General features: G+C 46.1%; 5 protein-coding genes across 13 annotated transcripts; 2 read left to right on the forward strand and 3 right to left on the reverse strand.

The window, feature by feature from the left end:
- Nucleotides 1-37,245: 37,245 nt before the first annotated feature.
- MRPL22 (mitochondrial ribosomal protein L22) lies at nucleotides 37,246-44,517 on the reverse strand. Its single transcript, XM_015642107.3, has 7 exons — nucleotides 44,450-44,517; nucleotides 43,856-43,901; nucleotides 42,516-42,651; nucleotides 41,306-41,371; nucleotides 40,914-40,991; nucleotides 40,019-40,088; nucleotides 37,246-38,883 (listed from the first exon to the last, which is right to left on the reverse strand). Exons 1-7 carry the CDS (start codon nucleotides 44,499-44,501, stop codon nucleotides 38,672-38,674), a joined length of 660 nt encoding a protein of 219 aa, XP_015497593.1. The 5' UTR covers nucleotides 44,502-44,517; the 3' UTR covers nucleotides 37,246-38,671.
- A 70-nt stretch (nucleotides 44,518-44,587) lies between these two features.
- Nucleotides 44,588-61,529, forward strand: GEMIN5 (gem nuclear organelle associated protein 5). Its single transcript, XM_015641697.2, has 28 exons — nucleotides 44,588-44,784; nucleotides 44,935-45,089; nucleotides 45,604-45,785; nucleotides 46,115-46,266; nucleotides 46,480-46,608; nucleotides 46,774-46,906; nucleotides 47,299-47,458; nucleotides 48,070-48,282; nucleotides 48,964-49,049; nucleotides 49,519-49,613; nucleotides 50,199-50,335; nucleotides 51,517-51,590; nucleotides 51,986-52,167; nucleotides 52,279-52,418; nucleotides 52,863-53,034; nucleotides 53,254-53,481; nucleotides 53,977-54,090; nucleotides 54,288-54,416; nucleotides 54,718-54,813; nucleotides 55,093-55,230; nucleotides 55,518-55,665; nucleotides 55,788-55,907; nucleotides 56,830-57,040; nucleotides 57,579-57,836; nucleotides 58,466-58,628; nucleotides 59,242-59,812; nucleotides 60,247-60,343; nucleotides 60,923-61,529. Exons 1-28 carry the CDS (start codon nucleotides 44,616-44,618, stop codon nucleotides 61,076-61,078), a joined length of 4,608 nt encoding a protein of 1,535 aa, XP_015497183.1. The 5' UTR covers nucleotides 44,588-44,615; the 3' UTR covers nucleotides 61,079-61,529.
- Nucleotides 61,530-62,457: 928 nt separating this feature from the next.
- Nucleotides 62,458-70,756, reverse strand: CNOT8 (CCR4-NOT transcription complex subunit 8). 3 transcript variants are annotated; one of them, XM_015641707.2, is made up of 7 exons: nucleotides 70,641-70,756; nucleotides 69,178-69,376; nucleotides 67,750-67,943; nucleotides 65,765-65,926; nucleotides 64,844-64,988; nucleotides 64,096-64,206; nucleotides 62,458-63,790 (listed from the first exon to the last, which is right to left on the reverse strand). In XM_015641707.2, the coding sequence occupies exons 2-7, from the start codon at nucleotides 69,292-69,294 to the stop codon at nucleotides 63,641-63,643; spliced, it is 879 nt and encodes a 292-aa protein (XP_015497193.1). In that variant the 5' UTR covers nucleotides 69,295-69,376; nucleotides 70,641-70,756; the 3' UTR covers nucleotides 62,458-63,640. The 3 variants fall into 3 exon arrangements, with proteins under 3 accessions (XP_015497193.1, XP_033373518.1, XP_033373519.1); XM_033517627.1 differs by lacking the exon at nucleotides 70,641-70,756 and adding an exon at nucleotides 70,022-70,564; XM_033517628.1 differs by lacking the exons at nucleotides 65,765-65,926; nucleotides 67,750-67,943; nucleotides 69,178-69,376; nucleotides 70,641-70,756 and adding an exon at nucleotides 65,627-65,745.
- Nucleotides 70,757-70,870: 114 nt separating this feature from the next.
- On the forward strand, nucleotides 70,871-85,413 carry FAXDC2 (fatty acid hydroxylase domain containing 2). Of its 6 annotated transcripts, none has more exons than XM_015641706.3 (11): nucleotides 70,871-71,165; nucleotides 74,726-74,847; nucleotides 77,456-77,520; nucleotides 78,636-78,683; nucleotides 80,977-81,068; nucleotides 81,169-81,266; nucleotides 81,978-82,099; nucleotides 82,408-82,613; nucleotides 83,502-83,607; nucleotides 83,963-84,129; nucleotides 85,053-85,413. In XM_015641706.3, the coding sequence occupies exons 4-11, from the start codon at nucleotides 78,636-78,638 to the stop codon at nucleotides 85,207-85,209; spliced, it is 996 nt and encodes a 331-aa protein (XP_015497192.1). In that variant the 5' UTR covers nucleotides 70,871-71,165; nucleotides 74,726-74,847; nucleotides 77,456-77,520; the 3' UTR covers nucleotides 85,210-85,413. The 6 variants fall into 6 exon arrangements, with proteins under 6 accessions (XP_015497192.1, XP_015497191.1, XP_015497186.1 ...); XM_015641705.3 differs by having other exon boundaries at nucleotides 74,735-74,847; XM_015641700.3 differs by lacking the exon at nucleotides 70,871-71,165 and adding an exon at nucleotides 71,188-74,611 and having other exon boundaries at nucleotides 74,715-74,847.
- A 917-nt stretch (nucleotides 85,414-86,330) lies between these two features.
- On the reverse strand, nucleotides 86,331-120,945 carry LARP1 (La ribonucleoprotein 1, translational regulator). Of its 2 annotated transcripts, none has more exons than XM_033517625.1 (20): nucleotides 120,702-120,945; nucleotides 115,273-115,299; nucleotides 102,577-102,638; nucleotides 101,255-101,320; nucleotides 100,363-100,534; nucleotides 99,647-99,778; nucleotides 99,330-99,473; nucleotides 98,507-98,669; nucleotides 98,145-98,289; nucleotides 97,752-97,926; nucleotides 96,834-97,003; nucleotides 96,205-96,564; nucleotides 95,232-95,355; nucleotides 94,402-94,607; nucleotides 94,201-94,307; nucleotides 93,714-93,865; nucleotides 93,325-93,469; nucleotides 93,038-93,147; nucleotides 92,439-92,566; nucleotides 86,331-91,880 (listed from the first exon to the last, which is right to left on the reverse strand). In XM_033517625.1, exons 5-20 carry the CDS (start codon nucleotides 100,484-100,486, stop codon nucleotides 91,659-91,661), a joined length of 2,607 nt encoding a protein of 868 aa, XP_033373516.1. In that variant the 5' UTR covers nucleotides 100,487-100,534; nucleotides 101,255-101,320; nucleotides 102,577-102,638; nucleotides 115,273-115,299; nucleotides 120,702-120,945; the 3' UTR covers nucleotides 86,331-91,658. The 2 variants fall into 2 exon arrangements, with proteins under 2 accessions (XP_033373516.1, XP_033373517.1); XM_033517626.1 differs by having other exon boundaries at nucleotides 100,363-100,531; nucleotides 120,702-120,721.
- Between the last annotated feature and the right edge of the window lie 9,358 nt (nucleotides 120,946-130,303).

Genomic DNA, 130,303 nt, shown 5'->3' on the forward strand with positions numbered 1-130,303 from the left:
GAGATATTCAGTCTAGCATTTCAACAACAGTATAATAACTGATAATTTGACAACAAGAAGCCATCCTCAGGAAACTCAAGCCACTTCTAGCCCCAGGAGAACCAAAGAGAGGTATTTCTTCACCAGGCCTACCCACAGAGCAGCTCGTTTTGGCCCTGGCCAGCATCAAGCACTCCAAAACTGGGAGCAGACACCTCCAAAATACTGCTGGTTTAGCACCTCGACTCCATGAAATGAGGAATATCCCTCATTTATTTGTGAGGCTACACTCTTGTGAGCAGCAGGGCTCAAAGGAGATGGTGCCTGGCTCAGGGTGACTGCTCTGAGCATCCCCAGCTCTGGACACGTCACCTCTGCAGCTGCACTGTCACCCCAGGGACCAGGACACAAGTGACAAAAGGTGTCTCCCAGCTCTGATGGCATCTGGTGGTCCACTAAAGTATTCTAAGTTCCTTAGATGCCTTTTTACCTTGGCACAGGGCACTAAGTGGCAGGAACACAAAGTGTTACAGCTGTACTGTCAGAAAACCTGAACCTGCCATATTCCAGAAATTACAGTGGCAAGACATGACAAGAAAAAACTTAGTTTTGCTTGTTCCCTGGGCTTTCACTTATATGGGAGACTCTGATTGAAAGGCAGAAACAAAATTTTTCAATGCAAAGCCTGCCCTTTTAAAAGCCCCTTTTGAAGAGCTTTATTTATGAAGTGAAATAACATAAGATTTAGAACACAAGCAGAAGAAAAAACGAGGGGAAAAAAAATAAAAGGGCAACACTGAAATTGCTACTCATTTATGGTTGTAACAAAAATTCACTCCTATTCAAAAGTGAATCAAGATCCATACAAGGCTTCTCTCAGCCAGCCCTTGGGATTCAAATAGATTAATGTACTTGTGCTGAGCTTCCCAGAAGGACAAATCTCACCTTTGTGTGCATTGCAGCGGTTAAAGAAACAAAAATTATCCAGAAATGAAAACACTGAAAACCTTCAAATGAAGCAGGGGAAAAAAGTCATACCCACTTCCATTTCTGTTCATAAACTCAGTGTTTTACCCAGAAATAAAACAACCTCCAAACAAAAGCTCAAAGCAACTTGCTAACCCTCCTGAGGTCTCACCAGATACCTCTAAATTAGATACCACTGATGAGTCTTTAATCCTTTGTGTCACTACAGGAGAAGATTGATGTGCTCACAGCAAGGTGTTGGATCATTTGCCTAGACCATGGCACAGGTCATTCTCCTAGCTCAGCCTGAAGGCCACTATAATTTATTTCTTTTCTTGATTTATTTACTTATTCACCCAAAGAAGTAAATACAAACACCAGGGTTGATATCTTTATGGCATCCTTTCCCCTGAAGAAGCAGGTTCTCACTATATCAGGATACCCACTACTATGATAAACCCTTTTTGTGGTGAATTTATTACTTTGTCACAGCATGTTCTGTATTGAGTAGAACGGCTCCAAGTGAAACCAGTTCATTAGTCATCTGCTCTGTGGCTTATGGGGGAAAGCTCCGGAATTACTAAAAATAAATACACACTAGGAATAGCATTATTTCTCAGAGGCAGAGAAATTCCTGTTACCACACATCTTATCTGAGAAGATAAAGAATACAGGGAAATAATAAAGGGAATTCTTGATCATTAGAGTAATTTCGTGAGGGTATCTAAAAATCAAAGCACAAGACTGAATTTCAGCCTTGCAAGGTTAATCATAGAAAACTCATCTACATGAAACACACTGCCTGGTTTACTGCTGCCTTTTTTATTTTTTTTCATAAAATAGTTTAAAGCTAGTTATTCATTTCATTGAACTTTTCATGGGGCTGTTCATCACATTTTTACCATCGTGGCAAGTGACTAATGACCTTGAAAAAAATAAGAAGTAGCCATATGAGCATTAGCAGAATAATATATACTCCAGATAAAGGAGGGAATGTTCAGCTTTTGCTCACTGAGGTATGCAGCTTGCTCGGCAAAGAATGATTTATAGGGAAAGCAACAGGAAATCTCATGATGGTTTTGAGATCCAGAGCAGGCAAAAGCAAAGCTGTGACTCAATGCAAGCAGAATCCCAGCCAGCCACCATGGAAATAAAGGTAATTAATATGTGCTCGTGCTTGAGCTCACCTAACCTGTACCCCTCTTACTTAATTCCTTGAACTCAGGGCCATCATGAATAACAGACTGCTTGTGTCTTCTTCCCACAGACTGGGAAGAAATGGGAACAGGGTCACAGCTACACAGGATAAAACTGAAGTCTGCTACTTTCCTTCCAGATGAAGGAGGAATTATTCCACAGGGTGTAGATGAAGGTGCAAGGTTCAGTGCTACAGGCTCCCAGTGCTGTGGCCTGTGCATGGACACTGGCACAGAACTCTTACTATTTAGCAATTCCCCCCCCCCCAAAAAAAGATATCCCAGTGTGTGAGGGAGTCATCTCCCAATCTCTTTAAGAGCTTCTAATGCTAGTTATTTCATTCCAGATATTCTTACAAAAAGAACAACATTCTCTTCCTGAAGTCTTCATGGGGTGCAAAGGGGGTTCTAGCAATGGGTTCCTACAAATATGTGAGAGCTTTGTGCAGAAAAGGGGGGAAAAAAACCAAAAATCCCCCCAAAAAAAAACAACAAAAGCAATGGCAGAATGGCCCTGTTTTCCTTCTGTCAAGCCTCATCTCAACCACGCTTTAAAGCAGTTTAAGTGTTGCCCAATTTGATTCCCTACACAGCCCCAGCAGATGACAACATGAAAACCTGAGACACCAAATGCAGCTCAAAGTGCCCGAGCACTGTCCAGACAGACCCCAGTCAGGAGAGCCCAAAGGCTGCATTCAGGAAGGGGGAAACAAACAGAAACAGAAAGAAATAGAAATTTTAAGGATGTCTCTTTTAATCTTGTTTCTATTCGCTTCAATATAGGAGCAAGAATAACTTTCTCTTTTAATTTTACAAGATTTCATAGGCAGATTAAAGTTTCTCTGTAGTTATTTCCTCTGTATTTGATCTGGCTTATTTCTTTTAATATCAATGGAGTTAAAAGAGAGGATGCATGTCATCTATTTTATTGGGTTTAGTTTTTCCCACTGCAACTTTTTACAAGAGCAATCAGCTCAAAGATAAAAGGCAACACTACAGCTCTGACCTGGGAGAATTTCACATTTACTTAACAATCCTAGAGGTTATTTCAGTTGCAGACCTCAGCTTCAGCCAAACTCTTGCTTTTTGGTTGCAAACACAAAAATGCCACATGCAAAAGGAGTCTTTCCAGGTAAAAGTGTTTTGATGGACACACATGTTAACCACTGCACCCTGAAACACCTTTGGAAATACAGGACACCATGCTGAGAGGTTGGGCACATACAGATTACTGAGCTGGAAAATTATTTTGGACCCAAAGTCTCTGTACTTCAATTTTATGGGTAATTAAACCTAATGTGTTGTCATTCAGAAAGCAATTAAGTCCAATATCTAGAATGCAGTGTCCCCTTCCAGTGAGTGATGGGGAGGAAGTGACAGGATTCACTGTGCTGATGGATCATTTCTGGGAACCCCCTCATGACCTTCGGTCCTCTCCTGAAAGGGAAACTGAGCAAAGCAGGGAGGTGGAGCAAGAGGATGCCCCTGGGGCTACACCTTCCACTCATTAGCAACTGCACCTCCAGGGAAGTGCACTGGCTGACTCGGGGAGAGACTGGAAAGGAGATCTCCCAAGCAATTAGACAGCTTTATCTGGATCTTGCTCTACTAAAGAGACAGAAATGGGCAGAGATAAGAGAGATCAGGGATGCAGCAACGATTTCCAGTTCTTTGGGAATTTCACATCAAACATACTGGGCACACTGGAGGTCTTTTCACTTTTTCTGTTGGCAGAAGACACCAATTGAATCAATAGGGGTAACTCAGTCATTGCAAAATCCCTTGGCTGAGAGCCATGCTCAGCACGAGGCTCTGAATCCTTGCACACCATGAAGTGCCCAGCAGCACAGCACTCCCGGGGTGACTGGGAGCAGATGCCAGGCCATGCCCACAGCCCCAGCTGGATGTAAACCAAAGCAGTCCACACCAGGGTGCCCCTGGATCCCCAGATACCCTGCAGAGCCCAACTGCACCGATGCTGCAGGAGCTCTGGTGTCCTCTCCAAGCAGAGGCGCTGCCTTGGGTTCCCTGAGCCCCATAAATTGCACATGACCTGCAGTCCTTGGCCATTCCAAAGGTCAGCTGTCCCTAAGCTCAGTGAAAGCCCTGAGTTGAGGTCTTCAGAAAAAAAAAAAAAGAGGCAGGCTAATGTCAGAGTACCCATTATGCCACAACATTTGTTTTAAATTCTATGTTTAAGTATCATTAGGTTTAATAACAATGGTGCGCTGAGACATAATTGTGATCAAAAGGTTCACCCAAGGTTAGAAAGAAAGTTGGTTGCAAAGTCACAAAACCAATCTAATCTCCTGCTGTGCAGACCTGTACTTTGGGAGGAAGATAATTGTTACTGAAGCTCACCACTGGGTAGTCACCATAAAGAAAAAGTTAATAATTTAGACTGTGAATAATGCCTATTTTTTTCACTGTAACTATGGAATGGGGAAAGAGATCTGTAGGGAAAAACTTAAATGAATTTAGCAAACAATACCTTCACAAATATTGCATCAAACCACATCTCAGAGATGTTATAATCATGCTGACCCAGCCAAAACATTGGTCTTTTTGACAGGAAAAGCTAAAACCACTGTGGGATTTCTGAAAACATTTTTCTCTTCCTCTGTTATTTTTTATACTATTATTGGAATGCACCAGCTTTCTTCTTATTTCATGACTGGGCAGCTTAGTAATAAGCCAGGGCATTACAAATGTTTTCTCCATCTTTGAGAGCAGTGTGTAATATCATTAGATTTACACGGTTTGCTTTGGCAGCCGCATGTTCAGTGGACAAGACTGGCCCCCACCACAGAGACAGGATCAGCTCTGAGTAAGCAAGATAGAAGAGCAGCATTAGCAGAAACCTATTATCTCTGTTCAGTTTTCCCAAAGAGTAACCAAGGCCTCTTCTGCAACAGAGAATAAATGAAAATATTTATTGTCTGATAAAAATTAGTAAGCTGCTCTAACACATGTGTGTTCTGGCACATTTTCTCCCCACTTACAGCACAAGGTGGCTTCAGGTGATGAGCAGGGGACTGGTGAGAGCTTCAGCAAGACTCCCAACACCCAAGGACCTGGCCTGAAGAACAAGAGGGAAGAGCTACAAACCCTGGCACCATTACTGAATGATTCAATATTTAGTGTGCAACTCACATTTGCACAAAGAAAACATAAAAAAGCCAGTTCTGTTCCTCTGCCTGCCTACAGGCTCATCTCCCCCTTTCGAGCTGGCAATGCCACATTGTCCCTGCCCCAGCTGTTTTGGGCCAATTGCTTCTGAAACAGAAAGGCAGCACATTCACAGCAACATCAGCCCATCCAGGGCACTTCTGGAAGGTGAACTTCCCTGAAATGCCAGGCTTGCAGTCTGTTGTACTGCCTGGCTAATTTTATACCTTGGCCCATCCGTGAGGATATGGACAACATATGAGGTCTGTTAATGGCTCATATTTCTGCATCAGATCCTCCTGAGCTGCTCCACAGGCTGGCAGTGATGTGTGACACATCAGGAATTTCCCAATTTGTTGACTGTCACAGGTTTGCTTTCACCTCCCTGGAAAATCAGTCCCAGGAGTCGAAAGCCAGATTTTCACTCTCTACTCCAATGCCTCTGTTCAGCATGTGCAGGTTAATGACGGTGTGTAATAATCAATAAACAGCTCCTGGCTTTCAGCTGATGGTGCATTACTGCCAGGTCGGAACAGGAAGGTGAGCCATGCAATTGCTGCTCGCTGGGGAAGGCTCTCCCGAGGCAAACACAACCCCTCAGCTCCCTTGCTTGTCCTGCTGGTGTCGTTACCACTCTCCTCAGTCTCTGCTGTCAGCATATTGCTGTGCTCTGGAATTAGAAGGCTGACAGTGATGGTTTTAATGACATGCAAACAGGCAGAGTTTCGGTGATTTCCAATAACTACGTGCCAGCATAAAAGCTGCAGCTTCTAAGTGAAGGAGGCAGATCCCAGAAAGCTTTATGCTTACAAAACCCAGTGTCCACATGAATTTGAGTCAGGACCAAGCTGGAGCCTGTGGCAGGAGAGCTCTGCTTCACCCAGCACAGGTCTGTGCTGCTCATGCTGCAGGGTTCAGAGGTTGCTTTCTGCTCGTGCCCTGCCAACCTCATTTGACCCTAATACCAAAGGTTAAGAATGAAAGAGGAATGTATTTTGCTAAAGGAAAGAAGCACACATCAAAATAAAGCATCCTCCCAGCTTCAGAAGACAGCAAAGGAAATTACTAAGATTTCATTATGCTTTTCTCAGCCATTTCATATCTGCACCTGATAGCAAATGACATCTATCCACACTGTCAGACTTCTTTCCATCATGCAGAAGGACAGAAGAGATCACTCACTGACTCCTTGAGATTGTAAGGACAGAAAGAGGGGACATGAAGTGGTTTAGCATTGAATGAGCCAAGTACCTAAATCCATTTAACTCATAACCTCCAGACAGCTTCCACTTGACTCAGGCAAGGAAGCAGAGACACATTGGATACCAAAACAAAAAAACAAACTTTCAGGCTTTAGCTCCTCAAGATAGATCATCACACAGTCTCTACATAATCCATCTCATCTAGTTTACTTTCACCAGCTGTGCTCTAGAGGTGTCATGAGCACCCAACAGAGAAACCATCTGAAATGAGCTCCCTGCAAGGACAGACAGGCAGAGCCTGAGCAGCCTTTGCATGATTCAGGGATCTCCCCAGAAAAAAACATGCTCCAAGGGTAGGTTTAAGCCCTGAAACAGGCAGGATCCTGCAACCCCTCTTCACAAAGGCAGCCAGCAATAAATAGCCCCCTTCAGGTGGGAAAGCAGCTCCCATCTCCCTGCAGGAGGGGTTAAACAGGACACATGCAAGCCCTGACCTATTAATGAGGCTAAAGTGATCAAAGGAGGGCTCTGCAACCCACACTCCATGGAAAGCCTACTCTCCAAAGGGATGGTTGCATCCTGATTCCTCCATCAGCAGAAATCACCCCGAGCAAAGCTTCCATCTGAAGAATTCTGAAAGATGGAAATGGGGCATCTTCTGTCCCAAACACTCACATCTTTCCTGCCCTGTGGAACCACTTAAAAGCATTAGGTGACAAAAGTTTTGTTGCCAAGAGCTGCAGAGGCTCCATGGAGCTTCTCTTCTGACACCTCTGCTGGTAAAGGAGCAAGTGCCATAACAACATGACAAGGAATTTAAAAAATTAAGCCTCCCTAGACGCTCCCTGGGGGTGCTTTTGCTACAACATGCAGACCAGCAGCACTGCTGCTTGTGAGATGCCACGTTCCTACATTTCCTTGTTTTACAAGAAACAGATTTCTCCTCTTAGTGAAACTTTAATGTGACAAAAGGAAAGGGCAATGCAGTAGTGCTGGGATGCTTTTTTTTGGACACCACCTTGCACACGGCTGCCTGTGGCAGAGCATTCACCTTGCTCCTGGACTTGCCTTTGGATGACCAATCATTCAGATCAGAAATAAAATCACTTTCAGAAGGAGTAGAGAGAGTTTAGAGGTTTTGGCTGTGAACTTTTCACTTGGGAAAGTGCAAGGAGGGGAAACAAAGTTAGAGGGGGTGGACAAGACAGTCCATCAAAGCAGATTGGGACAGGCCATGTTTCAAACACCTGATCTCTTCCCTCCCAGGGGTTTGAGACATGGCAGGACTGCCCAAGACATGTAGGAGCCCTTCAGTGACAGCCCACAGCTCGTCTCAGCCTCCACCAGCCAAAGCTGTGTTATCAATGGCTGTCTCCTCACTTCCAGTACCTGCTGCTGTAAATCATAGCCCAGAGCAATGCTTAAGAGAAAGCATCTAAATCACAAAATAAAACAGGTCAGAGCTGCAATTATGATCAGTGAAGCAGGCATCAGTATGTTGTGCATAATTAAAATGACTGTAGGACTTCTCTATAAATATCAGCCAGAAAAGTGTCTCTTTGTGTGTGGGCATAAAAATGAGATGCAGGAAACAGCCTGCTCTGATGTGACAACACGACCTTGGAACAACTTTGTTGCCTCCACACCAGAGTAATTACACTGTTGAAATGTCTGATTGTGTCCCTCTTGCCATCAGCAGCAACCAAGCCTTTCCAGCAATAAATGTGGAGCGAGTAACAGTTCAATAAAGATCCACAGATAGACTCGTTTTGCAGGGGCTGCTGCTCCTTGAAGTTCTCTAAAGCTGCAGTTCCAAGAGCAGAGGCTCTCGCTTTCTCCTTTAAAAGTCTGAACTCAGCTCAGAGATGAAATCTACTCAAGATGATAAATGGATACTATGCAATGCTTGTCTTACACACATCTTTAAATATTTTACTTACTGCTCATCAATCTTCCCCATCTATGCAGCATTCTTAACTACTTTGCAGTAAGAAATCCGATCCCTCCGGGGAATTTGGGAAGCAAAATACATTCCCAATCTTCTCAATGCTCTGATGACAGGAAATATGGAAATGTTAAATGGAGAGTGGTGCTAAAGCAGGGAGCTGCTCCAGACAAGTTTGTTGTTGCCAGACTGAGCTGTGGGGCAAGGGCTGGCCCTACGGGTCAGGGGCACATCCACACGCTGCATTTTGGACCTTGTGAGTCCCAATATTCCCAGTTTCACTGGCAGCACCTCAGAAGCACAAATCAAGTCTGAAACACTGTACAAGGCAGGCTCCACAAGTGAGCAGGTGAATGAAAGCACTGCTAATGAGCAGCACAAAAGGACTCGCTCCGTTAGCACAGAGAAAAACCAGAAGTTTGGCAAGTGACAACACGCGAGGTATGGTTTTATTCAGAGCTATTTCAAAACACAAATACTTCAATCAATAATCACTCACCTCCCATTCAATACCCCAGTAATCCCCTTTTGTCCAGCATAATGCCTAGACACAATTTTATTGACCCAGCAGTATTCTCCTAGGATGTACCATTCTTTGACTGCTAATGACCGGGTGGGTACATTTCTCCCTGCAGCCAAGTATTTATCAGGCAGAAGGAAAATATGGGATTCATTGATGCATAAAACATTGCAAATAAATAATAATGAAAGACCTATGCATCATTCTTGTCAATGTGCTGAGAAGATTTGCTGAATGCACAGAGGTTGGGGGGGAAGAAAAAAAAATATAATCAAAAGTGTTCATCTGTGAGAACAGATATTGAGGCAAAAACTCACTCAGGGGCTAAAGAGACTCTTCCACCAAAACCAGGCTATTAGCACTGGAAAATACACAGCCTGATCTTGTGTCCAAAAATGCAACATCACCACATGCTCCAAAAGAAATGCTCTGAACCATCTCACAGCCCAAGGAATGATTATAAAATGTATATTGAGTTGGGGGAAAATTATGCCATTTAGAAAATTAAAGGATATTTTTGTAAACATTTCACAAGCTGAATGAGTAAAAGAGTACTGGATAAATTAATTCATATAAATTACTTTCCATATGAAATATTAATATGCTGGACAGCAATCAAAAGTCACAAATTAAACAAAATAAAAGCCTACAATGAAATGAACTGGAACACTGTGAAAAAGAGGAAAAATAAGCAAGGAGGAAACAGTTGTCATTCTCAAATCATTCAAATATAGATCATCTTTATAAAGAATAGTGGCACATCCAAAAATGGTCATTTCCTTAAAATAACCCATATAAAGTACTAAAGGAGAGTCACATAATACATGGCACTGTTGCAGATCTGTCAGGTCACCCTTTTCTTTTTAAGGTGTTATACTGCTTGAGCTTCTGCTGGGAATTCTCCCTAATAAATCTCCTTTATATGTCACTTTCCAGGACTGACATTTGAGGGATGCTATGAAAAGCTTTGGAGATCTGGGATAACTACATGGAGCAGGTAACCCTCAGCAGGCAGGAGCAGAGCAGCTCCCCAAGAGATCCCCACCTCCAGATCAGTGGTTTTGGTTCAGGACAGGAGTCAGGGAGGCTCATGAGCCATTGGGACACGAATGAACTCCAGGTTCAGATCCTCTTGTGCTCTGGGGAATCACACACGGAGCAGGCAGCCAGTTCTGCACCACCTGGCACAGCATCTCAGCCCCACCCATGTGGGGACAGACTTATCACAGCAGAGGGGAAAAATCCACCTTGCAAAGCACCAGGCCAAAGCCCCTGTAACCCAGTGCTGGGCTAAATAAAGTGGAAGAAGTGCTCTGAAATCCCAGCCTTGGCACAGCTCACGGAGCAGCCTGGCAGCACTTTCTGCATTTTACCAGGTCACCCATCTCCTGTTGCTCAAACTCAGAGAAAACTGACATCTGTCTGTTAATACATCCCTCTGTCAGAGCCTGTTAAGTGCCCATCTGCCCTTCTCCATATCCCTCACCCTTGCAGGAGACAAACTCTGTTCAAGGCAAGTAACATAAAGAAACCTCATTTCCTTTGAACTTATTTACAAGTTTTACCATTAAACTTGTCCACATTATGCAAGCAGCTTGCAATCTTCCCTAATTCTCTGACTTTAATTATATAATTGAACAACCTAAAAACTCATTTTTTCCAGGAAACATTAAACATTACCATCTTAATGAAATTCTTAATGAAACCGTCCTCCCTGCATGCAAATGACTGGCACTGGATTTGCTTATCACGCTGATAGACAAAAGGACAAATGCCCTTCCTCTTGTCAATCATCAAGAGTGACAGCCCTTCCTAAGGACACTCCTCCTGGATGGATGGATAAGGCTGACACAATCCCACACAGGAGGAAGGCATTGCAGGGAAGGGTGAGGAAGCAGCCAGGAACTGTCAGTAATAAACTGTTGGGAATAAACCAACAACAGATATTCAGTCAAGGCAAACTCTTCTCCCTAATCTCAGCTGAGTTCTGAGGGGCTCTGCATCAGCTGAGTTGTAATACACAGGGTGGGAAGAGCTGGAGAGGTGAGTCAGGGGTCTCAGCAGGCTCCTGTTGCAGCCATGTACTGTCCATAAGGAAAAAACTGAGGTGTTTTAAACACTGACTGTTATAATCTGTTTCAAGACACTTGGCTCAGCCTTTCCCACCTCAAACACCCTTCTTGGTTGCTTTGTCTCAGGGAGACTCTTGGCTCCACTGCTGCAGACATGGTAAACTCACCAAAGAACAAGAAACCACCTGGGAACTGTGGTGTGGCTGTGCTGGGAGCACTTGTCCTTCCTGTGCAGCTGGACAGGCCCATCGTGCCACAGCACAGAGGGATGCTGCTGTACCAAGCAGCAGCTGTACTGCAGGGACACAACACAGCTGCAGGGCTGAGACCTCCAGGAAAAGCTGCAAGAGGGCAGGGAGGAAGTAGAAACCAGCACTGAACTCCCATTGCCTCTCTCACCTCACCAACTTGCCAGTCCTTTGTTCTAAACCAGCTGCAGAGGAGAGGAGCATCTGTCCCCTGCCAAGGGTGTGGAGGTTTGATTTTGGACCCAGATCCTCTCTTGGTGCCTGGCTGCTGCTGCTCTCCACAGCAGACTTTTGAGGGACTGGCCAAGCCATTACTCCAAACAATTTGATTTACAGGCTACAGCACTGTTTTCCCAAAGCAGAGCCATTCTGCTCCCTCCCAGCCTTTTCTTGCAGGGTATTTTTATGCAGCCAAGTTCTTGTGCAGTACCAAGCTCTACCCAGCTGAAGAAATTTTTGTCACGGATATTACGGGTGCATCCTTTCCTTCACTGTCACTTTGTGACCTCCAGTTCTTGTTTTTGATACCAGTTCAAAGACACCACAAATGTCTTTCATTTTTATTCCCATCAAAAACATGTGTAGTTCAAAGACACGACCTTGGTGTCTGCTTCTGCAAACAACGCTGGCCTCAGTGCTACACCAATCCATGTCACTGAATCAGCTTGCTCGAGCCTCTTCTAAATCTAATTCTTTCTAAATCTAATTCCCACAGATAAAGAGCAGAATAGTTTTATTCAATAAGCATTAATTAGTTCTTTTTTTCTGCACTCTCCTACTTCTCTGCACTTACAGTGTCCTACCCCTTTGGCCCACAGGTACACCTCACCCTGCTGCAGCTCCCAGATTGTCCTGATGATTTATTGACAGTAAAACTCAAGCCCCAGGTGTCTTTACCCAATTTACACCCAGATCTGCAATTATGTGGTAGGTGGTCACAGCAAACTTTAAAAGAAACAGGGATAACTGTGATTAGTAATTTAGAGGGAAAGAAGGAAAAAGCAAAGAGGTGTCAGTGTGCTGGCACTACCCTAACCAGAAGGACTGGGAGGGAATATTGCAAGAGTTAAAGATCTAGTAGAGCTTTGGAGATGAGGATCCCAACCTGACCATTGTGTGGCCTCCACTGAGGGCATTCTGCTCCTCAGATTCCTCTGCTGTCAGCTGAGTGTCTGGCAGCTTAAAAGAAATGAGGGAAAAATGATATTTTCCATTTCAAGTCTAAATAAATATTTCTGAGTCAGCTACAACTATCTGACAAGCTAATTGCTTGGTATCATTAGGAGATTAAAGAATTAATTTTACTTAGGTCATACATCTAATCCAGGTGAATTTCTTTTGCTAGTTTGAAGAAAATGGTTGGGGAGCCTTGATTTGACAAGCTCCCACCACCAGTCTTTATTTCTCAGCTAAAAAAATCAGCCAAGTTTTTCCCACAGTTACAAATAAGTTCTATTTTCTAGCTCTCTATCTTTCCTTCAAGTACTACAGCCCTGCCAGCAGCAGAACATTTCCTGTGTCTGGAACAGAAATGCTTTTTAAAGCTCTGGTAGGCAAAGAGCTTCTTGATCCCATGACAGCTCACGATCCTAAACAACAACAGGAATAACCTAACTCACAATTAACAGTCTTGGTGCTCAAACAATCCTGCTGAAATCAACTGATATATTTGTCCAGTAGAGTAAGAGAACATCCACAAAGCACAGGGGATCAAAACATGGCCATTGAGGCCCAAATCAGCTCATTAAAAAAAATAAATGGGAGCAATTCCCTTGGCCTCAGTGGGAATTCAATCTGGGGTACAGCTTATAAAGCACTTTCACCAAGTGCCTTTCATTCAAGGCTCTTTACAGCAGAGGTGCATCATTATTTGCCATAACCCCAGAACCTTCCCCTGGCCTGGTTTGTTTTTCACTCTATGATTCATTCCAGTCTGTCAGAGCATTCCCTAGCTGTGCATTTTTGTCCTGGCATTGTTTTCTGTCCTTAGCATCCCGTGTGCTGGATTCCTCAGCAATAATTTACAGAAGGGACTCCTCCAGCCCCAGATCTGTGCCCCCAGCCTCATGTCAGTGCAGCTCCAGCTGTTTGTCTCCCAGGAATTTGATCACCTTTCTGCTCACAGGCTGCAGCTCAACATTCCTGACAGCTCATCCTCTCTGCAGGAGCAGAGCTCCATCCTCCCACATGGAAGATTTCCATTTAGCCTCCATGACAGCCATTTGCACATGGAAGCACATGTTCTAAAATGGGGGTCCCCAAAAATCTACTTATAAAAAATATTTTTTTTAAAAAAAATTAAATTTTAAAATCTATCAAAGCTAGGACAACACTGAAATCCTATTTTACTCTGATATAAAATTTGGCTCTGTATTTAACCCAATAGAAAGCCCTCTTATTTTTTTATTACCTGTATCATGGTAGCATTTGTGATGACAAAAAGTAACTCTAAGTGCTCAGATCACACATGCTTGGACACAATGAGCCCAAAAACAAAACTCTGCTATGCAGACTTCTGACTTGGTTTTCTCTATCACCTTTTCTCTTTCCTTTATCATCTTCTGTCTTTCCTTTCCTCTCTTTTCTTCTCTGTAATTTTTGCCTTTCCAAGGGGGATATCACAGTGACAGGTGGGGAAGGGAGCAGTGGGAAGGGGAGGACAGCCAAGTGCCCTGGATATGCACCAGAAGTGCTGACTCTGCTCCTGAAAAGCAGGAGCAGCCTCCTGGTCACGCTCCATGGCTCGGACCAGGAAGGATGCCCTTTCCAAAGGAGGGATATTGATTGCAAGGAACCATCCCACCACCACCCCTTGGCAAGAGGTCACTGCAAAACTTCCCCTCCTCTCACTCACATCCATCTTGTTGACTCTGTGGAGATTCTGCAGATTAGAGCAGAGCAACTGAATTATTCCAGCTAATGAGAACGTAATGTTTCATCGCCAGCTTCCACAGTCACTTAAATCTATCCTTATCTAATTAATTTTGCAAAACAAAAAGTGACTAGGCAAATAAACTCCACAATGTGACAGCTGCAGTATTATGAGTTACTGTTTGGTCAGCAAACAGATCAGGAGAGTGTAAGGGAGCCAAAGAGAAAAGGATGGAGAAATTACTCAATCAATGATTGACTTTAAACCAGTGCAAAATTTGAGGGCAAAAAACCCCACAACTGACCCACTTTAGCTCTGTTAAAAGTGTCACCACCACCATCCTGCTTTTGAAAGGCACAGGGACTTATGAGTGGCAAACTAAATAGAGCTGAGCTTCATAGAGCTAAGGCAGGCACAGCCCATCTCAGAAAAGCAAAATTAAACAACATTAGCAATGACCCATTTCCTCACTCAGCAGGGGCCAGCCGAGCTAATCTGGCACTGCAGGAAACACGCTGAGGGTTTTCCCACACAGAGATTGCTCTCTGCCAATGCTTCCACTAATCCACCTTGCCCCAAAATAGTTGACCATTTCTGTTTAAAGAAATAAGTGGGGATTAAGAGGAGGAAGCCTGAAATCCAACTGTATTGAAATTAAACTGGCAGGGGAGGCGAACTGCTGAGAAAGAGGGATTTGCTCTGGAAAGAGATACAGAGCTGCTGTGGGATGGGGCTTGTACAGAGGGTGTAGCTGTCACATCACACTGATGCCCTGATGATGTTAATTTCTGGGGTTTATACTTGTTTCTTTGGTGTTTTTTTAAGTATAAAAAGGAATTCTCTGGTTCTTCACTTCCAAGGGAATAAACTCAAACATAACTTTAGCCACACAGGCAGACCTTTCAGTTGTGCTACAGGTAAATGTTTTCACTTAAGTAATCTAAACTGCAGTGACAGCAAGGTTGGACTCTATGATCTTAAAGGTCTTTTCCAACCTAAACAATTTTATGATTCTATGACAGCTGCTTCAAGTGTTTGCTCCCATCTTCTCCCCCTCACGCTTTTACTTGCTTTGCCTGTATCTACAGACATTTGTATCCTCTTTGCTACCAGTTCCATTTGCCCACTTTTTCCCTTAAAAAAAAAAAAAAGAAGGCAGCCCCTCTGCTGATGCCTCCTGGCAGAGATCTTTGACTGCAATCAGAGCAATCCTCATTTATTCCAGCTGAGGATCTGACCCCAGGACTTCCAGTGCTTGAGCTGTAATAGAAGTAGAATCAGACCAGGCCATTACATGTTTGGGTGAAGTCCAAGACACTTTCAGGTGCTGCAGAAAGCAGTGCCAGCAATTCTGCAATTTGAAAGGATTTTTTTCCCCCCATCTGAATCAAACAGGGATGATCAGTGCAATGGGTAGGGCATACAGAGATGTCATCCAGGCACTCTTTTGATTATCAAACATACCAAGTTCTACCCCAAGGTTTGGTTGCAGGGTGAGGAGTCCAGGGACATGCACCAGCCCATTTTACAATTCTAGACTTACTTACATCCCTGGTCTTTTTTGTTTTCAGTCCAAAAAGCAAGAGAGACTCACTAAGTCAGACAGTCTGGTGTGGTATTGCTGCAAGGGCCACAACCCTCAATATGTGCCACTTCTGGCAAACAGAGACATCTTCACATCCAAACTGGGACAATTTAGTCAAATTTGAAAGGAAGATTGAATTACACCAATGTGATGTGTTCCAATCAAAGCAAACAACTGACACAAGAGACTGGTCACATTTTACACCCAAGCATCCAAAGAGAAGTGGATTTTAATTCTCCCTTTCTTCCTTCAGATTGAACAATTTTATCATGGTTTTTCCTACTTCTCCACAGCAAAGATAGCCCAGGATGAGACAAAGGACAGACACCACCAGGTTACATCTTGAACCACCACATTTTCACCAAGGACATGCAGTGGTTACATTCACAACCCTAAAGGGCTTCCTCAGTACACACAGTCCAGTCCACAGGAGACTATTGTACAAATCTTTGGGGATAATAATGACAATCTGCCCCAAATCTTCCCCAGTTATGCCTGGGTAAGGGACAGAGCACACTCTGCTTAACCTGGAATACTAAAACAGAACTACCAGTTCCTCTCTACCTGACCACTCTCACTAGAACAGGCCACAACTATTTGCTTAATAAAGCATTTTGCAAGCCAAACCAAGAGCATCACAGGGTGACAGTGACACAAAAACCACCCTCAGCCCAAGAGCTGTATCAATATGTCACTGTACACATGGACCAGCAAAGGGCCTGACCCTGCACACACCAACAGCAGCTCTTCCTTGTAGGAGGAGAACTCAGCCAAAGCTTGACAAATACAATTAACAGGTGAGGAAAGACATGTCCAAGAATAAACATGTTTATTTGTAGAGTTATTTTTACACTAGGATGATGCATTCTGGCATAACTTGCCATGCCCTCCGTGTCTGTCCCTCTAGCACTCTGCCAGTCTCCCAGGAAGGCCAGGAGGAGGAATATGGCTCTTTTTCTAAGCAATCTCATTTCTTTCTCAGTTTGTCTTTCTCTACTAATGTCTTGGGTTAACTAATTGAATTCAAGTTGCTTAATTGAAACATCTTGGGTTAACTAATTGAATGTGAGTAGAGACATGTTAAGTGCAGTGCCTGTTTCTGGTGCAGCAGGAAGGGGGAAAGTCCCCAAACAGTGTGTCAGAGCCCTCTGCATTAGTTGGCAGCATTTTTTCTTCCTTACTTTGACATGGATTAGGATCATCAGAACAATATTATGGAGACTATTCAAATTTCTAGCCAAGAATGAGAGAGGAGATATTCCTTTTGTACAACAACATTTCTGTAAATTTTGTTTAGCTTGCGTGGGATACAGTTAATTACAGTAATCTATCAAACTGGCACAAGGTAGTATTCACACACAAAGTTTTTCCTGCAGTCAGAATCCTTAGTTTTATATGAGACTGGTTTGTGCTAATTGAATTTTCACTTGGGTAGATAAAATCTTTAACAACTCTGGAATAACTAAGTGCTCTTTGTTCAATGATGTGGATCAGAATGATTTACAGCACCTTTCACATAATCATGCTAATTTTGCTTTCATATGATTAATTAAAACAATATGTTCTTTCTTTGTAAAATAGAATTAGTGCACCCAAGGAGACAGGTTTTATTGCAAACTTCTTTTTCTGGTAATAAAAGCAATTTTCACACACCACCTTTTTGGCAAAGCTAAATAAACATGCTTAAGTGGGCAAGGAAACTGCAGCTGGGGTCAGATCCCTCCACAGAGTGCCAGCAACAGGATTTGCAGATTGCACCAGGGATGGTTCAGCCTCAGTGCTGGGAAGCAGAGCATGGCCAGCAGGAAGCTTTTTGGGATCTCCAGGCCAAAACCCCTTCCCACTGCCAGTTTCCTGTAGACCACCTCTCTCTGAACACATCTAGAGCCAAACTGAAGGACACTCCTGCAACAGCACAGAAACTCAAATGCTAAAATGGATGGTGCTTGTGGTCCAAGCCCTGGATCCAGCACATCCCTCTGGAACAGGACATCTGACTGTGATGGTCACACTGACCTGTGGGAAGGGTGAGGGGGAACTTGACAGGGAATTGTTCTGTGTGCTGGGTGCCAACTTCACATTGTCCCTTCCAGTTTTCACCACTGTGCCTTGGCAGGATTATTTAGATCTTCTCCTTGAGGTAAATACTGATGAAATAGCCCAGATAATGAGAACTGTTAGAGGAGAATGGTGAAGTGGAACCCATGGGGGACTCTGGAGGGGAGGCAGGTGCTCTGGCTGATAGCAAAAAGTGAAGAGGGAACCTCAAGAGATGCTCTAATGGCACCAAAGGGGTAATTGTGCAACCTGACCCATGAAAACATAGATTCACAGCCATCATTACAATTAATAGCAGCCAGGTGGATGGCTAAACTCCCCACACAGAGCCCTCAATACCTCCCTCCAAGGACTCCCTCCTGCCTTAATGCACTTCAGGTCTGGATTGAAGCAGGACCAGAAAGGTAACCCAACCCAAAGTTTCAGACACACCAAGGTATCACAACTCTATGTGCCTGGATCTAAACATTCTTTACTGCATGAAACAGTGAAGAAAATCATAAAGTGCTGGGTTTCATAAACCAATTTTTAAAATTCACAATAAGGAGTTTAGTTTCATCTGTCAATCCAAGATCTCAAGTCACTTTGCCTGAAGCATCCATGTGTACCAGCAAAAAGAAACCGCTTGATTGCCCAATGTCACATTTCAAGTTAACCCAGCAACCAAACCATACAGAGAAACCTGAACAGAGGCATAAATACAAGGAGAATAAAGTTCAGTCAAGGTGATTTGTGTGGCAAAAAAAAAAAAATAAAAATCCACACTGGACAGATCAAAATAGAATATAACCAGTACTTGAATCTAATCCCAATGCTAAAACGTGCTGGGCAGAAAACAGAATAACTTTAGGAAAGAAATTGTGAAAAAATAGGCCCCAAATAGAGATGGCTCATCAGCAGGTAAAGGAACTCTAGAAATCAATCAAGTTTAGGACAGGCTGAGTATAGATGGAGCAAGCACATCCACTGGTGCAAGGAAAAATGAGCACTCCCAAAGGGGCTAGAAAGGCACCCTTGAAGGAAAGCAGTGCAGTTGATATGGACACTGGAATGGAGATACTTAAACCCAGTCCTGACTCCTAGAAAAGACTGATGCAGAACAAGCCAGGAAAAAGAAATAAAGGGAAAAGTTTTTTCATCCATGTTTTTCTGTCCATATCAAAGAGTTTCCAAGGGCTGCCTGATTAAGGAATCTTTACTACTCTGCTGTAAGTATCTCCACATCTCAGCTTGCTTTCTCTAGCAGGCAGGAAGGTGTATGGTTATTGGGAAAATTCCTGCTGCAAATAACTCCTTGTGCACACAGTTGTCTCCAGGGCAGGGGATGAGCAAACCAGCAAACTGCATGTGACAGGCCACTTACTGCACTTCATGGCAATGCTCAGGATGCAGTTTGACTACAGTCCTAGCAGGCTCTAATTTAGGTGTCATGACTACTTCTCTTCAGTGCCTGATGCATGAAGAGGAGCCCTGGCTTGTTCCTGGTCTTAACCTCCCCATTCTCCCTGCAGCTTATGTGATCCAGCAGCCGTGGCAGCCAAGGGAGCTGCCCTTTGGTCATGTCTCTTCAGTGCCATTGTATGACATAAAAATTCCACCTAGAAAAGCAAGGGGAGAACAGAATAATGGGCTGTGCCTGGCTCAGGGTGGTCTGGCCACCACCAGTGGTCAGACAGCACGGTCAGTCTGTCCATCCTCTCACTGCATCCCTCAGTCCTGTTGGAGCCTGAGCAGGAGGGAGCCACACTCTGCTGCCACCTCCTCTGGTGATTGGCATTTCCTGCTTCTGTAAAATTAATTTGATGACTGAATTAAACTAATAATTGTTTCATTTACAAATATGGTCTCTGAGTGAGTTTGACTTAGAGCATGTTTCTCTTGGGACGTGTCAGGGAGATCCAGTTGTATTACTTATGGAACCTGAGTTAATTTAATTACTTTTTGATGGAAAGTGCATGATTTTGCAGACGGTAGCTGTCCCCAGGGCCACACACAGTTGCTGATATCTTTTTGCTTTCCTCTGTGATGCAAGAGATGATAAAGGGCCCAATTAATAAAGTCACCTTGAGAAGGAGACCTTCTGCTAATGGGAGAACCAGAAGTGATTCACCACTTGGGAAAATTCTGGTTTCCTTATTTCCATCCTATCAAACACTCACCCACTCACAATATGCCTCCTGAAAACAACTGAATACTAAGGGAGTCCATATGTCCACACTTTCACAAAGTCTTTCAAAGCAAGGTGACAATTAGAAGCATATTTATAAATGACATCCTGAATTTGTGCCCTTTCCCTCTTTCACCTACAATTCCATGTGCTCCCACTGGACCCCGCCAGCCCCAGGGTTCTCTTCCCACATCCAAATCTGGGGACTTGAGTGCTGACAATGCAGAAATAGCACCACAGTAAATGACAATAAACACTTGTTTCCAAAGTAACCTGTGCTGGTCAATTAAATCCCATTTTCTACTCATGCCCAGGCAAGGGAAGAGTCACAGACCTGCACCCAAGAGCTCCACCTGCACTTCTTCTGCTGCCACCAACATCCAGAGCAGCCTCAAAGTCAAGAACTTGCTAGAACCCCTAGCCTCAAACTTGCTAGGGGTTCTAGCAAGTTCCCTAGGAAAGGCTGCTCCTCTCCACTCTCTGCCTTAAATTCCCCATAGAAAAGGGAAAATACTTTTGTTTCTTCCCCTGCATCTTGGCTGCCCAGATCACTTCTTCCTACAGGTCCAACCACTGCTCACTGTAATTACACACAGAATCCATTCCTGTGAAAGGAACAGGGTCTCTGATTTCACAGGGGCTGAGATGCCAACACGACACAAGCAAAATGAAATTGAGCCAGTCAGTGTTTCCTGGTAAGTGCCCTGTCAGCAGGCAGAAGAGAGGTGGAGGGTATCAACTCATCCCCACAGCTCAGAGGAAATCCTGACAGGTGCCTCAGTCTGCAGAGCATGAAACACAGTGGTAAAGAGGCATCTTGGAATTTGAGATTTGCTCTCAAGGGCAAAGGGTTTGAGTTCTGCTGAACTGTGCCCAGCTTTAAACAGCATGGAGAATAAGGAGCATCAGCTTAGCTGTTTTCTCCAGAAAAGATGCACAAGATCTAGGTCATCATCTGTCAGCAGTGAGGAGGAAACTTCCCCAGAGAAAATTAGCCAGAGGAAGAGGAGGAAGTTCAGAAGGGAAGGTAAAATAATTTTCCAAATAAAGGAGTTAAGAAAAAGCTCTCCAGAGCTCTGAATCATCCTACAGACAAAGAAAACGATGGATTTTAGCAGTACTGTGAGATGCTGAGTGATCTTAACGCCACTCCTAAACGTGTATCATTTTTGATCATGACTTACAAAACTTTTATTTCCATTTAAATATCTATTCTACAGGGGCCAAACCACAATTTGTAAGGCTTTATCCCTCAAACTCTCTCAAGGCACTGAAGGAAGGAGTAGACAGAAAGCAAATGGCACACACAGAGCCATGTCCATGCCTTGGAAACTCAGGGTTCTTCTCCTGAGGCACTGTGATCTGCCAAGGACTGCACACACAGCAGAGGGAGTTGAGATCTCTGTGGGGTTTGCTGCCTTCACAGCAGAGGCTCTCACCATGAAACCCTGGCAGTGAAAGATTATCTTTACACACAGTTCTTTCCTATTTATTACAGAGTCACAGGATGGTTCGGGGGCGATGGGACCTTGAAAAGTCATCCAGTTCACTCCCTCCCCACCCTCAGCTTCTTGAGACAAGCTTTCACTCTGGACATTCATTTCTATTAATGAGGCTCAGAGCCTGAAAAATCCAAAGGCAGAAGAGTGAACACACACACCCAGCAGCATCCACACACACTGACAGCAGCCAGCCTGGTGCCTCGTGACTCCCCCTGGGACAGAGGAGGGCTCGAAAGAGAAAACCTCGATCCGGCAGTGCTGACGTTATAAGGCCTCCAGTACAAAATTAAATTAGAGGCTTGGTAGTCCCTCTAGGACCACATACTTTTATTTGTAATACAGTTGAGCTACACTTAAAATGAGGGCTTATGAAAGGAATAGACTACTGTAGAAGGAATTAATTTTCTGTACTCCAGATCAGAGCTATAGCACTGAAGTGAGGCCTTTGGAAACAAATGACCAAAAAGCAATAAACCTATTAAAAGTAAACTTTTGCTGCACAAAAAGGGTGAAATAGTGTCCTCTCAAAGGGATGGTGCAGTTAAATGAACACATTTTCTGTTTTGCAAATCTAAGCAAATTTTCCTGAGAAATTGATCCTTTTTGAACAAATATTTCTCTTAGGATTGGGCACGTTGGAACCGCAGTTTGACTTTACAATGTGGCTGTGCATTAACCAGACTTTTACTAAGGAAAAGAAGTTATGGACATAGTTAGCCAGGAAAAAATTAAAAGATGATTATCAGAATAGTTAGGCATTAAAGACCTTGAGAGAGACTGCCTGGCATGGAAAATGTTGTGGAGCTGCAGCTTTCATTGCATGGTGATGACCATGGCCAGTGTCTCGAGCAGAGACTCTGTTTAAAAATGAGTGTCCCTTTTCCCAGTGACTCTGGCTCCAGTCTGCTCACAGTGACAGCTGTGGTTTGCTGTCTCTGGTAGGTTGCAGCAAGGGCACATCCAGTTTATTCCAACTTCTGGCCCCTGATCCCTAAATTTCATGACACAGACCAACTGCTTTGATGTCCTGTCACAGGGACATCCATCAGGTTACAGAGGTCCTGTGCATCACCTATTCTCAGCCCCACTGCTCCAAAAATATGTGTACTTTGATAAAAGTCCTAGGGCTTGATGACAAAAAAGGTTTGGCTTTTCTCCCAGGCTGATGCAGACAGGTCAGAGATTCATGATACACCTATGCAGATGATGGTAAGAGTTTTGTACCTTTGAAAACAAACAAATCAGACGTTTCTAGGAGCTGCAGTTCTTCAGAAAAACATCAGGCAAGGACTTAAAATTAAAATGGCAGAACCATGGTGATGGTTATGTGTACCCAAAACACATCCATAATGGTGAGGGGGAAACTGCCTGACCCTCAGGCCTTGGAAAAATTCACCCAGTCCCTCCAGTTTTCCAAAGTGACAAGGTTTTATTTACCTAAAAGAGATGTATCCAGACTTTGATGAGCTCTTGCTGCTTTTTAATCTATCACTCAGAGAGCAGCTCTTGCAGGGAGCGTTTGACACTGAGTGAGAGGCAGCAGAGCCTGGCAGAACCTGACTTGCCTGTTTTTACAGAGGCTGTGTTTGAGCATCCATCAGGTGTGCTGTGCACACAGCCCAGCCAGACTCTGCTCCCTGGCAAGTTTGGCAGACATCACAGCACTGTCTCTCACTCAGAGAGAGTGTTTCTTCTTCTCTCACTACACAGATGAAGGAGAAACACAAGGAGACAGTCATCCTTCCTCCTCACACCGCTTTTGCACTTCACAGTAACTGCGTTGCTGGGTTCTACAAAGCCTCCATCTTTTTCTTGCTCTGAATGTGGTAAGATGCAGCAATTTTATTCCACCTTTAATAACACAGAAACTGGCATTTAATTTTTAATGCTAGCTTAAAACCCAGGAGATTGCTGGGCTTTACAGGCGAAATCAATCTCCTCTTGGGTCATTTAGAGAGTTCAGGAGTCCAACACTGCTGCTGGCAACTAATCCCTTCCTCCCCCTCTTATAAACACCCTCTGAATTTTGCTGGACTAAAGGCAGGGGTAAGGCCAGATGACTGGCCAGGCTCCAGGGGTAGTGCAGGGGCCATAAACCAACAGGAATTAAAGCAGGATATACATCCAGGTTATCGAGCTCATTTCCTGGCAGTGCAGTTCAGTGGCCCACAACACATTCCCTTGTGCTTTATCTACAGCTCTTGAACCTGAGAGCTTGCTGCTATCCCTTTCTGGTCACTTGGACTTGGCAGCTCTCAGCATGACCTGCACTCTGGTTTGATCCTACCTGCAAAGGCTGTCTTGTCTAAGAAGTAAAAAAAAAAAAAATAAAAAAAATCAATGTATAAAGGAATAGATAAGAACATATTCCTGCAGAGATGAGTCCCTGAGGTTTTAGGGTTTCATGCACTACCAGCAAGTTCACCAGACTTGTGACATGGTTTGACCAGTGTTTTAAAACCTACTTTAGAGAATAGACTGCTTTGGATTTTCTAAAGCAAAAGATCAAGAGACTAGAATGGAAGAGGGGAGGGGGAAAAAAGCCACAAATAGGATCAGTTCCAAGAATATCATCTCCTTGTCAGCTCTGCAAAATAGCTGTTAATTTATAGAGGAGAAGTGTGCAGGTTCTTCCATACGTCAAAACTTTCTCACTATGATACCTGGCTTTATTTGGCCTTCATATTATGGACCAAAATGGATTTTTCTGGTTCTGGATGAACTGCACAAGGGTGATGCACACTGTGATTTATTGCTGCAGGTGCTTAAAACGCCTCCCACTAAATCTGTAGTAACCTTATCACACTATTAAAACCTGAAGTAAGTAAGTGCACTGAGCAAAGGTTAACAACACCTCAAATAAAACAAACAGCAAACAGAGAGGAGATTCTCAATCCCATCACTGGCACAATCCAGGGAATGAAATTGCTGGATGTCCTGGCAGCACCAGGGAAGAGGCCAGAGGATGCAGAGCCATGCAGAGATAAGGAATGTGGTTTAACACCTCAGCCCAGCAGCCCACTGAGCAGGACAGCTTTGCTGTGATATGTTTTCACCTCGGGAAGGCCCTGGATCAGGACCCATAACCAGCCCAGGCTGGGCAAACACAGCAGCACAGAGGCTCACAGGGCAGGGAGCCTGCATCGAGCATCAAAGCCCAAAATCCACTGAAGAGGACAGAGCAGTAACTTCTTATGCAATGGCTCTGCAGCCATAAGACCCTTTTTGAGAAAAAAAAATAAAGTTTTATACTGTGGTCTGCAGAGTCATCACCAAATCTATCTCAGAGCTTTAATTAAGAGCTGAGTATTTTCCTTATAGTAATTGGTTTAGGTTTCTTTTCTAAAAGACCATGCCCAGGTCATACCTTTTATTATCTCTGACAAAGATTTATAATAAAGCAGATACCTGAATAAAATTAGTATCAGGAAGCAGAGGAGCACTTGGAGAAACGTGAACAAGATGAACAAAGAGACACTGAGAAAGAAAATAAACTTTTAAGACACTGATTTGGACGGATTCCTTACTGGTTTATAGAGGGAGATATTCTCATCTCCAGGTGCTCATTGTTACAGCCAGATAACAATAACGTTTTCTGCAACTCAGAGCATCAGAACACACCTTCCCCACATCAGAACTCTAATAAAAAGCAAAATTTATGGAGGGAAAACATTATTCATTAGAGATCCCCCCCCAAAAAAGGTGTTTTAAGTCCCCAAGACAAAAGGAAAAAATCATGAACCAATTTCTTAATGAAAGCTGAAGCAGGTTTTGTCCATTTGGCCTCTGCAGTTAGAAATGCTTTTTTATTCCAAAATAAATATTCATTTCCCATTCCACATAAGTTTGAAGTTCTGAAAGTTTCTCTCAATATTAGACTGCTTGAATCTAACATTTAGTACTGCCAGCCTCATTTTCTTTCTGATACATCAGCAAAGGTGAGTCAGGTCATTATAATCTCCTTCCTTTTTGTTCCAACAGCAGTTGTGATCATAAATTCATTATTTTCATAATTGCTCCATTATAATTTAGTAATAGATTCACATTAATTTCAAAAGTCCTACTATGAGGCATTATCAAAACAAAATAAGAAACGATTAAAATTATATTTATCTAAAATCCTATTTAGAAGGCATTATCCAAACAAAATAAGAAATACATAGCATGAAATTTATCTAACATCCCATTAAAAGTGATAACTTTGAGGCCAAAGAAAATATTTTACATAAAAGCACACAAAATAATTGACCTTTCCTGCTGTGCTCTTGAAGCAAGAGCTGGTAACCAGTACTAGTGCTGAAACAGCCATGCTGGGCAGCACAGGGGCTTCACACCCCCAGCAGCCCACCCAAAATCCCTCCTCTCACCCAGGCTGTCTCACCCTCCCCAGTCATTTTCCTTTAGGAATTCAAAGATTTATAACAGCAGTAAGAAACTCACTTTTGCCAGGACAGCCAGGACACCCTGGGAAGCTTCTTCCTGCTGCCTTCGAGCCTCCAGGTTAAGAAATTCCTCCTCTAGAGCTGCAGGGAGGCTCCACGGGTGGTGTTTCCTCCTGCCAGCCCCAGCAGGTAACCACAGCCTCACCTGGTTAGCTCCACACCCCCAGAGAAGCTCTGAACACTTAACCACAGACACTTTTCACTTGCTTTGACCTGGCTCACTCAGGAGCAGAGTATTTCAAGGAGAAAATACTTTTAAAGCCGAGGCAGCTGTTGCTCCTGCCTGCTTTGTCAAGTGTTCCTGCACTCTCCTTGCAGAAAGCACAGCAGATTATTGTTTGTCCCTTAAGGCTCCCAGATCTTTGTCTCACCATCCACTATCCTGAATCATAAACTGCTTTATTGTTGGCCACTTCAGGGAGCAGCACATAGCCCTGCCTTGGGCTGCTCTCTTCAATGTCCCTCCATTGGGTTGTAGCCACTTTTAACTTAAAACCCTCATAATTTGTTTGGTTTTACGCATGTGTTGCACTGTTCTTGCTGGAGAGATGTGTTTTCTCAGCAGTAATGGGACTTGTGTTGATGCAAAGCAGCCTTCTGTGTAATACTTGGTAACCCTAACATGTTTCTGTATGTCTCAATAACTAGGTCATGTTCAGCACTAAGAAAAAATGCTGCAGATCAGTTTGCTGTCTGCCATGCCCCACAAGAAGAGCTCACAGCATCATTTTATATGATTAACTTGATCTCAGTGTCCAGGTTTGCATTTGAGAATGTATGTCCATGGTCAGAAACACATTAAAGCAAACACTTAACTCCACCCATCAGTTATCTCCTGTCTCAGCCTTCCTGAAATGAGTCATTAGCTGCATTTCATCTCTTCAGTTCCAAAATCCTCAAATTCAGCTGCAAAAATGGAACCCCTTTGATCTTAGATTGCCACTAATTCATAATTGATAACCCAGTCTGGAAGGAAAGGAAAAAAATTCGTCCCCATTAGTTGTTCCACTTAATATGTTCTGGTGCTTCAATTATGCAAAACCCAACTCTCAGGGCCTGACTGCTTTCCAAAATGTGAGTCAATGGTGGGAAGAGAAAAACCCAGATCGAATTATTCCAGCTGTAAATCTTTGTAATAGCAGAGATGTCACGAGAGCAATACTCAACATTGAACAATTCTGTTTGTTTTCCATGCTGTTCCTTTGTAGAAATCCCAAGGCATCCATAAATGACTCCAGAGAGCTCAGTGGAGGACTCAGGACGTGTTCTCCCTCACTTACATTTTTTTTGGTCTGGCCATTAGGCTGTGAGTTGTAATGACCCTTTTTGGCCCAAGGCACTAAAAGCCTTGGGGTAATATATGACTTGGTAAGTGAGGAAGAATAATTAACACAAGTCATTATGTTCTTGATTTTGTAGAAGAGAAACTGTCACTTCTTTCTGGAGACCTTTGAATTATAAATGTTCAGAATATGAGCACTGTGAAGAGAACAGCAGTGCAGGCATCGCTGGGCCAAGCATGTTTTTCTGCTGAGACTGACAGAAGCAGGACTGCACAGCAGGGAACTCATCTGAAAAGGCACAGACACCTGCAGCACCTCATGAATAACCAGCAATCAAGGATATGGATGTGACTCTACCTGTGTTCTGTCACCCAGCAGGTTGTTGGGCTTAAACAAGAGTCTTTGGACTTGCAGGAGACAAAACTGTACAAGCACGCAGCAAACTCCCAGGAATCAGGGGAAATGAAAGCCTGCAATTGCACAGGTGCTGGTCAAGATCAGGAGGATCAGCTGTTCAGGACATTTTGGTTCCATAGGTCTCTGGAATTCACTCACATGAGCAAAAAAAAAAAAGAAAATTAGTTTGATTTTCTACTGTCTTGTGTCAAGTGACTGATGGATTTCATGCTTTAGGAAGGTGGGAACTCCAGGTGGGAGTTTTCCTGGAGCAGGGCCAGGATAAAGTCTCTTTTCTGGAAGGCATCACAGCTTTTCTTTTTCAGGTACTTACAATATGTCCCCTCTTCCTGTCACTGATTTTCTATAAACTTCAGTTCCTTCCACACTTGTCCTCAGACCTCGTTCACAGCTCCTGACACTGCTGGGAAGCCTGGGAGAGCACAAAGGTAAGAGCTCCCTTCCTGGAGTAAACTGTGCTAAAGGAAAACACAATTATTTTGCAACAGAAATTCACATCTGCTCTTTTTTTCTTATGTACAGTGAGTTTCCTACAGTGGCAGAGTAAAGTCAAAGGCTTAAGGCAAATGGAGAGAACATCTTCATATTGCCAGAATGTGTCAAAGTCATCACATAAACCTCCTTGCATTTTCTGGTACATTTTAAGGGCTAAGCCATTAACCTCTTACAAGAATAAATCTATCGAGTTCCCCAGGCTTCCCTTGCTCTGTTATTACTTCCAAGTCTAAATCCTTTTGGTACTTGGAAATTGAGGGGTACACCATGCCTTCTATGAACAGACAGATGCCACTTGTCCTCACACCACCCCCTTCTCCCTCTTTCTCATGTGCTGCAACACGCCTGCCGTTACCTTTGCACCCTGGTATTCCCATCCCCGCCCAAATTTCCTCTTATTTCTCAAGAGAAATATAAGCCTCAGCCTTACACAAGTCTGTGAGAGCAGGAAACTCTCAGCTGGCTTCCTTGGGCAGTGCAGACCCTTCCCCACCCCAGTCCTGCAGGTGACAGAGCTCTGGCTTTGCTGGCAGACTTTGGGGATCCTGTCTCGTGGCCAGCAGGACTGGGAACATTGATCCAGTTCTTGCCTTACATTTTGTCTCTCCTGCTGCATGTTTTCCTGTTGTTTTTATTTTTCACAGACATCTGGCAAAAGGAAAACAACCCTGCACCTCACAGACGTTTAAATAATTCATATTCAACTTCAGTCACGGAAAGTTTAATAAACAAGTACTTATTAGAATACAATCACTTCTTAAAGCGGGCAGTTTTTAGGAATGAAATCACAATAATTACCTGTAAGAATATGTATGAATAACAAATATTCAGTCCTCCTGTTTTCATTGTTTTGTTCATTTGCATGAAAAACTTCCCCACTGTTCCCCTTGCCTCTGTTTTAGCAAAGACTTTGCTTTTAATTGGACTGAATATTCAGCTGGGTTCAAACCCAAATTTGTATGTAAAAAAGCTACACATAGCAACCAGCTCATCCTGGAATCCATTAAAAATAACGAGAGGGATTGGAATGAGATTATTTCAAGAGCTCTCTTGCATTCACAGGAAAACAGATTTATTGCACTTGCGGAGAAGCTCTCCCAGGCAAGGGAGATGCAGGTGATAACACTGAGTCCTCCTGTTTTTTCCTCTTGTCCACAAAGCAAAACCATGAGGATTTCTGAGCTAATTTCATCCCTGAAAACCAGCTTGCCATGCACTGAGAGCCTGTTACCAACACTGCCCATTTCTGCAGCCTCCTTCCTTCAGCCCTCCCTCGGGATGCATTGCAGGTCCCTGTGAAATTCAACCTGGCACTAAATAGAAGCAATGGAGAGTACTGTACAAAATTAAATATACCAGATGCTGCTAAGTGGCAACTACAACAAAAACACCTGCAAGAGGCAGGAAAGCAGGTTGAAAAGCTGACTGACACCCTCAGAGCAGGTAAGCCCTGCAGCCTCAGCATCATGCTGCAACAGGGGGTGAGCACATCCTGGCCACCCACCCTTGACCCAGCCACCCTCTCAGAGGGCTCTGCTGAAATTTGGGGTCACCAAATAAAAAGTGATGCCCTAAGAGCAGAGCACAGTGCCAAAGTGCAGCCTGCCACCTTAGCTGCCACCCCTCTGGGAGGATGCAGGCTGTGTTTTCATTCCTGGGGAGGTTTTTTATTTCTCTCACTTAAAAAATAGCTATTTTCATAAAAAGCATCTTTCCAGCACTCTCACTCACAGCAAGAAAATGGAAAGTGATCCAGAGACTTTAGGTTCTTCTAACTCTTGACAAGGGAAGTTTTCAGGAAGAAGAAACCCTGCTTTAACGAGATAATTAATTGTTTTGGGAGGCATGTGTTGTGGAACTCTTGAATGGAAGAGAATATGGGGGTAGGAAAATTTTAACTTTCTCAACAGGGGAAAACAATACCTTTGGAAATCAGAGGCACACACCCTGAGGCTGTAGCTGAATTTTTGAAGGGCAAGTCCTCCACTAAGACTTCCCTGACTGGCTGCCCTGCAGTGAGCTGATGCTGTCAGCAGCCCCTGTAGAAGCCTTGAAGTCACCATCTCCAGCACAGGCTGGGATGTGGCTCTCGAGGAGGATGCACATTCAACTCCAGGGCTACAAACACAGGTGAAGGAGCAGCATGTTCTCCTGTATCAGGTAACACATGGCCTTTCCAGCTGCTCTTCAAAGCAGAACATCCTCCTTTGGACCACAGAACCACAGGCAGCTCCAGCTTAGGGCTCTGGGGGGAGGTTTGTGATAGACGGGCCCTGATTAGAAGCCAAATGAAACAGGGTAAATTTGTAGAGGTTTTAAGAACAAATTTTACTGACTGCCATGAGCCCTTAAGGACTGAAAGTCTGCTGATCCCAAAGGTCTGGGCTGCTAAACGAAAGTCACAGGATCACAAAGCGATTTTCTTTGAAGTCTTGCTTCTAGTTGCTTACAACTTGAATTTCTCAAACTAAATGAGCTGCAGTTTGGCTCTCTGTAGATAAAGGTCTCACATTTGCACTATACCCAAAGAGCTCCAGAGCTCATTGCTCTGCACTGTGCAGGTTCCTCTAGGAGTTCATCACTGCAGATCCCACATCTCAAGTTTGTTGTTTGTTGTTTGTTTTTTTTCCTAAGAACAAACTAAAATGAACAGAACATTAGTGTGCTTTAGTTCTGTAGCAGATCTTCAGCTGATATAAATTAACAGAGCTCTGACCTGTATTCCTAACTCACTCTTACCAACCCAGGAATGGGAAGTGAAACAGAGCCAGGAGGAACACAATTAACAGTAAGAGCCTTGGCTTCATCAAGGTCAAGGACTTTCACCTTCATTTTGATAACCCTCGTTCCAAAACCAGAAGAGAATAGAGGCATTTATTTCACTGTCCTGGAATTCATTCACTCTGTGTTTTATAAGAGCCTGTAACTTTGTTTTCTGCCAACTCCTTTTCCATGGTACACTGGCAGAGAAGCATGCCAGGCAAATGCAAAAATCCTAACAAAATTACTGACCATCTTTGGATCTAACCTACTTTGGGAATCTCTGGGATGCAGAGGAAGTTGAACTGGCTACCCAGTTCCAGCTGTGTGAGAGTGCCCTGGCTTCTTTTTAAGCTTATTTATGTACAGATCAAACAAACAGACTTCCAAGCTTTCATTTAACTTTGATGCCAAACTTTGATGTCTTCACCATTTACAGTAATCATTTTTATGTGCATTTAATATTATTTTTTAGTCCAAAATGCTATACATAAAAAGACCAACTTCATTTAAAATATGCAGCATTTTTGCTATTTGAAAACTCTGCATTTTTAATTTGTTTCTTATCAGCAGAGTACTTCTGGGGCAAGGAGAACATCAAGTTTTTAATGCCTTTCAGTTGATTTAAATTAATATTTTATGTTTTTATTCAAAAGAGCTGGCTGATAGAAGGGTGCTGCCTTTTTTTTTTCACACTCTTTCTCTGGCATGTGTTATATGCAAAATAATGGTTATTTCTTAAATTTTTAGTGCTTTATTCCATGATGAGTACCCAGAAGATGACATTTCCACACAGTTTAATGCACTTGGATCACTGCTCAAATGTCCAGGCTGGGTAGGAAAGGGTCCCCAGTCTCTCAAGGTTAAGATTTGTACCTTAATATATCAAACATTTGTTTTAGAGGAAAACACTACCTTTGTGTGCTTGGAAGCCCCATCCCCTCAAAACAACAAAGCAGGGGAGGGTTTCCCTCCCTGGCTCTGTATCTCTGCTGAGCTCTTTCCAAAAAACATAGCAAGTCAGAGAGATAAGAGTGAAACTTTTAATCAAGAGGGGCCTGAATGATTTCTATTGCATTTAATAATCACTTCATCACTGTCTCCAGACAAACGTGCTGTGCTGGATTCCACAGCTGACAGGAGTGGTGAGGCAGAGGACAGTCTTCAACTGGGAAGCTGCACCCCTCTCCTTTAAAACCGATGGAGGAGGAATATCTGAAGTTTCCTCTTCACTGCTGAATGCTTCCCCTCCCTTTACCCCAGGTAGCTCAGAGGCTGCTGGAAATCTGGTACCTGCAGGATGGAGCTCAGAGAAGAGTCACCAGGGATGTAAACTCAGACTATCCCTGCTACAGCTCCCACAGGATCTAGAAATGTCTGGAAAATGTGGGGGGGACTTAGAGGAGGACTGTAATCACACAGCCAAGTCCTACACAGCACGGGCTACTGCGGTATTAACACCACATTTTTACTGAAAGCAAATATTATTGCCATTATCCATGAGGGCAAAGTACAGGGGAGAAAGTTTTTCTCTCTAGGGCAGATGGAGGAGGAGGAGAGCAGAAAGAAGAAATCATTAGTAAAATAATTGGCTGCCTGCTTTGCACAGTTGCCACAAAATGTTTATGCTGTCAGTGCCATGAGGGTGTTGACTTGCCAAGTCACAGTTGTGCCAAGGAACTGTCAAGCACAGGGGCTGCTGCTGCTTTTCACCTTGTGGGTATTTGGAGCAGCCCTGGGTCATCACCCCATTGCTCTGCCTTCCCAGGAACCAGATCAGAAAGATTTATTATCAGCCTCCTTCTGAAACCTAGGATTTTGGCCCCTGTGATTGCTATCAGGAACAAACATAACATCTGAAAATATCTCTGAAAAATAAATATAGGATGCTGTGTGATAAAGGATCTGAATTAAGTTTGTAGAGGTTTTTTTTCAAGCGAGTAATAAGTTGGAAGCTTCTGTGTCAGAGAACAAAAGACCTGTTGTTTTTCCCTGCTGTAGATAGAAAAAAATTTTAATATCTTACATTCAGGCAAAATGATACTGAGTTTATTCCAGAGCTGTGCTGGAGTGGGGCAGAGATGTCACTTTATTGAGGCAGTTTTGCTTGTTTTTCTACCTCATTTTCCAACTAACTTCAACAAAACACAACTTGAAGAAAGAAGGATGCCATTGTTTTGTATCAAATCAGATGTAAAAAAAAAAGAACTCCTAAGATACCCAAGAGTGGTTAACAGAGCACAGGCAGTCATTGAAAAAAAATCCATCAAGAAACCTCACTTATCAGCAAGAAATCATATTAAAGAAGGACATGGTCTGAGAAGGTCTGAGAGGGAAAGACATGCAGCACACAGTAACTTATTCATATCTTCCATGTGTAAAGAAAGCTTCTAAGAGCACAATGCTGAGAGCAGCTGCAGCTCCCTGCAAGTTCCTGCTGCTCTGGGGGTGGTGAGCACATGGCAGGATTTACCTCTCATGGCTATCTCAGCCCAAAGCCAAACTGTTAAATGAATAAAATCCCTGCATACTGGAGCAGGACATTGAGAAGATTGCCTGTGTTGCTGAGAGATTATCAAGTGAATAAATCTAGAATGTGATAGATAAAACAAATACCCATTAAAAATACAAATCTCTCAACACTAGGAAGAGAAATGCATTCCCAGCACAGACTCTGAAAGCCTTCAAAAAGACAGGCATATCCAGCATCAGAACAGATGGAGAAGATGAACAATAATTGCTTTCCAAGCATCCATCCCCACAAAAGCAGTGAGTACAGGCCCCCTAAAGAGACAGATAATAAGAGCAAAAGAAAAATGAAGAGTATCTCTGAAACACCTCAGACCTGATGAGAACAGCTGGGAATTTCTGCTTTGAAGTGTGACATGCTAGAGACAAATGCAAACACTTCTGGCTACTCAGCCAATAGTTCAGTTGGTATTGCCTTGATCTCAGAAATTTTCACTGGCTTTTGGAGCTAAGAGAAGTGTAACTGCAGCAGACTTCTGATTCTTGCTCTTGACTCCAGCTAGCCCAAAGTAAATCCAAGTTCCATATAATTTTGCCCCTTTCCTTCGCTGACTCTGGAATTCATCTTCCTTTCCTAAGGGCACCTCAGTTCTGATTGTTTCACACTCAAATTTCTCTAGATACACCTTGGTCTAGAAGATGAAAATTGTCTTGCCTCATTCACATGTCAAGAGAGAGGGTAGCAGCACAAGGCTTATTATTAATTATTTAATCAGGCATTTGTGGGGGTTTCTGGGCTCGTGCCAGCTCTACCTTCAGAGTTTTTGGACAAACAGAGTGTGAGGGGAAGGACTCCTGTGCACTCTCCCAAGCTGTTCCATAACACCTGATTTATAGCATGACACTACTCGTTCTAGCCCATAACCTTGAGCTTGTAAACTACACAGGGGAAAATTTACTAACTACTGAGTTCATCTTAATGCACTGTTGGGAATCTTAAGTGGGGAAAAAAGAAGGCAAGGAATTGGGCATCTAGAGGAGCTGGTTCCAAACAGCAATCCTGTACTGGCCCAGTGCAGTGCATCTCACTCTGCTTTCATTTAAATAAAGATTTAATTTACACAGCCACATACAGTAAGGACCCATGTTTGTCTTGCTCTGAAGGTGATAATCAATAGGAGAGTTGTAGACATTTCCCAGCTTATTAGCTGCACACATGGATGGAGTTTCCCACAACAGCATGTACAAATGCCTTTACTCTTAGCTGGCATCAGTTTGATTAATAATAGAAGACAAAAGACTGGTTTGCAACTTTTCTATTAGGATAGAAGACATAGCAGACAAATTCCCAGCAGTAAAGGAGTCCTCATTAGTGTAAACAGAAAAGCACTGAGAGCTGGAACACGGGTGCCACAGGTCCTTGAACACACAAAGCTTGATGGCTACGCTGCTGTGCACCACCCACAGATGCAGCAGCTACTCAGATGCTCTACCCCACATTTTGTTATTGTTTTCAAGTGTATTACACGGACTTTTAGGTTAATTTCCTCAGCTAATACTCTTGAGGTGAATGTCTAATTTGTCCAGGAGTTAGGCTCTCCTTGGCTCGTTCCCTTCAATGGCAGCCTGCCCTCTGTACTAATGTACAACTTCCTTGAAACAAGCACAGAGTGTTGATGTTACAGAGTAAATACAAAATGAGCTCTGCATTCACTGACTATTCCCAAGGGACATCTTGCTCCTTACCTCAGTCTAAGCACTCAAAAGTCAGTCCCTGAATCTTTCTTCTCAAGACATTTTCTCAGTGTAAGGCTCCAGCAAACAGCAACTTGTGTGATTATTTCTGCCATCACAGTCTCTTACTTTGTTCAGCTTTTAATTATTTTAAATTACATGGCTGAAGTGCTGCTGGATAGATGTCATTCAGCAATAAAGGCTTGTTATTTGAAGAGCCTGAACTAGGGGCCTTTTCAGCAGGACTGTAGCTCATATGCTGGGGAATGTCACACTCTGTTTCTGTGGTTCACTGAGGACACTAGGAGTAACCTTATTTCTATTCAAAGCAGATTTGTGTTTGCAAATTACTTTCCAGCATCCCAGGAGTGGATTTTCATAGGGACTGGCAGGAAGCAGTGATTCCTATTTTCCTTTACTGCAGTGACTGAGGGATTTCCCCAGTGACAGCGCAGCGCAGAGGAGACAGGACTGTCACACAGCTGCTGTTTGTGCCAACAGGGAATCACAGCATTTGCCCTGCACGACCTTGGTCGAGCCAGGCTCACACCAGGTACAGCAACACAGCTGAAGCACTGGGCAGGACACACCTGTCAGTGCCCAGGTACCACTGAGCCCCAACACAACCCACCTCAGCACAGCAGCTCCCAGTTCAGACCTGGCCAGAACCAGCAGTACCCAACTGTCCAGTCACTGACTCTCACACTCCCATGTATCTTCCAAGTTTAAAAAAGGATGATGATCAATTTTTAACTACAACCATGAGCCTTTCTTACTCCTTTGATGAACCACCTCATTAATAACTGCCCAGAAATCTTAAAAAGTAAAAAGCAAACAACCACAACAATCCATAAAGATACCAGGCTGCCTGACTAAAGTACTTCTGCTTTCTCACTGGATACTTCAAAATGTTTATGAACAAGCCCAACAACAGGTTTACAAGTTTCTCCTCAGTTAAATCTCATATTGCTGAGCAGAGCTCACAGTTCTGCTCTCTTCAGATTTCCCTGAAGCCTCACTACACCTTCACATGAACTTGCTCCTTCTCCTGTTTCTGTAGCACCAGCACAAACACCAGTGGTGAGTTTACAGTGCCCCCAGACGTTACTCATGAAATCAGCACCAAGTAGAGGCCTCACTGCCTCTCCATCCCCTCTGGTGACAGTTCATTTTCAAACATTACTTTATAATGATCTCCTAATGGTTTATTGCAGTTAGCATGGAATTTTGCTCCTGAATCTGTACCAAACACCTAACTTGAGGTGCAGATGCACTAATTACCATGAAAAGCACAGTAGAATCAAACCTCTAGAATTTATAAATATACAATTACACATAGAACTTGCCAGTATAAAGCTGTGTCACTAGATGTTACCGAACTGGAAAAGGTTCAGGTTCCCAGCATTCTGATGGATCTATCACAGAAACCACTGCAGACATTCCTACCATCCTACCAGAGAAAGGCAGGGACCAAGTCAGTCCCTCACCTCACCCCATCTCCCATCACTCCTGTCACAGACACAGCTTCCTCAGCCAGCACCATAAAGATCAGCTCTGGGTTATGCATGTTTAAGACAGCAGAAAATGCTACCAAGGAAGAGAAGAATACTAAAAACATGCCAAAAATTACTTTTCCCACTTACTGTCTTAATGAAGCAAACAAGCAACAGCCTTGCTTTTTAACTGAAAAATTTTTAAAGCCCAGGTCTGTTTGTTTAAAGGACTTTCAGGGCCACCTGCAAATCATAAAGAAGCTGGAAAATACATCAGTCACATTCTCACTTCTCTCTCTGTCTGTGGATTCATAGCCAGAGTAATGATATCTCTAAGGATACAGCCTTCTCTGGAGGTCCAGAAAGGATCTGAAGCAAAATCTACAGCATGCAGGAGAAATAGGTACTGGAATAAAATTCCTATAAACCAGGTTTTAGATATTTAAATGTGTCTAGAGTATAATATATGTAAATGCTTATTAAACTTGGATTATTTTGTGATTCTTTAGTCTTCTCCCAGATCAGTGATCCCCAAAAATATTATAAACAATTCAAGTTTGCTACAACTTGTAAGAGATTCACTCTGACAGAGGAGTTTAAGGGCAGCTGGCAGAACCCAGCACAGCTGTTTATCACAGTACAACAGAAACAGTTCTTCAAACACACATCAGGGACTGCAGAGATAGAGAGTTTTATCAGAACACACCTTTCAGGCAAGTTACTAAATCGTGGCTTTACAGCAAGAAATGTGTTTGAAAGTGCACTGCAGACAACCAGACAGCAAATAAGCCCCCAATAATGGCACTGAGCTCTCAATGTGCTTCTTGTATAACTTCACCATCCCCTAATACTCTCCAGCATCATGAGACCCTTTCTTTGGTAGCCAGAAGAAATCACTCTGTACCAACCTTTGTTAAGACAGTAAAAATAATTTGTTTCCTTACAGGAACTATCCCTTTGCCATCATCCAAGTACTGATCAAAGTAAACACGTGTAAGAAAAGCTACCATGAGTTGTTGAGGTAAAAAGACCCAGATGAGGTAAGCAATCTGTCTTCCACTCTTGTGTTCCCAGAATGGAAAAGAAAGGCCTAAATATCAGACATTTGCATGTAAAAGCAGCTGCTCATTCTGTTTTTATACTGATGGTAATCGACTCTGGTCATCTTGATTTGAAAATATGACTGGATGAAATGAGATTCCCCCTATCAATCTCAGTCTTTTTCTCTTCAAAGGCTTAATGATAAAAATGGGATTCTTTTCAGAGACCTCAAAGCCTGATTTGTATAGGCAACAAGCCATTCCATATTAAATCCATGGAGTGTTTCACTTTCCTCAATGTTACAAAAGCACTTTGTTTCCAAACAATGCAGAATTAGTGCACTCTTCATCAAAAAAAAAAAAGCTTTTCTCCATATTTTGCCTGTTACCCACAATGAATTTCCAGAGGACAGCCTGAACTCCATGCCTATATCAGATTATTAAAGCCATGGGCAAAACCCAAACCAGTTTGACTATTCTGGAAGTTTTCACTACCACTTCCTCTCTGACAAACTAAATATTGCCACCTACTGACTGCCAAAGCCTGAACTTCCAAGGATTTTTTTATTTCCCACTCCCAGACACAATGCCCAAGACACACAATGAAGGCTATTACAGCCCAAATAAACCCAGAATTGATGTCTGATATTCTGAAATATTATTGTTACTTGGTTTTGTCCACTGTTACTTGTTTTTTCCAATGTAACTACTTTAAAATGTCAAATTTTAGTTTGAAGCTTGATCTTGCAACATGACTGTCAAGAATTGTCTTACAATAAATAGCCCACCATACCTAACAGAGACACCAAGCTTTCTTTCAGCACCGTATCTTCTAGATTTGATAGTCCAGGTTTAAATGCTGTGGTCCAAGCAACTCAGAAAAAGTAACATCCTGCTGCTCCAAGATTTTTCCATACCTGTGATTTGACAAATAAGAAAAAACCCATGATTTTTCTCACATCATCCATCTCCAGCAGCACCAAAGATATAACTAAACCATGACTTTAATTATTCCTTTATATAGTTACATTGCCTAACAAGAGACACCTATACAGCCTCTAAAGTGTGTGAACAAGGGTTCTGTTTCGCAGCTGCTGCACATATTCCTTTGCTTGGTCAAAGCCAGTCCTTGGTGGCTCAGGGGGAGGAGGAGGACCTTCCACCAGCTTCACAAAGTAGTGGCACCTGCTGATTTTCATCATGCCAAACATGCCCTTGCCATGGTACCGTATCCGCTTCACGTAACGGCCCCTGCCCGTCTGCGACTCCGCTGAAGGAAAAAGGAGAGGGGAGAGAAGATTATTCAGTCAAGAACAAACTGCTACAGCTGCAATAAAACACCTGTCTTGCCAGGGTATTTTTCATGGCTGCTTCTAGAAAGTTAATTCTACTCGGGATTCTCCCCTCCATCTTTCTTCTGTTACATTTAGCAGATCCCTGCTACAGAGGAACTCGTGAGCTGCATTAACGCTCCTCAGGAGCACCAAAAAGGTGAATTTAGAAAGCAGGCACATGAAGATAAATATGTGGTGAAGGACAAATCACACTGAGCACTTACTAGATTATACAGCTCTTCTGAAGGTGGCATTTGTTTCACTGCCTTTCAGTAGTTTGTCTCACGAATTCCTGTAGTTTTACTGACTTCATTCTCCCTCTTTCCTCCCTTTATTGCATTCATCACAGGTATTTTCATTATCTGCACATCCAGTCCTGCACTACAGCTGAGCCTTCTTGTGGCAGAGGCCTGGAAGGCTCCAAAGAATTCCAATTAAATCTCTCTACAGTCCAGATGACTTTAAGCTTATGAGGTCAGTTTAGTAAAATTTATCCTGTATTAGACAAAATGGGAAATTTTTCCTTTGGGCCTCAAAACACCTAAGGGTAAACATTTACCTAACATTTTTCTAGGCTAAAAAGCAATTTAGTTATTACAAGCTTATCTTGCAAATCATCTATCAACAAGTCTTTTTATTAAGAAGTTTACTGTCATTACCCATTTAATTTTATACTGTGTCTGATGGAAGTTTAACTTTGATCCTGCAAATCAAGTTGTACCAGCCACAAAGCCTCCACCATCTCTGACTGGCAACATTAAAAACAAAAAAAGAAAGGGTTTGCTTCTTGTTGTCCAATGTTTCATATCTGTATCAAGCATCTTCCTCTTCAGGACCTTCTATTCAATAAGGAGCAGAAATTCCACTCTCAGATGGCTACATCCATCTTAAAAATGCTGCAAACATGTGCCTTTCATGTTTTGGTAAAGTTAAGTTTAGCAGAAACTGTCCTCTATTCACTTATGATGATTTCAAGCATCAAAATCTTATTAAATATAACACATTTCATAGGTAGGATAGAGTAGATAGATAGATGACATTTTTCTAATGCACTAAATTTAAAACATGTACCTATGTGTAAATTTGATTTGAATTCCACATTGTGCTTTTTTACAGCCATTTCCTGTGCTTCTAACAGAACCTGTAACAAAAGGAAAAGAAATGGAAATACTGAGGAGGAATTTAAGCAATGCTATTTCTTATCTCCAGATAACATGAAAGAAATTGCAAGTTTAAATCAGTTATAGAAAAAGTATTTTATAGAGATAAAAACTGTTAAAAGACAAGCATCTTTTACATAAGGATGTTCCCTGCATAAAATGAAAAAGCCTCAGGACAATTCTATTACATTTTTGGGGAGGAAAGGAAGTGGAAAAGATGGTTTCTACCAGCATTTGTCAGCTTTCCATCCATGGACCTTTGTGTAATTAGACATGCAACTAGAAATAAATTCCAAGGTGGGAAAAATGGACCTGGTCCAATCAATACTTTAAGCTAATACAGGACATTTCTTTGACATAATTATACCAGAAATCAATGCTTCAGACAAGAAAATGAGTAATTTGAGAATCCAAACAACTACAGTGTATTCAAAGCTTTTGTGCCTTTACAGAACTCAGTCCTCTTCTTATTATCCTTCATCTTCTTAAGAGCCAAAGCACACAATTAGTGACCAGGATTCTGCACTTTTTACCATGAACTTAACACCAAGAACTGCTAGAGAGTTCACCCACATGGAATTTATCACTATGACAAGTAAGAACAGCCAGCACAAGTGACCCAAACATATTCATAAGTCACAGCATTACATGGCTGCAACAAAAATATGTACTTAGAACATGCTCCCAACAGGCTTACTTGAAACACAAAAACCCACAGAAGTAGAAACATCTCCAAACTTCTGGTGAGAGGAATTGATTTTAAAATTTTCTGGAAACCATGAGTGTTAAAGAATATTGCTATTTACCTCTCTGATCACCTTTGCTCCCTTTTTGTCATTGAATTCCAACTGAGCGAGAGCCTGATCAATGGACATTCCTTTTATCTGCAATCAAAGTGTTAAAATTAACTTCTGCATTTACAAATATTTCCTTTCTCTTATTCAGAAGACATTACTTAAATTATACTGCTATTATAAAAACAAAAATACTCTAGTTTCCTTAATTACCATTTCTTCAATGCAATACCTTATACCTAAACCAAACTGCAAACAGCCATCCCCTGTCCAGATCCATGCTCATCCCCAGGACTCTGCTATAAAGATGCTGATTAAACTGTGATTGAATGAGGCTGTTAAGACAAATACACCATTTAAATTTTGCATTCTCTCAAGCACAGTACAAAGAACTCTTTGCTTACCAGTTTTGCCAGATACCACATCTTATCTTTGCTGTATTTTATTTCCCTCCGACAGTGATATATTTCCTAGGGGCAAAAAAAAAAAAGTTAAAGGATGAGTAATTTTGCTGGGAAAACAGGAATGAATCCATGCCTACTCCACAATCTATGTCCCTACTAGGAATAAAATAAGAATGGCTCTGCTTATTATGAGAACAGTACATCAGGCACAGCTTTGACGTTTGAAACTGAAAGCCCTAGAAAAAGTTGCTGGCACACAGGAAATTTTAATATAATCTTATGACACTTAGTTTATAAGCAGAAGTCCTGAAAAGGATAATCAGAAGGTTTATCACCATCTTTTCCTCTCATCCTGTCCACCTTTAGAAGCAACGATTGACATGCCCATTCAGACTTAAAAATAAAGGCTGAATAAATAAAAACTCTGCTGTCAACTCAACTTAGTGGGACAGCAAATAAACAATATTACCAGAATGAACTTAATTCAGAAGTGAAGAGGGTTTCAAGTTTGATTGGCATGAAGAGCTGCCTCCACAGACCCATTTAACATTATTGCTAACAGGGGCCAGCACCGGCTGGTAGAATCTAACATCAATACACATTTGAAAAAGATGGCACTCTTGATAAACAGGTAAAACATTGATTTAATAAATTAACCTGTCAATAGTTGCATTTTCACACACCCTGCATCAGTCAGCACAGTCCACAGCAGGGATTTCTATGTCCTAGGCCATAATGTTCACAGGAACAAACAGTAAATGCTCATGGCCCACAAAATCCCTCTTCCTTTGAAATGTAAATACTTTTACTGTACTGAGCAGTGTGTCTAGCAGAAGCCAGAACACATCAATTTCCAATGAAGAAAAATTATAACAAGGGAATTCCAGAATATCAGCTCTTGACAGTAAAAATTCTACCTCCTTGTAGTTCAGAAACTTCTACAAACAGAGGATGGGCCCCTTACATCTTGAATCACACATTGAGTAGGTGATAAGTTCCAAGTAACTCCAGGCTCCAATATAATTTAGAGATGGGAAGCATTCCAAGTGATATTAACTTCTACAACACAGCCAAACTGAATAAATTCCTAAATAATGAGCAAACAAGCTTTCAGACTAGTGCCTTGTACAGTCATCCTGTGCAGTGACAGAAATCTGTTCAGAAATTGCTGAACATTCTCAGGTAAGGCCATTCACAGGTGCGTCCTTACAGCTGGTCTGCGAGGCTCTCCAGGCAGCTGGGGAGGGTAAACAATCCTGTTCTTCTTCTCCCACTTCCCAACTTTCTGCAGAGATGTGCTTGTGTGGATGCATGAGAGAGGAAAAAGGCTACCAGATGCCAGCCACCTGCAAGACAAGACCACAGCCTCAGCTGCTGAGCACAAGAGTTCTTTCTCCTTGCCCAGTTTATCTGGAAAATTGTGAACTTGCTGTCTTGAAAAACAGGTCCAGCACATTTGTGTACTCAAAAAACCAAGCTATTAAAGTAATTTATAGTTTATGCTGAAAGGGCCTTTTAATTCAGCGAGAAGACTCAAGCTTCTTAAAGCAAACCATGAATATTGGTATGAGATTCCACATTAAGTGTCCTCAGATTGTCACACAATGTAACAGTCACCCCTCTTCTGATGTTCCTGTGGGGTTCAGGATTCACACAAACCATTTGTACCTTTCCCAAGGTACTTTCCATACTCATTTAGCTTTTACCAACAACATATTTAGCAGTGAAAATTTCTAGTTTTTCAAGGGGATAAGTATCTCAGAGCATTAGAGGTTTATAAACACTGTGAAATTTGAAAAGAGAAGTGTTCTAAACTACTTCACAAACACAATCAAGTCAATACAAAAATCACACAGTCAATAGTAATAAAATTAGTTTTCAGGCAGTTTGCTCACCTCAGATTCTGAGAAACCAAGCTACATTTTGCCCCCTGCTGCCTGGATAAAGCAGCACTGGGCAGCCACTCGAGACTACAAGAAACAGATGAGTTTAAGACCAAATACTGAGTTTTACTGAGCCTTGAACATCTTTGTGTGTGTGGCCAACCCGTGCAAAGCATCTTAAAGACGCCAGGCAAACAGAGCATGCTGACCAGTTTCAAAAGGGCATTGTACACCACTGTTCACATCCTATGAGCAGAGATCAGCGTAACACATGCATTTCAATGTCATGGAATATTCAGATATTTGCAGAATTACAGCTGGCAGTACCAGTGCTCCTACAGCACAACTATGGGATTCCTCCAGAATGAGGGGAAACTTGAGCAGCTAAGGAAAACAGTGACTGGGGACAGCACAGATACCACATTACTGTGACCTGAGCTATGAAGCCAGAGAAAATATGGATGTCCAACAGAAAGAAAGGAGGAGAGAGACACTTCCATCATGGCACAAGTTCTGAATGCACAGAAAGACACCACAGGGGAAGAGAGTGAGGTGTTCCCCACAGTTGCAGGGCTGGGTGAGATGGCCCCAGCCCAGGTACCCCAGCAGGGCAGTGCCTGTCCCACTGCCCAGGGCACCAGGACATGGGTGACAGAGCCACACTCACCTCTCTGGCCGTGCCCAGCTGAGGAGACCCCGCGCCCAGGCAGCACCTGAAGGGAAGGGAAAGTGAGTGAGGCATGAGCAGAATCACAAAATCACAGAATGGTCTGGGTTGGAAGCGACCTTGAAGACCATCCAGTCCAACCCCTAGTCACCTAGGTTGGTCCAGTCACCCCTGGACACCCTCCACTAGCCCAGGCTGCTCCAAGCCCCATCCAGCCTGGTCTTGGACACTTCCAGGGATCCAGGGGCAGCCACAGCTCCTCTGGGCACCAGGGCCTCACCACCCTCACAGGTGGTTTCATAATACGTTTCATATTATGTTTTCATAATATCTAATCTAAACCTACTCGCTGCCAGTTTGAAGCCCTCCCCCTTATCCTGTCACTCCAGGCGCTTGTAAATACTCTCACTCCATCATTCCTAGACGCTCCCTTCAGACATTGGAAGGCTGCAACTTGGTCACCCCGAAGCCTCTCTTCTCCAGGCTGAACAATCCCAATTCTCCCAGCCTTCCCTCATACGAGAACTTCTCCATCCCGGTGGCCTCCTCTCAAGCTGAACCTCCCAAACCAGCGCCGCGTCCCCTCAGCCTCACCCGCGCCCAGCGCCCAGCGCGCAGCCATCTTCCCGGCCCCGCTTTGCGGCATCGCCCTAGGCGGGCGCACGGGCAAGGGAGCGGTTTGCGACAGTTTGCGGCGGCGTGCGCGGCGCTCGGCGGCAAGGCCCGGGGCGCGTGGGGCGGCGCGGAGGGAGCCGGGGCGATGGCGGCGGAGACGGGTCCGGGGATGGGGGTGCGGGCGCTGCCCGCCTCCCCCAACTGGTACAGCAGCCGCTGCAGCGACGCCAGCAGCGACGGCCGCCTCTTCGGCTTCGCGGCGAGACACCGCGTCTGCCTGCTGGATGTGGCCGCCGCCGCGCCCGCGTTTTACGGTACCGTCACAAGAGCTTCCCCGCGCTGCGAGGGGGGACGCGAGGCCTCCCCGCCACCGGGAGCCCAGGGAGGGCACGTGGGAGGCGGGGGTTTTGGGATGCCGGAGGTTTCGGAAGGCTCCCCGTGAGGATTTCTCGCTGTCGCGGCAGGGGAGCTGATCGGGCACACGGACAGGATCTCGGGGTTCGCCTTTTGCCACTGCCCCGGGCAGGGCAGCCTCTGCGCCAGCAGCTCCGACGATGGAAGCGTCAGAATCTGGGACAGCGGGACTCTGTCGCCGGTGCTGGAGTACAGCCTGCACCAGGTGGGAGCCGGCCACACGGGCACGGGGCACCGGGACGCGCGGGCTGCCCCGCGGTGATTTAGGGCTCGCACACAAAGCACGCTCAGGATGCTTTTCCCAAAAATGAATTTCAAAGCCGGTGGAATTAAACTCGTTGGACGCTCCCGGCCGGCTCTTTATTCGTAGCCTGCGGCGCTGTTCCGTGCTGTAATTAGCTGGTGCTCGCCAGCAAAGCCGCAGTGGAGCAGAGTGCTCGTGGTTTGGACTCACTGCCGCTTAATCCAGCTCGCCTAAAATGATCTCAGCAAGTTGCTGTGGCCCACAGGACAGACTAAATGTATATTTGGAGAGTTACTGTGGCTTAGGAGTCCCTATCAGCAACTACATCCATCCTCTAAAGCCTGGAAGCACTGAGACCCTCAGGGACAAACCAGACTGATGCTGGGCAGTGCTCACAGATTATTTCCTGCCTGATATTCTCTGTTAGATTGCAATAAAATAGCTTTAAACGGTTCCAATGGTGTTCTTCCTGCAGAACGCGATCTCGGCGCTGCACTGGTCACCTCTTGTGAAAGATCTGATTGTGTCTGGAGATGAGAAAGGTGTCATTGTTTGTTACTGGCACAACAGAAGTGACAGCCAGCAGTTCTTCCCAGAGCCCCGAACTGTTTTCTGCCTCACCTGTTCTCCTCATCATGAAAATCTGGTGGCCATTGGGTAAATGCTCACTAATTAATATTCCTTATGTTTTGTTTGTCACTCTTCTTCTGCAAGAATTTAATTGTGAGGTTTTGCTACACAGTTGAAAGTTAAATTTTAAGAGGTCTTGGTGGCTGTTCTTTTAGTTTTTGGAGTAAAACAAATTAGAAATAACATTTAGATTTGGTAAACCTGCAAAGGCAAAGAAATCTGTAAAAGTGTAATGGTCCAGGCTGGCTTCTCTGTAATAGGGTGATAGTGACCCTGGAAAGAGCCTGTAAATCACCTTGGATATTATTCCACAAGCATCCAATAATCTTTTCATTAATTTAAAACTCTGCTTTCAGCTACAAGGATGGCATGGTGGTGATAATTGATATCAGCAGGAAGAGAGAAGTCGTGCACCGGCTGAGAGGCCATGAGGATGAAATCCATTGTCTGGCCTGGTGCCCTGTGCCTGGGGAAGAAAGGTTAGCTGCTTGGCAGGATGAGCTCCAGGGTATGTAGACATGATTAACAGTTTGTGGAGTAATTTTTAGTTCATGTAAATGTCCTTCTAGAGGACTGAACTTTTTACAGAAGGTTAGTAACTAGCTAAGCAACTGATAAGTTCAATAAAGTATGTTCTGATACAAATCAATATAATTTTCAGCTTTTTTATGAAGCTTTGAATTTTAAAGCATAATAACATGACTTCTATGGTATTCAACAGCTCCTTCAGAGGAAGGCAAGGTTCCAAATGGGGAGCTGATACAGGACACAGCCACAAAGAAAGGTTGTTACCTGGCCTCTGGAAGCAAGGATCAAACCATACGAATATGGAGCTGTACCAGAGGCAGGAGTAAGTAAGAGATAAACAGTCACAAGGTGTGGAATAGCTCTTGAACTGCAGCCTTTGGGTGCTAAAAGCATGGGGAATGTCATTAAAGCTGCAGATTGACAGGACTCCTCTATCTGTTTGAGAATTTCCATGTGTGAGGTCCAGTGATGCCTCCTGGTTCTGCAGGTGTGATGACTCTGAGGCTGCCACCCACCAAGAGAAGAGGTGGAGCCGTGGATCCGGCGGTCAAGGAGCGCATCTGGCTGACTGTGCACTGGCCTGCTGCCCGGCCCACAGAGATTGTGTCCAGTGGCTTTGGGTAAGTGGGGCACTCAGCAGCAGCTGCAGATTCATTTGTTCCTACTGGAGGAAGTGCTGAGGAGAAAACACACCCCCTTCTCCCTTCCTTTCCAGTGTAACAGGAGAAAACGGGCCAAGAGTTAGAGTTCAGGTGTTGAGAAAATTACTGTTTGTCCTATAATTTGTCTTTAAGCAACTGGATGTTGACTGCTAATAGCACTAATTGTGGGTTTGCCCATCTACTGGGAAAAATGGTCAGTTTTCTGGTGGTGTTTGTATGTGTAGCTTTGTGCAGGCATTGGATGTCTGAAGAACTCTGTTACTCGTGACTTGCAGCTTATTTGTGATATGGTCTGTATAGAGCCTCTGTTCTTCTGAATTGAAAAATTTAAATACATTCCAATTTTGCAGAGGAGAACTGCTCCTTTGGAATTTGACCCAGCCTGGGAAACGCAAGTGGACTCTTCTGGGATCTTCAGAAGGACAAAACCACTCCCGAATTGTGTTCAATCTCAGTTCTGTGAAGCACCAAGACAGAGAACTCCTTTTTTCCATTTCAATGGACAGAGATGTAAGAACTGTTTAAAAATTAGCATAGGAATGCCTCTACAATGCAGTTTGACTGAGTGGCCACAGTTTTTCTCTTGCAGTGGGTTTATTTTAGCATTTTATAACATCACTTCCTAACATTTGTTCTGAGCACAGGTTGTGTATGTTTCTGTTATTTATGAGCTAAACCTCTTACCATGGTGGAGTGAATGCTTATGACATTCTGGACTTGAGTGAAATTAAATTTAATTTAATGAAAGGTGTTTTCCACATCTTTTCCACTAACAGTTTTAAAAGGCCTGGTTTACCTTCTTAAAATCATTTAATTGTACAAACTAATGCATCTGTTTTTTAATTGAGTTTTCTTTTCAATCCTTGGCCTTTTATAGGTGGCAGAGTGTTTCATGCTTTGAAATTGGAAGAGAAATTTAGTTAAATATATTCATTGTGTCCATTCCAGTCTTGCAGCTACTGCAGCCCTGTCTGTGACATGGAATCCTCTGGGTTCAGATCACATCTTGTCAAGCCTTGAATTTGACCCTTTGATTCTTCATTTCACTTCTACTTCGTTTTTTTCTTGTCTTATCTCTCACTCTGTATTTAACCATTCCTTGTTCCTTAAATATTCTTCAGGTGAAATGCTGGGATCTGTCAACTCTGGATTGCAGCTGGACCATGCCCTCCCTTGGAGGATTTGTTTACAGCCTTGCCTTCTCCCCTGTGGACACTGGCTGCCTCGCCATCGGGGTTGGGGACAGCATGATCCGAGTGTGGAATACTCTGTCCATGAACAACATTTATGATGTTAAAACCTTCTGGCAAAGTATAAAGTCCAAGGTTACAGCAGTAAGTGTGCTTTGGATTCCTTTTTTCTCTCCCCCATCTCTTTTCACTCCGTTTTTTTCAAGTATGTTTTTCTCTCTCTTTCACTCTGAAGGTTTGTCCCAACTAAAATGAAATAAAGCCAAGTTGTTCATTTTATACTCAATTATTTCTGTATACAATACAATTTAGAATCTGGAAGCAAGTTTTTATACCTATTTACAATCCTAGAAGCTTGCATGTACATTTAGTGGAAATAAGCTGAAGTCCAGCTGGCTGTTATGTTACTTCTTCACTTTTATCCTTCTTCATGATTCATCCTTGCTTCGTCCATGGCTGCCCTTGCTCTCCAGGGAACTTCGACAGATACAGAAAACTGATACAACCAACACAGTTGTGTTCAGTTGGGGTTTAACCACAGATTGGTCAAAAGCTACTGCCTGGTAAAATAGCTGGCAGCTATTTTTTTTGTAATGTAGCTATCAAATAGCATTTTAATGATTTTAGTCCCTTGCATCTTATCCCATCATAACTGGAAGGGGAAAAGCCTTTGACACTCAGAGCAGAGTGATCAAATCAAGTGGCTGTGGTTGGAAGGGTGGGTATCAGGTCCTTGCTCATCAGTTGCAGCATTTTCCTTTTATTTTTTAGCAATAAAGTGTTCTTTACTTAGGTCATTTTTGTCACTTTATATTTCTCTTGCAGTTATCCTGGCATCCAACCAAGGAAGGCTCCTTGGCTTTTGGAACAGATGATGGAAAAGTTGGCATATTTGACACCTTGTCCAGCAGGTATAAAAGTAGCTTTCAAATTCATTAGCGTCAGATCCTGCTGGTGTGTTACCACTCAGGGGTTGTGTGGTCTTTTCTGAGGGATACCTTTGCTGTTAGATGAGTGATATTAAATTAAAATTAGTCAAACAGTTGGATTTTCAGCACATTTTTTCATTTCTGTTATGTCTGTGAGCTTCTAAGGTGAACTTGCTTTAAGGTAAACTTAAAATTGCATAACCAGAGATCGCCTGTGGGAAGACATGAGTTCAGGAAGACTTTACCCAGAAAGACATTCTCAGGGAAGGAGGAGCAGCAAGGAGGGGAAGGTCACCAGGACAATTATGTTACAGTTGTAGTAGTGTCCTACAGCAGATGGCAAAGAAAGCTTGGTTGAGCCATGGCTTTAGGATGTTGCTTTGATTTTATCTTCTTTTAATTTCCATTTGCTAAAATCTGACTGCCCCTGCTTCCTTATCTTCCTGCCCAGTGCTAAGAATAAGCCACCTCAGATCTCCAGCACTTACCACAAGAAGACAGTGTACACGTTAGCCTGGGGTCCTGCAACTCCTCCTCTGATTGCTGGTGAGTCTTCCAACACCTTGTGACAAAGTAGAATGTCCATGCAGAGCACACAGATTCCATGAAGCTGCTGTTCCCTCCCTTCTTAGGAGAAGGAGAGCCCCATTTGCTTGGTGCCAATCCTTTGGAGCAGCTAAGAATGTGCTCTGCTTGAGGAGCTGTTAACAGATTTGCAAGGGTCCAAGCTCTTGTAGTTTGTGAATTCTGGTTCAGGAAATAGGTTTGAGTAGAGCCCCACACCTCTGGACTTGCTTCAGGGTGTTACAGACCAGGAACTTCACAGGGTTCCAGAGCTTCTGCCATTTGAACTTAATCCTTCTTACACAACTTGGATTTTTTTCTTTTAAGGACTAAAATTTAAAGGGAATTTTACTGTTTGCAGTGATTGTGCTATGAGAAATCTGTTGGTAGAAATGAAAGCTCCTTTTATAGGGTTGTGCTGTGAGAATTTCCTGCTGCTGGACCACAGGCAGTTGAAGGATATGTATTGCTTTTTGAAATAATGCTTTGAGTTATAGTGGGAGAGATTAGTTCTGTGAAGACTGATGAAGAACAGAATGTAATTAGCTCTTTTTCTCTGTTGGATAGGAGAAGAAAGTGAACAGCCCTCTGTAACTTTATATAGTTGTGCTGGAGAAGGAATTGTTTTCCAACACAATCCCTGGAAGCTTAATGGAGAAGCAAATGACATCAACAAAGTCATCAGAGACACCAATTCAATCAAAGTGAGTATGAATATGAGGGAGTTTTATGAATTCATAGTAACCACACCAGAGTTTCCATAGTCTTATAATTGTAAGTTTCTGATTTTGCCTTTTTGATGTATCTGTAAGAAAAAACTTGAACTCCTCATTCTCCAAAGATGAACTTCAGTGACACTAACTGACTCAGACTATTTAAAGAGTTTATATGTTTGTGTCTGAAGAGGGTGGTTGGTATTTTTTTTCTCCTAGTGTCAACATGGCAACGTCTTTTTCTGGCATCAGTTGCTTAATTTTCTACACTGTGATTTACCTGGGAAGGGTAAAGGGGGGATAGGGTTTAGGTTTAAAACTGTGTGTGGCTGTCTAAAATAAAAAATTTCCAGTTTCAAAGCATTTGAAACTAAGCCTGAATCATATCCTGGCTTAGAGCACATGGTGAGCATGCATGAGTTATTTACCTCAATTCCTCTAGTTCCCTTGCTTCAACCATCAACTTTTTTTTTAAAAAAATTCATTAAAAACAATCATGATTTTGCAGGAGGCTGTTTCCATTTATACTGAAGCCAGTGCAGAGTGGTTGGTGATCACTGAGTGATCTCAAGTGTGATCGGTCATTTCTTAATTGAAAGTATAAAATAAGTGAAGTGGGTTGGATCTTTAGTTCTTTAAAGTCAGCTGGAGTCAGACCAAAGGTACTGGTTTGTATCAGCTGGGTTTTGGCTTCTTCCTTGAGTTAAGACTTTCTGGGGATTAAGAGAATAATGTCAGAGGCATTGAAATGGTCCTATTAATGTCTAATGTAATGTATCTAAGTTGTAAATTTTAATTAAATTCAGCTTTTGTCTGAATTCAAAGGAATAGGGATAATTAAAAGTAAACTTTGGTTTCTTTTGAAGTGTGAAAGAATTTGCTTGCATTGTCTGGTGCTTTCCAAGGAGTCTTAAGGATATGAAACATCCAGACAAAAACTTCCAAATATTTCTCAGACCTAAAGAACAATAAAAAACAATCATTGGTTCTTGCATCATTTATTTCAGTCTTAATTGCTCAGGTTTATGTCACTGTTGCAAAAGCAATGGACGCTTTTATAACTTCTAATTTTGCAGACCAATTGCAGCTCTGTCCAGTTGCCAGCCTTGCTCTGTTGAATGTATGTGAGAGAGATTTAAGAGTTTTTGGCAATAATTGTCTTTTTTCTGCAGCACAAGCTGCCTGCACGTACAGAGATCAGCTGGAAACCAGATGGCAAACTCCTGGCTCTTGGCAATGAGGATGGGTATGTCCCACTTGTGGGTTAAGGTGATGTCTGTGCTGATCTTGTCTGCAGTCACTGGTGAAGCAAAAGTACTTTTTGTTGCCCTGGTTTGTCTCCATTCTTTCACTGCTGATGTATTTGAATCATGATAATACAGCATTCCCTGCTGTTATTTCTTGTAGCTGCTCTTGGCATGGAGGATCCTCATTATCACATAAAATTCTGTTTCAAGGATCCACTCGTGGTTGAAATGTACTTTTGCTGATCAGTGAAACCAGGCTTTGAGTTGAATCCAAAAAAAGCACAAATGCAGTTGCTCTAATTCATGTCTTTTAATTCTGCTCACGCCAGATAACAAAGAAGTTTCCACTTACACCAACTACTGAAATTCTTACACTGTTGTTCTTACATTTCAGCTCAATTGAAATATTTCAGGCACCAAACTTGAAGCTGCTCTGCACCATCCAGCAGCATCACAAGCTGATCAATGCCATTCGTTGGCACCATGATCATGGCAGCCAGCCAGAGCTGAGTTACTTGATAGCTTCAGGCTCCATCAATGCCACCATTTATGTGCATAATCTGAAGAATGTTGTAGGTAACAATTTGCAGATTATATTCCAAATCTTGGCATCTTTTTTTTTTTGTTGTTGTTTATTTCTGTTTCATCCTTCTGGCCATACTCAATAATTTTTCTTTTTTCTTTCAGAGAACTCTTCAGAAAATCCTTTGATGATAACAGAGCCTTTTCGAACTCTGGCTGGGCACACAGCTAAAATCACAAGTCTTTCTTGGAGCCCCCACCACGAAGGAAGATTGGTGTCTGCCTGCTATGATGGCACTGCACAGGTATTGTCCCAAGCACCTCAGAATTGTATTTCAAATCATCCATTCCACAGCTGATCAAAGAACAAAACTTGTTTTTGTGAGATAAATTATTGAAGTACCGTGAGTTAAATTACTGAGGTACTGCAAGTTTACCTTTGGTAACCATCTGCTGGTTCTGGATACCTGATATGCAGATTAGGTTGTGATTTGTGAATTGATTTGTAAGTCCAGTCATTAAGGTTTTCATATTAGCACCTTTGGATCCTTAGAAAAGAAAGATGTTGTGCAGCTTTATTGATGCAAACAAAGGAAGGCCTGCATTTTCTCCATTTGCATGTTGGTGTTTGAAATACCCCTGCAAAATCCCAAAAGAGAAGTTCCTACCTGTGCAATTCACAAGAAAATACAGGGTATTAGGTGAAGAAGTGACTTTCTGAGTAATTTGATTTGTTTCTTGTTGCCAAGGTGTGGGATGTGATGAAGGAAGAGCCACTCTGCAACTACCGAGGGCACCAGGGCCGCCTGCTGAGTGTCCAGTGGTCACCAGTGGATTCAGATTGTGTTTATACAGGAGCAGATGATTTTTCTGTTCACAAATGGCACATCTCCAAGCAGGAGCACACATGGCCTCCTCAGGGTGAGTGTATTCAAACAGAAGATCTTTCCTGAAGGGGATGTTGGAGCTGAGAAATGGAGGCTTGCAATGTTGAAATGAGGCAAGTTTTTGTGCTGTATTCCAAATCTGTCTCTTCCTCTTCAGGAATAAACTGTGTCTAGGTTTTAATGCTTATTTGGAAATTAAGTGTTGATCCTGAGACAGGGGCAGTAAATACACTAAAATTTACACCTTTTACAGGCAAAAAGAGTATAGAATTAGAGAAGAAAAGAAGTATACAGCCAAAAGTCAAAGCCAAGAAGAAGAAAAAGCCTGTAGGCAAGAGTCCAGGCAAGCAGGATGCAAATGATGCCATGAATGGAGATGACAGCATGAAGGAAATGCTGCTGGAGGAAAATGGAGTGTCAGACCACGAAGAAGAAAAAGAAGTTCAGGAGGCAGAGTTGGCTGATAAAGTCTCTGTGACTGGTAATAATCAAATCATCTTAGTTCAGTGTTTCCCAGACTGCTCAGCCCTCAGCATCACCAAGTTTAATTTTCATGCAGATTTTCTCATTGTATGGTTTTGTTGAAATTGTCCACTTGAAGTGAAAAGGCTCTGGAATGCCTTTTATAATTTCCTAAACTAGTTTGGGACTAATTGTCTTTAGATAACAAGATTCTGGCCTCATGAAGAGAGTTACTGTGTTTGGCTTGAAACAATGTAATTTTTGATCAGCACTGATAAATCTTTATGATACTGCTGGGTCTTCATTGGTGTCTCTTGACATCTCATTTAGCCTTCTGACAGTTCTCTGTTTTCTTGATATTTCCTTTCCCTAAAAAGCTGTTAAGTTCTATGGCAAAGTAAAGCTTGGTTTCTGTCTGTTTCAAAATTACCATAACAGAATGTGAATAGGTGAATTATTCTGTGTGCATTCCCATTCATTGCTTTTCCTTTTTTTAAATCACTTGACTCCACAGTGTCCAGGGATACATCTTCATCTGTATGTGATTATTCTTCGTTCAGCTTGCCAAAACCTTTTGTGACCCAGAAAGCTGCTCCTGTGAAAAAGGATCCACCTAAAGATAAACCAAGTTAGTATATGTTTCAGGGCTTTTTAACAGTCCTGGGCCAAGGCACAGTTCCTCATGCTGGGCTTGTTTGGGTACAGATTCCCTTCCTAATGTGACACCAAATTAGTGCTAGAGAAAGAAAAGTCTGCTTTTGAAATAAATCGAGGAGTTCTGCTGTAACTGCAGCAGCAGTGACTAAAATTTGTCTGATTTTTCAGCTCTTGATGCCTCTCTGAAGAAGAGGAAGCCTCGTTCTATTCTGCCCTTCAGCACATTAATGGATCACAGAACAAAAGAGGAATTATATCAGGACTGCTTGAGGCTGGCTGCATGTCTGAAAACTAAAGGTATCAGTATAAAATTTAAAATACTTAGAGGGTAGGTGTTCCCAAGTACTCAAAATCAAGTCTCCAGGGACTTCAACCACAGGACATTATTTTTTCAAATCCTCACCTTTATCAAGGAGTGTGACTTGGTGTGATATCAAACTTAGATCTGAGTGTTGACCAACAAATTATTACATCTTCTGTACAGGAAAGAAAGTAGAAGACAGAAATATTTGCCAACAGTTGAGTGGTACAGTGACTTGGCACATTCCAATTCACAGTTTTGTGTTAAATACTAAATATTCATTCTTCTCTGGTTTAGATAATAATGAAGATGTGTCCCCTGACCTCAAGGATTGCATCCACTTGGGGCTGTTCACAGACAGGGATTCTCTGCACAAAATGATTGATATGGAAGGTAAGTGGCATAAAGAATATGTCCACTTTAACTGTTCTATTCAAGCAGAAAACAAATTGGGAAAAACACTTGAGTTTTCTTTACTGTGGATTACAGTGTAGGATTAAGGATGCAGCTCTGTGTGAGAAGAATATACATCTTTTTCCCTGTGATAGTTTTACATCTTTCAGATGCAAACCTGCCTTATCTTAAGCTTGAATGATTTCCCTTTTGCCAAGCTATTTTACTGTGACAAATGATGCTGTTGTACTCATGCTGAAGTGTGTTTGCTCCCAACAGGAAAGCACCACTTGGAGAATGGGCACGCAGAGCTCTTCCAGCAGCTCATGCTGTGGAAAGGAGACATGAAGGGTGTCCTCCAGGCAGCTGCTGAGAGGGGGGAGCTGACAGACCAGCTCGTAGCAATGTCACCCATGGGTAAGTTTGCTCTAGCACCACATAAACTGGTGGAATTGGCTGCCAAGGGTCCCCTCATTCTGGAGGTTCTGGACAGAAACTCAGGAATTAGTTCTTTGTGATATGATTAGCAGTCCTTACAAGTCCTAGTTTTCCCCCACTTCATTGACTTGTGTTAGGATGGTTAAGAAATAGAAACTAACCTGGGGCAGAGAAGAGGTACATAATGAGGAGACCAGTGAGGGTATCACACAGGAATTCTTCCAGTTATAAAACTGCCTCAAATGGTGTTGCCTTTTTTTTTGCAGTTGGGTACCAGGCCTGGGTTTGGACAGTGGAAGCCTTTGCCAAGCAGCTGTGTTTTCAGGAGCAATATGTGAAGGCTGCCTCCCATCTCCTGTCCATCCACAAAGTCTATGAGGCTATTGAGCTCCTGAAAGTGAACAATTATTACAGGTTGCTGTATATTTATGTTTAGAACTTTATCTTGGGGTTTTTTGGCGGGGTAGATTGAGCGTTTTGGCTCATTCTTTGCACACAGATGAACTTTTCTGTCTGGTTTCCCTTATGTGCATTAGGGAAGCAATTGTAATGGCTAAGGCCAGGCTACGTCCAGAAGATCCAGTTCTGAAGGATCTCTACACCAGCTGGGCAGCTCTGCTGGAGAAGGATGGTCATTATTCCATGGCTGCCAAATGGTGAGTGTTACTGGGGAGAAGGCAGAATTGGTTCCATGCCTAAAACAAAGAAGGTTCTTGGTTTTGTATCAGTTGAAATCTGATCTGGTTAACTGGTCTGGTCATTGGTTGTCTAAGGTGCATTCTGAGCCTGTCTCACTAATTTCCTCTAATGTAGGTGGGAAAAGAAGCTCCAGAGAGCAGTTCAGAGCAGAAAGCCCAAATGCCATATTACAGGAGAGACATGTCTTTCCACAGACATTACTGGAAGTTTCTGAAAACTAGTCTAGCAAGACTAAGGTTAGGCTGTCTGCAAAAAGATTTGAGATTTCCAGTCTTGCCATTGGAAGCATGCAATGCAGCAGTTCATCTTGAGTTTCTTGAAGCCTTGGCTAATACCCTGGTCATTGGGTTATCCTGCTCCAACTGGAGTGTGTTAACTTTGTGATTACCAAAATTACTAATACCCCTTGAAATATTTTAGCCAGAGTAGTGTCCTCTGCTTGATGCTGATTTCAGTTCTGGCATTGTTGTGGGTATCACACCTGGGAGAGGATTTGCCTGAAACCCAGAGAAATGCAGTAGGGACAAACAGCTGAATATAACCTTTATTTTCTGAATCTGTTTAGTTTTATTGCTCACCAAGCCATGTGTGGTATGCAGACCACCAGAGATTTAAGTCCTGACTTTAAGGCTGTGTGACTTCCCCTTTGTGGCTTTGCATCAGATTGTTCAGTAGTAAACTTTGATAAGAAATGTCTGTTAGTCTATATGTCTGTAATAAACTTTGATAAGAAAGTGTACTACTTAAAACTACAAGAGCTCTGAGAACCTGTGGAAAATCCAGGGTCATCTTCATTTGCATATTTGTGCTACTGTGTTGCAATACAATTTAAAAACTATTTTAGTACTTACCAACTTGATTTACTTTGATCTTTTTCAGTTATTTGGGAGCTTCCTCACCCTATGATGCGGTTAAAGTGTTGTCAAAAAAGGGGGATGTGACATCTCTTAAAACTGCTGCTGAGCTTGCTCTGGTATCTGGGGAGGAGGAGTTGTCAGCAACTTTGTCTTTGAGATGTGCCCAAGACCTGCTGTTATCCAGGAACTGGGTGGGAGCTCAGGAAGTCCTTCAGCAGCACAAAACTTTATTTGTGAGTCTGGTTCTTTCCTTTCCACCTTCTTCAGTTGTCTCTCTCCAGACTGACATAATTTGGCACCACTTCCCATATGTTAATTGTCCACAAATAGTCCTTTGGGCTGGTTTTGCCTCAAAACGTTTTTCCAGGAGTGTATTGGAATGACCCTATGGAATGGTCCTGGTTGGGAGGTGTGTAAACTCTGTGATTGTTATGTGAGAGGTTGTAGAGAAAAGTGGGATTCTTCTTCTAAGTGTAATATTGATCATGAGAAGAAAGAAATGAAGTACTTGCTGTTTACATTAAAGGAACAAATGAGCCAAGTGGAAGTCCAGCTGCTGGAGGCTTAAATTTGAAATCTTACTGTGCACTGAGAAGCAGGTGGCTGCCTTGGCTTGCTCTGAGGTTTCCTTCTGACTTCCCTTAGGTTCTGTCACTAAGAAGCTGCTACCAGGCATGATGCTCTTAGGTCACTCTACCTGCAAGGGATTGTTTTTCTTGTTGCAACAGCTCAGTGTTTTGTTTTTTTGGTTTTTTTTTCACCTTGTTAAAGGGACAAAGGCTTGTTTTCTGCCTGAATGAAGTGCTCTGCAGGTGCCTCAGTGAAAGGAACCCCTGTGAGCGAAAGAGCCCCGTGCCCCCCTGTTACCACAGCTGGGAGCTGAACAGAGAGGCCTCATTTTTTGACATGGTGACAGAGGTGTGGCAGAACATGCTGGGCATGGACACCACTGAACAAGCCACATGTGCACAGGAGCAGCTTCGTAGGATTGAGCATCCTCCTTCAACCAGCAACACACACCCAAAGCAGGTAAATGGATTTTGATCTGTGCAGGCACAAATCCTTACTTGGGCATAGGCAGTAAACCCAGCCACTCTGTGGTGTTGCAGCAGCCATTCCCAGAGAACTGATGTCTGCACCCTGCTGCAGGATGGGTTTTTAGTCTGGGAGAGAGATGATCAGCAGCTGGGACAGCTTTGTGTAGCCACCAGTTTGTTTCTGCAGGGTAAGAGCTGACGTAGGGTGTTAGGGGTCAGCACTGGGGCCACTGAGGTGTGCTGGCTGGGAGTGATTGACAGAGCTGAGTAGTCTCAGCACTTACTCAGGGGTTTGTGTTTGACTGTTAGGGGTGGTAGGGCTGCTTGTTGTCAAAATACTTTGCAAGGTCTGTCCATAGACTGGAGCTCCTGCTGTTCTTCTCTGTGACCACAGTCAGTCACTGCTCCCACTTCTCATCTGAGACACAGGCAAACACAGTGGCTGATTTTACAGCTCCAAGTGATGTAGAAATGCTTTGTCTCCTGCATGAAGGAGACTGTAAATTGCATTGTCACTAGAATTGCTTTTGGTCAAGTCATGTGCTAATGGGCTCTTCCACAGTTGTCATCAGCTCACTTTGCAATGAAACTATTAACTGTGCTCTCTGGTGCTTCCTGTAGGTGCTTTTCCATATCTCCCATGACCTGGCCCTTGCAGCCCTGAGCTGTCACTTGGGTGTGTGGGATGAGGCAGTGAAAAGTATTCTTGGGGCTGTGACCCGCAGTTTCGATGCTGGGAATTTCACTCTGATGCAGGAGATTTGCACTATCATCCTTCCAAAGGGTAAGTCTCGTCCCTTGTGTCTCTTGTGGCACTGACAGGGCTCTTTCCTGCCAGCACAGCTGTGTCCATTAATGTTCCTAGGCTAAATAATGTTTGGTAGCACTAAGACATAGCCATATCTGTGGAAACTTGTGGAATTTGGCTAGTGCAAAGGCCACTGGGCAATGAAAATTCCTGACTGTGGAAGGAAGCTCAGCTGCGTCACCTGGTGTGAGTGATATAGGAAATGGAGTGAATTCTCTTCAGTTAGGGAGACAGGGGACATTAGAATGTTGTGTTCATTTCATAGCAACACATACTCCAACTTGTCCCCCATTCTGTTTTAGAGTATGCAATGCATTTAGTTTGTGGCTCTTGTTTATGTGACTCTTGTGTTTTGCAGCTTGGAACCAAAGAATTTGCTGTAGCTGATAAGAACATTTTAGCCAGAACAGAGTATTGTGTTCATAAAGATGCCAAAGATGTTTTTGCTTTCATAGTTTGTGTACTGCTCTGCCAGCATCTGAGTAAATCCCTGATTTGGGTTTCCAGGGTTTCCTGGTTCATTTACCAGATCTGCTTGTTGTCTTTGGAAAGTTTGATGAACTATTTGTAATCCTTTTCTCGTTATTAGGCTGTGATGACCTGAGAGACAAACTGGACAGCACAAACTCTCAGAGCATGGACGCCTGCAGGAGTCTGGAGGGCTTTGTGGCTTACAGACTGCTCTATGACCTGTGGTGGAACCCACCCAGAGACTCCCTTGGCCTGCAGAAGGCTGTGTTGGATCCTGTGCTGTGTCCCAGTGAGCAGACAGCTCTTGAGAGCTGTATTTCAGGTGACCCATCCCCTGAGGAAACGGTTCAAAGTGCAGCTGAGATGGGTGAAAACCTCTGCAGTACAACTGAAGTCCCTAAGTGTGAGACACAGAACGACTCAAGAACTGACTCTGTTGATTTGGTAGACAGACAGTCAAAACTGAAGGGTTGCCAAGTACTCCTTTCAGAAGAGATGGCTGCCTTGCAGAACACCCAGAGGGACATAGCTGAGGTCCAGGAGACTTTAGCAGAAATGATCCGCCAGCATCAGCAGCAGAGGAACAATCTCCAGGAAAACACAAATGGAAACACCCAGGGAAGCAACTTGGAACAGAGTTCACAGACTGAATTAGACAAACCATGCTCTGACAGCAACCAGATGAATTGGTAAGATTCAGCACATGAATGAATGGATTGAAAAGTGTTGCTTTTTTTGTGTGTTTGTACAGCAGATTTTTTGGTTTTGCCTAGACTGGCTTTAATCTCCATCTCATCACCCAGGAACATTTGAATATACAGCTCAGAAATCTTGCATTTCCCCTGGGCTGAGCCACCACGTGCATAAAGTCAGTGCAGCTGAATAGTTTTGTGATGCATGAGGTGTTGTTACAGTGAATAAACAGGGCAGCTTGGAAAAGGGAGGATAATGAAAAGCCTAAGCATGAGCTAAGAGTTCTGTTTCTTTGTTGAGCGTTGTTTGGGACTTCAGCAAGAACGAGCTAGAGCATAAAACACATGGCAGTTTTCTCCTGTGCTCCTTGTCCAGGAGAAAAGTCACCTAACAAAACAGTTACTCACTACACCATCTCTTCTCTTGACAGCAACGATGAAGCAAAGCAACCGGTTACACTCCCTGAGCTCACAAAGCAGCTTCTGAAAGCGAAGCAGAAACTAGCTGAATTCCCAGACAATTTAAAGGTAAATTTTCAGAAGAGCCACTGCAGTTCTGAAAAAAGTCATTCTGTAAGGGCAGCCTCATCACAGAATCCCTTTCTGTGAAAGGATACAGAAAGGAACTGGGATGTTCCTTGTGATCCTGTGGCAGTTTTGAAAATGAACTGACACATGGCACCAGGGTGGCATTTTTCTTTCGAGTATAATTTTCCCCATGCAGTTGGAAAGCATAGCTAAAGCTCCTGTGTGGGAGAACTCAATAAGATACCCTGTATGAATCATCAAATGCATTTTAAGAGTAATCCCTTGCTACTTATGTATGAAAAAATAAGTTTATAAACAATGAAATAAAAAATTTAAGCTATAAAATGGCCTTTATAGATTAGGATCTGTAGAAAGTACACATCACAGATTTGAAAACATATAACCATGGTGATTGGGCAAGAAGGGGCAAACCTGCATAAATGTGAAGAGAAAATGCATGTGACTCCTGACTGGCTGTTCTGAGAATGGTACAAAGCAGTGTCTTTAGAGAGCTGCCTGATGATGTTGAACAACTGTAATATAAACTAGAGACATCACTTTGTGTTCCTTTTTTTGCAGGTCTTCCCATTCCCTGACGTGCTGGAGTGCTGCCTCGTGCTCCTTCACCTTGGATCCCAGTGTCCTCCTGAGCTGCAGGAAGAGGCTCTGGCTCTCCTTAGGAAACAGGGTAGTGCTGGTGTTTACAAAAAGGCTGGCAGGAGCTTCCTGACATGACGTTTGGAGACCAAGCTGTCTTCCTTGAGCTGCCTCCAGCTACTTAACACTAAGGCTGCTCTTTCTGCAAGTGAAGAATTCTTTTGATGGCTGTGGCTGTTACTGATACAAAATGTCAGGTTTATCCACATCCATTTGTGCTGATCCACTGATACTTATTTAAGGAGACTGTTAGAAAACTAAAAAGCAGTAGAGCGTGGGCTTGAACTGTTCTAACGGATTTTTGTAGTTTTTTCATTTGTTGGACACTATGCTAATGAAAGCTCTTGCTGTTTACATGCAAGAGAAAGTTTTGAGCAGCTGTGTAGTCTTTCAACAGAGGAGGAAGAGAAGCTGCCCTCAGGAAAATCAATGGTTTCTGTAAGCAAACTGACCTTTAGGCCACTATTGTTCTTAAAAGCATTGCGAGTTCATTTTCTCTCCTTTAAATAAAGTCTTCTACCACCATTAATTAGTATTTAATTTGATGTATAGAAATAAGTTCTCTAGAATGGTGCTAAAACCAATCCTGGATTTTGCAGTCTTGAATATGTAGTATTTTGACCAGTTTTACAGCTTAAAGTCTTTGTCTGTCTTGTTAGAAAAGGTAAATTCTATGAAAAGTACAAGGGTACATAAGCCTTAGTGAACACAGCACCTGTCTTTAAGTCATTTTTAGGAGCAAGGTTTTAAATGCAGCAAAAAAAGTTCATGAGGGAAAGCATGCATCATGAATTTAGAAAGTTTCAAGTACAGTAAAGATTATTAAGAATTAAAAGGAGTAGTGATGGATTTTTTAGATCAAAAGCTGTTCCAAATTCTTCCAGCCAAAATGCAAACTTAATCCTGACAGATTTCCTGCTTCAAGCCTGAGTAAAGCCTCAGAACAACTTCAAGAGCAGCAGGTGAAATCCAGGGGTTAGATTGAAACAAGATCCTGTTGTAGATGTGTTTAATCTGTGAAGTGCTGCCACCAATTTGAATTTGCAAAATTCTGTACAAAGCACCTGAAAACCAGGCGGGGGAGCCAGTGCTTAACCAAACTGCCTTCTGTACCTGCAGCAGGAACCACTGGAGTTTAGATGGAGCTGAAAACTTCACACAGAAGTTTGTCCTTTCAAGTGGCCACTCTGCAGTGCAGGAATACTGCACAGAGTGTGAGATGTGCTGAGAGAGCAGCAGGGAGAGAATACAACTCTGCCAGAGCTCTTCAGCTCAGCTTTCCTCAGCTACTGGACAATAAGCTCAAAAGACACTTTACTAAGAGCTACCCCAGGAGCACATCATAAATAGTAAAGGAAGCAAACACTTGAGCATCTTCAGGCATGCATCTCCCAAATTCAGATTCCAAAGCCTCAACTGTGGAAATTCTAGTGCTTGATGGAAAATCCGAAACAAAGCCTGGTTTGAAAAAATTTATTTTACAAAAAATAAAAACTAGTCTTTACAAACATTTCAAATACTAGCTCTAAACCTCAACTCTTTTAATATTGGATTAAGCTTGTTCAAAATGCCAGACAGTCTTAAAAATTTTAAAGTTTGACATGTCCAAAAGGGTTTGTTCTTTCAAGAAATGTCATTACAGAGCTGTTGAAAGAAAAATGCTGTAGAATGTTTTTCAAAGTCAGAATCCCAAGTTCTTCATCCTTTTAACTACTTTTCAGGTGTTTATAATAAAAACAAACACCAGAAACTCAGGAAAAAAACAGAAACTCTTTTACCTTTTAAGCATATTGTAGAATGAGGGGCTGGAGAAACAGGGGGGAGAAGAGGAACAAATACTTGTCCATGCTGACCGAGTTGTGTTGCAGGAGAAGAATAAAATTTGTAGGTTTAAGTTGAAGAAAACTGAAGTCAGAGTATTGGTCCAGTCCCCTGTCAAAGGTGAACTTTTGGGCCTCTGAATTTCCAAAACATTTCCTTAATACCCGTAAGAACAAAGCTGAGGCTTAGTATGGGTCAAAGCAGTAACAGAGAATTAGAAACGAAGGAGTGCTGATCAAATAAGCTCCATTAATCTCCATTCCCTCTGTTGTTAAAGCAAATCTCTGAATATTTTTAGCTGCAAGGATCATCTTTAATGTCATCCATTCCCAAACCTCTGCAGTGATCAAAGGGAGCAATTTCCACAGAGATAAAATAAGCAACACATGAGGTGAAGCTGTCACCCTCACAACATGCAGAAGTTTTAAAATAAGCTTTATAAAACACAAATTGCAAATTTGCGGGTGTGTCTGTCCATTTTCACTGCATTTCCAAACCTTTAGCTCTACCCAATATTCTACTGGTAAATCTTCCTTGCAGATTCTGTACAGTATAAAGAGGAAAAAAACAGAGGTATACACAGTAGGTTCTGTCCTTCGCCCTTGGTATTAAAAATATGGCAAACCACAAAGGCTGGCATTAGGAATTCAGTCAACTCTTCTGGGTTTCAAAGGAAAATGCAGCTCTTCAGCAAAACTGCAAGGCTTGGTGCAGCCTGTGTACTGGAGATGCTTTTTGTTCGAGACACTGTTTAGGGAAAATGGTTGAGGACAGCAGCTGCCAATATGGTAAACATGTTCTGCTGAGGGGCACCACTCATCAGGGCTGCATGTTGTTGATAATGGCCAAAATGCTCATTTTCTCTTGGGCTGAGTCCACATCTTCGTTCTGTTTCTGAGCCACTCCTGTGCCAAGGCCATACAGTCGTCCGCAGTACTTTGCATCATCAATTGTATCCTCGAAAAATAACTGCAGATTAAAAAAGAAAAAAAAGAGGAATAGGTATTGTTTAATTGTGCCTCTAAATCAGAAAACATCCAGTGTTAATTAACAGTTTATTTTAGATCAGCCAACTCCAAGATGGAGTGTACAAATTAAAATAAGCACATGAGAGACAAGTAAACAGAACAAGTCTGTGCCAATATCAGCAATTCCTATTCCTGACAGTTGGAAGTGTGATAGCCACAAGGCTCAAAAATCCAAAACCAAAACAAACAACGCGTACTTGTTGACATTTACGGACAGGAAGTGGAGAAGGAAGGACACTGCAGTACCTCTTTCATTCTGAAAAAGGCCATTCCTGTGAGAAGAGAGTCTGATCCTGCCTGGTGTTGTCGTCCAATTCGCTGCAAATCCAGCTGATCTGCCACTTCCTGAAGGCCACCCTGCAAAGAGAAGAGATTTTGTTTTGAAAGATCCATCTCTTGCCAAAACTGCCACATTTCTCCAAAACAGGGTATGATGAACCAATGCAGATCCCAGCAGTACACACACTCCAGCTGTGAGTGAAACACAGTGGGGAACGGTGTTCAAGAGTGCATAAATAACTCTTCTCAAATTTAGATGCCTTCCTTTCCTGTTGCAGATACTTAAGATAACTTGTGAGTACATTCATAGGTTACACATGCTGGGCCTTTCCCTCCCTTTAGTCAAGGCTGTGATTCAGTAGATAAATTACTTTCAACACTCTTACCAGTTAATCAAGTCATGGAGTATTTAATGTAAAAGAAATAGCCTTGCATAGGAAACATAAATATGCTGAATTATAATTAGCCTCTGGTATACACAAACCACCAGGCTGTGGCAATGTCCCCTTTATAATAAACACATTGGCAAGTCACTTCCCACTTGTGAGGGAAGTGTCCATTAGACACAAACTGTGTCTCAGGTGCTTCTGTGTCACTACTGACTTTTATACACATTCCTGTTTTAAGACAACATAGGGAGCAGTTCTGCCACTTGTATTCCTGTACATGTACAGTGTTGATGCCCATCACCTGCTTTCTGGGGAGATTAAAGTACCTTTAGGTTTTTGCAGCTCTTCATTAAGTACTTCACATCATAGATAGATGGGAAGAAAAGGTTTAAGATGTGGAAAAATTCATGTTCCTCTTCTGGTAACCTGGAATCTGTCAACAACTTCACCATGTAGCCAAAGTCATAACCACTGAAAACAAAACCACAGAGAAACCAAGTAAGCAGACAGTACCTATAATCCAAGGTAATAGTACCTCCTTTTTCCACAGAATTTTACTTGCTGTGTCTTTCAAGCCTTAACATTTTCTGACATTCATAAAACTAGATCTCAGCCAGAACTCATCCTGATTTTCTATGTCATTGTAGGACTTCAAGATGCTCCCCAAGTGCTTTCACTAGCCTTTTGTGGAAGAGCTAAGCCACTGGGAAGAATACACATTTCTTCCCAGCTCTGTGCATTCCCGTAGCTAAGGGCAATATAGAAAAGCAGGAAACCCACAAGTAATCCTTGAGGGAGAAGGAGGTGGGGGCAACTCTTTTCATTTGTCATACCATGGTCAACCAGAGGCTTCCTAATCAGGTTGGTTGAAATGCTACAAGAAAGATGTCTTAACCACACAGATGGAAGTTCAGAGCACCAGCAACATTTTAAGGATGAAGAAATAAAATCTTTTACAAGGTATTTACTAAGTGTTAGAGATCACACTTCTTGAAGAAGATTCACATTCTTGAAGAAGCAACTTGTTAGTAGTTTCTTCAAGAGAGGGAGACTGTAACAGCAAAAGAATTGACAAGCAGTCAGGGAGTCAGATCATGAGGTGTCCTTACTTCTTCAACTTGGCCTTCGTATCTTGAAGCTTATTTTAGAACTGCGCGAATTTTTTTCCTTAAAATCTCTCAATCTCCATGGAAAATGCAGAGAATTAAGAGGAGATTTAACAGGGTCAGTCAACATCCTGGACACACCTGTGGAAGGACAGCCATTTCACGCTGTCGCTGAGGACGACCCCAGATGTCATCAGCAGCTCCGCAAAATGCAGGGTATCGATCCCTTCTTCTTCATGTTTCTGGAACTGCAGCCCAGAGCTGGCAAGGAGGTCTATGGAATCCTGAGAGTACATGTCTTCCCTGAAGGAAAAAAACAAAATGTTTGCACTCAGGGTGTTGCCAAGACAAGCTCATTTTAGAAAAATTCTCCCCACACTATATCAAGAATTGGACTAACAAGTAGGATACTTCTGGGTTCCAATTTGTCTCTCTAGAAAATTCAAACTGACTCAGTTTCAATGCCACCACTGCAAGTCTCCTACATCTCTAACAAGCTGTTCTTTGATCATAACTAGTTAACACTTCCATTGCTAATGCAAATTCCAAAGATTCCACCTCCATAGGACTGAAACTGACAGTTTTGAACAATGTCCCTTCTGCAAGGTGAAGGGAAGCAGCACAGATGAGGGCCCACAGGAAAGGGTAGTTTTCCCAAACAGGAAGATGTGCAACTCTAAAGCACTGACCATCATTCCTGTCTACATTTTTTCCTTTTCACTCTACAGCATGTACCACCTTATCAGTACCTCCACTTCCATCTCTGGGAGTAAACAGAATTGCATCATCCCTGACTCAGGAAGGACAACAATGATGTGTTTGGTGGAGAGCTGAGCAGCAACCTGACTTCTTTACTGTGTCATTTGAGGGGGGAGGAAACACACAGAGCCAGGTTCTATCAATATGATACCTCATTTAAATGGAGTGATCACACAATAAAAAACACTTCACTCTGATTTCACTTTTAAGAGGCTTACAAATTTGTGGAGTAAATAGTGCAACTTTTGGAGTCAAGAACTAGATGATCTGCACACAGTAGCTACAAATTTTTGTAATGCTTTCCAATGACAGTTTCATAAAAATAGTTGATTTCCTCTACATATGTGGTTTTGCAGATAAACCCTTTCTTTATTTCTAGACTGTTCTAGTGGTAATTATGCTGAGTTTATAATTACAGGGGAAGGGATAATGAAACTTGTTTCAGCTGCAACCCAGGATATTACAGTATGGAGGAGACAAGAACTGCCACACTCCATTTAACAAGATTCATTCTCCTGAACAGATGTGATGATTACAGCAACATGTTTTTAGATCCCAGCTTATACTTAAGCATGGATCTGTGAAGAGTTATTTTTCTTTTTGATGAGACCAGCACATCCATTTATTTTTAGCAGAAAGAGATGTAGTTTTACACAGACACACACACACATATATATCTATATGAAGTTTCAAACATTGTTCCAGAAAAAAAAGGCACACAAAATTATCAAGAGAATGGGTAATAAGGACAGAATTTTAGCATGGATTTGATTTCCAGATACACTGTTGATTCCTGGCACTCCAAAACTGGTTCCCACATAGTCTGTACTGGAATCTTATGGCTCAAACCAGTCAGCAATGATGCGTGGACACGCGTATTTGCCAATGGAAAGCATCACTCCAGCAGAAGGGAAGAGGAAATTATTGCCAAGCCCAAAGACTCACTGTGATAGACTGGCATTTAAGAAAACAAAGAGAAACACCTAAGTAAGTTAAAGCTGCTGGAGGCTGATGGGAGTTTTTCTCCTGGCCAATAACTGGCCATTTCTGAGAACTGACAGTAGTTTTGACCATTGAAAAGTGAGATCAACCTGTGAACACCACCTTAGGACCTAAGCCCAGGAATTTCTTGCTGTGAAGGGTAACAGAGCTCCAGCTGGCCCCCATCCCCTGCCCAGACCATGTGGCCCGGGCAGGGGCTGGGCTGGGCCTGCTGTGGCTCTCAGCCAGGAGATGGGGCCTGTGGGGCTTTATTCCTTTTAAGTTTTAAGCCTGTTTTGCTCTTCTTCTAATCCATATCTCACAGCAAGAAATGAGTAAGTTTTCTAGTGATTTTTTAGCTAATGCTTTAAAACCACGACACTCACGTAAGGTTGAATTTGAAGTTGAACTGCCAGGTGTTGATGCCAGAAGGATATTCCCCCTTCTCATTTGTGAAAGTCAGGCCCAGCTGGATAATTTTCAGCAGATCAACGTTACAGCGAAGGAGCTGGTACTGATAATCTATGGAGCTGCGGAATTCACCGATTGGCCTGACAACAACTCCGGGGAACTCCGTGTCCTGGGAGAGAAGGGAAAATTGAGTGTCACCATGGATTCTATTAGGAGTCATTATTACCACTGTGTTAGGAGGACAGTCCAGACAGTGAAAACCTGCACTGCTTCTGAGGAACAGTCAATGCCTACGTTAACAAAAACTACTGTCAGTCAAAACACACCTCAGCAACAGCAGTAGCCAGCTATTAGATGAAAAACCTCTTCCTTATACTGTGTGCTCTTTGCTGAACACCAAACTGCCACAGTGTTTTTACCCTCAGATTGGGTCACTGAGCTTCTACTGACTATACACAAAATCTTTCACAACGAGCCCAGAGCTGTGCACCTGACACAATCTCTCCCTTGCCCAAGAGGTTTATCTGTCTACTCTTACAGCACAGTCACTAAAACAGACCCTAAGAACACTTTCAGTGAGACTAAAAAGAAGCAAAAAGTTAATTTCCCATTGACAAATGTTAACAAAAAAAACCACATATTCGCTTCCTCAGCTGAATTTGACACCAAAATCCCATACACTCTGCAGAGGCACCTGACTTTTGCCAAACTTTTAATGAGGTCTTTTCATATCTTGAGGTTCAGTGCTCCTAAGCAAAGCTGGCAGAACTTACAGGATCACAGCTAAAACCAGTTCTTTATCTAACACATGCTGGGATGCTGCCAAGCAGATACAGACTTGTAAGAGCAGGAGGAGATTCCTCCCACCTGGGGGAGATTATGCTCTTCTTAAACAAAGCTTTCTGAACATATTGTCTTATCTACAGACAGAATATTTTTCTTCCCTAAGAATCAACATCTGCCCTCATTAGAAAGGAGGCAGCCCAGCTGGCTAGCAGTCACTTGCAGGCCTTTTGACCTCCAGTCCCATGGCATCTCCTATAATCAAATGGAGAAAAACATTGAAAGGACAAACACACTGATAGAAAAATACGGATTTAAACCCAATTGTAACTTGTTGCATTTTCCTTGTTGCAGAAACTAATACACTATGAATTGCTAAATATTAAATAAATTTATGTATTTAAGTAGGTCTCCTTCTTCCCCTTATTTCAATCAATCCATACTCAGCACTGTTTGTATAAATTCTGGAAAGTTGCTGAACAGCTTTTTATTTTGTCACCCCTTCTAGTTCAGTTTGACTGGGGGTAGGGAGAAATCATTTCTCACTCAAGAATCACCTTAGTCCACAACCCAAAAAAATCCCTTGTCTAAGGCAATTAGGTCAAGTATAAAACATTTACCATGGCAATGTAGCTGTAACTCAGAACAATCTCCCGAATTTTCCTCATCTCTTCCTCCAGGTTGTTGGCCCATACTTCACAGATAACCTGGCTGTTCTCTGCAAGGGCTGCTGGCATCTTGCAGGGACCAGAAAAGGCAGCTGATGCTGAACTCAAATGACAATGTAGAAATCACAAGCTGTGCAATCTTATGAGTGTGCTGCATTAAAGAGATAAATAAATAATGCTTTAAGTGAAGGAAGAGTAACATGTAAATAGATGCTCTGTAGGAGTCAGTCACCCTTCCATTTTCAAATAATCCATTTGAACTTTATACCAAGTTGTTTCTTGCTTTATCACTTTCTGTAAACATGCTGAATGAAATCTAGAGCATCTGTTCACAATATAAGAACAGATGCACAATCAACAGTCCAGTTCTTTATATAAAGAATCATTACCCTATATTCCTTTTCCTGGCATAAGCTTTGACACTTTGGGCACAAGATGTACAGGCAGTGAATCCTCATCTTTAATCCTCAGCTATTTCCCCATCCCTGGAAGTGTTTGGGGCCAGGCTGGATGGAGCTCTGAGCAACCCAGTCATGTGAAACGTGTCCCTGCCCACAGCAGGATCTGTTAGAGAGGATCTTGAAGGTCCTTTCTAATCCAAACCCCTCTGTGATTCTATGATGAAGACAATTTTTTAAACACAATCTCCAGCATTAGAGAAAACAGTAATTGACACGAATTTCAACGGGCTGACTATCTAAAGGTGGGTGCTAAGAAGATGGAGCCAGGCTCATCTTGGCGATGCCTACACAAGACAAGAGACAGTGGGCAGAAAGTGATGCACAGTCAGTTTCACCTGAACATCAGGAAGAACATGAGCAAAAACTGCAGGGACCGGGCACGGGAACAGATTACCCCGAGTGGTTTTGGAGTCTGACTCAATGAAGATATTCCAGAACCGTCTGGACACAGTCCTGTGCCACATGCTCTGGGATGATCCTGCTTGAGCAGGGAGGTTGAGCCAGGTGACCCCCTGTGGTCTCTTCTAACCGGACCCATTCTGGGATTCTGTCCTTCTCTGATGGAACTCGGGACACACTGCAGTGGGGTGTTTCGGCTGGAACCACCGGCAGTGCCAGCAGTGCTACAGCTCGGGCAAGCCACCGGCTGGTGCCCCATTCCCTCAACAACACCGGCGAACCGCTCCCAGGCCTCTGCAAGGAGGCTCGGGCTCAGCCCATGGCCGGGCCCTGCGCCACCAGTTACCTGGCACCGTCACAGCCCGGCCCGGCCCGGGGTCACCTCAGGGCCCCCCTCACAACCCGGGGGCGTCCGGACGCGGCTCATCGCGGCCGGGAAGCGGGAGGGCCACTGTCCGCGCCGCTGCCCTCTCAACCCCAGCCCCAGCCCTGCACTCCCAGTGCCGCTCCCGCTGCCGGTCCCGCTGCCTGCCCGCCCGTCCCGCTCCCCGGTACCTCCCGGCAGCCGCGGCCGGGACGCGCCGCTCTCGCCCCGCGCAGCCGCGATGGCTCCGAGTCTCCCCCTCCGCGAGGAGCGGCGCTTCCGGGTCTCGCGCCGCTTTGGCTCTCGCGAGAGAGAGCGAGACATGGCGGAGCCGACGGCGCGCGCGACAAGGTTGGGGAGGGGGCGGACACGTTAGTGCGAGGGGCCGCGGTGCCCGCACTGCGCATGCGCTCAGCCCCGGCCGGCTCGTGGTTCTCCTCCTCCTGCCTCCCCGCAGTGCAGCTAATGGGCTCGCCCGGGCTCCCCGCGCTACAGACGGCGGGCGAGTCCAAACTCCGCGGGCGGGGGGTAGGGATGACGGAGCTGGGTGCCTGTGCTCCTTGAGGGAAGAAGCGCCGTAACGCCCACCGGGGCTGCGGTGGGCTCCCAGCATGGAGAGCCCCCAGCACCCCGATCCCTTGGGACACGGGCTGCACCGCCCCCTGGCTGAGCGTCCCCGAAAGAAGCAGCGGCCGCCCCTCCCTCACCAAGGGGAGGTGAGGGGGTCCCCGGTCGGGGTTAGGCCCGAGCCCCCCCGGGCTCCCAGGCCACGGGCGCGCAGGGTGGGAGTGGGATGAGGGTTTGTTTTCCAGGGGGGATTTCCTAAGGCCCAGAGAGAAAACCACTGCTGTCCTGGCACGCGTTTCTCCTACGGCGTAGTGCGTATCAAGCTCATGAATTGAGCAAGTTCTGCTTCTTCCTGGAGGGGCTTAGAAGTCATTTAAATTCCTACTACACCTGCAGACTTTTAGTCTGGCTTCTCCTGTTCCAGGAATGGAATTTAAATTATGTTAGCAACAGAAGGTTGTAGCTGGTACAGCAGCTACTGCTTGTGTAACACGGCTTCCAGCACTTGCTTTGCTGGCTGATGCTGATGGCAGATAGGCAGTTCATTTGGAAGCTTGACTACTAATTAAGTTTAGATAGGATTTCCTTTCTTTTAGACTGCCTTCCTTCTGGACAGGGTTGCATCTGTTGTAAAATATGTATGTGCATATATATATGTATATATATATATATATATATATATATATATATATGTTCTGGTACTGGATTATCTGCCCACCATATGGGAGTCTTTCCCTGAATCTCAGCTACTTGCCCAGCCTTTTGATCAAAGTATCTGGAAAAGCAGATATTGGTATCTTTCACGTGTCAGACACCATTCAGTGTCTCAGGTTTAGTGTTCGTGCCTCAGCAGAAATGTTACATTTAGAAAGTAAGAGGGTTTTTCAAATGCTGCTGTGTCGAGTGACCTTGCTGCTGTCAGCATCTTATTACATTCTTTTTACTGAGCATTATTTTGATTCAGAGTTTTATCTTCAGTGATGATAGAGAGTTAACCGTTTTGACTTAGCTCTGCAGTCTCTGGCATTGTGTAATTTATGCAATGTGCAATTTGCTACACTTCCAGAAAGTAATCTCCTTTCTTCCCGTGGTCAGTTGAATCTGGCTTTTGTACAAGGAAATCTGTGTTGTTAGCAGGTAAATTCAGCAGGCTGGGTTACAGCACCCTGTAAATACAAGGTTAAATTTTTATTTCCCAAAAGAGTTCAGAGTAATTTTTCTTGCTCATAAACCCAGCACTTGAGGGGATGTTGAATTCAGGGGAAAAGGGAGGGTGCATCTCCTCAGGCCACTGTAAATATCCACCTTGGTACTGTAATAAAAATGTGTTGCAGGCAATAATCACCTGTGATAAATTACATTTGTAGTGTGTAAAAATTTATGTGTAAAAAAAAGCTGTTCAAGGATGTTCGCAAGCACTGGTGAGAAGAGCTGGAGACGCGTTTTGCTTGATGAGATCAGAATTTTTTTAGAGCATGACATGGCTAATAAAGATTCAGAATAGCTGGAAAAGGCACCCTCCTCTTTAAAAAGTCCCATCATTTCTGTATTTGGGGGTTACCAAGGCTGCCTTCAGCTCCAGCACTCCAAAGCAGGTCTTGAAGAGTTCTTACATCTACACATGAATGTAGAGCTGCACTATAAGGTGGAATAAAGGTCTTTAGCTCAACATTTTCACAGTGGGCAGCTTGAGTTCCATGTCCTGTTGTGCCTTTTCTTTAGAGCTTAGTCACAGCACCACAAGAAAACTTACTTGTGGGAATCTTAAAAGGTGAGTTTACATTTTCCTCACCCTTCTGTTCTGCAGGTGCCCCCAAAGCAATCACTGCAGTGCTAGGTGGTGGCACACATGCCCTCGAAGAGGATAAGAAATCTGGTTCAGTGTGCAGGGAATGAAGCAGTGGGTGATGTGTACCAAGTTCAGATTCCTCTTCAGCCTTAGAGGAACTATCAGTACAGGCTTGTACAGTCCCCTTAAAGATCCTTCATAGGTTTTTCCCCCTGATATTCCTTTCAAACACTGAAACAACCAATGACTATTACAAAAACTTTGGGGAGGGAACAAAGGTGTTCTTTTAAGTGTCTGACCAAAAAGATTTTTTGCTGAGAAGAAATCAGACGGCTTGCATGGCTCAGCAAAGATTGCAGCAGCATTGGAGTGTCTGTGGTGGAGACATCAGCACAGGGCACATGACAGCCAGCAGCCATTTGATTAGTGACAACCTGTGCTAGACACAAAATTGCAGCAGAAGATAAATGGCATTTACAGCCCTATGACTAATGTGCTGAGCTGTCCCTATGGGTATGAATATTTCAGAGATCACCCATGTTGGAATTGAACAGTGGTTTGAAAGGAACACTGACGTCTGAAATTCACTCTTACACCTACTATTGGCTGTTGGATGAACAGCCCTCCCCCCCTGCAAGCTCAAATCCAAAGATCAGCTGAGGACATTATCCTTACAGCACCCCTCTCTTGAGATGCTCATTTCCACTTCCTCTGCACGTGAATAAATAGTTTGAAGGTATCACATTCCTCTCTGTTTAGTCTGCTCCGTGTGATAAATGCCAATTAGTAGCAACAGCTAAGAATTACAACTTCTGTCCCTACCAGGGAATAGCTGGAATTAGGCAAGAGAAAGTGACGATGGAAACAATAACAGTGTTAAATGCTGTTCACCCTTGCAGAGCTCTCTGTAGTTCCAGCTCTGCTGGCATGAAGTGTTGCTGAGGAAGAGTGTGTGTTGCTTCACCTGTGAAGGGCAAACAAAGCTGTGAGGCAGAGGTGATATTCCCTGTTTCTCCTCCTGTGGAAAAATAGATCTGGAAGGTTATGATAGCAACACCCTCATTTCTCAGAGCTTAGTTCGTAATAGGGCACTATTTATGGGCTAAGTAACAGATTGGGGCCACATTTGCATAAGAAAGACCGATGCTGCTGTAAATTACATCTTGCTCTCTGCAATACCATAATTACACACTTTATGGTCTGTAAACATCATGTTTAAAGACAACTGAGTCCAAGCACATGCTCACCTATGTGTATCTTCACCTTACCCATGGAAGCAAAGCCTGTAACTGGTTGAGGGCACTGTGTAGCAACAGTTGGAGTAATTTTTAGACTTAGTACAACAGCATGGAAACTGGACTGCTGTTCTTTTGCCAAATTCCACAGTAACCCTTATTGCTTTTAACAAATACACCTTTGACCCATTCAGTTGCACTGGCAGTAGCTAGTTTGTGCTCTAACCATGAGTTAGTGAATTATAAAAACTACTTATCTTTAGGGTGTTGGTGGCTTTTCTATTCTCAGGTACAACGATGAAAAAACTTACCTGCAGAGATGTATTCCACGTGCTTAACTGAGTAACAGCGTGCACATACACACGGGGAACACTGCCAGCACTAACAGTGACATGGCACTGGCTTCACATGACTTGTCTGGGAGGGGACAGGCAGCTCCTGCTTGGAAACACCCCTGTTGCCCTGGCCTAAACCCTCATAAAGTTTCAACAGCAGTAGTGAAAAGTGAGGAGTTGAACTCTGGGCTCTGAATAGACACAAAGGACCTCTCTTAAGCTACCATCAGCAGGAGGTGAGCAAAGAATGGGCAGCCAGAGTTCAAGGGTGTAGTAGCTTGAAAAGATATGATAGAGACTGAGGAAATCTTTAAAAGGCAACATCGTGTCTGTGTGAAGTCCATTGTCAGCTTTTCTAGGAACGGGGGTTCCCCTGAAACCGTGCAGTGCTTGGTAGGACATCAAACACCACGTCTGGTCCTGTGTCTGTTCACATGGAGAGTGGCTGATATGCAGCTGTTCAGGTGACCAGGTAAGTGGTCCTGTGGTTTTCTGTTCTATATGTTCTGTATTTTCATGGGTAGTCACAGCCTTTGTTCTCCCAGGAGTGGTTTTCTGCTGTCTGTCCCATATAAAGGTTGATTTCAACCTTTATGAGGAGGAGAAGCAGAAGCTTCAGGCAGGAAGGCACAAGGAATCCCAAGGAGCTGGGGTGGGCAGCCAGTCCATCACAGCAGATGGAGCTGTTCTGAGCTGCACCATGCAGGTCTGTGGCTGCTGGCAGAAGGATGCAGTGCAGTGGGTGCAGTACAGGGAAAGGGCACCTGTGCTGCCTCACCTTGGGACTTTTTGGGCACCAGAAATATAACAGGCATGGGACATAAATAATAATTCACAAAAAACCCCATGAAAAATACAGCAGGTTTTTTTGCAGATTATACTCAGATTATATTGAGCGTTTTAAAACATGACTTGGACAAACTAGTTTTTTTAGGGAAATTTAGTGAAAATAAGAATGAACAGTTTATGAACAGTCGTTGGGCAAGTGAAGTTATACATGGAAATAATAATATAAAAATGTATTAAAATTCTTGTTTGACTAGTGTATGTTTTCCCTTTAATGTCAAGAGACTGATTGGAAAAGCGATTACTTTTACTCTAGGGTTGAGAATTTGCTTTGGATCAAATTTTGTGTTAACTAATTCCAAATAATTGGAAAGGAACTTTTTCTTTTTTTTTTAAGCAGTACTAGTTCTAGCTGATATTAGGAAATAACTGCAGGCAGCTGAGATCTTCAGTTTTTGATTTGAGGCTGTAAAATATGCGAACATGAGAGCAGTGCCAAACAGCTGAATGGCTTTTTTGTTTGCTGAAACAGCAATGGTTACATGAATGGCTTTTTAATGTATTTGGTGTATTCTGAACCAGGAGAGACATTACACAATAAAAAAAGAGTAGGTAGTGAGATGTCGGGGAAAACCTACTCTATCCAAGTTTTTCTGGGTTTAATGTAAATAATGTAAAATTTTATCCTGAAAAGTGCCTTAATAAAGGTAGTGCTCTGAAACAGAGGGTAAGCAGATTTAGCAGCTCTGCTTTGAACTAGAAATTTTTGCCCAAGCCAGCCTTCTGTTATAAATTGATTATTTTAAGAATACTAGACATGTGATTGTAATTTTAACTCTTTCCTAAATGCACAGAGTATGTGACTCAGTCAAGTAATAGATCTTCCTCTTTGTAAAAACTCAAAGCAGAGTCACATTTTCTACAGTGCTCTCTCTGGAGCTCTTCACATGCAAAGGTTCAGTAGGTTTGAGTCAGCACTGCAGGATGGAGGAACCTCTGGAGCATCAGCCTTCCAGCTCAATGAGATTCTCCTTTCACACCTGCCTCTCCTAATGTTGTCTGCTACAAAGTCATCAGAGCAGAATAATCTCTTTAACCACAGAAAACTATGGCCAGCACTATTTACTTTACTGTCCCAGCAGAATAATTGGATATTGGTCTTTTCAGCTCCCTACTAGGTGGTTGTGAAGATAGGGATGTGCACAGCCTAAAAGCAAATAATAGGAGTTATAACCAAAAAAAATCCAAGTGGCAGAAAATTACAGTGAAGGCTGTCAAACTGGAACTGATTTCCCAGAGAAGCTGTGAAATCTCTCTCTATGCAGACACTCAACTGTTCAAGCCTCTGAACAACCTGTTAAGAAAACTGGAATGGAGCAAAGCCTCAAAGGAATGGATTATTCAAGCCTGACATATTTCAAGCTTTAGTAGTGTTTTCTTGGAGGCAGTGGGCACACCTGCCCTGAGAGAACCTGTGTGACAAGATGTGCACATAGTGGATGTTATGTAATGCATGTAATTAGGAGATCTTTTAAAAATTAAGATAAAATCCATTTAAATTTGGCCCATGGCATGTTATTTATGCTGTTCTCTTCAGGCTAGCAGGTTATTTTTGGTTGTTTCTTATGGGTATTCTTCATCAGATATATTAAGAGTTCAACTGTATTTTATCCATTAAGATGTGGTTGGAAAACAATGTACGAGAGGAAAAGAAAGTCCCACAGACTGGCTGTAGTAGCTCACAAAGTGTAGTAGTGAGGAGCTCTGTGTTTGGAGAAGGACAAGAAGCCCTGGGACACTGCAGGTTCCCCAACACATTCTCATTTTAAGCAATAGCACCCTAGGGCACCTCACTCTACCTTTTTGTGGCCAAGGGGGACAAAGTGAACTTGGATTTGGTTTCTTTTTTAAGACTGCTACCAAAACTTAGCATTTCCCATAGGAGTATGTCCAACCCTAGTGTTAAAATATGGGCTTGGGAGTTGGCATCAGGGTTTAAAGTTTCAAATCCCTTTTTGCCTTATTTTTATTTTTTCCTTCTCAGGACTGTCTAACATCAGTTTCTTCCACTAAAGTGTGAGCTATGGTGGGCTGACCTTGTTCTTTTGTGTCTGTAAGCAGGAAGAAGGTGTCTAATTTTTCTGTGTCATGCCCTTTGACCTGCATACTAATATGTAATGTAACAGAGCTGGGAACACCTGCAAATAAACACAATTGTATTTGTAAGAACATACCCAGAAGGCTATAATTTCAAATCTAAACCTCCTGACTAATACAGGGTTTCTTTCTGACAGTTTTTTCCACCTTTCTGAAACGCTGCAAGAAGAGTACTCCCAAGAGGCTTCCCTCTGTCATCAAGGTAATAGAATATCATCTTCCTAATAAGTAATTTTCCAACTGTTTCTACCCTAAACAGGGACCTTTGAACCTTCTCTGTGCTTGCCTTTGTACTTGAGGTAACAGTTTGCCTGTGCTTGAATATTCTGCTGAGTAGGAAAGGCAAAATGGATTAAATGCTGCAATCCTCAGTAATCTGACTGTCATATTATTAGAAGTTGTGTGTTTGTTCTTACAGACCATGTGAAACCAAGAAAACATTAAGAAATGTTTTGTTAACTTTTGCTAATCGTATTTTATGATAAGACTGCAGAAATATAAAAAGAGCTATGCAATAATCCCTAGGACAGCCAGAACGTAGCCTAAAATACAGAACCCTTCATGGCCATGGCCAGCAGTGATAATCCAGCAGCTACTCAAACCTTGGGTTTGATTTACTTTTTAAATTTCTTTTAACAAAACCATCAATAAATGGTCAAGCCAGAGCTAAACACAGAGAGATTTATTATGAGATGACCATGTGCCCATTTAGAACTTTAACCCTCTAAGTGACCATAGCAGGACTTGAAGCAAAGATGATTTTCTTACTTACCATGTTCTTAAGCTGTAAATCAGAGTTTGAGTGAAGTTTGAGAGAGGGGCTTTATTGTGTTAATTCTCCATGGCACAAACTCACTCTGTTTTCATCCCTGTTTGTTTAATTGCATGTTGTCATTATGGAAGAACATATATCTCACATTATCATTTACTTACAGCCTGGGAAGGGCTGGGGTAGGTACTGGGTGCTGCAATGTATTCCTGGGCCAGATTAAGGGTGGAAGTCTTACCACAACCAGTGACACAATCAAAAGTTTTGGTTTTGGCTGTTCTCCTATTTTTCTTTGTTATCCTTGCATCCTTGTTAATCTTCTGGGACACTACTAGCTCCTCAGGAAATAAGGGCATTTTTCTTCTCAAGAGCTCAGCTTTGCTCAATGGCCAACACATGAAGGATGGAGCAGGACATGGCACAGAGAGTAAATATTTTACACTTTTACTACTGAACTGCAAGTGGAAGGGATTTGCTGTTGTGAGCACTATATTCTGCCACTCTCCAGCTGGACAAGATTCACTTACTTAGATCACCTTTTATTTCAGATGGAAACAGATTCTGGATATTCCTCCACTGCTGAGCTGCAGAAGCAGGTAAAGGCTCAAGCTCATCATTTAAAGGAAGACTCATGCAGGTGCTTTGGAAGGCTAAACATGTTGAATCACCTTCTAAGAGAAGTGACAGACACATCCTCATTCCGAACATTTTAGCATAATTAGGAGCTCATCTCTTATCACTAAATCAACACTTCCCCAGCATTTTTCCCTTCCAGTGGACTGCAACTACAGCAGTAAGTGGGGAAGGACCTGTTATCTTTGCTTGCAAGGCAAGAACTCACCACAGTTCCCCATAAGCAGAGGCCGTGCCACCTCACTGGGCCTGGTCCTCAGAGTGGTCCTGCTAAATTCTTATTGCCAGCTGATATGCCCCAGTCTCTTTACCTGGCCAGCAACAGCTGTTGCTGCACTTAAGGAATTTGCCAACTACAAGCACTTTAAGAGCAAGAACTCAAGCAATCCATTAATTAGTTTGGAAACTATTGTGCTGTAGCTGTTGGCATGAGGAGAAACAGGGTATTAAGCACTTGGACTTGATGAGCAAGATTTTTTTTTCTATGTAAACTTCTTTACTTCTAGATTTCATGTAATTATATTGTGTGGGATTCATGTAATTATTTCATCATATGCAATAAAAACACAGCCTCAAAACAAGACAATTTCTAGCCAGAGGGCTGTTAAAATAGCTGAAGTGCTGAACTTTAGCTCCTCTCTGTCCTGTCTCAAAGCAAGACATGCACAGTGTCTGTGAATATTGGGAGTTACTAAGGTTTGAAACTCTTGAGCTGGAGGATATTAGAGCAACTGAAACCTTATTTGGGCTAACTGGAAATTCTGACACTTGTAAGACAGAATTTTTTTTGGTATGCTCTTCATCCCAAGAGAAAAAGGATTTTTAGGATATGAGTCTGTTAAAAAGCTCAAAGCTTTCTCTAGCTTCTGTAACCTTGTTTTTCTAAAGAATATGTAAGTGATGGTCCAAGGTCTAAAGATTAAGTCTTACATCAGCATACATTGGCCATAACATGGATACAGCAGGAAGTATGAAACTGCTAAGAGAGCAAATCTCTGGTCCAGGATCCAGCAGGCACTATCTGATGCTGGAGGAGAGGATTTTGCCAGCCTGGCATTTGCCCTTCGGTACCCCCAGTGATAACAGTGGCAGCTGATTGCACTGCTCTCACATAAACCCATAGGGTTCACAAATATCAAACTGTAGGGCAAGAGTCCTGTCAGTTTCTTCCTCCCTATCTGCTTTTTCAATTAAAAAAAAAAAAAAAAAGAAGGAGGTGATAGGAGGAAATGGTTGGGTGTTTGTTTTAATAGTGAATGTTTCAATGCTAATGAGCAAAGTTCTTTCCTGGGACAAATAAATATTGCTTATAAGTCCTGGGCCACATTTAATGTTCTGTAGCTGTTACAGAATCTAAAAGCCATGTAAAGAGGATTCCTTTATATTGAATTACCCTAAAGCACCTGCATTTGATATTTCTCAGAGCTGCCTCTCTTGTTTGTCCTCTCTGACGGGAGGTGAGCAGCTATGAATCACACTGTTTTCACTCCGGTCTGTTTGTGCAGCACAACATCACACTTAAAAAACAGGAAGGACAGAGGAATGAAGAAGACAATAGCTGGTTATTATACTATTGCATTGATTTTTTAAAAAACATTTACATTGCAGATAGAGATAATTTGTATTCACTCACGAAAACCAAATTAATTGCACTCCAGAACCAATTCCAACTTGGACTACTCTAAAAGACAGATCATTAATTATAAATTTGTTATATATTTGCTAAACAACTTTGGTTTGGATATTCAAATGTATTGAATACTGCTTTTTGAATATACTTATTCCTGTTAACCAGGTCATCTGAGCACAGCAGTTCTTGACTGCTGTGGGGAGAAAACACTGCATCGAGGAAGGGAGAAAATACTGAGGGAGGGAGGGAGGTGCAGAGCTGAAGCACCATTCCTTATTGCCCAGTGTTCCTTTCCCACTGCTCTGAGTTATCCAGGGGCCCCTGGAGTTATAGCCCTCCAGGTACTGAGCAGCATGCCAGATAAAAACAAAGAGGGAAAAAAATCAGTGGTCCTTTCTCTCTCTTTGGTTATTCCAAAGAAAATCCACATCAGTCATGCACCAGGTCTGTGTAAGCATGACAGATGGATGATTACACACAATATCCCACAACAGCTTTGTTATTGTGCTCTTCAGAGTGTGTGTGAAGCAAAACAGGCCATCACAGGACTGCCTGCATCATTTCAAATACCAAAAATGCCAGGACGGCACACAGCAGCACGTGCTTACTCTTGTTGCTTCTCACAGGGAAAGAAGCTCTCAGATGCCTTGAGGATCAGTGCCTACGTCTTCAGTACAGGCCTGCTCATGTTCACTGCCTTGGTGAACTCTTGCTCTTGGTAAGAATGTTCAAGCAAAGCAGCTTGAGGAGAAACTTTTCTGTGGAAAGGGGGGAAAGTGGATGAATAGATGGGCAACCAAGCACTGTTATTCCCACAGGTTTATGCAGAATATAAATTTAGGCAATTTCTGGCAAACAGTATGGTTGGATTTCTACGACTATATGGAGGGAGATGAGTGGACAATCTTCCTCATTGGTGAGTTTTAACAATGCTCTTCAGGAGAAACCATCTGTGTATTACATATAAAAGGGAGACATGGACAAGCTTCCCAAACTCATTAATCCTCCTACTGACAAGCACTGGCTTGGAAGGTACCCACGACTGATGTGGTGCAGCTGTTCTGCTTTTGGATGGGGTCACCATCAGAACCCTGTACAGATTAAAAATCTGATCTTTTTGCTGCTACCAAAGTGGCTTCCCTGTGAAGACACTTTGCTCCTGTGTGAACTGAATGACTCAGTAGAACTAATTACTAAAAATGTAAATAAATTTAGTGAATTCTGCTCTTACTGTAGTACTTACAAAACTCTTTTCTGTGATTAGCAGCTGGTGAACAGAACTGGTAGGGACCTTGCAAGGTTCTAGAGATCAACTCAGCCTTATCCTACTTGGATTTAAAAACAGCAGAGACCTCCCAGCCACCTAGAAAAGCTTTCTCTTAGCTTCAGTTATGTCAAGTTTCAACCTCTGAGACATTTGTCTGCTTTAACCTCCTTCCCATTCTTCAATCTTACCTGGACGTCAGAACTTACCCATATTCCATTTTAAAGCATCTTGGGGCAGAGGACACTTGACACATCTGGATCCCAGCAAGGTCCTCTGGGTACTATGCCAGTGTATTTTGTTTCTGATTTAGCCATAGTTCCCAATTCATTCACACATCTCTGCCCTTTCCTCATGCCACAGGGGCTGCATTGGTGCCTGCACTTGCTTTCTGGGGCTTCAATGGAATCCTTCTGGTGGCTGATATAACAGGAAAGCCAACTTTTATTACTCGCTATCGCATTCAGCTGGGCAAGAATGATCCTGTAAGTACTTCTCACTCTGCCTTTTCTGCTGGCTAAACACTTCCTGCAGTCTCTTTGGCCAGGAACAGGGAGAAGAACCTGTTTTGCTTTTCTCTTGCAACCAGGTAGGATTCCAGGAGGATCAAGCCAAATTTTGTATACCCACTGTAGGGAGGAAGGCAGATCCTGTTATGAGGCTACTGATCAGATCTGCATTGTTTAAGAGCTGATCCAAAACTAACTGACAAGAAATCTTATAGCTTTTCATCCTTCCAACTAAAACTGCATTGCTTCTTTCATAGCCTCAAGTCCTGACTTCTCTTTTGCAGGTGGACACAAAGAAACTGTGCAAAGCCATCTACACAGTGCTGGGTAATCAGTTCTTTATCTCCTTTCCCATGCTTGTGCCCATGTTCTACATCATGAAATGGTGGGACAACACCTTCAGCAAGGAGTTACCAACCTTCCAGTGGTTTCTTGTGGAGCTAAGCATTTTTACTGTAGTAGAGGAAATTCTCTTCTATTATACACACAGGTGAGCTGAGCACAGCTCAGGACTCTTGATTTTCTTCCTTTAAGCTTATATCCTACAACAGCAATAATCCTTGTCCCTCTCTTCCACCAGTCTTGTATTTATATGGAAAATCTTACAGGTCCTGAAATCCACCCTCACAACAAGAGGCCTTGGTGCTGCCAGTAACTGTAGGAAACAAAAATGGGTAGAATTTTAAAGGTGGACCAGCTTAAAAGCTAAGGAAGAAACAAAACAGGCAGTTTTGCACAGAAGTTGCAACCCAGCATTCTTTGAAAAAAGAAGACTGATTATTCTGAAAGACAAAAATCTCAAGAGTCAGTGACTGATGTCTGTTCCCTTGTGCAGCACCTATAAATCAGGGCCTGACTCCCAACACTGCAGGATTTCCAAGCACTGACACCAACATTAGAGGACAGAAATAAAGCAAGGAAAAGAAAAGAAGCAGAAGCAAGCACGGTACTCTCAGAAAGCTGTAGGATTCCCTTTAGGAGAAATGCACAAAAAAAATGTAAATGCCATTTTTTACAAAGGACTCATGAAACTGAAAATTCTGATTCTTTGATAGTTGCCGGTAGAGAAAGCCAAAACAATGAAAAGGTAGAGTCTTCCCCTAAGTAGTACTCCTAAATTTGAGTAAATAAGTAATTCAGTGACTTTGATTTATGTGATTTATCTGGAATGAGTAACATCAGCCAGCAGACACATTAATTGAATAAGGGCTCAATACAAAGAGAGCAAAGGAAGCAAGGAATCCTACACTCTTATTGCCAGCTGCTCTGAAATCTTTATGTTAGAGGAGACACAAGCCAAGTCCCCTGCAGAAATTCTGTGTTGTTACTCCTTTTTTGCAGAGCTCAAACCTTGCCTTTCTCTGTTGACTCTCCCTAGGCTTGGTCACCACCCAGTGCTGTACAAGCACATTCACAAGAAGCACCATGAGTGGACAGCCCCCATCGGTTTGGTCTCCATTTATGCTCACCCAGTAGAACACATAGTAAGTGGATTCTCCCATGGTCACCTGAAATTCACACCTCAGACTCCAGGGTGATTTACTGGAATCATACTGTCCTCACCCATGGTTTGCTGTCAGGTCTAACTTCTACTACAGGCTAAGGGAGCTTGGGCTGTGGCAATGTTTTACAGTAGCAGAACTCTCTTATCTCTATTATTACTTTTTGGATGATTATACACTTACACTTTAGAAGAGGGATCTTCCCTTTACACTGTTTACACAAAACAAACCTGTTACACTGTTTACCATCACAAAACTGTGATGGATCACCAGGTGACAATTCAGCTCCTAGAGGAATTGTGGACCCATTAATGAGGTGGTTTCTTCTCATTTCCAGGTCTCCAACACTCTGCCCGTCATGACTGGCCCGATGATCATGGGATCCCATATTGTTTCAGTTGCAGCATGGTTCTCCATTGCTCTTGTAACAACAAGCATTTCTCACTGTGGCTACCACCTGCCCCTCCTGCCATCTCCAGAGTTCCACGACTTCCACCACCTCAAGTATGTCTGGGCACTGCTCAGCTTCCCATTCTCCTGCCTCTCCTGCCTGTGCCCTGGTACTACTGACAGGGAAAGCTCCTTTCTGAGGGTCAAGTGGGTTTGCCTAACTCATGCACCAGCAGAGCAGCTCTCCAGTTCACCTGAGAGCAGGCTGAGTGCTGCCAGTCCTTAGAGCAGTTAAACAGGGATTTCAAGGCATTCCAGCCCTGTTAAGGACAGATCTCTGCCAGATTCTTCCTAGAAGTTCAGAATACTCTTCATGTGATCTAGACAGAACAAGGGCAAATCACACAGGTGAAATAAGTGAGCCTGCCTGTCTGTCCCTCTCCCACACACTGGGATTAGTAACACTGATCAGATTACACTTTGTCCAGACAATCAGCATTAACCCTTCCTGACAGAGATTCTCAGCCTCCTGTGCTGGAGAGCTGCAGCAGACTGTTCAAGGATACAGACCCAAGCACTGGAGAAACATTCCCATCTCCCAGTGAGCACTACATTCAGACATACACCCAGAAATGTCTGTCCCTGCTGCAGAACCAGCCCAGGGGACAGTTCAGTCACCACATGCCAGGACACTCTGGGTGGAACAGCTGTGCCAGCTGGAAGCACATCTGCTCCACACCCCAGACAGCCAGGTCTTGAGAGCACATGGGGCATGGTAATGAGGGTGTCCAGTGCTCCCACAGCTCTGAGCTGCCCAGGAGAAACAGCTGCTGCTCAGTGCCACCTTTTCTGGGCAATGAAGGCACCAGAGAGAAGCTGCACAAGGTTCACCCAGGCTTCAACAGAGCTGCCAAGGAGACTGGTGCAGGGGCAGAAATCCCATGGACAGATTATCAGGGCTCAGAAAGGAATGGAAAGAGGAAGAGCAAGGTAACGTCAGTAACTTCCAGTGACGTTTATCTCTGTTTGGTTCTCAGGTTCAACCAGTGCTACGGAGTACTGGGAGTGTTGGATTTTCTGCATGGCACAGACAAAATGTTCAGACAAACCAAAGCCTTTGAGAGACACAAGATCCTACTCGGCCTCACGCCGCTCTCTGAAAGCATCCCTGAGCCACCCAAGAAAGCTGAGTGAACCAGCCCAGCACCTCTTGCCCAGCCTGGTGATGAGCATACAGAGACAATGATTTATGCCAAATAGTATTTTAATCAGGAAACAAGTTCTTGTGCACACATAAAACATAAAACTGAAGTTAAATATGCTGCTTGAAACGACTGCACTTTTGCTGCCACTGTTTTCTGTCTAAGACACTCACAAAAAAGCTGCTCTAGCAGTCTATTTTTAAGATTTAATGGTTTATTTCTCTGTTACCTGCACTGTCCCTTGGTTCCAGTTGCCTGTGTATGAGCCAGGTGTATTCTGGGCCACATGACTCAGGTTTCTCACTATCAAGGTTTTAGCACCAGACTCCGCAGGTGAGGATTTGGCCTCTCTTGTCAGCACTCACTCTAAAGAAACATCAAAGTCACTCCATCTCTGTGTGCAGAGCACCTGGGACACAGGCTGCAACCCCGTGGAAAGTCACTGGGGCCACAGCTTTAGAAACACTCCCCTGCACATGCAACAAGGGCCTGAGTTCTTGCTCAGTTGCAGTTATTATGCACAGGAGGAGGGTACAGCGCTGAACTGGGGCTGCCACAGCCTCAGCACTGCTCCACAGACAGCTGCAGACAAGGGGAGTTTCCCCTCATGGGACAGGGGAGCAGAGCTGGGAGCTGATGTGCTTCATGGCATCACCTCCTGCTAAGCCTCCCCTTGCTGCAAGACAACCAAAATTCTGATAAATTACAGAGATTTTCCAAGGAAAGCAGAGTCCCTGCTGTCCTGAGCCGTGCCGAGATTAAGGAACCCCTCTAAGAAAGGACCCAAGCAAGCAGCCCCCAGGACAACGTGCACAGACCATCCAAGTCATACTGTGAATCCTCTCAAGGATCTTCCTAAGTCTCAGTCCTGCCTGGGGGCCTGGAACAAAACCATCTCATTTCTCCCCAGTAGAGCAGCCCCTCGAGGAACAGGCACAGGGTTGAGCTGTGCTGCACTGACCATTGGTCAGCCCAGCTCTACCTGTGGAACCAACATCACTTCCCCTGCTCCTCTCTGGTCCCCACAGCTGCACCAGGACAAACCCAGCCCACTCACCCACCCACAGTTCCCTGGGGAGGGCAAGTCAGCAGAACAGAAAACCCAGGCACCACTGTCTTTTGAACTTTTTATTTTTATACATTTTTTTGTATTAAAAAGGAAAAAGCATAATTACCACAAATTACAAAGGACTAAAGCATTACTAGAATAATGAATCACATCAGCCTAGAAAGCAGATACTCTGAATAATATTAATGTTATAATACAAGCTTTCATTCAAGTATTTTACATTTTTCTCTTTTCCTTTTATACGTGATGATGATCCTAGCACATGGGTCAAAGATTATGTACTATCAACAGAGATGGATCATGTACAGCGGGCCGTATTAACAAGATTTTCCTCCCAAGTGGATACATGGTCTGTGATGAGTCATTTTAAGTTTGTCTCTACTATAAATGCAGCTGAAGAAGGTTGCACACACTCTCTAGTTTTGGGAAACAGAAGGCTGAGGTTGGACACAGGGTTTGAGAAGGGCCAGCACATCGAACCATCACCCCTTTAGCTCCAGGCGAGTAAGCAGAAGGCTGCACTCGCTGGGATGCAGCTCAGTGGGTGTCTCAGAGCCACAGATCCAAAGGTTTCCAACCCCAGTGGGACCAGGATAGGCTGGGGGGAAAGATGGGCAGCAGGGCTGCACCGGGGGGGCTTGAGGGACCAAGTGGTGCCAAGCACCCCCTCCCACGAGGGGCACCACTGGCAGAGCCACCCCGGTGCAGGGCTGACACCTGGGGAGAGAGCAGGAGGACAGCTGGGGAGCTGGAGGGAACCCAGCACGCTCCACAGGGACCAGCTGACACCCAGGCCACTCCCTGCTCCTCTGGTGCTTCCCACCAAAGGGATGTGCTTGTCACAGATACATCGGTCCTATGTTCAAGTGTCTGCAGAAAGTGAAACTGTAAACTACTCCTGGAAACGCTGCCCTCCAGCCACCCGCTCCACGCCACCGAGATGAACGTTTGCTTAGAAAAACAAAATGAAAGAAAATCTTTTATCTGTTACCTGTATTGGAAACTTTAAAAAGTCAGTGAGGCATTTAACATCAAGTGTAGCAACCCTCTCAAGAAGAACCCAGCATTCATTTCAAACAGTGACAAGTGACATAACCAGCCTCAGAGGAGACAGGAGACAATAAGCATTGCAAACACAGCTTGCTACATTTACAGTTTTCTTTTTTCTTTTTTTTCTTTTTTTTTTTTTCTCCTTTTGATAAAGTAACTGGAAAGGCATTAACAGCTAGAAGGCCCCCTTTGCACTGCCATGTGGAACGTGGCAGGACACTGAGGTTAAACACATCAGTTTGTTACAGTACAACGACCAGTCCCGAGCAGGTGCTGAAACTCGAGGGACCCCAAGGGCTACGGTGAGAAGGTGCCATCAGGGGTGACAGGGGGGCAGCAGTAGAGATGGACAGGCAAAAACAGAGCAGCAGCATCATTACTTTTCTAATTTTTTTCCCCCAAATGAGCATGGCAAAGCAACAAAGCCTCCTCAAAAGCACACCTTCCACCTCCACTCGGACCCCACACCACAGCTCTGTACCTGTTGCAGCCACCTGCATTCTAAAGACAAATTAACCTCAGCAAGGAGCCCTAAGCTCCAGCAGCCTCAAGGACCTCCTGGGAAGAGGGGCAGGATGAGGAATGTCCCCCTGACTCAGCCTCCCTCCCTTTCCAGAAGCAGCTGGGGCTCCCCCCAGGCTCTGCCAGTGGCTGGACACCAGCACCATGCAGCCCTCACGGGCCGTGGGACGATCAGCGCTCACGGGAGCACACGTGCAACCACTCAATCCTCTGAAATTCCAAACAGCACAACACATGGTGGAGGTGAAGCACCCAAACTAAAAGCAAGGCCTAACTCCCTCCTCTACAGAAGGGCAAGAGCTTCCTCAAATGCAACCTCCCTCTGGACAGCTATCCCTTTATCCAGTGGAGATGTGAGCCCTGCTGCAGCCACTCCTGACCCAGCCAGACACGGAACACACACCCGGGGAGCTCCCTGCCCTCTGCCAGCACCCACAGCAGGAGGGAACAGTTCTGTGTTCCCTGCCCTGCAGGAAGACAGGGGTGAGCCAGCAGCAGCTGCCTCAGGCTGTCACATCCATCTCTGCTCTGTCCTGCCCACTGCTGTCCCACAGACAGCAAAACAAGGCACACGGTCCACACACCTGGAGGGCACTGGGACCGCTGGGATCGCTCTTCTGACCCACCTTCCCCTGGGTGCTCACACTAACATGACAAACCACTGACTTGGCAGAGGGGAAAGGGAAAACACTTTCATGCCAAGACTAGAGCCTCAGGATCAGAAATTAAAAATTATTTAAAATCAATATTTTGGGAAATTCTCTGGAAATGTCTACCTCTTCTACAACCCAAGCAATTCCACAGTCTGCTCTAAAAGCAACAACTCCATAGCAGCAGCTCATCCCTTCCCATTTCCTATTAATTTGTTGCTGAAATGCAGACAGTTGGCTTCAAAAGAGAACACCCACAAAAGGAGCACAGACACAGCAGCAAGGAGTACCTGTGGCACATCCAGACCTGCCTCCACTTGCAAACAACCAGCTACACATCTACGATGTCCTTGATCGACTCTCCAGCCTCCTTCCCAAATCAGGGACACCCCTGCCTATATACATAACCTCAGAGATCTGACTCCAGCTCACAAGAGGGGAAATCCAGAGATAACAGTCACGGCCACAGCACTGTACAAGTGTTACTTTTTCCCATCTTGCCCAGTTCCCACCCCACAACCCCAGAGCATTGCTGCCGTAACAGAGATCCACGGCCTTGGATGGGCTCACCTGCTGCAACCAGGCCTGTGAGCTGTGACATGGCAGGGGTGGACAGACCAGGGCAGGATCACACCACCAGTAAACAGCCAAGTAGCAGCTCCTCAGCCTCTCAAACCCAGCTGTGCTTTCAATTCTAGCAGCAGTTCATGAAGCCACTCCACCAGACCAGTGCCCCACTGTTTGGGAAGTGATGGGCTCAGCCAGGCCCCACAAGCACCCACAGCCACTGCTGATGGACAGCTTGGCCGTGCTTCCCCTCCTGCTCCTGCTCTCAGTTCCTGGCTGCTCTCACCCACCCACCCTGCAGCAGCACAGAGACAGCCCTGGAGAGATGATGACTCCTCCCAGCTATGAGACACAGCTCTGGATCAACCGGATCCCTTGGGAAAACGCTGTTCTGTACCAGCTTGTGACTTTGCAGAGTGAGCAACATCACCACCTTTGGAGCGGTGCATCACGTGCCCACTCCACACTGCACACAGGAGCACAGCTCTGGAGCTCACAAGGATGGAGCACTGGAGCCACAGCCAAGCCTGGTACCCCAGGGACCCAGAAGAAGGGGTACGGTGGCAGCAAGAGAAGCAGGTCTGGCTGGAAAGGAACACAGCTTTCCAGTGCTACCTCTGGAGATGCTCCTGAGGTAGCACTGGACATCTCAGATCTCACACACCCCTCACCAAGGATCCAGCTCACAGCCTGGGGAGGGCTTGCCTGCCAGTCCACCTGGTCTGGGTGTAAAGATCAATCAAGTAAATGCCACAGCAGCTCTGCAATCACCCCGTGCCTCAGTCGAGTAAGGAGCTACACAGTGTCATCTCAGCCCTTGGAAACGCACAGGGACTGTGCCCTGAGTGGGAGACTCCGTGCAGCTGCCTGCCACAACACAACACACAAGGAAACCCAGGCGAGAGCTCTCCTGTGCCAGGCAGGTTTCCTGCTCACCCCTGCACAAGTCCCACCAGCAGCCCCAAGCCAGTGACTGCTGTGGGACAGCTTTCCCAGGGCTGCCTCACTCCCTGTCAGGCTACAGCAGCAGCAGTCCTCGCTCACAGCCAGGAGCAGTCCCTCCAGCTGCTGTAACAATCTCCCTGCTCACTCCCCAGCCACGCTGGAAGCACAGACAGGAGCAGAGCCACCTCCCACCAGGAAGGGCCGGGGCTGCGAGCAAGGCCATGACAGAACAGTCGCTGTGGTGGGGACAAGGCTGCCGCGGTACCAACAGAGCCGAGCGGCTGCAGCTGCTGCACGAGCACCAGGCTGGGCTGTGACTGCCCCCAGCACCTTCCCCAGGAGACTCGGGCCTGGCAGGGAGGCTCTGTGACGGGGGAGGCATCCGAGCGAGCTGCGGGGGCAGAGCAAAGGCCGCAGGGAAGATCAGCTCGGCAGCAATGCCGTGAGGAGTCTCTGGGCCTGGGGGAGCCGAGAGCCCAGTGCACCCCAGGGTGCAGGAAGCCAACAAGCCTCCCCGCTCCAGCTCCACCATAAGGCAACTTTTTTTTGTGTGTTTTTGGGGTTTTTTTGTTTGTTTTTTTTTCTTTTTTTTTCTTCAATAATATTTCCAAGGAAGAAAGCAAAGGAAGATGTGTCTTTTTTTTTTTTTTTAAGAGTTTTTCTGTTGTTGTTGTTTCAGAGGGGTTTGTGGGGTTTTTTTTATGTCATTTTTTCCAAGGTAAAAGGAAGAGAAAAGCTCCTTCAGCAAAGTCCTGTCTTTGCAAGTGATGGGCATTCCTGGGGCAGCGGGTGCACCGTCCACGCAGGCTCGAGTCCAGGTGCCTGCCAGCCTCCCAACCAGCCATCCTCGCAGGAAGGAGTCAGAACAAGCCTATCCTTGGCAAAGGTCCTTTGGTTGACTTCCAAATTGTCCGTGACGGAAGGGAGAGGTGGAGAGAGGGAGAGCCAGACCCTCGGGAAGGTGAAGACGTTGGGGAGAAGGGAGCGGGAGAACAAACAGGGCGATGCTCCTGTCGCGGAGGTCGGTGTTGGAGAGGCACCGCCGTCCGTGGAATGGGAGATGCCAGCCGGGTCATGGAGATCAGAGGCTCCGCAGCATCGTCACACGCTGTGGCTTCGGTCCCCCACTGGGGAACCTCGCTCCTCCGAGCTTCCTGAGCGGCTGCCCCGCGATCCGAGGGGGACACAGAGAGAGGGGACTCGTTGGGGCCACACAGAGCAGACTTGTTTTGGTAAATCCAGACGAACTTCTAGCAATAATTTAAAACTTGATATATATATATAATAATAAAAAAATCTCCCCTTTCCAACCCAGCCAGAACAACATTTTTTTGAAGAGACACTAAGACATGAGTGTGTGCACAGGAGGAGAGGGAAGGGAAGGGGTGGGTCTGCTGGGAGCGGGTCTGGCTCTGGTCAGGGTAGTAATAGCAAAATGGTGTTTTGGATGCAGATCGTCTTTGCTTTCCAGCCACAAGAGAAGAAAATCGTGTGCGTTGAAGTTTCTCCCAAGCAGCCTATTCCTGGGAACCCACCTTCCAGCTCCCTTCCTGTCCCACCCCCTCATGTCTGCCCTTCTCCGAGCCATTCCCCACCAACCCACCCAACCCCCGGCAGGAAGCGGACGCTGCAGCCCCTCTACTTCCCCACTGTCTGCGACTCTGCAGCTGATGGGGCAGGGGATTGCTGGCTCAGGTTTTTGGCATCCTCTTGTGCAGGCTGGCTGGGTGAGGCGTGGGCTTGGCTGGATGGGCACTGGCTGACCGTTTTGCTGGAAGACTGCGATGGGTAGCGCTTCCTGCCATCTCCCCCTGACGTTGTAGGGTATCTCTTGTGTCCACCTTCCTCCCCCATGGGTGGCTGGAAGACAAGCACCTCAGTATCAGCACAGCCTCCTCCAAATGCAGGTGCCCTTTCCAGGTATCAGGAAACAGCCTTCCTGCAAGCCTCCAATTGCAACTTCTCTCCCTGGCCCACACACATTGACCCCAAGCACTCACTTCCCCATCCAAATTTCCTACTGCCAGGTTTGACAGAAAAACTGACTGGCTTCAAAACTGACCCCAGTGCTGACAACTTGCTCTTACCTGCTTTCCACACAGAGGCACAGTCCAGAAGTTTGTGAGCCAAAGCTCCACACAAAACTGGCTCTACTCAAACCATCAATGCTCTGTTTTCTCCTCCTTCCTCACCTCATCAGGGAGAACAGGCTCACCCAGTTCCCATATCACACAGGGAGTGGGTTTGCCATATTCCAATCCCAAAGTTTGTTCCTTGCCTGGCTGCAATGACTGGGAGTGACAGTAGGTGTCACTGCCCCTCTCCTGCCACCACCTGGGGACCCCCCCCCAAAATCTTCCATCCTCAGATGCTGTTTGCAGGGGCCATCAGTGTGGTGTAGGAATTTTTTCTACTCACATCTACTCGGAAGTCCTCGAGGCGCTTGAACTTGCTGAGGTATTCTTGCAGTTTGCTGTTAATGTCCAGATTTTTGGCTTTGGAATATTTTAAGAAGGCCCAGAACTTTTCCAGCCCATAGAGCTGCCCTGGAGGGGAAAAAAAACAACCACCCAGATGTCAGCAGGACAAAAACCAAGGACGACACCTTTCCCCCAGGCTTCCCCACAAACCTACTGCCCTGCTGGTGGGCACAGCCTAGGCAAGATGGAAAACCTGGAGGGAAGCAACCTGCATCAGTCCTGGGCGGCCCCCTTAATTTGGGATGTCCCCAGGCTGGGCTGACTTGCTGCTGACAAAGTTCAGCCACTTCCAGAGCCTTGAGAAATCCCATAGGAAATGGTGCCTCTACAGGAATGCTCTGTGAGAGCTGCAGCCTCCCACTGCCCTCCTCCAACCCCCAGCAATCATTAGGATAGTGATACTCAACCCCCTTCTGTGAAACGAGCAACAGGACATCCCAGTCCTCAAGGTACAGCAGTATGTGGCTTCCCCAAAATAATGAGAAGAGGCTCAGGAGCACCATGCAGCTGAGCTACATCACTGCCGGGATCACCTACCAGCTTCATAATCCTTGATGGTCTCTTCTTGGAAGTCCTTAAATATGTCTGGCCGGAATTTCTTCTCCAGCCCGTAGCTGTAGTATCTGAAAAGGCACTCCAGACCATACCTGGGAAGGGAGCAGCACGTGCAGCTCAGACACTGATGCACACAGACAGGGAAGCAGCAGGAGGCTGAGAACTACCCAGACCCACCTTCAAGCAAGGCAGAGGCACTGCCTTAATTTGCTCTGAGCCCTGTGAAAGGCCAAACCCCTTGGAAAAGGCCACTCTGTCACTCCTCTTACCTGTATCCCTCCTTCCCATCCTCCACAGCCAGTTGCTTGAACTCCTCATACATTTTCTTGTTGAAGTGATCTCGGAGGAAGAAGGACCAGAACCGGAAAAGCGTGTTCATCTCCTGGGACTGACCAATGCCCAGTCGTTTTCGCTCTGTTTGGTGAAGAGGGGATGGTTACAGAGCCAAGCCTCTCCCAGGGAGTCTGGGGCTCATGTGCAGGAGGGCCCTGTGATGACAGCCAGCCCCAGCACAGCCCATGCTCCCCACAAACCGTGGGGATACAGCAGCTGCCAGCAGGGCTGTCCTGTAGGGTCTGTGCCCATCCCTGCCACGCTCCTGTCCCCAGCAGGGCAGAGCACAGCCACCCTGTCCCACCCCTCAGTGCAGGGTCCCCACCGTTAAGGCAGCGCCGCCGGTACTTGTGGTAGACGTGTTGTGTGAAGCCGTTCTCCTTGAGCAGCTCGTGCGAGGGATGCTGGAACTTGGGCAGGGACTGCGGGGTGCAGCCGTAGCTCCCGACGGCCGGGGTCCCCTCCGAGGGGCTGGAGCTGAGCGTGAGAGACTCCTGTCAGCACCCTTCCTTGGCATCACCCAGAGAGGGGGTTCACACTTCACCCCGTCACTATCCTGGGTTTGGGACATGAGCCATGGAGCGTACTAGGAAGGGGACCAACGTTTCTAATCAAGCCTCATCTTGCTACTCTCCAAGGCCACAGATTTTTCCCAAGCCAGGAAGGGCAGGTTTGATCCCTGTTCTTTCTTGCAGTCACCTAACAGGAGACCTCCCCTGCAAGAACAGATGCTGCTTTTCCCCCTTCCTTCCCACACTACCTCCTTTTCCCATTTCTGCCTCCTCCAGATCCTGCATGCCTGTCTCTGGTACCTGATGGAGGCTGTCCGTGGCCTGTGCTCCCTGGAGTCCATAACCCAGCCCACGTGGCACTCCATCGGAGGGTTCGAACTGTGCCTCGTCTTCCTCTTCCGTGGAGTCTGCAAGACACGGTGCATCACGGATGTGTTCCCTTCCTCCTCAGGCCCCAGCTGGGAGCCCCAGCTCCTGTCCCCCAGCCCAGCCTGGTCCCACCTTGGCATCTATCGTCCTGCCCTCTTTCACCACCGGGTAGAACCGGGGCGTCTGTGTCGGGTCCTTGAGCTGAGGCGTGCGCGGGGTGCGGGGGGTCCTGGCGTTGCGGTAGTTGGGTGATTCTGGGACAGTCGTGGGCAAAGAGCGGGCGATGGTGGAAGGCTCAGGGACTCCGAAGAGCTTGTTGGCCAAAGCGTCTGTAGGTACTGCAGGGAGAAACCCCCGCCCTGTGTCAGGCTGGGCTCCAGGCAGCGGAGTGTCACTACCAGCCTTCCCTGCTGGGAAGCAGCAGGGGCAGGAATTCCCTGCAGGAATGCAGGGACACAGCCCAGCTCTCCCACATGAGCAGCCTGAAATCCAGCTTGGCCAGAAAGCCCAAATCCTAGCAACAGATGCAAAGAGCTCCCCACAAGGTATCTGCTTCCTAGTGGCTAACAGTAGCAACAAATCCCTGTCCCCAAGGACACAGCCCTGGTGTCACACAGACAAACAAGATCCAACAGGCAGCTGTCTTCCAAGTACTCAGAAGAGGGTCAAAGAGAAAGCCAAATCCCAGGAACTACATCTGAGTCTGCCACAGCTTCCTCATTCCACTGGGACACCCCTGCTTTTGGGCTCCTCTTCTAGAGCCCCACAGCATTCAGCTAGAAGAGCATCATTAATCTGGGAAAGAGGCAACTCAAAATATGCTGTGAACTCTCTCAACTAGATAATCCACCACATCTGTGACCCCAGTTCCTTCTCCCCACCTGCTACCCAGCCTCCAAGACCCTCTCAGCATGAGGAACCTGGACAAATTTGGTCCCATCCATTCATGCCCCATCTCTTACCTTGCTGGAACCTGGGGGGACCGGGAGGGACTTCCTGGTTGGGATCCACAGGGGGCTCTGGGGTCAGGGTGTCAAACTGCTCCCTGCTGATCATATTCACCTTCTTGAAGTTCTCCACCTCTTGCTGCATTGGAGGAGGAAGATGGTGAAGAAACCACTCACCCCATCACAACCACGGCTCTGCTTGAGCAACAGCCACAACACTGGGCCCTGAGGGCAGTCACAGGGCCTGGGTACCCAGAGGGCACCTCCTGCACAGGGGCAGGAAGGGGAGATCACACTGTCCCTGCCACCCTCAGCTTCTGTCACCCCAGAGAGAAGCACTGCTTCAGCAATGGGCCAGGCATCAAACTTGGAAGCACTGAGCCCAGCTGGGAGCTCCAATATGTCATCCCACCTCACAGCCATGATTTCTATCGTTGAATGAGTCCAGGCAAGTCCCCAGAAGTGAGTCTGGGGACCCAGAGGTTTCAAAATAACAGATGGGCTTTCTATAAAAAGCTCTTGTCTATATAAACCAACACCAAAATGAAGAAGAGCACAGGCCAAGTGCAGCCCAGCCACCTATGAATCCATCACCAACATGTGCAGTCTCCACCAGAATGTGACACAAAGCACAGGGCACTGAAGGCAGTGCAGAGACACCCAGTTCCCCTCACAGATCTGGTGCTGCCAGCAGAGATCCTGGCAGACAGCAGAACAATGGGCACCACGTTCCAGGTCACCTCTCTACTGGCACTTTGTCTACCTGGCTGTAGCCTCATGTCTGGTTACAGCGCTGTGTTTATCCCTGACATGGCCAAACATGATGCTGGGAGCCAAGAATCCCAAACACTGCAGGAGGACTAATCCCAGCTTAGCTCCACCCCACGAGTAGACTGCCCTTTTCACCCCAGCCCAGCAGCCACTGCTGCACACAAGGCTCCCCACAGCCCACACGGATCCCTCCCATCCTCGGATCAGCCGCTCTCACCTTGATCTGCGAATACTCCGGCTCAAACTGCTCTGTCCACAGGTCCTGCTCGTAGTAGTACAGCCCATCATTGATCACCTTGGCCAGCTCTGAGCTCATTTTAGCCCTGGAAGTGTGGTTGCCAGTCCGGTCCCCGCCGGGATGCCGGCGCAGGTACGGAGGGGTCTGTGTCACGATGAGGATCTTGTTCACGTCGCGGTCGTCGATCTCGTAATCCGAGTCTTCGTCTGACCAGTCGGTGAAAGTGTTCTTGCGGCCATCCATCTGCTCCATCTCCTCATCAAAGAGGAAGTCAAGCTCCTCAGGTTCATCTTGGTCCTTCTGCTTCTGCTGCTGCGGTGTCTTTGACTCCTCTGGTTTCTGCAGGTAGCGGGGCAAGGGTGACACAGGGTTAAGCCCACACAGCGACACAAGACCCAGTTCTTGCCCCTTGTTTCTTTACTCCAGCCTGTCTGAGGAGAACACTTCATCATTTACACCACTGAGGAGCAGCTCCAAAGGGGCTCAGATGGAAATGGGAGAGGCTGGGACATCACTCCCAACAGACCCTACCTGACTGAAGCCTGCCCATGTATGACCCCAAGTCACCACAGTCAGACTCCCAATCCAACAGCTCCTACATCACTTACCCTGGGCCTGGCTGGGGACGGTCGGGGTCTCTTCTTCACTTCAATCCATGTCTCTGAATCCAGGTCTGGCAGACTTGTGGACAGGCCCTTGGGCATTGTCTTCAGGTTACTGACCTCCTCTGTTTTGGTGGGGACTGGGCTGGAAGGACGTGGGGAGCCTGGAGCGGACTCTAGAGCCAACAAGAGTCACAAATTGCTTTAGAAGGAGGAAGGGAACCCAGGGGGTGTAGTTACAAATTACCCAGCCATTCTGGCAGCATGGCACAGCCTGCAGGACTAACTGGCATATAGTGGCCAAGAGCTTTGCAGGTGACAGCTTCCCAGACACACAAAGCCCAAAAGCAGCTGCTCTGCTTCTCTCTGGGAAACCTTCCTGAGAGAGTCTGGAGCCAGATCTTCTCCTGTTGAAACTCTTAACCACAGCACCAAGATACTTCACATGGGCTCTGGGCTCCTGCCAGCCCCCATGGATGGGGTGACAAGAGCATGGGAAGGCCATGAAGGACAGAAGACCTTTCTGCAGCACTTGGTTGACAGCTCCACACCTGCTGCCCAATTTGTGCCCATTATCTCCTCAATCAGTAAAGGAAGGCTGGATTCACAAATGTCCTCTGCTCTGCCCCACACTCGTAGCAGACTATTTCCAGACACACCAAGAGTCTTTCAGCAGGACTGACTCTCTCTGAATCCCTTGAGCCCTAACAGAGGACAAGCCACACTCAGTCTCTCACATTACCCCATGTCTGGTGGCAGCATTCTGGGGTCCAAGGACAGAGCCTACTCCAGCTCTGTCACCACCAAGCAGAAAATCAACGGCAGAGCCCTGCCCTGGGAACACTCCTGACTCTCAGGATCTCAGTCACGTTGCAGTACCAGCACTGCATCCCACACCTCCCTCCACATCCTCCCAGTGCTCACCAGTCTCCTTCTGGAAGCTCTGTCGGGGCACAAACTCGGGGCAGTTGATGAACTGTGAGAAGTCTGTCTGTGTGTAGTCTGCCATAGGAGGGCCAGGCAGAGCCCATTTTTCTGGCTGCTCTTTTCTCCTGATCTTCTCATCCACAATTTCCACCACTTTGCTGTCCTTCAGAGCCTGGAATCAAGCAGTACTTGGTTAATTTAGGGCCTTGTTTTGGCACATTGAGGGGTTCAGCCCAAGCCACTCCTCCCTGGGAGGACTAATAGGAGGCAGGAGCAAGTCAAGGACAAGTGAAAGCCCCACTTGCACCTCATCCACGGTGAACAGACATTACACAAGGGTGGTGAGAAGCAGAACAAGGAGGAAAGGTCACCTTTCCTTGCCCTCCTCACCTTGATGATGAGGCTGATGTCGGTGGTCAGTGCCTGCACCCGGTGGAAGCTGGCGATCAGCGTGATGGGCAGGAAACCGTCCGAGTCCATCTTGCGGCGCAGGAAGAAGTCTCGCTCCAGGTTGTCCACGCTGAAGTAATATTCTCTGCATGGACAACGTGTCAGTGAGAGGAAGCCCCAAACCACCATCCTCTGGGAACCCCCAAGGAAATAATACCCTGAACACACTGAGGGGAGCAAGCCTGGGGAGCCCAGATGTGGGTGGTGCTGGAAGCACAGCACAGTCAACACCTCAGCTCCAACCCTTCCCATGGGATTGGCTGCACAGTCCCCACCGCCCAACAAGGACAGGAGGTGCTCACATCTGCCTCTTGATGTAGTCCTTGAGCAGCTCCTGGTCCACGCTGTAGAGCTCAGCACTGCTGATGTTGTCGAAGTAGTAGGTGATGTTGCTGGCGTACTTCTGGGTGCGGGAGCCATCAGAGCCCTCGAATTTTCGGTATCCGTACTGGTAGTCAAAGTGCCCTGGAGGAGACCAGGAAGGGTCAGCACAGAGGCCCTGGGATCTGCCAAACAGGCTGCACTGCCAGGTGGGGCTGGACTCCTGCACAAATACTTCCCCCCTTCCTGAGGGCCCCATGCCAGCCCACATGGAGCACCCTCATCCTCCTGCTCCCTGCCCCTCCCACAGAAGAGGCCAGGAACCATCTTAGTTACCCCAAGGGCAACTGGGCAGGCAAGCTGACACACAAAGGCCCTACACTGAACTTGCACTGGTGTTAGCACAGACACTGCCCAGTCACATGCCAGGGCAGATGCTCTTCCTCACTCAAGCCATAACCCCTGCTTAGCTCTCAAATGGAATAAAGCCTTCACAGACTATCAATATGCTTCAACTCCTGCTCACAGAGGTACTGCAAGGGACAGAAAACAAGAAAAAGAGTTTGGCCTGAGTAGCAGGAAGACATCTGCTTTTATAAAAATACTAGTAAGGATTATTTGCTTTGTTAACAGCAGCTCAACTTACCGGCTGCAATTACCTGGCACAATATTTCCTCGTATCCCTGGAGCTCTCTGCTCCCTCCCAGCCCACTTGAGAGCCCCAGGTCTCTCAGGCACACAGACGCAGAGCTCTGCACACTGTCACTCTCCCTGCAGTCACAAGAGCACACACACAATGATCACCTCCTCTGCCACGGCCACGGCCCCTGCCCCGGCCCCGGCCTCGGCCCCGGAAGGTTCCTCGCACGGCCCCTCCCTCGCTCTTCACGCTGGAGGTTTCATCGTGGTCCTGCCAGCTGCGCTCGTGCTTGTTGTCAGGGTGCCAGCCTGCAGCACACGGGGAAGGAGAGGCAGGAGGGGTGTGAGGGCATGGCAGCACCTCCCTGGAGCAAGCCTGCTGCACCCAGAGCCCTCTGAACACAGAAAAGCTGTCCCTGGACACCAGGGCTTGCTGTGCCCCGTGGCCAGGCCAGGAGCGCGTCCCCAGCCCGAGCCCCCACCTTTGAGCTCGCTGCGGTTGTTGGAGGGGTGCCTGTGCTGCTCATTTTGCCGGTTGTTCCGAGAGGCCGTTTTGTCCCTAGGCACTTCTGACTTCATGTCTATCTGCAGAGGGACCCACTTGTGTTTGTTGCCTGCAAAGGGACAGTGTTTGGGTGTGACACAGGTTCAGAGTACATCTGCTTCCTCCCCTACAGCCCCCTCTTGCCATGCAGCCCCCAGACATGGAGGAGAGAAAGCAGCAGGGCCTTCTGGACAGACCCTGTCCTCCAACATCCCTCCAGGCCTCACTGGATGCAGAAAAGCTCTGACCAGGACTCTGAGACATGGAGGGACTTGAGTCAGAACTTGCCTGTGGCAATTGTCACAGCACTTGTCCTTCCTCTGCCCCTTCCTGCCTGCCCAGGCTGAGGCCAGACTGAGCCCAGGTGTCAACCACAGCTGATACAACCCACAGTGAGGGGCTGTTCTGTGCCACCACGGAGCACACGGGAAGGCAGGCCCCTGCCCTGCCCATACTTGGGCCCTGTTCCACCTGCTCCCACCAAAATGACACCTGAAGCCTGCAAACACCTTTTCCCACGGCTGTCCCTGCACTGAGATCATGTCCTTTAGCAAGGCCCCCAGGGAAGGCAGAGGATGCTTCCACCTGCCTGTGGATTGGGAATGGGGAGATAAGCTGAGCCTGGGGGACCGTCCCCACCAGCTCCTGACTTACCTTTCTTCTTCTGGGCTGACTTCTGGTTGTCATCATCACCATTCTTCTCCTCCCCAGACTCATCTGATTTGGTTTTCAGGCTTTCCTTGCCATCACTCCCATCCCCCTTTTCCTGCTCTTTCATGTCTTTCTTGACAGGCAGCTTCCGAAGGGACGGTGCTTTGTGTGGCTGCTGGGGACACACCAGTGCAGGAAAGATGTGAGAGGTGGGAGTAGTGAGGAGCTGGAGGCAGACCCCAGCTGTCCCTAACTTTGCCCTAGGCTGGGTGCATCCCTGCTCTGTACCTCCCAGAGCTGTCCTGTTCGTAGGGAAGGGTTCATGGCTGAGCAGGCAGGGGCTCATTGAGACTAAGATAAGCTGACAGGGAGACCTCGTGCTCATGGACAGGTTTGTCCTGTAAAGGACCAGAATGAGCCAGTAGCAAAAGGGTGAGTGACCACCTTGCCTTCACAGACAGCCAGGAGCCAGCAGAACAGCATCCCAAAATAGAAAGGTTTCAATGACACCCACGTCCTCAGCAGGGAGGAAGGATCGAGCCCCTTCAGCACACCAAACCTTTCTAGGGCATTTTCAGTTCCTCCTGTGGAACTCCTGACTTTGGCCCAGTCCCTTCCTGCACAGAACAGCCCTGAGGAGACCAGGTTTGGGAGCTGAGCTACCTGCTTCAGCTAGCCCAGGGTTTAGACTGGGTTCCAGGTTCCCAGAATAGCACTGAGGGAGGCAGTCTGCCACATGGGCAGCCCTAAAAGGAAATTCCCTGCACACTATTTCTGGCTGCCTCCACACTGACACTCGGCACCCCAAATGGCCTGGCTCAGCCAGTGCATCCAGAGGGGTAGGGAAGTCTGCAAGGGCCTTATCCTGCTCATCACAATGGTTCTGTGTTCTCACCTGGATGCTCTTGTGGGCTATTTCTCCAGGTGTTGGCCAATTTGTGGCATCACCAAAGTCACCAACCTTGTACCAAAGAGAAAGGTCTCGTTAGTGCACAAAGCTGCAGGCATTCCCTGCAGCAGGGAAAAATGCCTTCCACCCACCACTGTCCCACAAACAGCTGTCCCCAGCAGCTGGAGGGGGACACCCACACTGCACATACACAGCCCCTCTCCCCACCAAAGCAGGAAGCCTGAACTAATTCCAAATAGTGCCCAGCTACAACCACCACATGCTGCCAAGCAAGCAAGGGGATGTTCTCAGAGCAGGTGAGAAAATTCAAGCAGGTGAAGGGAACTCCCTCATTCCAGTCACTGTATGGGCACATGGGGAAACATCAACTATTTCTCTGCTGAACAAATGACCTGCTCACTACCATCATTTTTATCTCTTTCAGGTTTCATAGGACCTGCAGGACACTGGAAAGAAGCCAAAAGCTGCCCAGGTACCAAATGAATCATGGCTGGGCACTGAGTTTACCTGGGCACAGAAACTCCTCCTTGTCCTTGTGGGATTTTTATTTCTGAATTAATTTGGAGTCAAATTATTTTTTTATCCCTAAGGAGATCACATCTTTACATGCAGGTCCCATGCTCCTCTGCCCAGGAGGCAAATTTCCTGGGAACACTAATTCCAGTGCAGAACCATGCCTGTTTCACAGAGAGGAGCACCTTCCATCCCCAGGGCCCTCCTCCCTCCAAAATGGAACAGAGAAGCCAAGTCCTATCAAGTTGCAGATACATCTCCACCAACAGCTCCTGTCCCCAGCTGTGCCCCAGAAGAAGCTGTCCCTCCACCATCACCACTGACTCCCTGGAACAAACTGCCCTGCTTCCTCCAGAGGAGTTGCTTGGTCTGACATCAATCCCCCTGGCTCTCTGTGTGCCAGGGAGGAACAGACGGCACAGGGAAGGACAGAGCTGCAGACACATCACTGTCATCACCCTGCCTGCACTGCAGAGCTGGGCATGGGCTGAGCCCACACGTTTGGGGTGTCCTCACAGTGGAGTGAGAGGTTTTCCACATCCAGGACTCCTCCAAGTGCCTCCCTGTTAAGAGGGGAGGTGAGAAGGTCTCTCCTGACCTAGCTCAGCAGAAATCCAGTCAGAGCAGCATGCAAGATCCCTAAAATGCTGAGGAGGAGATGGAGAACAAGGCCAGCACATCAGCCTCTCCACAACCAAGCTTGTGAAGGGAAAGCTCTGCTCTCCAGACCCTCGAGAGGCTCATGCAGCACTGGAAACTGGGGGCCAGAGAGAGGAGAGCAGGCACAGCCTTACCTTGCTTCCTTTCCTCTGTCTTGGGTTGGCAGCCCTCACCACTTTTGCTGGAGTTGTAAGTTCTGCAAGAGAAGGACAACAAAAGTGTTAGAAAACAGCTGAAGGCTGTGGGTGGGAGTGTTGGCTCTGGAGAGAAGTGGGTAGGAAACAAAGCAGCTCCCCCTTCAGCAAAGGATGGCTGAGAGGAAAAGGTAAACAGAAAACACAGCCAGCTTCTGACTTGAGTCTCAGAACTGCCCCATTAGATCAGAAAACTGCTGTCCAATCCAGGTGGCCCAGAGATGGACTTCTAACCCCATCCTGCTGCAGGAAGGCACTCCCTGCCTTACCTCTGCCCTCCCCTCTTGCCAGCCAGGGAGGAGGAGGGGGGGAAAGGAGCTCAGTTCATGCTGCAAAGCACCCACAAGACAGCAAAACAAACATGGCCTTGAAAAGCCAAGACCCATCACAGCACCTGAGGCCAGTGCTCCCCAGGGAGCAGAGCAGGGCTCTGACAGAGGGATGCAAAAGTCTGTGGCTGCTGAATTCTGGTTTGAAGTCAGGCATCCCAGCAGGACAGCAAGTTCAAGAGAGGAAACATAGGGAGAGAATGAACCAGATACATTAAGTGCCTAAATCCTGCTTCAGCTGAAAGTATTTAGGCACTCAAGCACCTCTGGGGTGTTTTAACACATTAGAGTGAGACTGCTGGGGTTCACACCACCACAGACTTCACAGCAAGTCAAGATCTCAACCTCACCATGGCCCATTTTGGCTCCAGCTCACACACCACCTCCTTACAAGCAGAAATGAATTCAGCTTGCTTTGTCCCACAAAGAACCACTTTGGCTGCAAAGTCTCTGATCAGGCTTACACAGGGCATGCAGAGTCCAAGCAGCAGAGCAGCACAACTCTGCCTAACACAAACAGCCCCACAAGGACCACGGATGAGGGTCTCCTCCAGGACACTACTGGTGCTCCACCTGGGCCCTGCCCCAAAGGGCAGCCTGTGCCAGGCTCCTGCAGCAAGGGTTTCTGCTGACTCACTGGCTTTGCTTAGAAGAAAAGCAGCCCTGACTGGGGTAGGGTGAGGGTGGGAGGATCGGCTCAGGCTATCTGGGGATGCCCCAGGAAACACCCTGAGTAGCCTACTCAGCTCTGCTCAAAGCTGCCTTTGATCTCCTTGGAAAGGCTGGACAACTTTGCCTAGATGATCAAAACCGGTCCCCTTCTGAGGCTCGAAACCAGTGATTCATCCTGGCCTTGCTCAGAGTTGGAGGCTTTGAAGTGTCAATAAGGCAGAGTCAGCCATGGCAGGACATAGCCACATGCATTCTCCTTCCCCAGTTCTGTTCTCCATGGCTCCTGCATGGGGATTGCAGCCCCAGAAGAATCCAAGCTCTCAGCTGGGTCCCTGGATCCTCCCCTTTTCCCCCAGGACCTCCCCAACCCACCTGCAGTGCCTCCCTTCATGAGCAGCAGCAGTCCCACGTGTCCCTCATTTATTCCATGTGCACTTCATTGAGAATCCTGGCTCCACGACACAAAGCTTGCCAGAAGGCTTTTAAACTTCCCTGCTAGTGTAGGAAGAGCCAGCACTTTCAAAACAGCCCCCAAAATCTTCCACTTAACGCCCACAGATGTCACCAACTAAATATAGGCAAAAGGCACCAGGAGCTACAGCACAAACCCACATCCAGCAGAGTTTTCCATAGATACAGAGGACCCCTGCCTGCTCCAGCAGCACTGACTGGCACAGCCCGCCGAGGCTCCGATCTCTGGGGCTGGGGGACAGCAGGGCTCCCTCTCTCCCTGCCAGGATCACATCCAGGCGCCTGCTCCCACCACAGCAATGGCAGCTGGCCCTTTCCTCCAGCTGCTTCACCTCAGGAGCCCTCAAAGCCATGGAAGTTCTTGTGCTTTTCTTTGGGAACCAGGCAAAGAGAGGGGCCTCACAAACAGCAATGAAAGGGGATGAAGGGGCAGAGGCTGCAGGGGCAGGTGCCGCAGACTCCATCGTCTTTGCGGGGGAGGGAGGAGATTGTTTAAAACAAGTTCTGCTGCTTTCCTTATCTGCAAGATATGAACAGGGATCCCTTATCTCGCTGAGGTGCTGAGAAGACTAATTAGCATTTGCAGAGCACTGCGGAAGACAAAACACAAAGCAAAGGGCTGCAGCCCGGCAGGGAGGGAGGGAGGGGGAGAGGGAGGCTGCTCGGGCTGGTGCTGCGGGTATGTGGAGCATGGATGGAGCTGAGATCCAGCAATTCACGGTGGAGACCAAAGCAGGAGACCGAGAGGGTGTGACTGTGCTGGTGGACACATGGCCAGACACAGCATCTGCTGAGCCAAGACCACAGCAAGCAGAGGTCATGCACGCATGGCATCTTCCAGGGCACAGCAACATAACCAAGGGCACCAGAAACACATTCTGTGGTCCTCAGCTGAAAAGACTCCCTGCAGGAAAACCTCAGTGCATCAGCCTGGGAAGGGGAGAGCAAGAGAGCGCTGCTCATCCCATGCAGGAGCTCAGCACAAGCAGCGAGGGACACTGGATACTGCCTTGGTGCACAGCCGAGCCTTTAGAAGCTGCTGACAGATGTCTCACAACCCTCCTTTTGCATCTGTTTGGTGGCAGCAAGTAATTTCAGCTGCACTAGCAGTGCCTGACCACCTCCTCGAAAACAGGGCCTCTCTGTGTGAGGGGACAGACAAAACAGCTGCAGCAGGAGCCAGGGCTTTAGTGGTGTGAGGCTGGCACGGGGACAGCGGGCAGGGAAGCAAGGAGCAGCTTTGCCTGCGGCCACAGAGCAGATGCTGGCACAGCCAAGAACAGAAAAGCAGGTCTCGAGTTTTGATCTGCTGCCTGCAGCCAGAACCTGATCATTTGCCCAGCCATGGGGTTGCCCAGCCACGAGGAGATTATTCCTTAGCAACCAAGGGGATGAGGCTCAGGTGAGAGCACCCACAGCAGCCTCAATGCTGCCATCACAGCCAAACCCTGCCCGTGGCTGTGCCACAGCCAGAGCACTTTCTGGCTTTGGACACTCACTCCCCCAATGCACCTGACAAACACCAAGGGCAAGGCTGTGCAGACCCCTTGTGCTTTCCTGCAGCCCACACTTGGCTGGGGCACGGAGCCCTGGGCTGGGAGGCTCACAGGGGCATTCAGGTGAGCAAACACTTCTTCTCTGGAAGAAGAGCCCTTGCACAAGGACCAGGCAGCCAGACTGATGGCAGATCCACAGCTAAGATCCACATGACATAAGACCACTGAGCTCAGCCAAGGAGACATATCTACTACCTTATCTGGGAAAATCAAACCAAACACGCAGCAACTATTTCCTGCCTTTCCTTGCATCCAATTGAATTTATAATGGAATTTAGAGAAGGTAAATGAAGAGAGGTAATAAATCTGCCGTGCGAGGCAGAGACCTGGCATTACTGGAGAAATACCTGTACCTATAGCAAGAATGCTGTCTGTAATACCTGCTCCAGGTGTACCACTCATGCAATGCAGACAAGGGCTCCCAGAACCCCAGCAGCAGCTGTGCAGCCTCAGAGGACAGCTCAGGCTCCCAGCAGGAATGCAGAGTCCTCAGCTCTGGCGCACTGTCCCTGACACAGCATCCCCTCCTTACCCAGCAGCCAGGTCGACAGAAAGGAGCCATCCTGCTCCCTGCTCCACAGCCTGGCACCTACGAAAAACTGCTGATAAAGGTGATTCCAAGCCAAGAGCCCGGACTTTGTGCTGAAGAGGCTGAGGCAGGGGCGCATGCTCTGTGCTGCGGGTCCTGATGGGGCTGCAAGAGCCAAACCAATATCCTGAGTTTCCCCAGAGCCCTGGCAAGAGCTCGAGGGTGCAGTGTGGGACAGACAGCCACATGCCCAGCAGTCCACCAGGATCCACTTCACTCTTCTGTCTCCAAACAATCCTCCCTCCTTCCCACACTCCACAGAACACTCTTGGCACATGTGAAGACTGTAAATCATAACCAACACACCTCCCTGGCATCGAGGTTTTTAGGTGAGAAAGAGCCAGTGCAGCTTGGGCAAGGGTGAGTTGGGAAAAATGTTTAAAAATGTTTCAGCATGGGATTATAGCTGTTTTCCCAGGAGACAGATAGCTCCTTCAGAGTCATTTCCTGAGGGCAGGAGAGTCCCTTCTGGGGTACTGACACACAGGAAAGATGTGGTGAAACAGCACCAACCCGCAAAGAAATTCCCATAAGACAGACCCAGTAGGCAACCAGCCACAGCCAGGCCTGCCAGGACCCTCTGTGGCTGCAAGAATCCTCTTCCTGGCCTGAAAGAAGACCTAGGGAGCCAACAGAGAACAGCTCCAAAGGTGCATCCCCACCTTCCCAACATGGGAAACTCAGGGCACCAACCCTGTCCCTGTCCTTGCTCCAGGCGGTCTGATCTGCACAGCGGCAGGAGCATGACATGGATTCCAAGACTCCTGTGGCACTCATCACTGGCCATGCACTCAGCGCAGGACTTGGAGTCTGAGCCTGCCCAAGCCATCAGAGGACACAGCTGGTGAGCTTCATGTCCACCAGCAGCACACAGAAACATCTGCAGGACCACTCCTGCAGGCCAGATGTGACCTGCAAGCCAACAACAGCAGCCTGCCGCTCACAGACAGTGACAAAGCTCTTTTCTTTTTGAGTCCATCCCAAAGAGGACCCCCTGAGGTTACAGGCAGAGAAGCCCTAAAGGATGGGCAAACACTTTATGCCCTTTTTGTGGATGCTGCACCCATTTTTACATCAGCAGAAGTCTGTGGTGGGCAACACACCCTTGCTGTAAAGGGGCTGGGAAGCACTGCGAGATCAGAGGAGGCCTCAGCCTCCCCAGGGAGCCATCTGGCAGCACCCCTGTGTGCAGAGGTGCAGATACCCCCAGACACCAATCAGCAGAACCAGCTCTGCCCTGCCTCCCAAGGAGCTGCTCCCAGCACGGCCTCAGCCATGTGCCAGGGCTGAGATGGGAAACACTTGTCGCTGCAGCTCCACACATGAGCGGAAAAGCCTGGGATTTATAGCACTGACCGCTTGGCATGCTCACATTTTGCTGAAGGCATCACAAGGCACACAAAGGCAGAAAGGTTCAGGACAGGCTTAGCCCACAGACTGCATCTCCTCTAGGTTTGCAATGTTTTACAGCTCTACTTCCCACCAAATCGCAGTTGCAGTCAGAGGAGCGCGAGTGCACGGAGAAGGAAACAAGGGAGCACTGGATGGAGTTCTCCAACAGCTTTAAATGAGATGTTATCACAAGGACATCTTCCAGCACAAACGGGTTGGTGTCTCCACAACAGGGGCTCCCACCTGCTCCTGGGCACTGCAGAGAACCACAGTCAGCCCCATCACCAGTCAGCACATGGTCTCACAGCTCCCAGCGGGCAGCATGTGGTGTGGCCTCACTTACAAAGGCAAGAGGAATATCTGCAACAACTCAGCAATACCAGAAGTCTCCGGCACATGCAAGAAAAACTGCAGGAGAATGGCCAAGGTCAGGACCAAGCAGAAGACTGGATCCTTAAGGTGGATGGCTGAGCAGGATTCAGGCTTGTAAAGCACATGGGAAGCCTGCTCAGCTGGAGCAGGAGATAAGCTGCAGGTACCAAGGCTCAAAGCCTTCCAAGCAATTTTCCACAGCTCCTCAGCAGAAGCTCCACCGTACAAGCCCTACTGTAACAGCAAAGGAAGCAAGGAGCTGCCTACACCTCACTGCAATGTAAGCTCTGCAACTGCTGCAAAGATCACTCGCTAAAAATAACTTCAGAAAGGGCATCTGACAGCTCCACAGAGAGCATGAGAACACTCCCACCTGGGTGTCCTAGGCAGCTCCAGGAGCTCAGGAGTTTGCCCTGGAAAAGTGCAGGGAGAGAGGCTGGGGTACAGGTAGGTAGAGCACTGTCACAGGCTGAGTTACAATCCCAGCTCTCCAAGCCCTCACATCCCTTAGATGATACTCTTGAAAGCCCTGAAACAGGAGGAACAGCTCAAGACACGTGCAGAGCCCATCTCTGCTGACAGCACAAAAGGGCAGCACAGATCCTCACAGCGAGCAGGGGCTTCAGTCAGACCACAGCCCTCCTCAGGGGGCTGAGGAACAGCACTGCTCCTTTAAACACACAAAGTGCTACAAGCTCTACACATATGCATTATCTGCAGGGTCTGACATTCATTTCCAGAGCTAATGAGGGGCAGGAACGGTATGGACTTACCAAAATGTATGATCATCTTCACTGCAGCCTCTCAGTCAAAGACAGAAATGCTTCAACTTGTGACCAAGCTACACTCCAGGAGGAGGGAGTTAGGAAACGCCAACAGGCATTTCTAACATCAACAGTGTCAGTGAGGGCACCCTGGATTCTTCCTGGCACAGACAGCTACTACTAAAGGTAACAAATGAACTGCCTCTTAAGGGCGAGTGACATCTTTCCACTGCCTTTTCAAGCAAACCCCTTCCCTGAAGAGGATTTCTAGGAAACTCCTGACACACAATCCATGCTCACAGCCCTCCACAGGATTCCTCAGACGCCAGGCACATACACAATGAGAGGGCACATGAACCACCTCCCGCCCAGTTTTCTACCAAAAAAAAAAATTAAAAAAAAGAATCCTTAAACCAAGGACTGTCTCCAGGGGAAGCCAATGGCTCCCAGAAACCAAGCAGCATTGCACAGGGGACACAGCCAAGGTCACCCAGCTGACCAGACTTCAGAAACTGTCAAAATGAGGAAGCTGGGCTGGCTCAGGCCCCCACAGCTGCTGAGCCACCCTGCTCTCTCTGAGCAGGAAAAAGACACCCACCACCACCTCTGCAGGAGAGGCTATCCAGCACCAGTACCTGACCCAGTACATCTGCTGCAGACACACCTCTCGCTGGCAGAGCCTGTCACCAGCAATTCCTCTGCCAGCATGGAAGGCAGAAAAGGCTTCAAGGACACCTGCAAACACCCTGCCAGGTTAAATAGTTCAGGGAGAGGGGCTGGAAAAGCCGGAGGAGCTCCAGGGACCCTGAGAAAAGGCACGAGTTGATCCAGCTGCTGCTCCAGGCACGAGGTACAGCAAGGACACCTCAGCACTGGGACAGGAGGGCACCTGAGGCAAGGCTGCAGGGGCCCAGGGTATGCCAGTGAGCCAAACTGTGCAGGAGATGGAGGGTCAGGCCCTCCTCCAAGCCAGCTCAGAGACCAGCTGATAGTTCATGACCTAAAAACTGAAATCAGTAGTGGGGGAGAGGGAGGACTGACATGAACAGGAACTACAGGACAGCAAGGGCAGACACCAGGCAAGACTCACAACTCCTTATAAAACAGTAAAAAAACCAACCCAACCCACTCACCTTTGGGGACAACTGATTTGCAAATTAAAAGGGGGTGTCCTCACTCCAGGAGGGATCAGGAGCAGTTTCCTCTGCTGCACCGTTCTGCCTGGCTCTAATGAAAAGCTAGTTAACAGTTAATTATTACCCATTCAGACACTCGATCCTCTACTCTGACTGCTGCCGGCTGGGAGGGATAAAACCATCACGTGATGCAAAAATCCCGACCTTATGAAAGCACGGGCAACTATATTTAGTTGGAAAAACGATGACCTAGCGAGCCTGCTCCTCCCTGGCCCCCCCTCGGAGGAGCAGACCTGCCTCCTCCCAGGATCCTACCTCCATGGCACCCGGGAAGTTGTAATACTTAAACCAGGGACACCAGGCACGGAGCAAGCCCTGTGTGCACATCCAGGCTATCCCGGGTGGAGGGGCCAGAGCAGCACACAGCCTGGGCTGGGGGGGACCCTCCCTCCCCATCCTCAGTGCTCTGCAGCAGGTCACCTTGTCAGCAGCAAAAGCTGATAAGCACCAAGAGCAACAAACAGGGGCCTAGCCCAAGGTCCTGGACCTTATCTTGAAAGCAGGAGGCACACTGGGAACCTGACCAGTGTGACCAACATTCAGCAGCCACGCTCCAGCTGCTTATTCTCCATGCCCAGGGCTGGTGATGCTCAGAGTTGGTGACAGGAGTTTGCCGTCCTGGATCAGTCTACCCCTCTCTCCTCAGGACAGCTGGTGACCAAGACAGACACCGCTGTGCTGAGAACCAAGTGGGAGCTGCAGAGAGATGGCCCTGGAAAAAAAGGAGCAATAACAAAACCCAAGAGCATCACCTGCTCCCTTTGCAGTGAAAGAGCTTCAAAGCAGAAGAAAAACAAAAAGCCTGAGGACCAGACATCATTAATCTCTTGACATTAGCAGAAGGGTGCTCTCTGCCTGGATCCTGCTGTGGCTGACGAGACAGCACAGCCAGCGGCGCTCCCGGCACGAGTGAGAGGAGGTCACTGCATCCCTGCCGAACCCGTGCTGACACGATCCCTTTAATGGCCGTCAGCCTCTTCTGCAGCTGCATCTGGGGACTTGGAAGCTGACAAAACCCTTCCTGGGAAGCATCTGGTACGTCTCACTGTAAATATTTAACAACGAAGAGACAGGAATCGAGAGCCAAGCGCCTGCAGAAAGACCCTCCAGCTCCAAGCGTTCACACTGTCTAGGAGGAGACTGTGCAGCTCCCACTGTGCCAGTGGAGGGGGAGAAGGGTCGTACAAGGCAAAAGTGCAAACTCTGCACAAAATATGCCTCTGGAAAACCTGTCATCTCAAAGAACAGAATGGGTTCCCAGAAAGGAGACTGTGACATAATTCAAATAACATCATTCAGAGTTCCTCCCGCTGTGATTCCTGTACCTTCCTGGCTACTTTTGCAGAGGCACCCCTGCAGGAACAGTCCCCTGAGCAGTGGCCACTTGCTAAGTGACCACTTAACCTTGCCCTTAGCCTGCATAGCTGCAAATCTGCCTCCCTGACTGCATAGAACAAGAAGAGACTGAGCAACAGCTCAGCTTGTGAGGTCAAGGAAGACAAAGCCAGCACCATGCAGAAATCCATCTCCATCTCCTGGGGCAGAGGAAAGTAATAGTGCTTTGGTGGTAGGAGCAGGAGCAGCAAACTTTCCCAGGAATTTAGGGAGGTCATACCTAGGTCTCCCACTAAGCAGGGTGTCTCCACAGATATGCTGAAGGAATCATAACCACCTGGATTAAACTGAGCACAGGTATGGGGGCTTCCTCCTGTTGGTGAATCCAGAGCATTAAAGCCATGACAAGGCACTCAAACATCCCTGTGATCTTTGAGAGCAAGCAGAAGTGCCTCTTTTTGTGCTACTTCAGTATTACTGCACCTCAGCTGCAGTAATTTCAGGGCATGCTTTTCCAGCAGAAGATACACCATCCTCACTTATCACCCCAAATTTAAGCAAGATGCAGTGACATTCCAGGTTTTTCTAAATACCTCTGATATAGCAACTTCCTTCCTGGGTTCACAATCACATAAATCCTGCTGCATGAACCACTCTCTCTAATAAATCTAATTCCAGTGCTACAGGTGGCTGCCTCCCATGTCAATATAGAGCATAAAAGAGTACAACACCCTAATCAGACTAAGTCTTCCCAAAGGAGTCAGGAATACCCAATTACAAAAGAGTGCAACATAGCAGTTTCCTAATTTAAAGATCCATCTCCCCTCATTTTATTTCTAAAGGATTAAAACCCACTTCCTTACAGTGGTAGCACCACCCTCATCTCTTTATGGAAAACTTCATAGCGTTTAATTCAAAGAGGCATTTATAAACTCAAGAAAGATATCTCAGACACTGCTGACATTGTACAAAATGATCAGGTCAGGGTGCAGCAGATGAAAAAAAGTCATCAGGAGTGGTGAAACCAAGACAGAGCATCAATTGCTGCTCTGTTGAACACCAGCGCATCCACAACTGCACCCTGCAGTCAGCTTCAACAAGGGCACAGGGCTGTTACAGCTGCTCAAAGAAAAGCAATTAAACCACCCAGAGGCAGCTCCTCAAGAGGTGAGACTAAAAAGGCTGGGATCCTCCACCACAGAGAGGAGGAGGGCTGGCTGCAGCATGTAGGAGGCCAGGAGGGCACAGGCACAGCACACTAAGCTAGCAGGAGATCAACTTGAAGTGACAGAAGTATTCCCTGCCAGAGCAGGCAGCAAATTTCACACAGTATCAAGTCCTGGGAGCTGAACAGCATCAGCTGTCTGACAGAAGAGTTTGGTGTTCACTGTGAAGTTGTCCACAGACATGGCTGCAAATGTGCCCCCCCGGTCCTCTTCAGCAGCAGAAATGGGAATGTGTGTCCCTCAGCCCACCAAGCCCAACCCTGTGTCTCTCAATGGTGTTGAAGTCTCTCAGCTTTCCACCCAATGGTTTGAAATGGCTTCTTCTGCAAAGCACCCTACAGCTGCCAAATCCTGGCTGTGGGACGTGGGAGAGGACTGAGGCACTGCTGTGCCAGACAGAAGGAAAGTGAGGCCTCTCTCCAACAACTGCTTTATTTGCAAACACTATTAGGTAACTGGGACACTGGTGTGCCTCCACCTCCATAGCACTGGCACGTGACGTGGGGATGATCCAGGCTGAGGATCCAGGCTGCTGCCAGCATCCTTATGCTAACAAGCAGGAACATGCTCTGGGGCAAGCTACAGCTACTGTGCCTACAAAATGGCTGAATTTTGGCTCAGGCACCCCACCTATGCTATTAGCAACCCTGAAACAGCAACTCGGCATCTTCCACCACTCTGCTAACCATTTCCTTGGGAGAAGACCAACAGACTTCTCACTCAGTGGGAAAACCAGCCATATAGACCCACCTGACCTCACAAGATTAAGCTTAAAAAATAGATCCCTGCCACATGGGATGCTCTGGTGACCAGATTAAATCAACTCATTCAACAACCTCAGCAATGAAAAGGAGATGAGGGAGTCAAACCCAACAGCCTCAGGAGTGCACTACAGTTCTAGTGGCAGGAGCAATACCAGTCTGCCTGTGCCTGCTGCCTTCACACTTCCCTGTGTTTTGAGATACCAGGGCTTCCAGATAAGCTTAGTGCATGGGAAGAAAAAGCACGGCACCTTTTCTAGAAAAAGGTATGAGAAAGACTGCACAGTGTCCTGTGCGGCCACCATTTAGAGGAATCCTGTTTAAGCTTTAACTTATCTCCTAAGAAACATACAGAATTGTGAAAAAAGCCCCAAGCTCTGTAGGTAATGTTTTCTGCAACACTGCTGACATGTAACAAACACTTTCTGAAGCGCTATCATCTGCTGCAGACACACACTCATGCCCCACCCTGGAGGCAGCTGTGCAAGGTCCCCAACCAGCTGGAGAACAGAGGATGGAGCAGTGCCAAGCAAAGGACATCTCTGAGTTCACAGCACAGGCAGACAAGACAAAACCCAATACCCAAAGAACACAAATCTCCAGCAAGGTGGAGAAAAGCCTCCCACAAACTCAACAGATGGGCGTTTATGTTTGCTCTTCAAAATCCTGGTATTTCACTCTTACACATCAAGGAAGCAAGAAAATCATGAGGGACTTACAAATGAAAGAATCAAAATCTTAATCCAGTGCATCTAGCTGAACATCACAGCATTGCTAGCTGGCTAGAGCTCTGGAAATACATGCACAACATCCATGCCTCTGTTCAGTTCAGCAAGCTGAATTATCGTGCCTCCAATGTTACACCAGACCACTCTAAACCAGTGAGTTATTCTTACTGAAATCAGCTTTAAGACACCAGAGCTGACTTCCATACCTCCAATGTCTGCACCGCCAACAGCGATTTACCCTCACGCTATCCATGAACTGGTGAAATGGGACCCCATGCAAAGCCAAAGGTGGACATCAGAGATGGACACTGTGACATGCCTGAGGTGACACAAGGCCAAGTCAGGCACTGACTTCCATTCCCAGTGCCTTTGCTACAGCACATCCCCACATGGCACTACAGCTCGGAGATAACAGGCTCTCACTGACTGATCTTGTTATCACTGGTTAAAACACAAACCTTTCCTTCAGTCTTGGCACTTCCACAGCATCAGCCTGGATGAGGAGCTTCTGGCAATTTGGGAAAGGCAGGAATTGAGATCATCAATATCTGCTTCTGAAAACTACATTCCTTTCCTGATTTGAAACCTCCATCCAGAGCAACCTCCCTCTCCCAGCAAGGCTGCACATGCCACTGGGGCCAGGAAGGTTTTTCTTTGCACTGATTGCAACACAGTGAGTAGTCCTTAACAGCAATACTCAACAGCAACATACAAACTACAAGCCACAGGAGAGGTCTGTGTCTTCCTAAAGTATTGCAAATTCAAATATATATCCTCAGGTTCATAGACACATCCATCTGTATACAGGTAACACATAAACAACAACAATCTCAGTTACATTTGCATCTTGAATGTCAGTGTTTTCAATTATGTGTGATGACCAAGACCTACAAGTTCCCAAACTCTTTCACCCCGGACATCCAAATGTCCAAATATGCTACAATGAATGGGAGGAAAGAACCTTCCAGCTGTTTAGTCATCACTACATGAAAGCATAAAAGATGTCACTGCTATACAGGAACAACCAAATAGTAGATGTTTGGGTTTTGGGTGGGGTTTTTTTTGGGGTTTTGTTTGTGGTTTGGTTTTGGATTTTTTTACATTAATGTCCATTGCATATTCCAGACTGTACACTGCAGGTATGAGTCCTCTAAGTGTGGTTAGCACTGACTCTAAAGGAAGAGAAGTTCAGGGAAGGCAAGGGAGAAGGAGGTTTGAAGAACTCCATTTTTATTTAATACATACCAGACTGGCCATCCGTTGGAAATATATCTGTAAAAGAAAAAAAAATAAAAAAATCAGTATTGGTTGCAGCTGGAGTGCAAATCATTATTTAAAAGGTCTCCTCTCTCAATTTGTTTGCTTTAGCTAAACAGAGGAAGTATTTTCTTAGTATCTCAAGTTAAACATCAATCCAGCTTGGAACCCACCTCAATTCAACCACTTGCTGTGCAAAAGATTTTGAAGGAGTCTATGTTTACCAGAATGCGCTGCTCTCATAAATAACCTTCTGTGTTGGCTTCTAGCAGACAGCAGTGCACACTAAAAAACGCTGTTGAGATGTACAAAGAACCACACAATGAGCTACTTGGTGGCACCCCACACTCCCCCTGAACAGCAACATCAGATGGAAATGTACAGAGAACATCTAACAGGCAGCACAGGTGGAAGCCAAGGCAAAAGCCAAGTGAGCATTCTTCTGATTGTCCTTGGTTTTGCAGGCATGAGCAACATCAGCAGCTGTGCCTGGCTTTAACACAGCACCTACACCAGACGCACACACCCATCATCAAATGGGCACCCAGGGCCTTGGCACATCACCCACCACACCAGGAGAATCCTTTCCCTTTCCCAGCTCAGGAGTCTCTGTCAGCAGGCACAGGCCACTGCACAGGACAGATGGAGTCTGGGGGGTTCAGACCCCAAAACAGATTATTCAACCTCCCAAGCCCCCCAGGCTGTTTCCAGTTAGAGGAACAGGCCCTTCTCTTGGAGGGCCATATGGAAGATGTTTACTTAAGTAGCTGGAAGGACCAGACTTTTCATTTAAGGAGCACACAGGACAGTGTGTGTGGAAAACCCCTGTTGATAAAAGCTCCCTCCAGAAGATATGAAAACAGCACTTTTCAGAGAGTAATACATTGTATTTTCTTCAAGGATCCTGGAAGAGGAGAGGGAAGGAAGGCTGCCAGCAAGGCAAGGTCCTCCTGGGACAGGGGCAGGCCCCTGGCTCTTGCTTATCAGCTACCCAAAACACACATTCAGCAGGAAAGTCACAAGAGTTGCAGCAAGGACTACCCCTCAGGCAGGGCAATGCTCTCTGGCCTGGGCTTGGCTCTGCTCATGCAAAAATACCCCTCTGCCAAAATTACTTCTATTTCTCTTCCTTTCTCTTGCACCATGTTGAATGCAAAGGGGAGCAAAAATACCCAGAAGTTAAATCAGGACTCACTCTACCATTATTACAGTTATGGTCTGTGGGCATTTGAAGGCATGATATCAAGGACAGCCCAGCACATCCAGAACAGTTTCCAAGCACCAGTTTGGAGCCTTTGCAAGCTGCATGTTCTGTTGGAATCCTGCACTAGTCCCAAATGCATTTAAACATCTATGATCACTGAGGAGTTTAGGTTTCTACATCAGCAAGCTGAAACATCTTCACAGAATCATAAAATCGTTAAGGTTTGAAAAGACCTTTAAGATCTCAAACAAGATATAATTTATTTCCCTACCAGGGATTCCCTGCAAAGGAACAAGGTATAACACTAGTATCCTCCCAGTTGGATCAGCTGTACCAGATGTTACCAAAAACAAAAATAAATACCACCACCACAGTGGTTGATAAAATAACTTCCTTTGTGCCAGACAGGAATTTAGCAAAGCCAGGCTTTGGCAAATGTTCCCCTTGCTGTACCCTGAGGGATGCAGCTCTCCAGTCTGCATTCCTCTCAGGCTGTCCTACCAACTCTTCATCAAACACACACCACAGCAGAACCAGCCATTCACTGCACATCCAGGCTCTAGACACCACAAATGCCACCAAGTCAGGCAGCAGCTGCAGGTGACCCCTCAGCAACATCTCCTATCAGACGTGTCACCACCCCAACTCCAAACTCACACTCCCTCAAGGTCTCCTCTAAGCTCACTGCTGTATTCCCCACTGCCCTGTCCTGCTCTAGATGTGCAGCAAGGCTCTCTTGGCTCTTCCTGAGCTCAGCCACAACTCTAGAGCAGCTCTGCCACTACATTTACTAGAAAAGCAGTGACTCTACTCAGTGGCTGTAGGAAACAAGGACCACGTGTAATGGCCAAGGGCAGATACAGCTCACATTCACCTCAAGAAGTTTGCCAGGGCAACTCCTGTCTAAGAAAAACACATCCAGTGGTCAGTTCCATTTTCTGGGAGAGGCTGACCTTGGCCAACTCATCACACCTAGGACTAACACAGACTTGACTCTAAGCTCACCAGAGCAGACTGAGAACACTGGGCTTGCAGGCAGCTTTCCCCAGAGCTGTGAACGAGCACAGAGCAATCAGTCTGTGGGACTTGCTTTGAAAAATGGGGCTGCTGGGAGGGCACATCTGAGGCAGGGCTGGTCAGGGACCGGCAGGCACAACGACCCTTTGGGACACCTTTTCTGCCTGCAAGCACAAGTGACTTAAATTAAAAATTCGCCTGCCAATTAAGGGCAGCACCTCAGGTGCCCAAGAGAAGTCTAAATCAGGTAGTGCTTTCTTTTCCCAAGGAAGCCATGGTAGGGAAGCAGACAGAAATGTGTGGCCAGCAGGTAAAACCCTGGGCTGCTCTCCAAGGAGTCCATCTCATACACTGCAGGACTGAAGCTGCCCATCCAGGTCAGCTCCCTTTCAAGCTCCCCCAAAGCTAAAACTCAAACACAAAAGACTGAGGCACAGAGATGGTTTTTTTGCTCAAGGTCCCAACATAAAAAGATGAATCCAGCATACCGGCCCCACCAATTCCTCCCACCACACACACCTCCTACCTCCCAAGGCACCCTGATGCCAGGTATCCCAACACTGGCCAGATGCTGCAGGACAATGCTTCACAGCAGCTCTCCATCACCCCATCTGCCACCTGCTCAGCAGCAGGCAATCCCTACATAGGACCAGGCAGTCCTGCCCACACAACACCCTCCCAGCCATGCCCAGCCATGCCTCCAGACAGCCCAGTGGGAAGGAACAAGAAATAACAGTATCGAAATGCAAATGCAGACCCGTGAAATTTGGACCCTATGGTCTCACATTTCCTTCTCTTTCTTGCACGCAGAAACACTTGTTTCTCAGCACGCACCCAAAATGAGAAAGTCCTGGTGTCTGAACAAAGGGACTGTAGTCACCACGGGAACCAGTGATCTCTTCACCACACCACCAGTCTATGCAGAGCCAGGTATTTCCCAAGCCACTGACCATTCCCCTCAGCCTGTACAGAATTCATATATTCTGCAGCATCTCAATAGAAAAACACATTCTGTGACTCTTTCATTAGCAAAGCAGGGTGGAGGACAGAGTGAGGGGGAGGAGGTCAGGGGTGTACATGGCAGCTGGCAGGATGATGGGATGGAGCATTCCTTTCAGAACCATGACATGAGGGTGCAGACATGGTACAGGAGGGATTGCTCTCAGCACCAACACCCAGAGTTGCTGCACACAGAGCCCAGGAGATACAAACAAATTGAGGGCAGTCGTCCTTATTTTAGGTGGTGCTGGGGGTGGAACTCAATTTCAATTTTTCCTGATGGTATTTTTACACAAAGAAACCGTATGCTAAAATGGGGCATTTAAAGAGAAAAGCTGATGCATTCACACACATACCCCCTTCCCCAGGGGCTATTTGCCTACTGCTGCTATTCAGGTATCTGGGACAGGTCCAGAAGAGTCACCCTATTTATGATCCCCCATCTCCCCTCCGCTGCCCCCTGAGGAAACATGCACCAACCATGCTCCTCCACCAGCCACACGCTCACAGCGCTGAATCCAAACACCGGCACAAGAAGCCTGTCTTCTCCCAGCTCAGGAACTACAGCTGGGAAGGGACCTCCACCACCCCTTTTTGCAGTGCTTCCTCCTGGCAGGGCCTGCGAGGCAGCGGCTGAAGAGCAGCAGCTCATTGTCCCTGACGCAAGAGAAACGCTGACTCGTTATTACAGCAACCTGCAGCCATAACTGCCGAGGAGCCGTGGCCACAGGCCGAGTGCCAGCAGGAACCAGCTCCCTGCTGGCCCCCCACCTCCCATTACCCTTCTGCTCTCCACACGGGGAAAACCCACCTCAGAGTGCTTTATGGCACCTGGCAGCCACCACAGCACACTGAGTGGTGAAGCACACTGACCAGTGGGCCGGGAGAGGGCTGTGCACGCACAGGTACAAGCACAGGGATGGCAGCCAGCTCCTCGGCTGCTCCCAGTGGGACGTGGGGCTCATCCACACTGCCACAGGAAGACACCAGCTGATTTGTTCTGGCTTTTGACCCGTGAAGTTGTAACCAAATCATTCTCCACGTTTTGCAGACAAAAGACTGGGACGTCAGCAAAAAAAATGACCTCTCCAAGGTCACACAGGGACGTGACCAGACCTCGATCACAATGGCTCGAAAGCTGCAGGGCTGCACTGGCTGTCCAGGAGGGGGACCGGGGAGGGAAGTGTTGGCGGATGGCAGGATCGATTGGTATCTCTCCTCGTAATCTGACCTGCTGCCCGGCAGGGATGATCCAGGCAGTGAAAAGGTCCAAATTACATAGTCCAGCCTGTACTGCAACGAGACCAGAGCTGCTTGAATCTCTTCTTTGGCCCCATACAACATTTCAGCTCAAATCTTGTCACCTGGCTCCCCCAAGGCAGCGCCTGCACAGGTTCCCCTGTTCTCTTGAGTTACAGGCCCCTTCAAACCAACACTCAGAGGAGAAGGGGCTGAGGTCTGCTAGGGAAAAGCAGCAAAGCAAGAAACCTTAAACCAAAGATTAGCATGGCCAATTATATCCCTCCTGAGATCTTGTTTGCTTCCTGTTCCCCTCCTTTGTTACCTGCTGAGCAGGACTGGGGAGGGTCCAGCTCTCAGTCACCCAGATCATCCCAGCCCTCTCCAGCTGCCAGTCCACGCAAACACCTCCCATGCTTCTCAGCTTACTATAGGATATTTACCCCCTCAAAGAGAAGCTGAAGCATAAGACAGATGGATCAGTCCTAACACGATGCTGGCTGGGTCCCAAGACACCACTGAGGCAAGAAACAAAAAAAAGCTACAGAAGAGTTTATCCCAAATCAGTTCCTTTGTGAGGGTATCCCAACCACCAGTACTGGCTAAAGGGGTTTTCTGTTCCCTGTCCAGAAGAAAGGTTATATTTATTCACAGACACTCCCATCATCATCACTGGCTCAAGAGCTGCAGCCAGTGTGAGCTCTGACATTAATTTCCCACACACCACCCAGAAACAAATGCTTGAAATAGGTTTTCAGTGTATAAACAGCTGTGTGTTTGGTGAAGTTCAGCTGTGGTGCCCCTGTTATCTTCACATACTTGAAAAGTAATGAAGACCTCCAGCATCACAGAGTTTTAAGAGGATAAACCCTAGAAAAAAAAAATCAGCTATTCCAAGATCAGAGCATTATCTGAGGTAACTCCCTGACTGACTCCACACCACACTCTAAATGAGTACCTCTGTGCTGATGTTCAGTCTCCTCCAGACCGAAGGGGAGCAGTGCAGACCCAGCAGAGCTGTGACACTGGCCGGACAAAGTCACCAACAGGACTGGCACCGTGCCTGGCAAAAACACCTTTCAAAGATCCACATGGAAGAGGGTCCAGGCCTCTTCTCCAAGCACCAGAGATGCCAATGGGGTTCTGGGGAACCTGACCAGAAGAGTGAGAGCTCTCCAAACAGACAGTCCTGCAAATGCAACACTCACATATGCACAGGCACACAAGGAATAACTGGAAGGTCACAGGCTGCTGTTTCTCCCATCCACTTATCAGTGCTTGCACTGGAGAGAACAAACACGGGGTTTAACTCCCATTAACCCTTTCCCCTCATCTCCAAAGTGGAGAAGCAGCAAAGAGCTGCTGCTCCAGAGCACAAGTCCCAACATTCCCAATCATGAACTCAACAAGGGGCTCCAGAGAAAGTCCAAGGCAACTTAAAGGTGCTTGATTACTCTTCCCATGGAGCAGCTGCCAGCTCTCTGCCTCACATCCTTTAATCACCACTAAGCCTGGAGTGATACAACTGGAGGCCTTAGGCCTTCCAGGAGAACAACTCTACATGATCACAGTCACCCTCCTCCCCAAACTGTTCTTTAAGCCACTGGATATTGAACTGACACTAATATTTCTGGCACAATCAAGCAAAACACAAGTCTCAAAGACTCTTGTTGAAATACAGGAGCCATTCTGGTGCAGCCTGGAAGCCAGCTGGATCCCACACTGTGGAAACTGATAACAGGATGGTGTTTCCCTCTGACAGGGTTGTCACACTCAGAGCTGCAACACACACTCTTCTGCTTGCACATCAAGGGCAGCCCCAAACTCCAAAGAAGCTTTGCCCAAGGACAGCTTAGCACCAGCAGGCAGGAAAGATCTCTCTCCCTACAAAGGAGAATACATTAATGTACCCAGAAATTAATTCAGTGTCTCCATGAAAGAGGATCCCACCCCACCTCCTCAAATGCACCAGTATCATGGTAAAACCCCATAACATCAGAAAAGGATGCCACAAATCCCTATGAAAACCCCAGAAACTGAAAACTGCAAGGCTCTCTCCACCTTTGGGCTGCAGGCAGAGGGCTGAGCAGGGGGCTGTAGGTACACAAGGCAGCACAGTGAAGACAACATAATTAAATCTCTTAACTGAATTACAAATCATCAGACTCACAGTCTGAGGTGCTCCCTCCCTCTGGCCCAGGCTATCTGCTTGGTTTTAATCAAACACAGCCATTCCAATCACCCTCCAAACACCATCCTTGCTTGGTTCCACTCTCTGCTGACAATTAGATCAACTCGGATTTCACCTCCAACTGAAGCTAAGAGGGTTATCTCACTGTAATCTGCCATGTCTCCTCCAAATCATCTTCACAATTGTCTTTACAGGTTTAATTTTAAAATTTAAAACTGTGGCTCATTTACAGCAAATTCCTCCCTGCAGAGCATGCAAATGTCACATTCATCATTCCACAGTTTAAAAAAAATACCCAAAAAACTCCAAAAACCCCAGCAACAGTGAGCTTGGAGAGCTCACCTGAGATTGGGAAGCCAAAAGAAAAGTCCCCTTTTTGTACAGCTCAGTACAAGACCCTCTGCAGTGGCAAAGGATTTCTGAGCACTCAGAAGATGCATGAGATCATAGTCAGTATTCCCCCGAGCTCTCAAGGTTGAGCTGGGAGTTGGGAAGTGAAATTCAATATGATTACAGACAGTGAAGTCTCATGCTTTGTCATCTGAGCACATGGTGGAGACACCTCCGTGATTCGCTCCTGTGTCTTGCTGGGTGGAACCTCGTGTACAAATATACCATCCCTCCTGTTTCAGGCACAGTTAAAAACCTCCCGACCACATTTTTGGGATGTGTTTCTCCACATTTCAGTATCTGCTGCTACAGACACATCATTTCTCAGCATCACACATACTGGTGTCACTCCTTACACTTAATTCTTCATTCTGTTTTTCCCCCTCGCACAGCCTGGCAGCTGACCTGCCAACATGAGCCCACCTGGACATAACAATAAAGGATAAAGTGCTTCCAACATTCCTTTAGGAGACTTTTTTTGTGCTGAATGAGGCCAAGAGTATTGCTTTTTGTTACTGTGATTATCTTTACTTTCAGTAGGCTCGTTCTGTGAGGTCAGGAGAGCTGACAGACTTTTTGACTACTTGGAAGTGTAACCGTTCCAGTTAGAGCAAAGGTACAAAAATTGCAGAGTCCTAAGGGTCTTGCAGGAATAAATTCAATGTGTCTTTTGCAACATACGTAAAAAAAAAGGAAGATGTGACCTTGGACAATCTGAAGAAATTAATTTCCTGTAGTTTAAGTGAACGCTGGCTTACCAAACATTTGAGTGTTGCTTATTAACTGTGAGTTCTCACTATTTTATTCTGTCATTAGCCTCATCATCTACAGATATGCTAACCAGACAGTTTGGTAGTTAAGACTTTGTAAAATAATCACTCATTTACATCACTGACCGGAAGATTTCAAAAGCAGAATTTTTAAGAAAAACAAAGCAAAAAAGGCTGTGTGATTTAGTGTGGAGGTCGAATACGTACCACAAATAATCTGCTTTAAAGACAGTGCTCAGTATATTTAGCAGCATACCCACCTCTGAGTCACCAGGCAGGTAAAACACCAATTTCCCCAGAACCTTTTCTCTTACTTTCCCACCAACAAAACCCTACCCATTCCTCATTTTTGTGGGTTTTCCAATTTCATTCTTGTTTTCCCACATATTTGGCCAGGAAAAAACTCACCTCTTCTCTCATTTTTTTTTTTTTCTGAGACTCCTTAAAAGCTACCTTATCCAGCCCTGAGAACCCTCTGCTCTCTCCATGCATTCATACTGCAAGCGAGTCAAAGAAGTCAAATGACTACTGGGAAAGGAGAAGCGAGAAGAGCCCCCCGCGCCCGGCCGTGGCTGTTCCGGCGCAGTGTGCCCTGCAGACTGCAGAGTCACTCTGCAGGAGCTCGGCACACGCCGCTGCTCAGCTGGAAAAACGTGCTCAGCAGTGTGCCCGGGACAGGCTCCGCTGTCTCCCATCCCACCGCCCCCGAGCTGTGCCCCCACACCCGGGCTGGGCAGAGCGGAGCAGTGCCCGTGTCCCACCTGCCAGACCCCACCTCGGGCTCCCACAGTCCCCCCTGGCCAGCGGGAAGGACACGTAGCACATTTCCACCCCGTCCAGCTTCCCAATCCTGCTTTAATTCTGCCTCCTGTGTCAAGGACACTCGAGGTTCGCGAGCCCCAGCCGAGCCCCCATTTCTCCCGGTTGCACCCCGGCTGCCACGGTCACCACGGGATCTCTGCAGAGCCTGCCAGAGACCAAACGAGTGACACTGGGGAGCACCAGAGGTGCTTCCCCTCCAACATCCTCCTCGTGGGGCAGGGGTGCCTCTCCTGGGCCCCATCAGCAGCCAAGGCTGCTTTGGGGAGTGAGTTGGGAGTGGAGAGAGGTTCCTGGCAGGGCAGCAGGTTGCAGACCTGCTCGCAGCCACTTCAGGGGGTGTCCAGCAGGAAGCAAATGTGCTTCCCCAGGAGCACAGGGGAGGGCAGGCTGTACCCACCAGCACATTGAGAGTGTCCCATTCTGAAGGAACCACAGTAACATTTTCTAGATCAAGAGAACAAAGGGCATTTATTTGTATTACCTCTGAGTGTCACCAGAATCAGACTGAGCGGCATCAAGACCCCAGTCACACCAACAACCCCCATCACTGACCACTTCTAAAGCAAATTAAGGTTTCCAGCTGGCCTGTTGTGACACAGCCAGGGCCATGGTCACCTCCAACACATTGTCAGTCTGCAGCAGAGAACTCAACCAAACCTTACGGTTTGTCACCACACAAAGGAACAGGGTGACTCAAACCCACAAAATAAAAATAAAATCACAACCACTGTAGAGCACTGAACCCTGCTGCGTGTTCCCATACAACCCTGAAACACATGAAAGTGCCAAGGGAAGCTTCTGCTCCTCAGTCAGCTTTGCTGCAGAAGGACAGTGAAGGTAACTAACTCACTGATAAAGCAGGTATTAGATGAGCCAGTTCCCAGCCCTTCCTCCCTCTCCTTGCATGTCTCAGCAGAACACCCCCCAGTACACGGAGTTTTAATGCTGCAGGAAGAGCTCTTGATCTTGGCAATACCCACAGCAAGTGTCACACCAAAGCTGGGCCAGATGACTTGCTAAGGATGGCTCCAGCAGCTCAGCCAGCCTGGTGCAACACTGAAACCAGCAGAGCCACAACACATCACACACCAGTTTGCTCGGGAAAGGCAATCCACCCATGAAGCCCCCCAAACTGCAGCACAAATGTGCTCCAACAGAGGAAAGTTCAGTTGAGTTCAGACTCGGATGAGCCTCCCTTTAGAAACATGTTGACACTTGACCACAGTTTCCACAACCTTTCCCAAAAACAAAAAGTTTATCTTGCACAGCATTAGAATTGCTATCAGCAAACCTATTTCCACCAAATGCCTCTTGCCAGTTTTTGCTCCACAGCTGTGAGGGATTCATGTACACACCCACTTCTCTGTTTGCCAAGCAATCCAGACTGACCCTCACCCAAAACTCTCCCCACAAAGCAGTCTGGTAATTGATTTATTCACAGCCAAATTCAGTTTCCGTTTGTTCTGGTCACCCATTAGCACTACCTAAATACACGAGTTCCCCCAGCACTGCACTAACTTCTTTGAAGCCCTTCTTTTCCCTCTCCTCTGACCTCAAGTTCTGCAGCTGCATCATTTGATACAAGATACTCAGATTAACCAGTTATTTCAATGCAAGGAGATAAGTCTCCCAGCTCCATTCAAACCTCACTAACAAGGACCTGGATCTGCAGAACGAGTGGAACCAAAGCTCGGTTTCAAGTGAGAAAAGGAACAAATGTAGAGCTGGCCATGCCAGAGACCACAGAGTGGATCCAGCAATCCACCCAGAGCCTTAGCCAACCCCAGGAGACAACTTTTTGGCTGTGAAAAGCTCCACCTAGACAGCACTATCACCATGGGAGTGCTCAGCAGGTATCACCAAGGTTGCATCACCTCTATCCCCAAGCTCCCTGTGTACACAGCAAGCCAGGGATTTGGCAGAGCCAGCAGTGTGGAGACTCAGGTCCTTGGTACGAAGTCAGTAAAGGCTTTAATGCCAAGATGACCAAAGGATAAATAACACAATAAAAACCATAACAGAAATGCGTATTGCGGTTGGGAATGAACGAAGCTCCCCAGACCCGAGTGGACCTAGGGTAAGAGCACCTGTAATAACTGTAGGGATCAAAACATTCAGCCTGGTCTGAACAGCAAGCACAGCTTTCTATTAAAATGCCTGTTCCTTATTTTGCCAAACAAGCACAACCACAGAGACAGCGTTGGAGATCCATTATAGTCTCAAGTATGTAAAAAGCAACCTAACTCTACCCAAGCCTGCATTTGGCACTGCCCTGAAGATAATTTCACACTGATCGAGCACAGCAAAAAGACCCCGTGGTGTAATTTGGAAGGGAGAGCACAGCATTGAAGCCCCAGTGCTCCCACTCCCAGTCCTGCTTTCCAGACTTGATTTGTCTTCCCATCTGAACAAAGTCCTTCTGCTGCCCAATCCAGTGATTCCGCATGCAACCCTGGTGGAAACCTGCATGGCACCACGAGCAATATAAAGTTTAAAAGAAGAGTTGTGAGGGTAAGGAGATGGTTGGACAGCATCCTTCAGCGATGCCCTGGACCTGGCAATCTGGAACTGGAGGTCTCAGCAGAAGCAGGCACTAAAGCCCAGCAACCAGGGCCAGTGAGTCAGCTCCCAGGAGCTGTGCTGCATTCCCCAGCCTTCTCTTCCCGAAACAAACAGTGCAGAACAGGGCAAAGGTCCAGCACAAAGCTGAAGGGCAAAGGTATGAGGGGGAGGGAAAACACTAAGCCTCACGTTTTTTTAGAGCAACAAGTTCCAGTTACCCTCATCTTCCCCAACAAGATGGGAAGAGTTACTAGAACGTGAGTTGTGGGATTGGAACAAAACAGTAGTTTGGAGAGGAAACTTGGGGCGGTGGGGGGAGGCCTCCTGCTGCGATAGCAGCTCTGTTGCAACAGCCAGAAGAGCTCCACAATTACGTGCCACGACAGAGTGAGAATTGCCCAACACTTTGGAAATAGGTGTGTGCAGGACTACCAAGCTGGATACCTGAGCAAGCAGATATGTATGTCTACTCTGAACGTGAAGAAATGCCAATGGTAAAACAAGCTTCCCATCCATCTTATCTCCTGCACTGGAGGCTGGTTTCAAGGAAAGCCCTATGGGGAGTTAGTCAGCGAGGGGTGAGATGCTAATGAACCTTCCCTGCCTTCTCCTCAGTACCAGTAGCCAAGTCAGCCTCTGCTCAGGCATAAAGCAGCACGCACTCTCAACAACAGTCAGCTCACCCCTGGTGCTTGCTGCTAGCAACTAAGGTATGCCTTCTGGAAAGTACTGCTTATCCATCCAGCACATTTGCCAAACGGCATGCAGGAAGCTACTCAAGAAATCAAAGCATCTCCTGCATCTCCACTAGGAAATACACCACTTTCCCTGGCCAGGAACTTGTAAGAATTTAAAAAGTTAGTGCAGGCAAAGCTCAGTGATTGCAGTGCCAGTCATTAAAACCTGCATGTTCTTACTTTCAAGATGTAAATGACTTTAAAAATAAAGAAGTGCCAAGTGCCTTGATGCAACATTTCTTGAAATACATCCAGCAGGTTTTCAAAACGGGGTGCTGTTAACACCTGTCCGCACCAAAGCTTGCATCAGCACCAGCCCTGGTGCAGGGCACAGCGGAGGAGTACAACATGTTCCAGAAGGTCGAGCTGTCTTAACTGCAAGCCACACTTCTCATCTACAGAAGAACTGGAGAAAACACTTTGAATTTGGTTTATAGCCAGTTGTGGAAAGCTGGTTTTGCCAGAAAATGTTTCCTTCACTACCGCAGACACACACACACACTACCAATCATGTGTCAGGCTGCTGGCTGCATTTATTTACATGATAAGAAGAGAACATGTAATAACAAGGGCATGGTCACACAGACCTTGCTACTAGATCATTAGAGAGTAAAAACGAGGCATCATTACCGCTCTGCAGCGTCTCTCACAAGCAGTCAGCAGTGTCAAGTACAAGCCTTGCCACACAGGACAGGACCACGTGTATCTCAAAGGATCCCCCCTCTCCTCTTTGCACTTTGCACCCTGAATATAACACTCATGAATAAAAATGTAACGTGCATCTTGTCAAGAGACCATGAAGATTTTCTGGTGTGCCACTCCAGATGAGCCTCAGCCTCCACTCACAGCATCAGCAGTGTCACTGCTGTCTAACTCGACCTAATGGTTGCCCCCCTTACTGCCAAAGCCGTTGTGCTTTTGGGAGGTTAAGAAGCAAGGGGAAGCTTCACTTCAAGAGCCCTCCTCCCTGAAAAAGCAGAAATGTTTGCTCTAACATCCTATTATATTACAGGCTTCACTGCCAACTTTGAGCATAAAAATACTGCAGCAGGTAGGTAAGACACAAACTTCTAAAGGTAAATCCTAATCCAAGAAAAAACAACCCTGTTCTCCAGTCCCTGTGTCAGGCTCCCAGTGCACTCAACTTGCCCAGCCAATGGCAAGTCGAACAGTTTGAAACAAGCTGGTGTTTTGACTACCTGGAGGTGGATTTGTTAAGCTCTTCCCTATCCATATTTCAACACAGACAGCAGAAACTCACCAAGATCTTGCAGGTGGCTCTGTCTTCCCTGAGCTCAATGCTTTTACTTTTATAAGCACCAATGCCAACACAGGCCATTACAGAATGCATGGACACCTAAGGAGAAGGTCTTGTCCATTAAATCTACTCTGTGGGTCTATAATTAATACAATCATTATATAAAAAAAATAGAGCTTTCAAAGCCTGTAAAACAAGTCATAGAGGGATCCCTTTATCTTTACAGAGCTGTCTTCAGTATGCCCCCTGGTCTCCTTCCTACCTCTGGCGGATCAGCGCTGGGAACATTCAGTATCTCCAGCACACAAGCACTGCACTGGGAATGCTGCTTGGGTTACAAGCAAAGGTTTGTAAGCTCTGCTGAGAAACCAAAGGTTTCCAGTATTGACTTTCCAGAGTTCAGCAGCTCTCAATCCACTGCAGACGTTGAAAAAGAGTCACTTTCCTTGGGTGATCCTCCTGGAGGTCACTACAACAGCACAACATGAGAACTCACCTCACCAGCTGATTCTTTCACACAAATTCACGCTCCAGATCTTTTTTGCTAAGTGTCTGCCAAAACAAATCCTCTACCCAATGAAATGAAGACACAACACGAGCCTGCAAACTCTACAAGGTACCTGGGAGCAGGGCTGCCAGGCAAGGTCAGCTGCCAGCCTGCCTCTCGTGGGAGCTCACCAGCCGTGTTTATTTTACACGTTTTCTCTTCTGCTAATGAACAGGCAGCAAAAGAAACAATGGCCCAGGAGAAGAGAGCCAGGCAGCAGCACTGAGGGCACTGCTGGAACCAGTCGCTGCTGCCAAGCGTCCCAGAACACACCACGAACAAATTCCATTTTTTAAACACCTTTGGGAATACAGAGACAACTGTGCTGGGCCCAAGGACAATTCCGAGTGTTTCAGCATTACCCCATTACCCTGCAACTGCGTGGACACACTAATGACACACTCGCACTCTCTCCCCAAAAAAAATCATCCCAGGAGTTGCAAGGGCCCCCTGCTTGTGTTGGGCAGCTGCCTCGTCGCTGCTGACTCTGGCAAATCACACACCTTCGCGACCGACGAGCCCGGTAATGAATCTGGACACCCCTTACACAGGAGACTCGAACAGGAACATTCAACCTCGCAGTTTTGCATTTTTCGGTTTATTTCTCACGATCGTTATCTCAGAAGGCATCACAATAGAGTGCAACCTTCACACAAAGGAGCGATGTGACCGGTTTTGTGTCATAACGCACGAGGCGAATGCAGACAGCGACACTGTCCTGGATTTCCTTAAGCTTTGCTTATGTCCATGACTACAATGACAAACCACCAAACAATCCGAACACGGACTTCTACCTGGCACGATTAACTTGTCCTCTATACTTCCCATTAAGATGACAGCTTTCCAGGTAGAAATTGCAGAGCTGTCCATCTTCCAAAGATCAATAACTCTGATGAATCATCATGCTAGGCAGTAACAGTTCTTACAAAACACTGGCACGTACAGTAATTGGGAATCTGATGGCACATCTGGCAGTGTGATTTCAGAGTTAACAGAGACAGGTAGAAAAAGATTAAGTCTTTTCCAAACAAGACGTTTAGTGAAAACTTCTGTGGTTTTCTCCTACTCCCGATTCACTTGAAGCAGGTACGAGAGGAGCGCAACACCCATCCCGACAGGCGAGGAAATGGTGTTCCGCAGTTTCAGCCTCTGCTGACGACAGCAGCGGGTTACAAGCGCGATTTGGACAGCGCAGCCCCTCCGCTTCCCTTTTCGGGGACCCCCGTTCCGCAGCCGTGCCCCTAACCGGGGCAGCGACCGCGCCGGGCAGAGCGGCGCTCGGC

The sequence above is a fragment of the Parus major genome, chromosome 13 (genome assembly GCF_001522545.3).
Source record: "Parus major isolate Abel chromosome 13, Parus_major1.1, whole genome shotgun sequence".
NCBI classification, from domain to species: domain Eukaryota; kingdom Metazoa; phylum Chordata; class Aves; order Passeriformes; family Paridae; genus Parus; species Parus major.

Bases quoted from the DNA above. Each gene is read 5' to 3' on its own strand.
- MRPL22 (XM_015642107.3), bottom strand. From the start codon at position 44,501: ATGCCGCAAAGCGGGGCCGGGAAGATGGCTGCGCGCTGGGCGCTGGGC. The intron at 41,372-42,515 runs GTAAGGACGCAC...TTTTGCCCCTAG, and splicing joins GAGAGCCTCGCAGACCAGCT to GAAATATATCACTGTCGGAG. The intron at 40,992-41,305 runs GTAAGCAAAGAG...CTTTGATTGCAG, and splicing joins TGTGGTATCTGGCAAAACTG to ATAAAAGGAATGTCCATTGA.
- GEMIN5 (XM_015641697.2), top strand. From the start codon at position 44,616: ATGGCGGCGGAGACGGGTCCGGGGATGGGGGTGCGGGCGCTGCCCGCC. The intron at 49,050-49,518 runs GTATAAAAGTAG...CTTCCTGCCCAG, and splicing joins TTTGACACCTTGTCCAGCAG to TGCTAAGAATAAGCCACCTC. The intron at 53,035-53,253 runs GTGAGTGTATTC...CACCTTTTACAG, and splicing joins GCACACATGGCCTCCTCAGG to GCAAAAAGAGTATAGAATTA.
- CNOT8 (XM_015641707.2), bottom strand. From the start codon at position 69,294: ATGCCAGCAGCCCTTGCAGAGAACAGCCAGGTTATCTGTGAAGTATGG. The intron at 67,944-69,177 runs GTAAATGTTTTA...CTTCTCTCCCAG, and splicing joins GTTACAGCTACATTGCCATG to GACACGGAGTTCCCCGGAGT. The intron at 63,791-64,095 runs GTACTGCAGTGT...TTTAATCTGCAG, and splicing joins CCTTTTTCAGAATGAAAGAG to TTATTTTTCGAGGATACAAT.
- LARP1 (XM_033517625.1), bottom strand. From the start codon at position 100,486: ATGAAAGAGCAGGAAAAGGGGGATGGGAGTGATGGCAAGGAAAGCCTG. The intron at 95,356-96,204 runs GTGAGAGCGGCT...CCTCCAATGCAG, and splicing joins CGGAGTATTCGCAGATCAAG to CAAGAGGTGGAGAACTTCAA. The intron at 92,567-93,037 runs GTAGGTGATCCC...TTTCCCCTCCAG, and splicing joins CATCAAGGATTATGAAGCTG to GGCAGCTCTATGGGCTGGAA.
- FAXDC2 (XM_015641698.3), top strand. From the start codon at position 80,704: ATGCCAGATAAAAACAAAGAGGGAAAAAAATCAGTGGTCCTTTCTCTC. The intron at 81,069-81,168 runs GTAAGAATGTTC...TTATTCCCACAG, and splicing joins TTGGTGAACTCTTGCTCTTG to GTTTATGCAGAATATAAATT. The intron at 82,614-83,501 runs GTGAGCTGAGCA...GACTCTCCCTAG, and splicing joins CTCTTCTATTATACACACAG to GCTTGGTCACCACCCAGTGC.